The sequence below is a fragment of the Hemibagrus wyckioides genome, linkage group LG23 (assembly GCF_019097595.1).
Source record: "Hemibagrus wyckioides isolate EC202008001 linkage group LG23, SWU_Hwy_1.0, whole genome shotgun sequence".
Lineage (NCBI taxonomy): Eukaryota > Metazoa > Chordata > Actinopteri > Siluriformes > Bagridae > Hemibagrus > Hemibagrus wyckioides.
This window is the reverse complement of record NC_080732.1, coordinates 11603514-11747692: the sequence shown is the minus strand read 5'-3', so window position 1 is coordinate 11747692 and position 144179 is coordinate 11603514. Positions and strand designations below refer to the sequence as shown.

At 37.9% G+C, this 144179-nt stretch overlaps 7 protein-coding genes and 1 non-coding gene across 14 annotated transcripts; 6 read left to right on the top strand and 2 right to left on the bottom strand.

The window, feature by feature from the left end:
- The first annotated feature begins 11945 nt into the window (after positions 1-11945).
- On the top strand, positions 11946-12017 carry trnaf-gaa (transfer RNA phenylalanine (anticodon GAA)). Its single transcript has one exon. It is a non-coding gene; the product is annotated as a tRNA-Phe (tRNA).
- Positions 12018-56725: 44708 nt separating this feature from the next.
- Positions 56726-79903, top strand: LOC131344472 (uncharacterized). Of its 4 annotated transcripts, none has more exons than XM_058376803.1 (9): positions 56726-56930; positions 57243-57332; positions 57765-57946; positions 72630-72742; positions 75382-75471; positions 76252-76366; positions 77466-77599; positions 78105-78307; positions 78487-79903. In XM_058376803.1, exons 2-9 carry the CDS (start codon positions 57271-57273, stop codon positions 79529-79531), a joined length of 1944 nt encoding a protein of 647 aa, XP_058232786.1. In that variant the 5' UTR covers positions 56726-56930; positions 57243-57270; the 3' UTR covers positions 79532-79903. The 4 variants fall into 4 exon arrangements, with proteins under 4 accessions (XP_058232786.1, XP_058232785.1, XP_058232784.1 ...); XM_058376802.1 differs by having other exon boundaries at positions 57762-57946; XM_058376801.1 differs by having other exon boundaries at positions 57214-57332.
- A 1233-nt stretch (positions 79904-81136) lies between these two features.
- On the bottom strand, positions 81137-87051 carry pigm (phosphatidylinositol glycan anchor biosynthesis, class M). Its single transcript, XM_058376804.1, has 5 exons — positions 86669-87051; positions 86038-86564; positions 84886-85144; positions 83627-83728; positions 81137-81436 (listed from the first exon to the last, which is right to left on the bottom strand). Exons 1-5 carry the CDS (start codon positions 86831-86833, stop codon positions 81266-81268), a joined length of 1224 nt encoding a protein of 407 aa, XP_058232787.1. The 5' UTR covers positions 86834-87051; the 3' UTR covers positions 81137-81265.
- Positions 87052-88906: 1855 nt separating this feature from the next.
- Positions 88907-91418, top strand: mrpl17 (mitochondrial ribosomal protein L17). Its single transcript, XM_058375925.1, has 3 exons — positions 88907-89310; positions 90750-90818; positions 90978-91418. The coding sequence occupies exons 1-3, from the start codon at positions 89137-89139 to the stop codon at positions 91236-91238; spliced, it is 504 nt and encodes a 167-aa protein (XP_058231908.1). The 5' UTR covers positions 88907-89136; the 3' UTR covers positions 91239-91418.
- A 4395-nt stretch (positions 91419-95813) lies between these two features.
- On the bottom strand, positions 95814-102111 carry fzd6 (frizzled class receptor 6). Of its 2 annotated transcripts, none has more exons than XM_058376555.1 (6): positions 101864-102111; positions 100847-101221; positions 98485-98681; positions 97302-98316; positions 97026-97174; positions 95814-96825 (listed from the first exon to the last, which is right to left on the bottom strand). In XM_058376555.1, the coding sequence occupies exons 2-6, from the start codon at positions 101030-101032 to the stop codon at positions 96450-96452; spliced, it is 1923 nt and encodes a 640-aa protein (XP_058232538.1). In that variant the 5' UTR covers positions 101033-101221; positions 101864-102111; the 3' UTR covers positions 95814-96449. The 2 variants fall into 2 exon arrangements, with proteins under 2 accessions (XP_058232538.1, XP_058232539.1); XM_058376556.1 differs by having other exon boundaries at positions 97026-97171.
- Positions 102112-104927: 2816 nt separating this feature from the next.
- Positions 104928-115658, top strand: pop1 (POP1 homolog, ribonuclease P/MRP subunit). Of its 2 annotated transcripts, XM_058377052.1 has the most exons (16): positions 104928-105055; positions 105266-105353; positions 105443-105556; positions 105722-105897; positions 106164-106424; positions 106597-106684; positions 107567-107745; positions 108152-108426; positions 108503-108596; positions 108747-108855; positions 108980-109099; positions 110726-110847; positions 112111-112299; positions 112501-112655; positions 112950-113153; positions 114421-115653. In XM_058377052.1, the coding sequence occupies exons 2-16, from the start codon at positions 105266-105268 to the stop codon at positions 115211-115213; spliced, it is 2967 nt and encodes a 988-aa protein (XP_058233035.1). In that variant the 5' UTR covers positions 104928-105055; the 3' UTR covers positions 115214-115653. The 2 variants fall into 2 exon arrangements, with proteins under 2 accessions (XP_058233035.1, XP_058233036.1); XM_058377053.1 differs by lacking the exon at positions 104928-105055 and having other exon boundaries at positions 105443-105545; positions 114421-115658.
- Positions 115659-119025: 3367 nt separating this feature from the next.
- Positions 119026-127269, top strand: LOC131343939 (NIPA-like protein 2). 2 transcript variants are annotated; one of them, XM_058375821.1, is made up of 12 exons: positions 119030-119150; positions 119326-119392; positions 121648-121716; positions 121811-121979; positions 124326-124385; positions 124547-124668; positions 124973-125069; positions 125163-125301; positions 125410-125498; positions 126487-126550; positions 126659-126753; positions 126839-127266. In XM_058375821.1, exons 2-12 carry the CDS (start codon positions 119387-119389, stop codon positions 126943-126945), a joined length of 1017 nt encoding a protein of 338 aa, XP_058231804.1. In that variant the 5' UTR covers positions 119030-119150; positions 119326-119386; the 3' UTR covers positions 126946-127266. The 2 variants fall into 2 exon arrangements, with proteins under 2 accessions (XP_058231803.1, XP_058231804.1); XM_058375820.1 differs by lacking the exon at positions 119326-119392 and having other exon boundaries at positions 119026-119150; positions 126839-127269.
- Positions 127270-128326: 1057 nt separating this feature from the next.
- On the top strand, positions 128327-133187 carry LOC131343938 (potassium voltage-gated channel subfamily S member 2-like). The gene has a single exon (XM_058375819.1). It carries the CDS (start codon positions 129345-129347, stop codon positions 130776-130778), a length of 1434 nt encoding a protein of 477 aa, XP_058231802.1. The 5' UTR covers positions 128327-129344; the 3' UTR covers positions 130779-133187.
- The last annotated feature ends 10992 nt before the right edge of the window (positions 133188-144179 follow it).

Genomic DNA, 144179 nt, shown 5'->3' with positions numbered 1-144179 from the left:
CCTCACAGACTATTGTTAACATTTCTAAATCACTTAGCAAGGTATCTACACTGCCGAGTAGCTAGTGAAGGATTCGTGATCATTTTCTATTCAGACTCTTATATTTACTCCAGATGTTCATATTCAGAGCAACATTGAGACAGGATGGATTACTAACTGAATTACTGTATGTGTGTGTGTCGGTCTCACACTGGAGTCCGTAAGGCAGATAAACTAATGAATGATGATTCACCAGTGGCCAGTGGTTCTGTTCTGGGAACCTGATGGTCAGCCCTCCAGATGATGATTCATCAATGTCCAGTGGCCTGTGGTTCTGTCCTGGGGAACCTGATGGTCTGTCCTCCAGATGTTGAATCACCATTGGCCTGTGGTTCTGTCCTGGTGAGCGTGATGGTCTGCTCTCCAGATGTAGATGGATGAAGTTCATCACTCAGGCAAAACCAAAGCCCATTACTCTCCTCATCACCTGTACAGACTGTTCATTTAGATTTTATCTGAGGAGATTTTTGTGATATTAGAGTTTCAGTATAGTTTGAACACTCTCCTCATCACCTTTACATTTAGAATTTATTTGTTAAGATTTTGTTATCAGTGCTATAGTTATTAATGCAGTCATAAATGTTAAGGTTTTTTTTTTACTATAAAACGTCACTGGCAAGTACACAGACTAAACATTATGTATTATGAAAAGTGATGTCTATAATATTTACATTATTATTATTACACCTGACATCACGTGTACATCACCTGACATTGGATATTGAGTTCTTTGAACTGAGAACTGAAGTTCAGATCAAAATTGTTGAGAATAATCAAAACAATTCTAATATGTAAGTTTATTCCTACCGCTCCTATCCTATCACGCCTCAGCTAGCGCATTTCACATCACTTATTCTGCCTCACCTTACCTGCATCACCCGGCCTGCATCACTCCAGCCTGCCCCACTCCAGCCCAGCTCACACAGCTTGCCCCATATGGTTAACCCCTCGACCTGCCCTGCTCTGCCTGTCCACTAGTCTGCCCTGGCCCTGCTCTGGCCCGGTCTGGGCCCGCCCCGCCTGGGCTCACCTAGCCCGGGCGGCCTCTGCTCACCGCTTTCTCACCAGACCTGTGCATGCTAGTTATCCCTGCTAGGGAGATATTTGTACAGGTGGGGTGTAGATAGGTAGAGATTTGTGTAGGTTGGGTGTAGATAGGTAGAGATTTGTGTAGGTGGGGTGTAGATGGGTAGAGATTTGTGTAGGTTGGGTGTAGATGGGTAGAGATTTGTGTAGGTTGGGTGTAGATGGGTAGAGATTTGTGTAGGTTGGGTGTAGATGGGTAGAGATTTGTGTAGGTGGGTGTAGATGGGCAGAGATTTGTGTAGGTGGGGTGTAGATGGGTAGAGATTTGTGTAGGTGGGGGTGTAGATGGGTAGAGATTTGTGTAGGTGGGGGTGTAGATGGGTAGAGATTTGTGTAGGTGGGGTGTAGATGGGTAGAGATTTGTGTAGGTGGGGTGTAGATGGGTAGAGATTTGTGTAGGTGGGGTGTAGATGGGTAGAGATTTGTGTAGGTGGGGTGTAGATGGGTAGAGATTTGTGTAGGTGGGGTGTAGATGGGTAGAGATTTGTGTAGGTGGGGGTGTAGATGGGTAGAGATTTGTGTAGGTGGGGTGTAGATGGGTAGAGATTTGTGTAGGTGGGGTGTAGATGGGTAGAGATTTGTGTAGGTGGGGTGTAGATGGGCAGAGATTTGTGCAGGTGGGGTGTAGATGGCAGAGATTTGTGTAGGTGGGGGGTAGATGGGTAGAGATTTGTGTAGGTGGGTGTAGATGGGTAGAGATTTGTGTAGGTGGGTGTAGATGGGCAGAGATTTGTGTAGGTGGGGTGTAGATGGGTAGAGATTTGTGTAGGTGGGTGTAGATGGGTAGAGATTTGTGTAGGTGGGGTGTAGATGGGTAGAGATTTGTGTAGGTGGGGTGTAGATGGGGTAGAGATTTGTGTAGGTGGGGGTGTAGATGGGCAGAGATTTGTGTAGGTGGGGTGTAGATAGGTAGATATTTGTGTAGTTGGGGTGTAGATAGGTAGATATTTGTGTAGTTGGGGTGTAGATAGGTAGATATTTGTGTGTGTGTGTAGGGTGCGTGCATACACAACTGTGTAGGCATGATTAGGTGGGGTGTAGATAGGTAGATATTTGTGTAGGTGGGGTGTAGATTGGTAGATATTTGTGTAGTTGGGGTGTAGATAGGTAGATATTTGTGTAGGTGGGGTGTAGATAGGTAGATATTTGTGTAGGTGGGGGTGTAGATAGGTAGATATTTGTGTAGGTGGGGTGTGTAGGTGGGTGTGTGCATACACAACTGTGTAGGCATGATTTGGTGGGTGTAGATTGGTAGATATTTGTGTAGGTGGGGTATTTGTGTGTAGATGAGCAGGTGTGTAGGTTAGTATGTGTGTGTAAGTGGTCTGTTAGTGAGCAGGTAGGTGGACAGTTGTGCAGGTCAGTATGTGTGTGTAGGTGGTCTGTTAGTGAGCAGGTAGGTGGACAGTTGTGTAGGTCAGTATATGTGTGTAGGTGGTCTGTCAGTGAGCAGGTAGGTGGACAGTTGTGTAGGTCAGTAGGTGTGTGTAGGTGGTCTGTCAGTGAGCAGGCAGGTGGACAGTTGTTCAGGCAGTAGGTGTGTGTAGGTGGTCTGTCAGTGAGCAGGTAGGTGGACAGTTGTTCAGGTCAGTAGGTGTGTGTAGGTGGTCTGTCAGTGAGCAGGTAGGTGGACAGTTGTGCAGGTCAGTATGTGTGTGTAGGTGGTCTGTCAGTGAGCAGGTAGGTGGACAGTTGTGCAGGTCAGTATGTGTGTGTACGTGGTCTGTCAGTGAGCAGGTAGGTGGACAGTTGTGCAGGCTCAGTATGTGTGTGTAGGTGGTCTGTCAGTGAGCAGGTTGGTGGACAGTTGTTCAGGTCAGTAGGTGTGTGTAGGTGGTCTGTCAGTGAGCAGGTTGGTGGACAGTTGTTCAGGTCAGTAGGTTGAGTTTCAGGTGTTTAGGTGTGAAGTAGAGCTGCACGATTCTGGACCAAATGAGAAATACATCGTAATTTTAAAAATATTTTTATGAATAAATAAAACGCTTTTAGAATATAAATCACGCTTTTCTATTTCTTTGAACTTTAGTGGTTTAGAAACCCTGCACCTTAAATTACCAAACGTAAACAAAACAGAAAAATGCTATTGGCTTTAATTAAATTTAAACAAATATAAACAAATGACTACCACGTTTTTCAAGAGAAATAAATAAAAATCTCAATTTTGTAATAAAGATATTCATATAAAATAGAAGAAGATCTCAAAATGTAAGATGAAAGGGCGCTTTCTTATTTCACTTTTGTAGTAATGAATAGAATTTATTAAAAACACAAATAATTAATATTATTGAATTTATTTTAATTATTTAAATAGAATTTATTACTTATAAAAAGTAAAATCATCTTAATAATCTGTAATAAGAATAATAAAATAATAATCTTATTTTTATCTTATTAGTTTTAATCATTTTATGTTTATTGTATTATTTTATCTTATTTTTAAGCCTTTTAGTAAATTAAATTAGACATTATTTTAATCAAAATAGATTTTAAATCATAATTTTTACTCACATGTGAAAGACAGTGTGAAGGTGTTTGTAACAGCATCGGTTTAGTGTCATTCAGTTAGTCATTTATTGACGCCTCCCCGCGCTGAATAACGCCGCTTTTATTAACGTTAGTGTGGTCTGTAATGTTTCAGGTGATTAAACAGGTTGGTGGTGTTACCCTTTAGTGTAGAAACCGTGACTAAACATTGCTTGTAATGCAGCGTAATCTAGTTTAAAACCGAAAAATAGACGATACTTGGGAACGCCTTCTCTCCTCGTTACACTTCTCTCATTTCCATGAAAATAGATTTAGCTGAACTGTAGTAAAGTAGGATTAAGATGGTGTGGAATCGTGATGGCCGCTTGTTAAGGAGTAATCGGGCAGCTCTAGTTCCTAGTTAGGTGTGTGTTCAGGTCGGTGGATTCAGCGGGGTGAGAGGGTGCAGTAGACTGGGCGGGACTGGGTAGGCCGGGAGGGGTGGTCATGTTTAGGTAGGTGGAGGGGCAGGGAACGTAGTGTGCGTGGACAGGCGGGGCCCACCGGAGGGCGGCACGCTTTGATCGGGTTCTGGAGAGGGTGGGCGGTGGTGTCGTGACAGTGGCCAGGAGGCGGGCGATGGAGTGGGCTGTGTTTCGGAGCGGGTGGGGTAGGGCAGGGCTGCGTGTTACAGGCTGACGGGGTGGGCGGAGGGGAAGCCTATTGGGGTAGCTGCGTGGGCTGGGCTGACTGGGGCAGGTGGGTGTATGAGGCCTGGTGGCAGGTGGGTGTGGCAGAATGTGGTGGTCAGTATGCAGTTAGGTGGGTAAGAAGGAAGGTAGGTAGTTTTGATGAACCTCCTTTCAACCACGAAAGGCACCAAATTGTTTAAAAGAAACAGATTCTTTTGCACAGTCCATTCTGTGACGAGTGGTCAATCCCACCATGGGTCAGACACCCAGGTCTAAAGTGGGACAACCTTTAACCTTTAAGGGACTTGCCAGTTTTGTTTAAGTTAATGTTTTTCATTCATTTTTATTATTATTACTACAACAGTGGAACCTCGGCATACAAATTTAATTCAGAAATAATGTAAATGTAGATAATCCGCTCCAGCCTCCCAAAAATCTACAACTTAGCCGGGCGCTCGGTTCGCTCGTGATGTTGAAAATGCTTCATATGCCGATGCTAATTTCTTCCAAAATTTCAATTCTTAAGGAGAAAATTTGAAGACGGATTTTTATGTCGAGGTTCCACTGTATTATTATTATTATTATTATTATTATTTTATAATCATTTGTTTTTTAAACATAATATCTGCTGTATGGCCATCCATATGACTATGGAGCCTTGCTCCTGTTCTTTTTTGTGTTTTTTTATTCTAAGATGTAAATGTTATATTAAATCACGGTCACGTATACCTTGGCTAGGTATTGTTCTAAGTGTCCCAAATGTCCCAAATGGTCGGGCGATACTAAATGGTAATCATTTATGGTCACGTATACCCTTTGTTCAGGGACTGTTCTTGATGTCTTGCCGCCCCTCCCAGACTAATACTTGCTTCGATCAAGTGTTCTTAACGTTTGGTTCTTACAAAGAATCATTATGATAAGTTCGCCTACTGCAATGGATCCATAACTAGTGTGCATGAGCTGAAGTTTCGATGGACGGGTAAGATTCTCTGAGAGGGTCAAGGAGGATAACCCACTGCAGGGCTTCACCGCCACTGGGCACCTGCCCGAAATGGGAGGTGTAATCTGTGTAAAGGAAGTGTTGTGATGCTTCAGGGCCAAAAGCATCAAAGGGGGACTGTAAGAAACTACAGACTGCTCTCAACCCAGATTCCACTGCACAGTACACATCTGAAAGAGCTCATTCCCAAAAAGGCTTACATATCATATAGAAATATCTTTGATTCAAATCAGTTTATCTATTTGGTATCTTTACATTATCTTAAAGCAGCGTTACCAAACATTTAGAACACTTAATCCAATCAATTATTAGTCTGGGAGCGGCAGCAAGATATCAAGAACAGTCCCTGAACAAAGGGTATACGTGACTGTGATTACCATTTAGTATCACGCGACCATTTGGGGACATTTGGGACACTTAGAACAATACCTAGCCAAGGTATACGTGGACCTTGATGACCATATAAGGACATCCGGCTAGACGACAGTATCATCCAGCCATTTGGGGAATACTCCAGTTCTTACACTAATTTACATTTAAAGTGAAACTCATTTAAATTACACACGGGAAACACTGTATAAAAGGTTATAGCAGGATTTGTCCCATGCTCTTTTGACTCGATGAACCCAAAGTACCTTATGTATTTTGTCACTGCGACGCTGCAATAAAATTCTACGTTAAGATCTTCAATGCCCTCATCATTTTATTTTTCTTACACCACTTAGGGGTGTACTCACTTTTGTTGCCAGCAGTTTAGACATTAATGGCTGTGTGTTGAGTTATTTTGAGGGGACAGCAAATTTACACTGTTATACAGGCTGTACACTCTACTACTTTACACTGTAGCAGAGTGGCATTACTTCAGTGTTGTCACATGAAAAGATATAATAAAATATTTACAACAATGTGAGGGGTGTACTGTGAGATACTGTATGTATATATACACTATATTGCCAAAAGTATTCGCCACCCATCCAAATAATCAGAATCAGGTGTTCCAGTCACTTCCATGGCCACAGGTGTATAAAGTCAAGCACCTAGGCATGCAGACTGTTTTATAACCATTTGTGAAAGAATGGGTCGCTCTCAGGAGCTCAGTGAATTCCAGCGTGGAACTGTGATAGGATGCCACCTGTGCAACAAATCCAGTCGTGAAATTTCCTCGCCCTAAATATTCCACAGTCAACTGTCAGCTGTATTATAAGAACGTGGAAGTGTTTGGGAATCGACAGCAACTCAGCCACGAAGTGGTAGGCCACGTAAAACTGACGGAGCGGGGTCAGCGGATGCTGAGGCACATAGTGCAAAGAGGTTGCCAACTTTCTGCAGTCAATCGCTACAGACCTTCAAACTTCATGTGGCCTTCAGATTAGCTCAAGAACAGTGCGCAGAGAGCTTCATGGAATGGGTTTCATGGCCGAGCAGCTGCATCCAAGCCATGCATCACCAAGTGCAATGCAAAGCGCCGGATGCAGTGGTGTAAAGCACGCCGCCACTGGACTCTAGAGCAGTGGAGACACGCGTTCTCTGGAGGACGAATCGCGCTTCTCCATCTGGCAATCTGATGGACGAAGTCTGGGTTTGGCAGTTGCCAGGAGAACGGTACTTTGTCTGTCTGCATTGTGCCAAGTGTAAAGTTTGGTGGAGGGGGATCATGGTGTGGGGTTGTTTTTCAGGAGCTGGGCTTGGCCCCTTAGTTCCAGTGAAAGGAACTCTGAATGCTTCAGCATACCAAGACATTTTGGACAATTCCATGCTCCCAACTTTGTGGGAACAGTTTGGAGCTGGCCCCTTCCTCTTCCAACATGACTGTGCACCAGTGCATAAAGCAAGGTCCATAAAGACATGGGATGACAGAGTCTGGTGTGGATGAACTTGACTGGCCTGCACAGAGTCCTGACCTCAACCCGATAGAACACCTTTGGGATGAATTAGAGCAGAGACTGAGAGCCAGGCCTTCGTCCAACATCAGTGTGTGACCTCACAAATGCGCTTTCTGGAAGAATGGTCAAAAATTCCCATAAACACACTCCTAAACCTTGTGGACAGCCTTCCCAGAAGAGCTGAAGCTGTTATAGCTGCAAAGGGTGGACCGATCGCCATATTGAACCCTATGGATTAGGAATGGGATGTCACTTAAGTTCATATGCAGTCAAGGCAGGTGAGCGAATACTTTTGGCAATATAGTGTATCTACTGGTTTCCTGTCAGGGTTGTGGACTGTTTTCTGGCCACTAGAGACCCCCACTGCCTTTTTGTTGGTTTCCCCAGTCTCTGTCATTATGTCTAATAGGTGTCACTTGTTCTTTGTTTAGGTTTGTGTATTTAAGTCAGATGCTTGATTCACAAGTAAGGGATGAATAATTATTTCAAATAATGGGTCTATAATTTATCACTTGTTATAATACTGCTTCAAAACAGATCAAATAAATAAATAAATAATACAATGCAGATATTATATTTCTCTGATCCACCAGTGTGTCTCCACATCCTTATTTGACAAGAAAAAAGGCCATTATATATTTACTCCACACTGACTGGGAGCCAAAGTCAAAACAATGCATGCAAAGGTCTGGCTTACATGGAAATTCTGGTGACCAGCTAGAAGGGAAGATGCTTCCTTCTTCATAATCTTCATGAATGTGTCCTTTGAGTGGTACAAATCATGGACTGGCTGGGTGCTCATATTCTATTCAGTTCAATTCAATTAAATTTTTTTTGTATAGCACTTTAACAATGAACATTGTCTCAAAGCAGATATACAGAACATAAGAAACAAAAAACATAGTGTAAAAAGTCCTAGATGTTAGACAAAATCATCCCTAGTGAGTAAGCCTGTGGAGACATGTGGCAAGGAAAAACTCCCTTAGATGGTATGGAGGAAGAAACCTTGGGAGGAACCAGACCTCTAAAGGGAACCCATCTTTCATTTGGGTGACACCGAGAGTGTGATTATAAATTATTCTAAGCAATCAAGAGTGTGATATGAACAATGTCCTTTCTGCAGTTATGTACAGCTCTACAGTGTGATGTAGAATGTTAGTGTGTATTAATTAGGAGGTTGTTGTCGCCCTCAAAGTCCACATAGGCTGGCAGCGTTGCTTTGATATACCCAAATCCTCACGAAGCAGAATCCAGCTGAGGTTCAGGATCCTCAAGAGGGTTGGCCTCTGTCTACTGGAGCTGGCACAATCTCCAGATGCCTCGGGATGGGTAAAAAGGAACAGGTGGAAAGGAATTAGCATTCGTAATATTAGCAGGACTAGATGATAATGTGCATTTGATCAGATGTACTGGAGTACAAGGTTATTGGGTGTGTTATGTGTATGCCAGGCTAAAGAGATATGTCTTTAATCTACTTTTAAATTGGGAGAATGTGTCTGAGCCCCAAACACTGTCAGGAAGACTACTCCAAAATTTGGGAGCTGAATACTAAAAACGCTCTACCTTCTTTTGTAGACTTTAATATTCTGGGAACTACCAGAAGTCCAGAGTTTTGTGATCTTGAAGAGCGTGGTGGATTGTAGCATGTCAGAAGACTGGTTAGATACGTGGGAGCTAAACCATTTAGAGCCTTGTATGTAAGTAGTGCTAGTTTGTAATCAATTCTAGACTTAACAGGTAGCCAGTGCAGGGATAATAATATTGGGGTTTTATGATCATATTTTCTTGATCTGGTAAGAACTCTGGCAGCTGCATTCTTCAAACTTGTTTATTGAAGATGCAGGACAACCACCTAGTAATGCATTACAATAGTCCAGTCTGGAGGTCATGAATGCATGAACTAGCTTTTCTGCATCAGATACAGATAAAATGTTCCTAAGCTTGACAATATTTCTAAGGTGGAAGGCTGTTTTAGTAATAGTGGAAATATGATTTTCAAAGGACAAGTTGCTGTCTAACTGTCTAATATTACACCCAGGTCTCTCACTGCTGAGCTAGCCATAACAGTACATCCTTCTAAATGCAAGCTAAATTCTAATGGAGGGTAATGTAACTTCAAACAGGCTTCTTCAAGGTGAGTTGTTTTATTATGGTTTGACATAATAGGCTTGCTTAGTCATATCCATGGTCTCTGCTATTTGTGTCCCTAAATTAGTGTTAGAGTGAATGAGTACAAAGGTTACTGTGAAGACAGAAGAGAGAAAGGAGAAATGTGAAAAGAACTCCACACAAATCTCATGCTTACTCTCCCCATCTGGGAAGCATCCGATCTTGAATGGGAAAAAACATGTATTGTGGGAGCTGCATCTGTAATATGTATATAAAATGGGACATTGATATATTACAGAAAGTATTCAAAACTGCTCGCTTCCTTGTTTTTTTGATAGGTTACACCCTTATTCTGAAATTAAATAAATTCTCCAAAAAACACCATAACAAAAGTATAGTTTTTCACATACTGTATGAGTGTAACTTATAAGTATATGTTTTGTAACTGTTTCACATTTCTCTTCATTCCTCCTCCCAGTCCCTGCTATGTACAAACATCCCACTGTGTTATTAGGGGTTACAACCGGCCAGATGATGAGCAGTGCCTTTGTTTCCTCCAGAGGTATGGAATATCAGTACCTATAAATGTCATCTACACCTCTATTAGTTCATTAGTAACTGCTGAGAATATGCTCCTTGTAAGGTTGTGACTGAAATGTTGTGCAGTCTGTGTCTTATTATTTTGCATGTTTATATTTGCAGCCTGGCTAGCTAAGCATTTAACTCACTGGTTCGTGTGAGTTTTCCTTCACATCAGGACAATTGTATATAAAGACAAATAGGGTTATGACCAACTGATCCATTTTAATTTTTATAGAACTAAATGCAAAAATGTTTACTATTTTTTTAAACTGGTTGCCTACAAGCTATATGGTTGATATGGAGGTGTGATATGATGTGTTGTGTGAGTGACTTTCCTGTTCCCAGTATCTTAAACTCTGGAAGGTGAATAAAGTGTTGTTGTTGCTTGTAGATTGAACTAAATGTAAAACAAGACATGATAGAAGACTGGTGATAAAACCAAGCTAAACATGTGGTGCTAAAAATATAGCTTAGGTACATGTGATTTCCACTGATCACACTTGAGATTTTTCTAAAACATCATTAACAGTCATAGCAAAACATCGCCATAGCTTGTAGCCCTAAGAGGCAAGATTCTGCTGAGGCACAGATCTGAGTATTTTCATCATCTTTGAAGGTCCCTGTGACTTAAATACACAAACCTAAACAAAGCACAGGGGACAATTATTAGACATAATGACAGAGACTGGACACCAACAAAAAGGCAGTGGGGGTCTCTAGTGGCCAGAAAACAGTCCACAACCCTGACAGGAAACCAGTAGATAGAAGTTTATATTCATTTTTCATTATAAATGGACATAATAAAGCGTCCAAAAGTCATAATGGACAAATCAATGTGTATAAATTACACCAAAATATGGATTTTAATTAAAACACTTAAGAGAAACATTATTACAGACTTTTGCATAACATCTGGATAGACTTTTATTTGATAATTATGTGCAGTATTGACATTAAAATTTATACTTGATTTGGATTGGTCAGAAGGTGTTCAGCATGGTCCTGATAACAGTTCAGGTTTCAAATCAAATCTCTTTTTTAAAAATGTCTTCTTTCTGATTATTTTTTCTCTAAAAACAGTTAAATCAAAACATTTGGCAAACTCCAATCATCTAACCCTCCTGTTAACTCTTTGGGTCAATTTGACCAGCTGTAAAAAGTACTCAAAAATGAGGTATAATTTTATATAAATGAGATTTATAATACCAAATATTTTAAAAAAGTGCAAAATATATGTTAATGTGTTGGAAACAACCTTTATCTGAAAGTACTTCAAGAATTTGATCTAGATGGGATTTTTGTGGAAGATTCAAAAGTTGGGAAATGAGTTTTTAACAAAGTTTTGGAATTGAAAATATCTAAAAACATGAATGGAAGGGGGAATTTTTGTGTTAGAAAAGCTAGGAAAATATTATCAATGTAGATATCATTGACAGAGCAAGAAGTATTTCTTACATATAGAAAATTAAGTAATAAATACAAAGACTAGTCTTACTTGAACTACATAATTATTTTTATTAGGTAGATCAGGCTGAATATTTTTATCAGAGCAGACTGGTTAAAAATAATTTTAAAATAATAGTAATAATAATATAGTCACCTTTAGAAAATGTGGATTCAAACACATTTCTTATTCTTTCTTTAAGCAGAAGCTGCCTTCCGCCCATGGCTACAGGGGTGGCGGTTGACCACGGGCCTTAAGCCGAGACCATTCAAGGTCAGTGACCTGCCGTGAGCCAAGGCCGAGCTCCCTCCTTCCTTTGGAATGGTTAGATGTCTCCTGTAGAGCTGGTGAAGTGGAAGGCGTGTTAGTCACACGGCAGACCATTTGTAGTGCCCGTGCCAGGCTTCCTCCTTGTCTGGCCGAATGACTTGGTCAACTTCTTACCACGCACGCCAGAACTCCCACCGGCGCCCTCAGGTAGCGTGGGATTTGAGTGGTGTAAGGCAACCATGCCTTCTGTCTATGCTCTTAAGGAAAAAGCTTCTACCGCTTTCAAAAGAAGTTTGCCTCACCGGTCTGGATCGCAGCGCAGTCGCGTGCCGACAAAAACCTGATCACTCACACGCACGGGAGAGCCCTGGCAGAGGTGCCAAATAGCTCAGTTGGGAGAGCGTTAGACTGAAGATCTAAAGGTCCCTGGTTCAATCCCGGTTTCGCAGCTGGAGGCAGTGTAGTCAACCAGCGCAGTTCTGCAACTTATGCCTCAGACTTGAAAACAGCAAAACGTGGAAATAGTGCAGGATAAAGGTGTGAAAGCCCCTGGTCTGAGACGAGAGCAAAAAACCAGGATGCTACAGAACTCTTGTTGGTTCTCGCTGAATGCTTAGCCTGCACCCTTCAGTTTACGTGACCGCATGCCTCAATACCTGCCTACAAATCATTGAAAGGTAGCCTCCTAGCCTGCATGCCATTAGAAAACCCCTGCTTTTGACAAGGCTCCTTGGAAGTGCTGCCACCTAACGAGGTGGCTGAGAGGTTAAGGCGATGGACTGCTAATCCGCTGTGCTCTGCATGTGTGGGTTCCAGTCCCACCCTTTGTCGCCCGTGGTGCTTCCTCTTTACTGCTATGTGCCACACAGCGGCAACTGAATGCTCCCCAGACAGTCGCAGCGTGGAAAACAACAGTGATCCGACTTACTTTGAAAATCGTGGCAGTGTGAACTTGGCATAAGTGTTTCACAACCTTGGGCTGCATTCCCATGCTGGTTGGACACACATGCTGTAAGTTCATATGAACAAGCCACTTCAACAGGAGGTGGAGGATATGGACAGCCAATCCACATTTCAACTCTTTGGAGGTGTGGGTTCAAATCCCACCGCTGCCAGGGTGGCCTTTGTTCTTAATATTCTCCTAGTGCATGTTCCCGCTCAGTGCTTAATTAGTAAATGAATAATTTCCGAACAAAACCAGCAGTCTCTCGCTGTGACAAAACGGTGGTAGCACAATTATAAAGATTATAAAGATTCGCTATGAATGGTCTCATGTATTATCCTGTTCCATATCCATGCCAATCGTGAATTTAAAAATAAATTCTCTCTCTCTCTCTCTCTCTCATATATATATATATATATATATATATATATATATATATATATATATATATATATATATATATATATATATATACACTATATTGCCAAAAGTATTCGCTCACCTGCTTTGACTCGCATATGATCTTAAGTGACATCACATTCCTAATCCATAGGGTTCAATATGACGCCGGTCCACCCCTTTGCAGCTATAACAGCTTCCAGCTCTTCTGGGGAAGGCTGTCCACAAGGTTTAGGAGTGTGTTTATGGGAATTTTTGACCATTCTTCCAGAAGCGCATTTGTGAGGTCACACACTGATGTTGGACGAGAAGGCCTGGCTCTCAGTCTCCGCTCTAATTCATCCCAAAGGTGTTCTATCGGGTTGAGGTCAGGACTCTGTGCAGGCCAGTCAAGTTCATCCACACCAGACTCTGTCATCCATGTCTTTATGGACCTTGCTTTATGCACTGGTGCACAGTCATGTTGGAAGAGGAAGGGGCCAGCTCCAAACTGTTCCCACAAAGTTGGGAGCATGGAATTGTCCAAAATGTCTTGGTATGCTGAAGCATTCAGAGTTCCTTTCACTGGAACTAAGGGCCAAGCCCAGCTCCTGAGAAACAACCCCACACCATAATCCCCTCCACCAAACTTTACACTTGGCACAATGCAGTCAGACAAGTACCGCTTCTCCTGGCAACCGCCAAACTCCAGACCTCGCCCATCAGATTGCCAGATGGAGAAGCACGATTCGCCACTCCAGAGAACGCGTCCTCCACCGCGCTTAGAGTCCAGTGGCGGCGTGCTTTACACCACTGCATCCGACGCTTTTCATTGCACTTAGTGATGTATGGCTTGGATGCAGCTGCTCGGCCATGGAAACCCATTCCATGAAGCTCTCTGCGCACTGTTCTTGAGCTAATCTGAAGGCCACATGAAGTTTGGGAGGTCTGTAGCGATTGACTGCAGAAAGTTGGCAACCTCTTTCTGCACTATGTGCCTCAGCATCCGCTGACCCCGCCTCCGTCAGTTTACGTGAGCCTACCACTTCGTGGCTGAGTTGCTGTCCTTCCCAAACACTTCCACGCTCTTATAATACAGCTGACAGTTGACTGTGGAATATTTAGGAGCGAGGAAATTTCACGACTGGATTTGTTGCACAGGTGGCATCCTATCACAGTTCCACGCTGAATTCACTGAGCTCCTGAGAGCGACTCCATTCTTTCACAAATGTTTGTAAAAACAGTCTGCATGCCTAGGTGCTTGATTTTATACACCTGTGGCCATGGAAGTGATTGGAACACCTGATTCTGATTATTTGGATGGGTGAGCTAATACTTTTGGCAATATAGTGTATATATATATATATCTCTATATCTCTCTCTCTCTCTCTCTCTCTATATATATATATATATATATATATATATATATATATATATATATATATATATATATATATATATATATATATATAATGAGTAAAACCATCATGGCTTCTCTATTGTTAGCAAAACATCTTGAGGCACCTCATCCTCCATAACACACCATTCTCATACCACCCAACCATTTAAGGGCAGTTGTGGTAAAGAGAACTTTAAATATCTCTTATGAATTTAATATTAATTTCAAATTTCCTAAATGTTGATATTTTGCTTTATGATTTGTTTCATTGTAGACAATCAGCAAGTGTGAAAAAGCTTTAGTAAAGGTTAGGGTGACAAATTTCAGGAAAATTCTACAGAAACCCAGAACTGCTGGAGGAGTACAGAAGAGGGAGGTTAGGAGAGAGAGAGAGAGGTTAGGTTTGGAGATGTTACAGCAGGTGTAATTAGCAATAAACACCCTACAGTGTTAGGAAATGTACATGAGAGTATACACACACACACACACACACACACACACAACCCTTTAGCCACTACTATAACAGGACTTTGGTGCTGGACTGAGTGGACTGTTCATACTGGGGGAAATTCCCGCCACACTAAAGCATGGAGGTCGTGTGATTCTTAATGTGACAGCAGCCTAATAAATTTGCTGCACAATTTTGTTATAATTTAGTAATTTAAATACATAATAAATAAACAGTTATTTGTTCTTCTGTTAGTAATTTGTTTGTTCTTTTATTTTCTTGTTTACTTTACTTTTCAATTCATTTCAAAGACTAAAATTAAGCTCTACCCCACCCCACAACTTCAGGCCCAGTATAGAACACACACACACACACATACACACATACACACACACACACACACACACACAGAGTAAGCATCAAGTCTATACTATATGATGATGTATACATAAAAAGTTTTTCCCCCATGTTATGAGACTAATTTAATGTAATACTTTCTTTCCGCTTCCAGGAATCAAAAACAAACTGACAAAATAAAGAAGACTGAAGAGCTGACTAAGAAGCAACATGAAAAGAAAAAAGACAGTGGTCAGTTATTTTTAGTGCCATGGTAAAATGCTTCATGTTTTTAGGTAAACGTTGAAATGTTGTCCTGTTTATTCCTGTTTTAATGTTTTTCTTATACAAGGTATAAGAAAAAGTATACAAGGCTCAGTATAAATCTCAGACTAGTATACTTATTATCATTACCCAAATAATTAACCTCATTACTGAAACCTATATATCATTACTGAAACTCATGATTATTAGATGTTAATTTAATTAATAGAGATATAGTACTTTGATGTTAAATGCATGTGCAGAATCTTAAAATGATGTTCTCTCAGGTTTGTCACGTCATTCTGAAAAATGTCAGGTTTCTTCAAAATATAAAGAAAAAATGTTTGTAAATTGTCGACGGTGTTGCAGTAATGAGAGAAATCAGTCAAAATTTAAAAACTGTTAAATTAAAAATAAATATTATTTCAGAACTTGAAGTAACTGTGCATGACTATTAATAATCCATTTTTAAAACTGTGAAAATGTATTTGCTTTTCTATTAGTGTTAATGTTTTCACAGTGTTGCAGTAATGACATTTTTAGGACTTTGGAAATTATGTTCAAAAAGGTGTTAAATGGTAAGTAAAAGTTTTTAAATTAATGTTCACAAACACTCCAGACTTTGTTGCTAATGTCTAAAAAAAAAGTTAATTTAAGCATTTTTAAAATTTTCATGTTTGAAATTTTTAAAACCAAGATTTCGTGAGAATCACCCAGATATGTGTGTAAATGTTTGTAGAGGAAGTGCTGGAGTATGCTGTAAAAACATCGATTTTAAAGTACTATCCGCTGTCGCCTGCACTCTGCATGCTAATCTTTGTTTTAAAATTGTTCTTCTGATGTCTGAAGGTCCAGAGAGTGCTGAGGGTAAACCCATGGGCTTGGAATCGAAGTACAAGTGGGTTTTTAGAACAGAATGCACTCTTTATATGAGGTGTCTGCTAAGACCTATATTTTGTAAAGGTGTATGATGTATTCTGTGTGTGTGTGTGTGTGTGTGTGTGTGTGTGTGTGTGTGTGCATGATGTAGTCTGTGTGTGTGTGTGTTTTAGGCACCTGTTGGAGCTGTTAAGGAGGACAGCGGTTCATGAGTGAGAGTAACTCTTTGCATATCATCGGTCCATGTGGATCTGTTAAAACCATGGTACGAAGATGTCTGTGTGCTACTTCTGTTAGGTTAGGATACACACATGTACTTTACACTAAGCTGTTGTGTGTGTGTGTGTGTGTGTGTGTGTGTAGCTGCTACGTTGTGCTCTGAGAGAGCTGCTGGACTTGCAGGAGGTGAAGATGAATGTCCTGCAGGTTCACCTGAGCAGTGAGTGTTGTGTAAAAGAGCGTGTGTTTAAAAGGAGGCTGCTGGTTTAAGTCACGGCTCCGTTCATGGCCGCGTGTCTCGTGCAGGTCTGCTGCAGATGGACGACCGGATCGCTTCTGAGAGAGATCCCACGCCAGCTTGAACTGGAGAACGTCGTAGGAGACAAAGTGTTGGTGAGTGTGTTCCAGTATTCCTGGAATTCTCGAGTCGTGTATACAGCTGGGACGTTACAGGAGCGGCAACATCACATGATTCAAAAGAAGTGAATGTGAGAGAAACTTGGGAGTGATATTACTGTAACTGATAACCCAGTCTGTCTGTCTGTCAGCCTGCCTGCCTACCTACCTGTCTGTCTGTCTTCTTGCCTGCCTGTCTGTCTGTGCACCTGTCTGTCTGTCTGTCTGTCTGCCTACCTACCTACCTACCTGTCTTTCTTCCTGTCTGTCTTCCTGCCTGCCTACCTGTTTGTCTGTCTGTCTTCCTGTCTGCCTGTCTGTGCACCTGCCTGTCTGTCTTTCTGTCTGTCTTCCTGCCTGCCTTCCTGTCTGTCTGCCTGCCTGTCTTCTTGTCTGTCTGCCTGTCTGCCTACCTGTCTGTCTTTCTGTCTGTCTGCCCACCTGTCTGTCTGCCTGTCTGCCTACCTGTCTGTCTTTCTGTCTGTCTGCCCACCTGTCTGTCTATCTTCCTGCCTGTCTGTCTGTCTGCCATTACCTGTTTGCCTGTCTTCCTGCCTGTCTTCCTTCCTTTCTTTCTTCCTGCCTGTCTGCCTTCTTGCCTGCCTGTCTTCCTGCCTGCCTACCTGCCTGTCGGCCTTCTTGCCTGCCTGTCTTCCTGCCTGCCTACCTGCCTGTCTGTCTTCTTCCCTGCCTGCCTGTCTGTGCACCTGTCTGTCTGCCTGCCTACCTACCTACCTGTTTGTCTGTCTTCTTGCCTGCCTGCCTGTCTGTGCTCCTGTCTGTCTGCCTGCCTGCCTGCCTACCTGTCTGTCTGTCTGTCTTCCTTCTTGGCTGTCTTCCTTTCTGTCTGTCTTCCTGCCTGCCTACCTGTTTGTCTGTCTGTCTTCCTGTCTGCCTGTCTGTGCACCTGCCTGTCTAACTGTTTTTCTGTCTGTCTTCCTGCCTGCCTGCCTGTCTGTCTGCCCACCTGTCTGTCTATCTTCCCTCCTGTCTGCCTTCTTGCCTGCCTGTCTTCCTGTTTGCCTACCTGTCTGTCTGTCTGTCTTCCTACCTGTCTGCCTGTCTGTCTGACTACCTGGCTGTCTGTATGCCTACCTATCTGTCTGTTTCTCTGTTTGTCTGCCTGCCTCCCTCTCTGCCTACCTGCCTGCCCACATGCCTGCCTATCTGACTGCCCGTCTATCTGCCTGTCTACATGTCTGTCTTCCTCCCTGTCTGTCTGTCTGCAGGTGATAAAAGCAGCAGTCAGCCAGTGTTCTTCATCCTGGAAGAGTTTGATCTGTTTGCTCATCATAAGAACCAGACGCTGCTGTACAACCTGCTGGATGTTTCTCAGTCTGCTCAGGCTCCTGTAGCTGTGGTGGGACTCACCTGCAGACTAGTATGTACACACACACACACACACACACACACACTTAATATACCTGTCACCAAAAAACGCCGCATGTTTATAAAATCTCTGTATTTTTTTCCTGTTTGTTTATTCCAGGACGTTCTTGAGCTCTTGGAAAAGTGTGTGAAGTCTCGTTTTTCCCACAGACAGAGTCACCTGTTGAGTTCTCTGACTTTCCGTCAGTATCGAGACGCCTTTCGGTCTGAGCTCACGCTGCAGGATGACTTCCCCGACAGCAAGTTCTCTCAAGAGTGGAACCTCTGCGTCTCGGTACGACACACCGCATCACGAACCTGAACTGAAGTGTTACACTGCTCACATGTGAACATACACACTGCTGGAGGAAGCTCACGTGTTTTCCTCGATTGTACATAGCACGTGTTCTCTCTCCTCGTCTTCCTCACCACTGATGATGATGATGATGATGAGGGAGTAATTATAATGATCCAATTCTAACCATGACAACCATGATTTGACCAAGCATGACCAATTAGAGTAAAATAAAAATATCTAATGGCTTAATATATATATATATATATATATATATATATATATATATATATATATATATATATATATATATATATATATATATATATATATATACAGGTGCAAAGTTGATTTATTTCAGTAATTCAATTCAACAAGTGAAACTGCTGTATTATATAGAGCCATTACACACAGACTGATATATCTCAAGTGTTTATTTCTTTTAATTTGGACGATTATGGCTTACAGCTAATGAAAACCCAAACTTCAGTATCTCAGAAAATTTAAATATTGTGAAAAAGTTCAATATTGGAGACTCATGGTGTCGCACTCTAATCAGCTAATTAACTTAAAATACCTGCAAAGGTTTCCTGAGCCTTTAAATGTCTCTCAGTCTGGTCCAGTAGGCTACACAGTCATGGGGAAGACTGCTGACTTGACAGACATCCAGAAGACGGTCATTGAGACCCTGCACATGGAGGGTAAGACACAAAAGGTCATTGCTGAAGAAGCTGGATGTTCACAGAGTGCTGTGTCCAAGCACGTTAATGAAATTTTAATGGAAAGAAAGTGTGATAGAAAAGGTGCAGAAACAACAGGGATAACCGCAGCCTTGAGAGGATTGTGAAACGAAGCCCCTTCAAGAATCTGGGGGAGATTCACAAGGAGTGGACTGCAGCTGGAGTCAGTCGCATTCCTTGTGTCAAGCCAGTCCTGAACCAGAGACGATATCAGAGGTGTCTTACCTGGGCTAAGGACAAAAAGGACTGGACTGTTGCTCTGTGGGCCAAAGTCCTCTTTTCAGATGAAAAATAAATTTTCCATTTCATTTGGAAATCAAGATCCCAGAGTTTGAAGGAAGAGAGGAGAGGCAAAAAATCCAAAGTTGCTTGAGGTCCAGTGTAAAGTTTGGGGAGTGGTTTGGGGAGCCGTATCATCTGCTGGTGTTGGTCCACTGTGTTTTATCAGGTCCACAGTCATCTACCAGGAGGTTTTAGAGCACTTCATGCTTCATTCTGCTGACCAGCTTTATGGAGATGCTGATTTCATTTTCCAGCAGGACTTGGCACCTGCCCACACTGCCAAAAGTACTAATATCTGGTTTAAGGACCATGGTGTCCATGTGCTTGATTGGCCAGCAAACCCTGTGAAATCCCATAGAAATCCCATAGAGAATCAGTGGGATACTGTGAAGAGGAAGATGCGAGACACCAGACCCAACAACGCAGAAGAGCTGAAGGACGCTATCAGAGTAACCTGGGCTTCCATAACACCTCAGCAGTGCCACAGACTGACCGTCTCCATGCCACGCCGCATTGCTGCAGTAATTCATGCAAAGGGAACTCCGACCAAGTATTGAGTGCTGTACATGTTCATACTTTTCAGTAGTCCAACATTTCTGTGTTGAAAATCATTTTTTTAATTAGCTTTTTATTGGTGTAATATTCTAGTTTTCTGAATTTTGGGTTTTCATTAGATGCAAGCCATAATCATCAAAATTAAAAAAAATTAAACACTTAAAATATATAAAAAATATATCAGTCTGTGTGTAATGAATCTATATACTATAGAGTTTCACTTGTTGAATTGAATTACTGAAATAAAGCAACTTTTCGATGATATTCTAATTTATTCAAATACACCTGTGTATATATGGTGGGGGGGACAAAATCTCTGCTGCCCTCTAGTGGACAACTCTGAACATAACCATGACGACCACGATTTGACCAAGCAGGAGTAAAATAAAAATATATAAAGGCTAAAAATATACATTATAGAAATATAACATACATATAATAATAAAAATGCTTTTTATTACAAAAGTACAGCTTTTGTATAAATATATAATGACTGCCCGATGCCTGTGGGTCATTATACACAGAATCGAACTGAGCAATTATTTTCTTTACCCGTGTCATGAAAACTGAAGGACATTATAGTATGGGTTTTTAAACTGTGGTCAGCCCTGAATAGGGGACAATGTCATTTATTTGTTGCTGCTGTTTCTTCTTCTTCTGGTGTCCTTATCCATGAGAGACAGAGAGAGAGAAAGAGAGAGACTTTGACTTTTACAATCCTTTTATTTACACATAAGTCACATAATATGTGGTAAAATCAGGGTGACTCAGTAATTCAATAAATACATTTTAAAATATTTCAATAAATTAAGTTAAGACACATCAGTGAATGGTGGATTTAGTTTAGCTCTGGTGCAAAGCAGGGTTTCTCTTCTGCTACAGAGCACAGAGCATTAGCATGACACCACACTGTCTCAAACATCTTCACATCATTCATCTTTCTGTAGAAATTAAAATCAATTAAAATTCTTGATTTAACAAGTCTGAGGAAAATTCTCTTTGCATCAGTCTGTGTTTTGTGCAAACACAGGTATATCGCCATTTTTGCCTGACCAAATATAAAATTGATCAACTGGCATTTGAAACTGTTCCTCCTGACGTACTTAAAACATACTGAGAGAGAGACAGAGAAAAAGATCTTTATGTGGTGGGTATGAGAACCCTGATTTGGCTGATGTGATAATTATAGCATCATTACAAATAATACAGTCTATCTGTGTAAACTGTGTGTGACGGATAAAAAGTGCAGCTTTGTTCCAGAGCTACAGTATCCTATAGTAATGTTGTAAATGCTTGATTCTGATTGGTCAGATTCATTCGTTAATAAAAAGGGTGTGGCTGGTGATATGTTGAAGCTTTTCATGAGGAAATGTGTAATATATTTGGAAGGAGTCTCCAGTTTTAGTGTTTTTCTAATAAGGTTTGTTTGTGTTATTTTCAGTAACAGGATACGTTTTAGATTTTGGTCTAAAACTTTAAGAGCAAAAAAATCAAGAGTTTGGTGAGATCATGATCCTTTATAACTGGAATAATGTGGATAATTTGCTTCGGTGATGTTCCACGATATTGGATGCAACTCAACAACAAAAGATGTTCATTAATTAGTAAAACATTCTACACCAATTACCCATAACATCATGACCACCTGCCTAATATTGTTTTGGTCATCCTTTTGCTGCCAAAACAGCCCTGACCCGTCAAGGCATGGACTCTACTAGATCCCTGAAGGTGTGCTGTGGTATCTGGCACCAAGATGTTAGCAGCAGATCCTTTAAAGGAGAAGTTCACTTCCAGAACAAAAATCTACTGATAATTTCCTCACCCCCTGGTCATCCAAGATGTTCATGTCTTTCTTTCTTCATTAAAGAAATGATGTTTTTTTAAGAAAACATTTCAGATTTTTCTCCATATAGTGACCTTCAATGGTGTCCTGGAGTTTGACCTTCCAAAATGCAGTTTAAATGCAGCTTGAAAGAGTAGTGTTTACGTTAGGTTAATATCTATGCATTGAAAATATAGTCAGTGAATGTTTTTTGGGGATTAATTGCAGCTCAGCCTCTTTCCTGTAAAGGCCTTTACAGTGTTTCTATATTAATATTAAAAGCCATTTTGAATTGGATTCATTATTGGGGTTTGGAACTTAACTGTTTAATGTTAACTGCTTACATGATGTCATGAGGTCATGTGACCAATTGGCATCATGTAGAATTCTGAATTCTGTTCTGAACATCACCTGACGACGTACATAGCAACCGTCCTCAGACCACCTTTAGCTATCGACAGAGAAACAGTGCCCCTTGTGTAACAGCGATTTTACACCATTTAGCAGCGGTTTCACTGAGTTTAGCAGCATTTTACAGCGTTTAGCAGCATTTCACCACTTTTAACTGTTTTATACAATGGCTGCACTGTTTGTGAAAGATCTTCACCCTGAAGTATCAGAGGTGATACTTTCTAATAGATTTAGACCTGCAGGACATGTCCACATTTGCAGGGACAGGAAGACCGGCTCTCTTCTCGGATACGCGTACGTCAACTTTCGCTATCGAGATGACGGTAAAACAAACCTTTTCTTTTTTCTACACTGTTTCTTACCTGTTTTTGCAGCAGATTTAAGGCTACATGTGTAACTTCTGTAGTATTTTATAGTTTTACTATATGGATATGGTCATGTTTTAAATGGTACTAAAAAGATATGAAAAGATATTTGGATGAGTTATATATAGACTATAATAGACTTTAATTAAAAATGAATGGTTTATTTCTGTTCCCTCAGCTGAGAGAGCCATTGACATGTTCAATTTTGAACTCCTCCTGGGGAGACCCATGCGTGTCATGTGGTCTAACTGGGAACCCACCGCCAAGCCCATCAAGGGAGGGAACATATTCATCAGGAACCTTGATTGGTCCATTGACTGCACCTCCCTGTTTGACACTTTCTCTGTGTTCGGGAGGATCGTGTCATGCAAGGTTCGAGCTTTGAGCTGTTATATATGAATATATATATATATGAATAGCTGAATATCTGAGTTTCATGATTAGTGTGTTGTTGTGTGTTGACACGCTGTGTTTCTCCTGCAGGTTGTGGAATCAAAAGGTTATGGGTACGTTCAGTACGAGTCAGCGGAGGCGGCGGAACGGCTGAACGGAAAACTCCTGAACGACCGCCAAGTGTAAGTCACATGTAAATTAGTGTCTTTTTACCAGCCAGGGTTCAAATGTCAGGATTTTTTACATTCCTTTTTAAACTAATTGCATTGAACTCTTTATATTGTCGAAACAGAGATTTGTTTGGTCTTATGAGGGTATTTCAGTCAACATCTGGTGGTAATTTTGCTGTCGAGGACATAACTTTTAACAGCAGGGTTTAGATTCTAAGTGCAGCTTCTCTGTTGTGTTACAGCACCATCGAGTACTTCAGGTCTTGGGAGGAGCCCAAGGTGGAGGTGTGCAGGGCCGAGGAGCCCAAGGTGGAGGCGCGCAGGGCCGAGGAGCCCAAGGTGGAGGCACACAAGGCTGAGGAGCCCAAGGTCGAGGCACACAAATTTATCAAGAAGATTGACCACACCATCCACAGAAAGTGCCTGCGTAGAGCCCCACCATTACTGTACAATGTACCACCAAAACTGCGCCAACCAGTGCTGCCTCCCTGGTTCGAAAGGAGCACCCTTGAGACACCTTGCACAAAGGACACTGTCCAAAGCACCAAGGCATCTGCCTCAGAGGACATCAGCCAGATTGTCTACACTGCTGCCTCACAGATGGTCCAAGCCGCTGGATCCCCTGCCCCAGTAAACAATGTGGAAGCTGTTGAAACTGCTGGCCCAGAGAACTCTGAGGAATCTGTTGAGACAGCTGCCTCAGAGGGATCTGTGGAAGCAGTGAAGACAGTGGCCTCAGATGACAGGGTGGAAGCAGTAGAAGCAACTGCACCAGTGGAAGCTACTGAGACAGCTGCCCCAGAGGAAACTCTGGAAGCTGTCTCAGAAATCAGAGTTCCGGCTCCACTTCAGGTCCAAAACACAACAAAAAGCACACACACACAACAATAACAATATTCTGCATGCTTAATATTACATGCTAAAGATGTATGAAGGATTATGGTACTAATCTAATTGTGTGATTATTATATTGTGTAGTAATATTATTATTATTATTATTATTATTATTATTATTATTAATTATTATTATTATTTTTTTTATTAATAATAATAATAATAATAATAATAATATCCTGTGTTCCCAGGATGTACCTAAATTTCCACCACCCCAGAAGAGGCTGACGATCTATATGTTAGAGTCAGCAGATTTAGATGACCAGATCACGATGGCCTGTGAATTTCACACACACACACACTCATCCGGCTAGTATACACTCCTGCTCTCCAGCTTAGCATTTTATTCCACTTTTATCATCACATGTCCACTGAAAACATCTACAAACTCCTGCTTTCAACTGCATTTGTTTTTAGTACTTGATATCAGTTCATAGAGAGTCTGAGCCCCACCACCCATGCTACCTGATCAGATGCCTCTGTTTCTGTTCTCTCTCGCTCTTTCACACACCTCACACACTTTCTCTCTCTCTTTGCAGATGATTACTTGCTTCCACTGGTAGCAGAAATCCATTTCTAGATTTCTAAAATTTCAAGATCATGAACATGATTAGTGATCCCGAGCATTTGCAAGCCAAGGTAAGTGTACACACACACACACACACACACACACAGTCAAGAAATATACATTCAAGCAACATGGCAAGTGTTTCATATCAGATTCGTAAATATCTTTAACATGTTAGCTTTGGTCATTTGGAAAACAAAGCCCCACCTATCAGGAACAGCTGGACAGTTCCCTGCCAGGCCCAGAGAGGGCGCCGGCAGGTGAACCTTGGAAGCCTGCTTCTTTTGTGTGTCTTTTGTTACACCCTTCCTATTGTTCCTATCCTGATTGTGTCACCTGTATCCCATTAGCCCTAATGTCTACCCCTATAAATAGGGATCCTTGTGTTTGTGTCCTTGTCCATGATTGTTATCTGTACCGTGGTTTCTGTTGGGGTTTTGTTGAGGTTCCATGTCCAAGCTAAGGTCCAGGTTTTGTTTTTGTTTTGTTTAGTTAACCATGCCATGTCTAGTATTAATATTATCTAATATTAATACCTTTATTGTAATTCACTTCATTATTCACTAACATTGTTGTGTCACTTACACTGTCATTAGTGTAAATATTAGACCTGATTGTCATTTTTTTCATTAAATTTTCAAAATCAACTTTGTGTATATTTATTTATTTCCAAGAACATTTAAATCTACTACTATAATCTAATAAATCTTATAATCTAATAAAAATAAAATAAAAATATACTAGTGAGGATAGATGGAAAGGCGGACAGACAGACAGATACTAGTGAGGATAGATGGTGACATAATGAAGTTAGTGCCTCCACAGGAGCAGTCTGACACTTTCACGGTTGGCAAAAGGCAAGCTGTCAAGAACAAAGACAACAAATCACCTAAATTTATTGTAACTGCAGGTATAAATGAACTGCAACACTCAGGGTTTCATAAGATCATACCTTGTTCATGGGTACTATAGCCATCCTCACTTCTGATGCTGTGAGTGGATGGAGAAATGGCTTTGGAAAACCCATCAATCTCACTATTCCTATTGTGGAGAGGCTGTTTTTTGTGATGCAGGACATCACAGTATCCACAGAACCACTCATCAGGAAGACACTCTCTGCACCTACGGAGGAAATCCAAAATTAAGTAATGAATTTGTTGTTAACTGAAAGACTAAGTTTTTGTTTTATCGGCATCATAGTCAACAACAAATCCGAAATGTCCCCACACCACAGATTTGACTAATATCTCCTACCATTAGCACTTCTTAAGCCAGCATTTTCAGAAGCTCTACGCAAAGTATTATTTAGAGTCATGACATACCGAGTCTCTCCATTGTATTTACTATTAATTCACAAGTATGACCCTTGCTGAGTTTGTTCTCGATTCTGCTCTGTGGTTTTGTGTCCTTGTACCGTTTCTGCACTGACTGTCTTTGCTAAATTTTTTGATTACTCTGCCTGTTTATTTTGACTCAGATTTTTGCCTACTGATGTGGATTTAATAAACTACCACTTATGGATTCTACACCTTCTGCCTGTAGGAGTTCATCACAATTAGATAGATAGACACAGTTTTCCACACGTTCAGACAAAGTTTTCATGTCGAAACATGGGTGCAGATTCCATAGAAAGAAATTACATATTTTTGTCTTCATTGGTAGGAGTTTAAAATTCAATTCAACTTTTTTCTGCAAAAAAGCAGAAAAACATCACAAATTTTGACATTTGACATTTTTGGCCACAACAATCACAAAAAAACTTTGTGAAGGCCTGAAAGAACTGAATATTTAAGTGACATGTAAGTTGACATCTGTAAACAGGATGCATTTGACCATAGGGTCACATTTTGGACAAGCCTGACCTCAGTAGACGTGTTATTTAATAAAGTAACAATAATGACCAATATTTCATTTCAAATTGTTTATTTCATTTATTCAGCAAATGAGTTTATGCTAAGATTTAAAGCTGAAGATGATCGAGTTTTTGTTATTAAGATTGTTTTAGATTTCTGACAAAACTAGCATGCTACTGGTCAGTTAGAGAAATTATTCTCAGATTTTTAAAGACATCATTTGAAGAATATTTCCTGAAGCCTTAGCAATCCTGAGCAGCAGGTAAGTAAAACATTGCCAGTGAGATTGTGTCTGGATGAAGCAGAGCAGTTAATGCTAGAATCCCTGCAACAGCAGGAGCTTTGTTCTTTATGTAACTTACATTTACATCTTGATCCTCTTAATAGAAAGAAGTTTTCACTCTGTGGCGTTAATTTGTTGTTGTCTTTTTGAAAATTTTCCTCACAGACTTTCTTTCATGAATATAAACCCCCATTAATTCCTATTATTACTATTCTATATTTAAGGTATAATTAATACCTTAAATATTTTTATTTAGATTTTTTTCTAATCTAACTTTTTAGAATGTTAGATTTATTAGATTATAAGATTCAAACACTCTTAAGTCATAAATAAATAAATGTACACAAAAGGTTCTTTTTAAATTTTAATTAAAATGCCAATCATAATATGAAATTATTATTGGAGGGTGTGGGGCTTATTCATTCCTTTTTCCTGATCGTTTTTATTGTTTTTTTTCTTAATCTTGCTGATGTTTTTGCATGATTGCAAAATATCATCTTCAGGGTTTCCTAAAAGAGAAGCGCAGGAGAAAATGACATCTGTCCACAGCTGGATGTTGCACTTCCACATCAGATCCGGATGGGGCTCCAACTTCTGGCTTGGTGTCTGTATCACAGACGTTATTTCATCTGTTCTCCCTGATCACAGGTGGTGTTGCTGTCTATCTAGCAATAGCCTCTTGTGGAAATTTGGGGCAGAAGTGTAATGCCTACCTCAGGAACGAAGTTCTTCATTAGGCAGGGAGGCAACATGGGCTGGCAGAGTTTCTGAGGAATATAAAACTGCATCCTCTGCATTCTCTGACAAGCAAGGAAACCATGACCTCATTCATGGAGCCGAACCCCCCAGAGCGGCCGTTCTCTATCATCACCTTTATGTTTTTGATTATTCCAAATTGCACAAAGAACAAGCGCGGACCCTCATAACCCAGGTTCTCATCCACGTTCTTAATGTAGAGATTCAGACCCTGGAGCAGAAGAGGCAGAGTTAGCATTCCTTTTGTGTGTGTGTGTACACATGTGTTTACCTGCTCAGTCTTCTGACTGAGCCCAGTCTGCCTCTCTACACTTGTCTGCCCCTCTGCACTTGTCTCACTTTGCAGTTGTTTAACAGTTTTTCATTTAGCTGCTTGATGGCCATCTCCGCTGCCTCCACCTACTCATCCTGGGTGTCGTCCAGCACAGTGCCATGCGTGTGTCCATCTAGTGAGATAAAAATCACTGAAAAGAAGTTGGACTACTGATCGGAAGGTTGTGAGTTCAAATCCCAGGTCCATGAAGCTGCTACTCATGAACCCCTGAGCAAGGCCCTTAACCTTCAATTTCTCAGTTGTCTAAAATGAGATAAAATGTTGCTCTGGATAAGGGCATCTGCCAAATGCCAGAAATGTAAATGAAAATATCTGAAACCTCCCTCTTCTCTCCTCACAATAATCTCGTGTCACAATATTCAAAACTCATGTCACTAAGACCTATCGTAAACATCCATCCATCCATTTTCTAAACCTGCTTTATTCTTAATTGGGGTCACGGGGATCTGCTGGAGCCTATCTTAGCACACACTGAAAGGCAGGGGTAGACCCTGGACAGGTCACCAGTCCATCGCAGGGCCACATATAGACAGACAACCACACACACTCACACCTACTGTATGAGGATTTAAGAATTGCCTAATTACTCCTATTTAGAATTACCAGTCAGCCTATTGTACATGTGTTTAGACTGTCATTGGTCTAGGAGTATGATTCTCGCTTCATTGCGAGAGGTCCCAGGCTCAGATCCCGGATGAGCCCCCAATTTCATGTTACACCCTGTCTAGGGTAAAGGCGAAACAAGAAAGAGTCGATGACACAGGACAGTGTGGAAAAAAGGCATTAAAGTGGCATTTTAATGAAAACCTAGGGGTTTAGAGTACTACGGGGGAGTGTAGCTTCGGAAGCCGGCAAGGCCAAAATAACAAACAAAAACCCACAACCGTCCAGGATCTAAATACCCTGCTTCACAAAACAAAAATAAATATAAAAGACAAGTTCCTTCCCTAACTCCCTATCCAAAACAATCAATGAAGGATCCAATAAAGAAAATGGCATAAGTCTCCCTACATCCCCAAAATCCCTTGTAGAACTATGTACAGTATTAAGAACAATTTTACAACAGGGAAATCCAGAGTCAAGGCCTGAAAACAGGCAGCAGGCCGTACTATAAAGAGTTGAGCTAATCACATTAGCAAACAGTCGGTTCCTTACCCTCAAACATTCAAACAAACACACGCTGTCTTAGCATATACCTAGATAGCTATTAGACAAGGCAGGGCAAATACAGAAAGCCAGCACAGGACAGAGCAAACACAGCAAGTAGCAAAAGGTTGAAGGCAGGAAGTGATGAAGGAGACTTCTTATAGGTTGCATGGAGACTGGGGGAACCAATTAGGCTTCTTCCTAGACAGAAGACACAAACAACTTCCCAAACAAAAGAAAACACAGAAGTAATACCAAACAGGACATTATTGGGAGGAAACCAGAGTAAACCCACACAAGCACAGGGAGAACATGCAAACTCCACACAGAATGACCCCTGGATCTTCTTGTTGTGAGAAAACAGTGCTAACCACTAGGCCACCGTACTGCCCCCAGTGTAATTTTAAAACCTTTTTTTAGTGTTTTTTTTTACTTTAATTTGAGACTTGAGTACATTTTGGATGGATTCCTCTTTTAGTAAAGATTTTGACATTAACTATAATTTTTAAAGTCTACTTTAAATTATAGTTTTTTAAACTTTTTTTTTTTAACTATACTTTTTAAAAAAAAATACGTTCTGACCACATCCTACATATTCCTCAGACTTTACCACTGTATCTGCTGATGCTGATTGGACACTGCAAGGCTCCCAGGCTGAGACCCGCCCAAAGTGACATCATCACCCAGGGTCACGTTTGGCACATGTGTCTGCTGTTGAGACATGGTGCCATTATGCAGGTGCAGCCTGCTCCTGTAAATACACAAAGAACATCAACTGTCAAAATACACTCGTTGTGTGTAGTACCCTATACTACAAATGGGTAGGGTTTCTCTTTGCTCTCAAAACAGCCTTCCATGGTAGATTCTGTTCCATGTTGATGTGACTGCATCATGTAATTCCTGCAGGTCCTTCAGGTGCATGCTGTGAATCTCCTGTTCTACTACATCCAAGTCCACATTCTACTGGATTCAGATCTGGTGACTAAAAACCAATAAAGAACCCTGAACTCATTGCCATGCTCATGAAACCAGTTTGAGACAACTTTAACTTTCTGAGGCTGTGGCATTTAAGCAGCCCAGCAGGCCCAATGTGCCATAAAAACATTTCCCACACCGTTGCACCACCTCCACCAGCCTGGACTGTTTTAAATAGTAGATTATAGAAATGATTTTAAACCTCTCTTTTCTCTCTTGAAGTGAACATGATTGCATGTAGCCAGTTCACCTGAATGCATGTTTTGGGGAGCAGGGAGGAGGAAGAAACTGACACAAACATGATCATGTAGATCATGTGGATTGGGATTACATTTTTTTATGTGCTACAGAAATTTGGTTTTGGCAACACATTCATTTCCTGGATTAAAATTTTATATTCCTTCCCAGTCTCCTCAGTTTGGACAAATGGAGTATCTTCCTCTTATTTCCCCTTGAAACGCGGCACAAGACAGGGCTGCTCACTTTCACCTTTGCTTTTTGCATTGGTAATTGAACCCTTAGCAATTGCCATTCATACTGAACAATTGGGAGAGCTGGTACAGTTCACAAAATCTCAGAATGATTTTGCTCGCTGGTCAGCTCTCCCCATTTCTCTGGCTGGTCGTTTAAACTCAGTAAAGATGAACATTTTGCCTAGATTTCTGTATTTATTTCAGTGTGTTCCAATTTTTATATCTAAAACTTTCTTTAAGACTTTAAAACAACACATCTCATCTTTTATTTGGAACAAATGACCAGCCAGAATCCCCAGGGAAATACTTTAAAAACCAAATTGCCATCTCAAAACTAATTTCCCAACTTTTCGAATCTTCCACAAAAAATCCCATCTAGATCAAATTCTTGAAGTACCTTTAGATAAAGTTTGTTTCCAACACATTAACATATATTTTGCACTTTAAAAAAAAGTACTTGAGTACTTTTTACAGCGGGTCAAATTGACCCGAGGATAACAGGAGGGTTAAATGATTGGAGTTTTTAGAGAAACAATAATCAGAAAGAGGACATTCTTAAAAAAGAGAGATTTGATTTGAAACCTGAACTGCTATCAGGGCCATGCTGAACACCTTCTGACCAATCCAAATCAAGTATAAATTTTAATGTCAATACTGCACATAATTATCAAATAAAAGTCTATCCAGCTGTTATGCAAAAGTCTGTAATAATGTTTCTCTTAAGCGTTTTAATGAAAATCCATATTTTGGTGTAATTTATACACATTGATATGTCCATTATGACTTTTGGACGCTTTATTATGTCCATTTTATAATGAAACAGCAAAAGACTGAAAATCATCTGTCATTTTCTGATCATGTTAAATATCAACACAACTAGACTGAAATATACAGGTAAGATATCTACTGGTTTCCTGTCAGGGTTGTGACTTTTTCTGGCCACTAGAGACCCCCACTGCCTTTTTGTTGGTTTCCAGTCTCTGTCATTATGTCTAATAGGTGTCACCTGTGCTTTGTTTAGGTTTGTGTATTTAAGTACAGAGTAATGAGAGTGTTTCTGCATGAGTGTGTGATGCAGAGAGCAGTATGGCATCCTTGGCTTATGGCTGCATGTAGACATACAGTAGGGTCTGATTGGTTTTCTTTAAAACAATTCTCCAAAGAAGAGTTGACCAAATTTTCTCTACAGTGATGTGAAAGACTCTTTGCCAGTTATCATTTATGCTCGATTGCAGTTGTTGCTGCTGAAGGTGGCATAGCCAGTTATTAGTGTGGGGGAAATTACTTTTTTTACATAGGCAAACCAGGCAGGTTTGGACAGCTTTTTTCCCTTAAGAAATGATATAATTTAAAAACTGCATTTTGTATTTACTTGGGTTATCCTTGTATAAAAAATAATTTGCTTGATGAGCTGAATTATTTAAGTGTGACAAATGTGGAAAAAAAAATCAGGAAGGAGCAAATTTTGGTTCATTGTGACCACCTGCTGAAACAGCCCTGACCTGTCATCCACTGACACCTTTCTATCAGAACCAGCATTAACTTCAGCAAGGTGAGCAACAGTAGCTCGTCTTTGGGATCAGATCAGATGGGCCAGCCTTCGCTCCTCATGTGAATCAATGAGCCTTGGCTGCCCATGACCCTGTCGGTTCCCCACTGTTCCTTCCTTGGACCACTTTAGATACTGACCACTGTAGACCTGGAACACCCCCACAAGAGCTGCGGTTTTGGAGATTCTCTGATCCAGTCGTTTAGCTGTCACAATTTGGCCCTTGTCAAGTTGCCCAATCGCCCATTTTTCTGCATCTAACACATCAACTTTGAGGACAAAATGTTCACTTACTGTCTAATATATATCCCACCCACAAAGAGGTGCCATGATGACAAGATAATCAGTTCAGATAATTATTCACTTCATCTGTCATATATATATATATATATATATATATAAATATAAAAAATTACATACATATAGGGATTTTGTGGAGACCACACCTCTATGGAGCAGGGCTGCAAAAGGGGGACCAACACAATATTAGGCAAGTGGTCATAATGTTATGGCATATATCAGTGTATGTAAATATATATATATATATATATATATATAATGTACTTTACTATTCAAAACTCATACAATATGTGTGCATGTGTAAAAAATAAAAACCAGAAAAAAAGCTCAGACATTTAGAAACAGACCTTTTTTATTTATATATCTATTCGTCAGTATGAGTGAGGGGAATCACGGAGGTCTGCGCATGCGCTTGTCACGCTGCAGCGTCACGTGATCTAGTTTCTGTGGAATGTTTACTTTTAAATCCTAAAGTGTTGCGGTTCTGAAGGTCGCAAGATTTGGATTATCTTTTGGCATTTTCGCTACACACCTTTCGGATTTCTCTTTACTCCACTACTGGATTTGACTCCTACACCGACTCTACAGCGCAGCGATGATGAACTTCGCGGGAGGAGCCGAGCCTCAGCACCAGGATGTGGATCCCGAGCCCGGATGGAGCGGACTGTACGACCCCTGGAACGGTGAGTTACTGAGTTTCCTCTTTTTCACTTAAGTATAAAGTCTTTTAAACACCGCGTTATTACAAAAAACCGCAATCAGGAATATCGTTTTATATGATTAGATGGTTTGAGAAATTCTGTTCGGCTAATCTTTATTTGGCTAATCGTTTTACGGACACGATCAGTATGCTAAAGCTAGCGGACAAAGCGGCAGACTCCAGTGAAACGAGCAGGGAAGAAGAAAACAGTGTTCATGTTTTCAGATATGTTAACATCAGCTTTTCATAAAAGTCCCAATGTTTATTTAACGTTTGCTAAAGTTTACTAAGTCAAGTCGAGGAGTGTTAGTAAAGATTAGCTAGACGGCTAGTTAGCATGTAGCTAAGTAATTGTTTTTCAGTGTTCATAGTTTGTTTTTTTGATGGAGTGAATAGAATGAGTTAAAATGCTTATAATAACATGAAGTAACATATTATTTTAAGGATTTTTCATTGTCCGTGTTTGTCGAGTTGTTAAAGCGGAGAGAGAAAGGGGCTGTGAGGAAAGGCAGCTAGCTGAACAAAACCAATCGGTACAAATAAATGGAGCTAGTGTGGCAATGTAGAGTGCAGCTTAGGCAAAAATATCAAGCTGTTTGTTTCAGTTCTGTTCAGCAAGGCTTTGTTTCTAGCTGTCGTGAATAAAATAGTTAGGAGTAGTGTAATTTATGATAAAGGGCGAATTTTTGAGAGGAGACACGATATTTTTAAGCATTGAAATAAATGCCCAGTGTGACTAACAGTGAAGCCGTGATACTGGAAGAGCCCTGTATAACACCTATAAATGCAGCTTAAATGTAAATACTGAGTTTTTAATGCACTTTTACAGGAAGATTACAGTAATATAACTTGTGTAAATATTTCTTGTTTTGATAGTGAGGCTTTCCTGCTTTATAAAACATACACAGTGCTATTAAAATGAGGGTTTCTGCTTTCTTTTCTGAGATGTTAATAGATGTGTTGCATTGTCTGTTCATCTTCTTTGACACAGGGAGTCGGAGGGAGACGTTTGTGTTTCCGCAAGATGAGCTCAACTACAACAGAGAGCTCAGCGATTACGAGGACGATGACAGCCGGCCTGCTCAGCAGAATGAAGCTGGAGATGGTGGTGAATATGAGGTTTCGACGAGGAACCCGTCCATTGATAGAAGTCCATCCCCACCGATGAGAGGCCTCTCTCCTATATGGACCCCACCCCCTGTGAGGAGCCCATCCCCTGTCTGGACCCCATCCCCTGTGAGGAGCCCATCCCCTGTGAGGAGCCCACCCCCTGTCAGGACCCCACCCCCTGTGAGGAGCCCATCCCCTGTGAGAAATCCATCCCCTCCCAGGACCCCACCCCCTGTGAGGAGCCCATCCCCTCCCAGGACCCCACCCCCTGTGAGGACCCCATCCCCTCTCAGGACCCCATCCCCTGTCAGGATCCCACCCCCTGTGAGGAGACCATCCCCTCTCAGGACCCCATCCCCTGTGAGGAGTCCATCCCCTCTCAGGACCCCATCCCTTGTCAGGACCTTACCCTTGACAAGATATCATTTGCTGCCTTATTATGAAATCAGCCTCAACAACATTGTGGATGATAGGGGCTATGTTCCTGCCACAATGATGACTCCTTTCCGACGCCGGGGCATAAGGAGGAGGCGGGACGAAGAGGATGGCTATCAAGAAGCCCCTCTGAGGAGACGGCAGCGTGTGGAACCTGATGGGGATGTGGATTTCATCGGGAGGGACGTCCTAGTCCCCAGTAGGTTTGTAAGGTTTTATGTGAGTGAGATGTAACTTTAAAAAGCTCAGTCTTCACCTCATATTCATCACCTCGTATTCATGATGTAAGGTATGTATCTGTGGTAAGTATGTGTGGTAAGTATTTCACCCCTAGATTTCAGCATTAGTCTTATCCCTAGTATAATCTATAAATGTAAACCATTTTAGTGATATAACTGTGGCATCATTGAAGTAGTCATGGCATCTAGTTAAAATAAAATGTCTGCTGGTTTTTGTATTTTTCATATGTATTTTGATTTTGTTAAATGTTTAGAATTTTTAGATTATTAATGTTGTTTTTTTATTGTTCTGTTGTTAATTTGGTGTTAAATTATGCATTGCTGTAAATATGTAAATATTACATTTTTAAGATTAAGATTTTTTTTAAGTTATACAAATGTAGTGTACTCCCACCCCCCAAACCCCCCTCTCTTCCCCTTCTAAACCCCCTAAACACCCCCACCAGCAAGTTTAGAGATTATTAAGATATTTATACCACAGCGATTTGCCAATGATAGCAATGTTTTATTTATTAAACATTAATGTTAAATAAGCATTTCATAAAAAATTGTCACAACACTTTATTAAACGATAATCAGTTTTTAAATTCATTCATAGTCTCTGATTATGTCTGGCATACACGTCCCTGTGAATGCACTTTTATTATGGAAATAATTAATATTAATCTTAACATATAATAAATGCTGCTAAAATAATGCTAAGTAAGGAATCATACTAAAATATTTTAAAATTATGCACACCTTATTTCAATTAGATTCGGGCATTTTGTTGTGGTATAAAATATATTATCTGTAATAAGTTTATAGTTCATCATTGCTTGTAAATAGTTCTAAATAGTTAATAAATTATTTATTTGTTCAATACTCGTGTCTCAAGTGTCTTCTTTTTTTTTATAACACGTCATAAGCATTTCTCATTTATTTCTCATATAATTACACTGTAGAAATTCTCCCTCAGCTGGAACCTTGGTGTTCAGAAGTAATTACACTGTTTTTCTCTCACAAGCAAATACTTTCTAGCCAACAGTCTAAACCTGTTAAATCTGTATAACTAATGATCTGGTGTTGTTGTAATGTCAAATAAACTGATAACAAGTGAAGCACAAGATATGATTTTAATTGTACATGTTCAAGTTAATTCACAAAGGTGATCAAGTGATTAGTTCATAGATGAGACTTAGGAACTAATGCACCATGAGGAAGAAACTTCAGAATTCAAAGCAGCATCAGCTCTAAATATGGAGGAAAAGCTGTCAGAGAGATGCTGTGGTCAGATAGACACCAGGGTTTGGATAACAAGTTTGCATTTCCTTACAATTCTTAATAATTATCCACAACACTTCTTTTTTTTCTTTCACACAGATTTTGTTTTACATTATGCATTATTTTTATTTTAGATTATGCATTATTAAAAACAAACTGGTCCATCTGTGGTGAAAAACACTGGTAGCTGTGGTTGCTTTCCTAAACTTTCCAAAAATGATTGTTACTGTTTATATATATATATATACAGTATATCACTCATGGGATCAATAAAGTCTATCTATCTATCTATCTATCTATCTATCTATCTATCTATCTATCTATCTATCTATCTATCTATCTATCTATCTATCTATCTATCTATCTATCTATCTATCTATCGTGTTTCTATTCTCTTGTATCATTATCCTTTTATTATTACAAAAGTTCAATAAACAGGTTCAGCAAAAGAAAAAAAAACAGAAAATGACTGAAATAAAGGAATGAAAGTTACACAGTGTTATTGGAACCTCCTTCAGTATATGTTAAACATTCTCCTTACAGAAAGTTTCAGCATTACAGTAGTTCTATGTATTCAGTATTTCTTTACATCACTGCATTTAAAAAGTATAAATTTTAATGTCAATACTGCACATAATTCTCAAATAAAAGTCTATCCAGCTGTTATGCAAAAGTCTGTAATAATGTTTCTCTTAAGCGTTTTAATTAAAATCTATATTTTGGTGTGATTTATACACATGGGTTTGTACATCATGACTATTGGACGCTTTATTATGTCCATTTTATGATGAAACAGCAAAAGACTTTGAAAATCATTTGTCATTTTCTGATCATGATAAATATCAACACAACTAGACTGAAATATACAGGTAAGATATCTACTGGTTTCCTGTCAGGGTTGTGGACTGTTTTCTGGCCACTAGAGACCCCCACTGCCTTTTTGTTGGTTTCCATTCTCTGTTATTATGTCTAATAGGTGTCCCCTGTGCTTTGTTTAGGTTTGTGTATTTAAGTCACGTGCTTGATTCACAAGTAAGGGAGGAATAATTATTTCAATTAATGGCTCTATAATTTATCGCTTGTTATAATACTACTTCAAAACAGATCAAATAAATAAATAATACAATGCAGATATTATATTTCTCTGATCCACCAGTGTGTCTCCACATCCTTATTTGACAAGAAAAAAGGCCATTATATATTTACACCACACTATCTGGGACCCAAAGTCAAAACATTGCATGCAAAGGACTGGCTTACATGGAAATCTGGTGACCAGCTAGAAGGGAAGATGCTTCCCTTCTTCATAATCTTCATGAATGTGTCCTTTGAGTGGTACAAATCATGGACTGGCTGCGTTCATATTCTATTCACTTCAATTCAATTCTTTTTTTTTTTGTATAGCACTTTTAACAATGAACATTGTCTCAAAGCAGATTTACAGAACATAAGAAACAAAAAACATAGTGTAAAAAGTCCTAGATGTTAGACAAAATCATCCCTAGTGAGTAAGCCTGTGGAGACATGTGGCAAGGAAAAACTCCCTTAGATGGCATGAGGAAGAAACCTTGGGAGGAACCAGACTCTAAAGGGAACCCATCCTCATTTGGGTGACACCGGAGAGTGTGATTATAAATTATTCTAATCACCGAAGAGTGTGATATGAACAATGTCCTTTCTGCAGTTATGTACAGTCTACAGTGTGATGTAGAATGTTAGTGTGTGTATTAATTAGGAGGTTGTTGTCGTCCTCAAAGTCCACATAGGGCTGGCAGCGTTGCTTTGATATACCCAAATCCTCACGAAGCAGAATCCAGCTGAGGTTGGTCCATCTCTGGATGCCTCAGGATCCTCGCAGGGTTGGCCTCTGTCTACTGGAGCTGGCACAATCTCCAGATGCCTCGGGATGGGTAGAAAAAGGAACAGGTGGAAAGGAATTAGCATTCGTAATATTAGCAGGACTAGATGATAATGTGCATTTGATCAGATGTACTGGAGTACAAGGTTATTGGGTGTGTTATGTGTATGCCAAGCTAAAGAGATATGTTTTTAATCTACTTTTAAACTGGGAGAATGTGTCTGAGCCCCAAACACTGTCAGGAAGACTACACCAAAATTTGGAGTACCTTCTTTTGTAGACTTTAATATTCTGGGAACTACCAGAAGCCCAGAGTTTTGTGATCTTGAAGAGCGTGGTGGATTGTAGCATGTCAGAAGACTGGTTAGATACGTGGGAGCTAAACCATTTAGAGCCTTGTATGTAAGTAGTACTAGTTTGTAATCAATTCTAGACTTAACAGGTAGCCAGTGCAGGGATAATAATATTGGGGTTTTATGATCATATTTTCTTGATCTGGTAAGAACTCTGGCAGCTGCATTCTTCAAACTTGTTTATTGAAGATGCAGGACAACCACCTAGTAATGCATTACAATAGTCCAGTCTGGAGGTCATGAATGCATGAACTAACTATTCTGCATCAGATACAGATAAAATGTTCCTAAGCTTGTCAATATTTCTAAGGTGGAAGGCTGTTTTAGTAATAGTGGAAATATGATTTCAAAGGACAAGTTGCTGTCTAATATTACGCCCAGGTCTCTCACTGCTGAGCTAGCCATAACAGTACATCCTTCTATATGCAAGCTAAATTCTAATGGAGGGTAATGTAACTTCAAACAGGCTTCTTCAAGGTGAGTTGTTTTATTATGGTTTGACATAATAGGCTTGCTTAGTCATATCCATGGTCTCTGCTATTTGTGTCCCTAAATTAGTGTTAGAGTGAATGAGTACAAAGGTTACTGTGAAGACAGAAGAGAGAAAGGAGAAATGTGAACAGAACTCTGCACAAATCTCATGTTTACTCTCCCCATCTGGGAAGCATCCGATATTGAATGGGAAAAAACATGTATTGTGGACCTGCATCTGTAATATGTATATAAAATGGGACATTGATATATTGTAGAAAGTATTCAAAACCGTTTCCTTGTTTTTTAATAGGTTACACCCTTATTCTAAATTAAATAAATTCTCCAAAAAACACCATAACAAAAAGTATAGTTTTTCACATACTGTATGAGTGTAACTTATAAGTATATGATTTGTAACTGTTTCACATTTCTCTTCATTCCTCCTCCCAGTCCCTGCTATGTACAAACATCCCACTGTGTTATTAGGGGTTACAACCGGCCAGATGATGAGCAGTGCCTTGTTTCCTCCAGAGGTATGAATATCAGTACCTATAAATGTCATCTACACCTCTATTAGTTCATTAGTAGCTGCTGGGAATATGCTCCTTGTAAGGTTGTGACAATGTTGTGCGGTCTGTGTCTTATTATTTTGCATGTTTATATTTGCAGCCTGGCTAGCTAAGCATTTAACTCACTGGTTCGTGTGAGTTTTCCTTCACATCAGGATAATTGTATATAAAGACAAATAGGGTTATGACCAACTGATCCATTTTAATTTTTATAGAACTAAATGCAAAATGTTTACTATTTTTTTTAACTGGTAGCCTACAAGCTATATGGTTGATATGAGGTGTGATATGATGTGTTGTGTGAGTGACTTTCCTGTTCCGAGTATCTTAAACTCTGAAGGTGAATAAAGTGTTGTTGTTGCTTGTAGATTGAACTAAATGTAAAAGAAGACATGATAGAAGACTGGTGATAAACCAAGCTAAACATTAGTTGATGAATGGATGAATAGCTTGTAGCTGCCTTTAGCACTATAGGTGTTCAGAGTACTGTGACATTTGCATGAAAGTAATATAAAAAAAAAAGTATAAAATCATATCCATTTTTTCATCAAATGGTTGTTTTAGTGCAATGAACAAAGCAGACATGTACACTAATACATTTACATATATACATGTGACTTAACTGTTATGTCTAAAGTCAGGATATTAGTCATATTCAAATAATGATCAGTTAATTACTCTGAAGACAAATATGATACTAATGATCCTAATTGCTAATTTCTAATTTTTAGATCAGATGTCAGAACTTTTAGCTGAAAAGTATTAAAATATATCAATGGTTGTCAATTGGACTATCAGTGTCATGGTGTAAAATGCAAACAAATTCTTGTGTGATTTTTTAAATTAAAGAGTGTAGCCAGTATTTCATGAGTGAATGAATGAACTAATTTCTTTATCTTCCTGTTAAACTCATATCTGTATCATAAATGGCAAAAGGAATAATCAGTGACTTTTCTGCCTGATGCATTGTTCAGACTGGGTGGAATTTGATGCCCATCAATGTGTTGTGGCCTCGAGTGTCAAGTTTTAAATGGTGATTGGATGTTGGAGGATTATTGAGCATTCTGCAGCTGTCAATGACTGTCTTACCATTATAATGAAAAGGTACAGTGCATTTAGAAAGTAAACAGACCCCTTGATTTTTCACTCATTTTATAACGTTACAGTCATACTCTAAAATGGATTGAACTCATAAACAGGTTTTCATGAGGTTTTGGAATAACACATTTAAGTAGGTAAGTTAATTAAAGAAAGTTAATTATCTGTGGTGCTAAAAATATAGCTTAGGTACATGTGGTTTCCACTGATATCTATATACTGTATATATATTATATATACTGTAATATATATATATATATATATGTATATATATATACTATATATTCCTTCTATATACTGTACCTTCTATATATTATATCTATACACATATATATTTATATCTATACACATATATTTATTTATATTGTTCTATTTTTCACATATACTATATATATTCTATATTGTACTGTATTATATTAGCATATTATATTTTTGTTTTTATATTTGTTTTTTTATATTTAGTGTATATAGCAGTTTTATATTTGTATACATTATATATTATATTACTATTTTTATTATTTTTTTATTTTATTTTATTTTTCATTATTTATAATATTTACTGCTATATTGATACTACATATATATATTCATAGTATATACATATATGTTTATATATAAATACATAGACATATATTTGCATATGCATATCTGACACTTGACTTTCAAGTTATTTTCGTTTGTGATTTCCACCATTTAATTTTCCCTACTTTTCCCTATATATTCTTAACTATATCCCCTATTTTTCATATACACACTTTAAATTTTTTTTTACTATTTCTTTTTTATGTAAGACGTAAAAAGCATTTCACTACATGTCGTACTGTGTATGATTTCGTATGTGACCAATAAAATTTGAATTTGATCACGCTTGAGATTTTTCTAAAGCATCATTATCAGTCATAGTTTGTAGACCTAAGAGGCAAGATTCTGCTGAGGCACAGATATGAGTATTTTCAGCATCTTTGAAGGTCCCTGTGACTTAAATAAACAAACCTAAACAAAGCACAGGTGACACCTATTAGACATAATGACAGAGACTGGACACCAACAAAAAGGCAGTGGGGGCCTCTAGTGGCCAGAAAACAGTCCACAACCCTGACAGGAAACCAGTAGATATCAGTTTATATTCCTTTTTCATCATAAAATGGACATAATAAAGCGTCCAAAAGTCATAATGGACAAATCAATGTATAAATTACACCACAATATGGATTTTAATTAAAACGCTTAAGAGAAACATTATTACAGACTTTTGCATAACAGCTGGATAGACTTTTATTTGATAATTATGTGCAGTATTGACATTAAAATTTATACTTGATTTGGATTGGTCAGAAGGTGTTCAGCATGGCCCTGATAACAGTTCAGGTTTCAAATCAAATCTCTCTTTTTTAAGAATGTCCTCTTTCTGATTATTGTTTCTCTAAAAACAGTTAAATCAAAGTATATGGCAAACTCCAATCATTTAAGCCTCACCTTAAACATTTTAAATGTAATGTAATGTAATGTAATGTAATGTAATGTAATGTAATGTAATATTTAAATGCAGTGATGTAAAGAAATACTGAATACATAGAACTACTGTAATGCTGAAACTTTCTGTAAGGAGAATGTTTAACATATACTGAAGGAGATTCCAATAACACTATGTAACTTTCATTTATTTATTTCAGTCATTTTCTTTCTTTCTTTCTTTCTTTCTTTCTTTCTTTCTTTCTTTCTTTCTTTCTTTCTTTCTTTCTTTCTTTTATACAAACCAAAAAAAAAACCAAGACCTCAATACATAATTATAAAGTGTATGTCAATTATGTACAGAAGAAACTTCAGAGAATCAGAGTTTAGAAAATAAATAAATAAATAAATAAATAAATAAATAAATAAATAAATAAATAAATAAAATCACAATAGTTCATATCAGCAAACAAAACATTAATATAAATGATGTACACACAGTGCACATACTTGTACTCACACCTTCTGCCTCTAGGAGTTCATCACCATTAGATAGATAGACACAGTTTTCCACACATTCAGCCAAAGCTTTCATGTCGAAACATGGGTGCAGATTCCATAGAAAGAAATTACATATTTTTGTGTTTTCACTGGTAGGAGTTTAAAATAAGTAAATTCATTTTTTTTTTCCAAAAAAAAGAAAAAACAAAAAAAACAAAACAAACAAAAAAAAAACAGAAAAACTTCACTAATTTTGACATTTGACATTTTTGGCCACAACAATAACAAAAAAAAAACTTTGTGAAGACCTGAAAGAACTGAATATTTAAGTGACATGTAAGTTGACATCTGTAAACAGGATGCATTTGACCATGGGGTCAGATTTTGGACAAGCCTGACCTCAGTAGACGTGTTATTTAATAAAGTAACAATAATGAACAATATTTCATTTCAAATTGTTTATTTCATTTATTCAGCAAATGAGTTTATGCTAAGATTTAAAGCTGAAGATGATCGAGTTTTTGTTATTTAAATCGTTTTAGATTTCTGGCAAAACTAGCATGCTACTGGTCAATTACAGAAGTTATTCTCAGATTTTTTAAGAATATTTCCTGAAGCCTCAGCAAGTCAGCAAGTTTTAAGTCAGCAAGTCCGGACTTAAATCCGATTGAGATACTGTGGCATGACCTTAAACAGTCCATTCATGCTCGAAAACCCTCCAATGTGGCTGAATTAAAACAATTCTGCAAAGAAGAATGGGCCAAATTTTCTCCACAGTGATGTGAAAGACTCATTGCCAGTTATCACAACGATGGTTCTGCAAGTGGTGCAGTGGTTGCTGTGAATGTTGTTGTGAATCAGGTCTGCTCCTTGGTTTTCTATTAAAGTATTAAAATATAATCGAGTTATGTACATAGATATTATGGGACTTATAACCATTTTCCATTAAGTTGCCCATGCAATTTAAGAACATATAATACACTTTTAATTCATTTACATAGGTTCCATATGACTGGTTTTAGTCATCAATCAGAAAGCTGTATATATAAAATAGCACCTATTTTTGTCATTTTTGTACAGCAACAGTCTTGGACATTGGATCAAATGAGGTTAGATCAGAACAAATGAAATATATGATACTCATGTCAGAGCAGCCCTAGATAGTGGCACTAGCTGTTTTGGAGTTAAAAGAGCTTGTCTTTGTCTAAAGCACTTTCCCATTTTTCTATTTGTCACTGGTTACCCTACTGACATTGCCTGATCTCTTTGAAGGTATTGTGCCTGTTGAAATAGCACACTGTCTAACATTACTGATATTAAAGAAGTACATCACCTTGGATGATATTACCATTTCATTCTACATTTCCAGTACAAGTGGACAGATAAAACAAATTTCAGAAGATTGTTCCCATTTCTAATTGGGCCTAAGATTCCTGAGCATGATCCAATATGGCAGGTCTTGTTGGACTTAAAACAGATTGTTAAGCTTGTGGTTGCCCAGTCCACAACAATGAATCTAATACATTTCTGGAGACCAAAATTTCAGACCATAACTAATTAGGTTGTTTGGGCCTCTTGTGAGACTTTGGACCACACGTTTTCTCAAAAATGTGATTAAACACACCAGTTGTTTTAAAAAAGTTGTTTTAGCAGTGAGACACCAGTTTTTGATTGCGTCATCCCTGAGTGTTGATAAACCAATCCTGGATGTCTCAGAAATATCTACTGTCTTGTTAGATTTCTTAAAGGAGGGGCTAGCTTAAGCTTTTAAACAGAAAGGTCTTGATCTATCTGCAAGGGAATAAATTATAGAACAGGCATATTAGTTGCCAAAGGGTCTGAAGGTGGCTTTCCTGAATTTGGGGAAATCCATCAAACTGTTTTTTGTTTTGAAGCTACTGTGTGGATGGTACAGTGGGCACTACAGAGCATTAAAACTGACTCCGTCCCCAACATGAGAACTTGCTCTTGTGGAAGTCTGTAGACTGGTCAATAAGTATCCCTTAAAACTTAACTGCCTATTTGCTCGGATCTGTGCAAATGGTGACATTGTAAAATTGATCTGTGTCAGAGGTAAAGATAACAAATTAAATGCTCTGTGGACAGTAACACTAGCCTTGAAAAGGAGGTCACAGTGCAGTGTGAGTCATAGTGTGTATTATAGTATGTGTTGTCGTGAGAAAAGGGGATGCTGCTGATCCCTGATCCAAAGCTGAGGCCTGATGTAGCTGAGGGGTTGATTCAGGAAATCGTTAAGCACAAAGTATATGATTCAGACAGGGAGTTTGACCAAGTTGCAGAGTCGCTCATAACGAGGCATCCATGTTTTTCCAAGAAAAATTTGGCTCAGCCACTGGCTATGGGAGATAAAAGACTAGTCTCAAATACAAGCTGCCCATACATCTTCAGAAAGTAGAATGACCTGATGTATGTGTAAATGCTTTGGTTCATAAACCAGATGGGAAATGTTGTCCTGCCTTTGACGTTAAGAAACCAAAGAGGGCTTACTGCCACTCCTTTCCCCTTGGAGAAAGCTACCAGTCTTTGGAGAAAATGAGGGTTGAATTCCTTTCAGATATTAAGAAGTGTAATAGCATATCTACTTCTTATGGAGGCGGAGGAAAGCACATCTCCCTCCAGCCATTCTGACCATGCTTTACAGAGGGGACATTGAGAGCATCCTGAGCAGCCACATCACTGCCTGGTTTGGGAATTGCACCGTCTGGGATTGCAAGACCCTGCAGCTGAGAACATCATCTGAGTTTCTCTTCCCTCTATCATGGACATTTACGTATTCACCATCTGAAAAACCAACAGCATTATGGATGACCCCACACACACCCCTCACATTCACACAAACTCATTCTTTCCAACTTTATTCTTCACCATCTGTTCTTAACTTTAAAGACAAAGTGACAAATTGATTGAACAATCACTGTACATTACAGCCACAACAGTCGAATAAAAAAATTACACTTCTCCATTTCATCATCATCATCAGCGTCCAATTCTCCTCAAAGTTTGCTTAACAACTGCGCATTGTGCTCCAGCATTTAACGAAACTTTCCAACTCTCTTAATCTTTTGTAGATGCAGGAGGCTTAGAGACAGAAAAAGGTTAAAAATGGTATTTTAAAATTGTCTAACTATTATTATTTTATTTGTTATTTTTTTTCAGCACTACAATTTGAAATTTAATGCAAAACATCCAAGTTTACAGTCATGTTTAGCTCCACAGGCTTCATGCTTGCTGGTATTTGATAGCCCAGTGACAAAAGAAATGCACAGAACACACTGCCATTAACCAGGTGTGCAGAATCACTTATCACACACACACACACACACACACACACACAAATGAATGAAATACAGTTTGGATTTTTTTATGTAAAATAAATGATAATATGACTAACAGTGGGATAGTATGACTAAATGGTTTTATTTCATTATTAAAATATATAATTATTGTTAATGTAGCATTCTTTTCTGGCTAATTTTAAGGGAGCAGTGCCCCAGCGCCCCCTATTGTCCAGCCGCCACTGTCTCTACCACCAAACTCCTCTCACTACTCAACATATGACTTTGCATAAACCAACCACTTTCAACACTTAATTACTGTTGCACCTTCTGAACTATAGTCTCTGGCTTAGCTTTCCAGTTAGAAACATGACACGAAACCAATGAGTGGTTTATAGGTCAGTAATATTTTACAATCAATGTGAAAATGTGAAATTTCAATGAGAGCCATTGCAGTGTGGATAAGATAGGAGTGATGTGTTCATTTCTTCTGGTTTTAGTTAGGACTCTAGCTGTTGCATTCTGTACTAACCTGAGCTTGCTAATGCACCTCCTGAAATATCTCAACAGTAAGGCATTAGAAAAGGTAACAAAAGCATGAACAAGCATTTATGCATCATGTAAGGACATATTTATTATCTTAGCAATACTTCTGATATAAAAGAAGGCTATTCTAGTAATACTATTCATACAAGCTTAACATGAAAGACTGGAGTCAATAATCACACATATTTTAAATTTTATTTCACACATATTTTATTTATAGTAAAACATATTTTACTTACTTCTGAATCTTTTGCCTAATATTTTTTTATTTTGCCATTGAAATAATTTGTGAAATCATTGCTGCTGCATATTGATGGATTATTTTGCTATAGTATTAAACAAAAATCTAGGATTATTTATATCTTCAATTAGAAAGAAGACATACGCTGGTCTAGCAGCAGTAAGAGATTTTCAGTAGCTGAGGGGAGGCTTTCATTCCATGCTACTTGAAATAATACCAGTTTAGAAGGGAAAATTAAAGCTATTAGAGATAATCTTTCTCATCCTCTCTAGCATGTTCAGACACAGTTTCATCCAGCCACGTGTTTCAAAACGTCTGTGCCGTCAGATTCCACAGTCCAACAATATCCAGTACATCCTACTCCAATGAGGCTCACAAATACCAAACAGTTATACAGGTACACCGACCAAATTGTGATGACTAGACGACTGGATTAGAGCATCTCCAAAACTACAGCTCTTGTAAGGTATTCCCGGTCTGCAGTGGTCAGTATCTATCAAAAGTGGTCCAAGGAAGGAACATGGTGACCCAGTGACAGGGTGATGGGTGGCCAAAGCTCATTGATGCACGTGGGGAGTGAAGGCTGGCCCGTGTGGTCCAACGACAGAGCTACTGGTGATCAAATTGCTAAAGAAGTTAATGCTGGTTCTGATAGAAAGTTGTCAGAATACACATAGTGCATGATGGGTCAGGGCTGTTTTGGTAGCAAAAGAGAAAGCAACACAATATTAGGTAGGTGGTCATAATATTATGCCATTTTGATATAAATAGAACTCTGGTCTATGTACATACACACTGATTCATTTTATTGTTTTATTATTTTTATTTCTATTTATCTTATATTATTTTTTACACAATTTCTTGATGTATAGATTTTTATTTGATGTCACTCGTCTTAGTTTTGCTGTTATCTCCTGTTCCTCTACAGGAGATTAATAAATCTCATCTCATTATCTCATCTAACCACAATTTTAGGTTGTTATTGTTTTTACATGAAACAATGATTGGGGAAAAACACCTTAAAAATTGCTGATCATCTTATAGAAATCATTACAGAACATAACATAATGGCTTCGTATAAAGATGTTAAACTATAATTACGTAATTTCTGCATTTGTCAATACTATTTCATATTTAAAAAAAATCCACTAGTACATGCAAAATGGTGCCATCTCACAGATTTATGGTCCAACAAAATTAGAAATTCAGTATATAATCAGACTTTTCTACAGGCTGGGTGTCTCAACAAATTTGAGGATATAATTATGTGAATTTTGTTATTTGATATTTTCCACATTTTGGTGAATTACTCAAAGTTTCCAACATTCTAAATGATTTTTCTATATGTATATCAGTGTGAAATTTGTTTTGTGTGTTTTGGTTGCTTTTTAAAAGAACACTCTGTATACTGATGAATAGAAATGATCAGAATGAGACTTAAATAGATGTAAATGATATATGTATCAAACAATGTTACAAAAGATGGAAAAGGGAATTGAATTGTCTTGCAAACTTAACATATTAAGCATAACCTGACCATTTAAAAAGGAACACATGCACATCTGATTATTTATGCAATTATCTAATTAGCCAAAAATGTGGCAGCAGCACAATACACACAATCATGCAGGTTAAGAGCTTCAAGTCTACAGTATCTCAAATAATTTATTTATTACTGTGGTCAGCAGAAAAGCGCCCGAGAATGCATGACACATCAAATCTTGAAGTGGATGAGCTACAACAGTAGACTTTCACACCAGAATCCACTCCTGTCAGCCAAAATCAGGAGTCTGAGCCCATGTTCCTATAAACACGACTGAAGACAAGATAAAACAAGATTAAAAAGTGAGTCTTTGGGCCAGCCTATGCCCAAAGTAGTATAAGAACCTGATGTGGTTAACTGCTGTGCTAGCGCATCCATCCAGGAGAATACATAGCTCAAAGCTTCTACAAAGTGTTCATCATCAGCTGGACATGCTGCATGATGAGATGCCTAACTGCAGTGGCCAAGGCAGCTGGGTCGTTGTACAGGTCTAAGGGCTGCAAAAACAGAACTTCAAAAAGCTGATCCTATTGACAAATTACACACACACACACACACACATCAAACGATGACTTAGAGATACAAAGCTGAATATTTGTGTATCGTAGCGTCAGAAAATATTCAACACTTACAATAAGCACTGTGAAATACAGCTCTGCTGCAGGCTCCCACACATCCAGGTCCTACATGCTGATGAGTGCCATCAGAGCCAATCATATTTAAACATGTCATTTTACACAGACATCTGCAAGCTTACATTTGCCCCCGAAAAACTCAGATGCAATCGAATTCCTGGTTAGATGATGTCCTCAGGAATTGAATCAGAGATTGGTAGGCCAGCTGTACATGAACTGTATTCTGTTAAAACAAGACAGAAAATCTCTATAACTCACTTCTTATTATATAACAACTATGGTGTTTAACATGGCTACTCATTTTAACCCCTAACCAGAAGCAGTATGTAAGCCTAAGCATGTCCAGTTCTCCTATAAAGAGATACAGATGATGTAACCAATAGGCCAAATTTCCAACTACTGCTTAACCCAGAGCCATCTTCATTATTTACATTTTATTTTAATATTTATCCTAAGAATGTCCTTCATTCATAATAGGCTATAAAATGTAACAGCTAAGCTTAAATAAATATTAAATAAACTTAACTTATTTTGTTTATTTTGTTTACTTCACTTAGTTTCACTAAATAATTACAAAAATTTTCCACACAATGTGATTAAACTAAACTGGTTCATTTAGCTCCACTTGCAAGTTTAAGTATTTTTGAATGGTGTGACCTTACATGTGGAGTTACGTGGTTCTACCTGCACATGGCCAGCTGTGATGAGAGCATGAAGAGATGAGTCTGTGTATCTATCATTTTTTTTGTTTAATTGCTAAATTATCATTGCAACGTAACAATCACATTAAATGAGTTAGCGTTCTAAAACTAAAAAATCTTCTCATATTCAAATCAATATGTTTTCTGTATGTTTGTACTGTTTGTACAAAATGTTTTACTGTAGGGTTGCATATTGGGTGTTTTAATCATTCACCCATCAATCTTTTTGTTTTAAAAATGTTTTGAAGAAAATGTTTTTTAAGTACTTTAAAGCACTTGTATTGTAAGAGTATTTTTTTTGTGCTGCACATTTTGTGTTTGGGAGAACTGTGAGAACACAAAGACACAGAAAGCACATTATGTTGTTAATATCTGTCAGGACATCATGGATGTCACAGCTCTGCTGACAGCAGTTTTCTGTAGTCCTTAAAGAACCTACTTGGAAATGTTACAAATATTTTGGTACACTGGTCCCATAAAATGGTTTTGACCTTTTTGATTTTACTCATTTTTGTTAGGTTTCCTAATATTTACTAGTAAAGTGAACACTAATAAGTTAACCCAACTAATGATATTGAGTCACTGATGACGTTTTATCAATTTAAAATGAATACAATACTTTATACATATATTTAAGGCAATTGGTTTCCTCACTTTTTTTAAGTAAAGTCAACTTAAAACTGAAAATTAGCTACTGATGCTAGTTATTCCGATAGTCTTCATTACTTCATTATGATTAAACTTTTTTGAAGCTCAGTAAACGAAAGTATTTTGCACAAAAAAAAAATTCACCAGGTTGTTAGCTGCTGCCAGTTGCATAACAGGCTTCTTTCCAACCACAAACAGGAAGTTCTGATTGTGGATGCTGGCAAGCATAGTCTGAATATAAGACAATATACAATACAAGTTAAAGCATAGTGAACTTTGTCTGTGCAATAACAGAAGATACACAAAGGTTTTACACACAGCAAACAGCTTCAGGCTGATCCCAGTGACCTCTCTGTCAGAAAGATGGCATCTAAGAAACAGTAGAAAAGCTTAGTGTATGTTATACATAAATAACACCATTACACCATTAAACTGGGAAGAGGATTGTACCTAATAAAGGGCACCTTCACCTCCTCTGGGCTAAGTCTCTCCTCACTCTTCTACAAGCAAAATTACCAATGAATCATTAAAACTCACAGTAAAATTTTCAGCCTCTTATCCAGGGAAATAGCAGCATATGTAGATACACATCAGTTTGGAAACACAGAATTACCTCGCTTCGTTTCTCAGAACCATGAGGAGAGTTAACATCTTCCTTCACACAAGAGAAGGTGTCCACCTACCTACTGTATCTGCAGCCACATGCAGGTACAGTATGTGCAAGTCATCTTTTTAAAGGTGTGCTGTTAACTGAAAAAATATGCACATACCGACACTACAGAAAAACAAATGTACAACAGAAAAATTCAGAAAGTTACTACATAATACACTTCATGTCAATGTAAAAAATTTACCACGTGAGTCATTCTACAATTAAGGGTACATTCCATGTCCGTTTGTGATAAATATATATTTTGCAACAATTTACAGAAAGCATGTTATAATATCCCATAAACATTCAGTGTACCCCATGTTTCATTAATCTTAAAAATAGCACAATGTTTCAAAATTGACAGTTTTTACTGTGTCAATTTTTCAGTTTAGTGAGGCTTGGTTTCAAAATAATGAAAAAATGCCATTAAAGTGAACAATTTAAATTTTTTTATTTAGTTTAACATTCTGAATACTAATGAAAATTGCATTTTGCATTTAAATAAATATCTTAATTTTTTATTGTCCACAAAAGTTCTGTCAACTATGTTACCAACATGATTCCCCATAACAAAAAAATGTTTTGTTCCAATGATATAATTTTCCTCTGTGGCGGACATTTTGAACACACTGTGGTGAGTGCCCTCTCATTTTTGTTACATTATTTTACCTAAAATAGAGCATTGTCAAAAAGTATATTAATTGACCATCAACAATGTTATTTTAATGGTTGTAATTTACAATGTTTTTTCTATTTTAATTCAAATTTATGTTCAAATCTCAGGTTAACCTGTTCAATAAAATGACATGTGGTTAGCCAGGCAAGGCCTACCTTTGAAATTATGAGTCAAAATGGGGAAATTGTCAACTATGTTACGTGTCAACTATGTTACCCAGTAGGGCCAACTCAAGGGCCAAATCTGTCAAAGGAGAAAGACCAACCTGCCATATGGGCACACATCTCCTATCCTGGATGAAGTAAAGGCCTCCTATCTTTCTGTTGAGACAGTGCATTTCTTCAGTGATGGACCATGCACACAGTACAAACAGAAAGGAAATTTCTTCCTGTTCAGCACAGAGCTAATGAAACATGGATTTAAAAGGGGGACATGGAACTTTTTTGAGGCGATCCATGGAAAGGGGGCTCCAGACGGAGTGGGAGGTCTACTGAAAAGAACAGCCGACAGACTTGTTAGTCAAGGCCATGATATCCCTTCAGCAGAACACCTCTACAGTGCTTTGGTCAGAAATGTTACTGTGAGGGTGTTCTACACTGAGGAAAATCTTGTGGAGGAAGCTTCAAAAATGATGCCCAGTAGTTTGCCAGCAGTGCCCTCGACTATGCGGATCCACCAGGTGGTCACAGAGGCGGGAGAGATCATATACCGAGTTGCCCTTGCACAGCCAAACAAAGCTTTGAGTGCCAGCATAATGACACTCATCACTTTAGTTTGGCGTTCAGCAAACAACACCTTCAATGTCTCACACAAAAGCAAGGACAGTGAAATTTAGTGGGGTCCTGATTTGATTTGCCAATGGTGTGCTGTGAAGTATGATGGAGACATTTACCCAGGAACCATTCAAGAAGTCACTGAGATGCATGTGCAGGTAAAGTGCATGCACCATGTAGGTGTCAACCGTTTTTTCTGGCCACTAAGAGAAGATGTGCTGTGGTACCTGCTTAAGGATATTGTGAGAATGATTCCTCCTCCAAAACCAGTAACGTCATGTCATGTCGAAATAGATAAAAATATCTGGTCTACTTTCTAAAAGATCCAACTGAACATTGAAATAGATTATTACTGTTCACTTGACTATTGACATTACTGAACTACTTTTTAACTGTTTTGCTTTCAGGTTAGACTTAACTTGTTTATACCCAATTCTACAAAAACAATACTCAACCTGTGTTCCATGGTTAAGCAAAAATGTGTTCCTTTTCTGTGTTTGTTCATTGTTTTCCTAACTAGTCACATTCAAAAAAGCCTAAAATATCTCAATATAAATATGAATCATTTTAACTGTTGTATGAATTTAATTGATCAAAATGAATTCTAAATGTATTGTTTAAAAATGTAAAATATATATACAAATGTTTTATTTGCACTATATGAAAGCTCTTCCTCTGTGCTTGTCTGCATCGCTTGTGAGAAACATTTTTTGTTCTGTATGAATTTAGTTATAATATTTAGTTGTTTAGAAATAAACATTGTTCTTATTGTTAATAATGTGTCCTTTATTGTGACGTTTATTGTCAGCTATGTTATACCTGATTTTTTTCCACATTAAATCAACTGGAATTGTGCTTCTGATATCCTTCAAGGTGCATTGTGCATCTACACAAATTGGACATTTGCATAACAGCAGTTAACTCTCTACTGCATGAATTATTATATTTACATCAAAAACATTTTTTTTTTATTGCTTAAATTAGTTAAAGAAATAAAACTATACAAAATTTAAAAAAAAAAAATCTTTTTTAGGGGGGTAGTTTATAAATTTTTGCCATATGGCAACAATGTGCAGTGGTGGAAAGTAACATAATGTCTTGTTTTTCTTAGAAAACACACCTTTTATATACAAAAGATTATACATATCTTAATTTTATTGAATGAAATTCATGACTTAATTTTAGATTAATTTACACTTAACTTAACTTACACCAATTTTACAAAAATTAGTGTTGTTTTAACTGTTACTCACAATGTATGGTATTTATTATATGATTATATCACAGGTATGTCCACCCAGAAAGATGGTGAAATCACAATTCTAAAAGTCATTGGACAAGTATAACCAATTTGTATTTTCATTGTGGATCTTTTTATGTCCTACATTTTAATCCTACTGTCATTCTAACCCTCCATGCTATTTCCTAATTTAACTCAATTTCACCCTTTGCATAGAGAGAGAGAGAGAGAGAGAGAGAAGAAAAATCTGTGAGAGAAGAAAGGTGGTAAAGTTTCTCTACTTTCCTATTAATGCTTAAATACAATATTACACTCACTATGATATTATGTAAATAATAATGTACATCTGCAACTAAATATCTGGAGCGCGAGAGCTTGCTAATCATGTTTGAGGCTAATCATGGCTAATCACTATGCTAGGCATGGTTTAGTGTAAAACCTGTAGTGAGGATTGTTAAAAGTGACAAACAAATGGGGTAAATATTCCAGTGTGGAAATAAAATAGATTTTTAAGTAACTTAAACATGATTTATTGTAAAAACTGTATGGAATTAAAGTCACATTCTCCTGCTGTGAGCTGGCTGAATGTCATCAGGATGAGTGGTTTCTCTCTGTAAGTGGCAGTAAATGCAGTAACCTGCACCTGCAGAGACAATGACCAGCCCTAGACATAGGTGATATTTCAGTCTGTAGCCCAATGTTAAAGCTTTGTGAGAGTTTATATGATCATATACAATGTAAATGCATGTTTAGAATATTTATTTATGAAACTAGTGGGGGGAAAGCACAGGACTGTATGCTCCATGTCCAGAAGTGAGCAGGCTGAAAGTCTTTTGGTGCAAAATCAGTTTTATGCTAACATGACATGCAATATATGGCCCTGACAAAATTGCAACTAATAACACTTCTGATCTAGGTTTAAAATAACAGCTGAAATAAGATGTTGACATAAGTGCTTTCAACTGTCTCCTGACTTGGATAAGCTGCAGAGTGACCAGCTCTGCCCTATCATTCTTTGTGGCCTTTTACACAGTGAGTCATAAAAGTAGTGTTAACTGTGTTAATACAAAAAAGCATGTGCTTTTAACATGGATGAAAGTTTGAACATATTGGTCTGTACTACAAAAAGAGCTGAAAACCTACAAACAGTGAATTTCTACACTAAACACAATATATTTTACAATATACAATATACACTACTCAAATTAGCAATGTACAAGGATAAAGACAGTTGATTATTCACAGTTACCCGAAGGATGCAAACAGTGGCCAAAAGGGAGATCAGTGAGTTCAGGGAGATCACAAGATCCTGACCTGAGGATGAATCACCTGGAATGAACAGCAGTTCGGTTTTGCTGGGATTGAGTTTCAGTGGATGAGCTGTCATCCATGATCTTAGCCAGACATGCTGAAATCTGAGCCGAAGCAGTGGTGTCTTAAGGAGGAAAGAAATTAATAAGTTTAAGTGTCATCCGCATGTCATCAGCATGTCCCATGTAAGGATATAGCTTCACCACGAGAGTAAGTATAGAGGGATAAAAGAAAAGGACCATGTGCTGAGCCATGTGGGACATCAGTGGAGAGTTCCATGTAGGAAGGAAACCAATGCTCCATGAATTCCATGACTCTTTCAGTCTTGTGGTTGACTGTGTCAAATACTGCTGAAACAGTATATAGTTACATTTGTATGTTGTGGACTGTCCGTGAGACAAGATATTTCCTGTTATCACTTACAGTATATACTGTATATCATTTATTCTATTGCAAAAGCACAAAGTCCTCTGTCCTGAGGACTTTATCATGGCAGGAAACAGTACAAAGACCATTACAAAATGCTGACACCTAAGAATTATCGAAATATTTAACTATTTATTAATCTCTTGATCTATGAAAACACAACATATGAAAAATGTCTCTGCTACACAAATGTTTGTGTCCTTGCTTGAACTGTTGGTTAGTCTTGCTAGTCTTATCATAGGCAATAAATAAAGTGCTCAACTAAAGACTTGGAATGTGATTCGGACTTGTTTCACTGAGGATCCATTGCTTTGAAAGTTGAATGATTTATTTTTTTTTTTTTACTAACCTTGACCACATTTCCGATAGTAGTTCCTAAACTCATATGAATTCATATTGCATTATTCCATTAAAATATTTGTTTGTTTATTTGCTTGATTGTCACGAGAAATTTACAGTAGGTGTGTCCATAGTTACATGACGTATGTCTGTGTATAAATAGATTTTAATAAATAATTTATTCAGTACACAAAGCTCTGGTTCAACCCTAAGCTCAGGTTAAGTTCTGTTCATATTCTCCCCTTTCCTCTAGGTTCTTGGGTTTCCTCCCACCACTAGGTGGGTGGATTAACCAAGATAAATTTAACTTTGTTAAGGAGTGTATGAATATGTGTATACACGGTACCCTGAGACGGACTGGCATACCATCTAGGCTGTATTTCCTGCCTCACACCCAATGTTAGGTTCTGGATTCACTCTGATACTGACCAGGATAAATTGTTTATTGAAAATGAGTTATTTGTTCAGTACCCATTTAATGATCCTTTCATTGAATCCAACAGATGGAAATCATTTGTCAGCATGCCAGTGTCACAGATACATACACTAAAATCTTACACTGAAGAATTGGCAAAATTTTGCAGCAAAATCTTGTTACTTTACTCCAACTGCCAGGGTTTACTACGTCTCTGTCCTCTCTTATTGAAGAAGCAGTAAATGAATGTTGTCAGGTAAAATTCATAGTGTGGCCCAATGTTTATGTAAATAACAAACATGTGGCTTATGACACTAGTGTGGCTTTAATGAAATAAGTGAACTTTCCTCTTTTCTTGCCTTTTCACTGCAATCTGAGGGAAACCCAAGCATATGTAGTATATAAATAGTGTACATGTGGGCAAGAAAAAGTAAACGCACTATTGTTTTCCTTCTTTAACATTTACTACAACACCAAACGATTATTGTTAACTGTCTGTATTAGAACCAACTACTAGACCAAGTTTAAGCCCAAGAAAATATAATAAGATCAATTAGGAAACTGTAAATAGCAATATACACGTCTACTGGTGTAATAATTTAACTAAATATTGAAACCAAAGCAGTGAGTCCTTGGGTTTAAGACGCTTTACGACGTTTAATATGGAGTTATATATGTTAGAGTTAGAAACAGTGTACACTTAAAGATGTTGTAAAAGAATCTTGATTAAAACAATCATTTCTTTTCCTTAAAATTGCGAAATTGAGAGAAAGTAGGAAAGAAAGTAACCGTGAGCGCGCGTGCGCTTCTCTCTCTCTCTCTCTGTGTGTGTGTGTGTGTGTGTTGAGGCACAGCATTGCGTGCGAAGAGAGCAGCTTGTCATTCAGAGGAATCCGCCACCTGAAACGCGAGGAAGTAACGTCGGGTATAAAACAGTCATCTGTCTGGAGCTTTGCAAACTGATGGAAGTTATTCTCTTTGAATAATTTAACATTAATTTAAGCCCATATAAAAACTGCTATAATAATTTTTTGAGTGATACTTCTCATATTTGGGACCTGACCGACTATCTTTGTAAGTATTAAACCAGATGCAAGTCATTTATTTTAGATGTAAGATGTAATAGTACGCATTTTAAAGCATTTAGACCATGTTGTGTTGTGTTTAAACATATTGATCATGACTGGATGGTGATATACCATTTGGAACATTTTTTTATTATTATTTTTACGCACACAACCCGACCTACACATAATATTGATGTTGCGCTTATTTAAGTTAATTCAGTTTACAGTAAGCTGAAAGAATTCGGTAAGCTGTATAAAATAGTTTCTTTGTTGTTTTCAACTTTTGGGAGATGAAAACCTTTGGATGTGGTTCCTCTAGTACACCTTTTCCCTGGACCGTGAGCGAGATGATACCACCAGGAGACTGCATGTATGCCGGTCGGAAACGGAGGAAGCCCATACAGAAGCAGTTAAGTATTTCATTGTCTTGTGTTTCTTTGCTATTTATAGATTAATGTTCAAGACAAATTCTGAGCAAGCTTGGATCTCCCTTACCCTATATATGTTTTACTGTCAGCTGGCTTGTCCTAAAGATAACTGCATTACCGTGGTGGAAATGATTGTGAGAGCTACTCTGTTTGTCATATCTGTCTATATTTAATGTATGATCAAAGTAATATACAGTTTTTATAATAGTTTGACATTACTGAAATAGTCATTAAGTTAATATAGTTCATCTGAGGCATGTACGAGAGAACCTGCACCTGTTGTATGGCCACTATACAATTTCCTGAATAGCATAGAGTTATGTTTTAAATGTAGGCATTTACAATTCGTCAATGTCAATGTCCAGCTAAATGGTTAGAAAACTGACTGTATTGTATTTTGTTCTATCTAGCAGAAAGCCTGCACCTGTGAGTGAGAAGTCCAACCCATCAAAGCGACACAGAGACCGGCTGAATGCAGAGCTAGATCGACTCGCCAGTCTGCTACCTTTCCCACCTGAGATCATCTCCAAACTGGACAAGCTTTCTGTGCTGCGTCTCAGTGTCAGTTACCTTCGTGTCAAAAGCTTCTTCCATGGTAAGACACCCACTTTTAAATATAACTGTAAAAAGACTGAAACATCTTGTTTAGGTTGATTTAAGCAAAGGGCTGAAGAAGAAAATTGCTGTGACTCACATGATTGTGGCTTTTGTTTATGGTTCAAAGGGAAAACCACATTTACTTTAAAGGTTTCTAGTAAGCACATCTTCTACAACACTTTTCCAGTCTATGTATACAAGAGGATTGATTATGAAATTTTTCACACTTTTATGCTGCTTTGCACTGGTGTTTGTACATGATACACTTTTTTTTCTGGATTTAACTACCATTGTAACAAGATAAACAAAACCACTTTGTCTTTAGTTTCATGACAAATTAGAAGTCACATTAGAGGTTGTATTCATCAGAAGCTTAACTCTGCATTGTGCATTTTATTTTCTATTTATAAATAGCTTGAATGACTTCCATAATACAGTATTGAATCGTATAATTAATAATTTAAAGGCGTTTTAAGTAGTACTATAGTTCTCTAAGTAGTATTCTACACTGCTACTCTTTCGAAGTACTCTACAATGCTGACTTTCACAATACAGCAACTTCTACATGCAGTTTCTTGTTTTAAGTTGGACAAAGCATCTAAGGTGTGCAGTTTTCTCTTAAAATGTCATGGGTGAGTGATTTTCCTGTTTCCAGTATCTTAAACTCTAAGGGTGAATAGTATTGTTGTTGTTGTTGTTGTTGTTGTTGTTGTTGTTGCTTGTAGATTGAACTAAATGTAAAAGAAGACATGATAGAAGACTGGTGATAAACCAAGCTAAACATTAGTTGATGAATGGATGAATAGCTTGTAGCTGCCTTTAGCACTGTAGGTGTTCAGAGTACTGTGACATTTGCATGAAAGTAATATGATAAAAATGTATAAAATTATATCCATTTTTAATCAAATATTTAGTGCAATAAACAATTCAGGTGTATACACTAATACATTTATGTATCTACACCTATAAGTGCCTTAATTCTTATGTATAAAGTCAACATATTAGTCATATTAAAAAAGATCAGTTCATTACTTTGGACAAAAAAACAATAAAATAAATCCTTAATATATACCAAATGCTAATTTCTACTTTTTAAATCAGATGTCAGAACCTTTAGCTGAAAATTATTAAAATATATCAGTGGTTGTCAATATGTCAGTGTCAATTGGACTATCAGTGTCATGGTGCAAATAAAATGCAAATAAATGCATTGTTCAGACTCGTTGGAATTTGATGCCCATCATTGTGTTGTGGCCTCGAGTGTCAAGTTTTAAATGGTGATTGGATGTTGGAGGATTATTGAGCATTCTGCAGCTGTCAATGACTGTCTTACCATTATAATGAAAAGGTACAGTGTGTTCAGAAAGTAAACAGACAGCTTGATTTTTCACTCATTTTATAACATTACAGTCATACAGTCATAGATAAGTTAATTAAAGAAAGTTAATTATCTGTGGTGCTAAAAATATAGCTTAGGTACATGTGATTTCCACTGATCACCCTTGAGATTTTTTCTAAAACTTGATTAACAGTCATAGCAAAAACACAGCATAGTTTGTAGACCTAAGAGGCAAGATTCTGCTGAGGCACAGATCTGAGTATTTTCATCATCTTTGAAGATCCTACATCAGAATTCCATCATCTGATTAGCTTGAAATTTTGACATAAAATGTACCTTTGGAGGAAACAAGGTACTGCTCATCATCTGGCCGGTTGCATCCCTTCAGCATAACACAGTGGGGATGTTTGTACATAGCAGGGACTGGGAGGAGGAATGGAGAGAAACGTAAAACAGTTACAAAACATATACTTATAAGTTATACATGTGAAAACCTATACATTTTTATGGTGTACGTTTTGGAGACTTAATAAATGTATTTAATTTCAGAATAAGGGTGTAACCGATCAAAAAACAAGGAAATATGAACAGTTTTGAATACTTTCTGCAATATATCACCTAATGTCCCATTTTATATTCATAAACATTACAGTTGCAGCTCCACACTACATGTTTTTCTCCATTCAAGATCGGATGCTTCCCAGATGGGGAGAGTAAGCATGAGACTTGTGTGGAGTTCTTTTCACATTTCTCCTTTCTCTCTTCTGTCTCGTCTGTCTCCACAGTAACCTTTGCACTCATTCACTGTAACACTAATTTAGGGACACAAATAGCAGAGACCATGGATATGACTAAGCAAGCCTATTATGTCAAACCATAATAACACAACTCACATTGAAGGAGCCTGTTTGAAGTTTCATTACCCTCCATTAGAATATAAATGCACCCAGTCCATGGTTTGTACCACTCAAAGGACACATTCATGAAGATTATGAAGAAAGGAAGCATCTTCCCTTCTAGCTGGTCACCAGATCTCCATGTTAGCCAGTCCTTTGCACGCAATGTTTTGACTTTGGCTCCCAGACAGTGTGGTGTAAATATATAATGGCCTTTTTTCTTGTCAAATAAGGATGTGGAGACACACTGGTGGATCAGAGCAATATAATATCTGCATTGTATTATTTATTTATTATTATATTATTATTCATCCCTTACTTGTGAATCAAGCATTTTCTAGGTGGAACTGTTAGGAAGCTTTATTAAGTTTGCTGAGAAAATGACCATTAATTTGATCCATCTTAAGTTCCCTGGCTCACCTTATAATATCTGTAAATATGTGAAGCTTTTCTCTCCAGATCAGTGTCATGAGGAAGTCACCTAACTTGAATATAGCAACATTCTATGTCATTCATGTAAACACTTTAAACATTGCATTCTACCACACAAACATGTAAGGTTTGAATTTAAAGTGTTTGTTCTTCAAATTGACCAGATGCAGGCATCATGCATTATCTTCTTAGGATCTTAAATACACCATAAGGTACTATAGCACAAATGCTTATTTTGTAAGTTTGATTCATATTCTACAATGTTCATTGTTGAACATTGTAGTGCAGTCAGTGAACCTAATGACTACCACACCATTATCGATCGAGCACTATGTTTAACATTTGAAATACACAGTCTTAATTCATTTCTTGGTTATATGAATGTAACATATGAATGCAGTGCTTTACAGCTGTTGGTAATTATTTGGTTGCTGTGTTTGCCAGCCAGTGAACATGTATTTGCAACCACTGATCACCTTTCACCAGTTGTTTTTTCACTGGTCCTGTGTTACAAGGACTGTGGCTGCTTTAACATTTATCACTATTAGACTAAGCCACAGCAACAAATCTAAGCAAAAATATAATTCTCCTTTGTTGTTTTGCAGATGTGCGAATGGAAACAGAAAATGCACTGAAAAATGCAAGTGTTAAGTGTTAGTGAACCTAGATATTTGTAGTTACAGTAGATGGTAAGCAAAATGATGTGTACTCTATAACAATGCTGTTAAGAATATTGGGTAGGATGAAGAAGCATAATGCATTCTGAGATGATTTTTATGCTCAAAACAGATGGATTATATTAGTTACTGAATTACCTTCCTGTCAGCTTGCACTGGTATAGTCTGTGTAAGTTTTATATATATATATATATATATATATATATATATATATATATATATATATATATATATATATGTATATGTATATATATATATATACATATATATTCAGAAGTAGTCAAACTGGCACTACCATGCCACGTCACCCTGGTCTTATTTTTCCCCATTCTGATATATTGTGAACACTAACACGAACTTAAGATCGACCTGTATCTACATGATTTTATGCACTGCACTGCTGCTGCATAATTGGCTAATGGGATAATTGCAGGTACACGTTTGGCATTTAAATGTGTAATTTGATTGTTTTTGTATGTTTGTGTGCATGCATGCTTTGTCAACTGGCAAAATGACTAATATGATTATTTTCTACATTGCTTATATGAAGTTAGAGAAATAGTGTTTACACTTGTCTAATGATTTGCAGAAGTAACTGTAATGAGTGGCTATAATGATAAAGTAAAGAGGTGTGACTTATCTCCACAAATAACACAGTATCCACATCTAACGACACCAATAATTGCTTTCATCTTATACAAATTTGTCTTTCTGAAGAACATGAAATTATAGACTAATTAAATTAATAGAATAAACAAATGGCTTAATTAATGTCAATCTCATTTAAAGTTTCCCAACATTTTACTCTTTTCACATAAATATCATTTGTATAGGGGGTTTGGAATGAATATTACTGTAACCAAGACATGTTTACCAAGACTTTAACCATCTGTAGCCACCATGGTGGTGTTTGCGTTGTGAGGCTATTGAATCTGCTGTGGTTGGAGAGTTTGGATTAAATTAAGAGACGTAATTCAGCCAGATGTGACATTAGCATCTGTGCTCACACGCAACTCTCTCAGATTACTTCTTCCACCTTGTATTTCCCTTTGCACTTTTACCACGAATACAACTATAAATAAAAAGCTAGTAATCTAATGTCAGTGTTTCCTACAGTTTGTCATGTTGTTCTAGGTACATTCAAAGTATTTACAACATATGACAAATATCTAAATATTAAATCTAAGAAGAATGGTTGTGTGGCCCAGAATATTCGTTTGAGTGAGAGAGACATCACTAAGAACAGAGAATTAATGGCCTGCAGTTGTAGGCTTGAAAACTGTATGCTTTATCTCTTTAAGAGAGAGAGTGCAAGACAGAGAGAGCGAGAGAGAGAGAGAGAGAGAGAGAGAGAGAGAAAGAGACACAAACAGAGAGAGAGCATGTGTGTGTGTGTGTGTGTGTTATTAGTGGAGGAGGAGGAGAAGGAGGGGGGATTGCGTGACTGCAGCTGACTAGAAGCTGACCTCAGAGAAGTGGTTATGAAAACGATCTGACGAATCATGCGCAGGAGACCAGCCCTGCAGAAATGACAGTGTACTTCCTCTGTATGTGCAGGCACACACACACACACACACACACACACACACATGCGGATACAGTATTTACTGAAGCTTAAAAGAAGAAAATGTGGAATATGTTCCTTTTCAAATATACACAAAAAGAATAAACAAGAGACAGAACTGCATATAACACATTAAGACAATCATTAAGCACAGTAAGAGGACCTAAAGCAGACTGACTGCATTTGTGTTTGTTAAACAGGCATTTCACCTAACATGATCTTTATACACAAGCTCTCAGCAAAGGCAAAGTAAGAAAACATTTACATGTCATTTTAGTAAAAGACATTTGTTTCCTTATGACTTTAACCCAAGCCCCCCCCCCAAAAAAATACAAAAAAAAAAAAAACCCTTTTCCAACATCTGCAGCTGCGAATTTTTTGCAGACCATCTCACGTATAGTTTAGTTAGGTGGAATGACATTGTAGGCCCTTTATAATGGAGTGGTTTAATAAATGTCTATAAGCCATGAGGGGGCTCTGTCTATGATTGGCTGTGCCATCTTGATCACTCACTGTAGAGCCTTGAGCAACCTTAAGCTGCTCTCTGTGGTGCATTCATAGATTATATTCAAGTGGTAGAGGTCATCAGTCATATACTATATGTGTCTTCTTGTTTGAACTTAGTATGTTTGTGAGTTTTGGTTTGTACTCACATATCAGGCCTCAAAGTGTTATTTTACAAATAAAGGACTTATTTTTTGACGTATGGTTAGTTGTATGCATGTGAACTGGGAAGAGAGACTGGGATGCTTCCCAACAGATCCCAGCCTAGAGAGAAAGAAGTGGAATAGAATGTATACATACTGAAATTATAAATCAATTTTGTAGGTCAGCAGTATGGAAGGTAATGACATGAGTTACATCTAAAACAATTGCATTTACAAAATTTTTTCTTTATTCTTTTATACTAGTATTTACTGGTAAACAGTTACCACTAATCAGCAAACAGTTACCAGCTATTTAACTGGTAAAATTAAGATGTCTGTTTGAATAGCTGTTGATAATAATGTAAATAAATATTTATTTATTTATTTATTACATTATTTATGAACATATCCTCTGGGTACTCCAAAGACAAGCACTGTAGAATGATAAGTTGTCTGGGGTGTGTGTGTAATTATGCTCTCTGATGGGTTTTCACAGCATACACCCTTATCCAGAGCAAACTGTTTATTGTATTTTATACAGTTGAGGCTTAAGGGCCTTGCTCAAGGGCCCAGCAATCATAGCTTGGTGGACCTGGGATTCAAACTCACAACCTTTCACTCAGTAGTCCAGCTCCAGACTCTCTGTAACCCTGTGTAGGATAAGTGGATAGAAAATGGTTATATATACCATACACATTAAATAACTGATGTTCATTAAGTTCATAACATAGCTTAACCAGATTACTCTCAACACGCACACTCCCATTATACATTGCTCACACCTCACCCACTCTCTTTAAGTTACACTTGTTGCCCAACTACTGTTTTCACACCCTCCTCCTCACCTTCAAAGCCTTACACGTCTATGCCCACAGGTTACCTGACTGAACTATTACTTCCTTTTATTCTCACCCATGTGTTGCTGTCATCTGGCTCCAGCTATGAAATTCACTTCCATTTTCGAAATCACCTCCATTTCTTTCTTCAGTTCACAATGCAAAACTCATCTCTTCACTCACAGTGCTATCCTAATTTTTCACCACATTCTGTTAATCCTTCCATGATTCTTTTGCTTTTTTATATATTAAGAATTGTTATAATATTATTCTTAATATTTCAGCCTGTTGACTGGTCTAAAGCAAATACACAGGTGTAAATCAATGCCTGTGTCCTGCGCACTCAAGTCTAAAACAAATAAGGAGCACCTTTTAAGGCAAAATCTACCAATAAACAATCTTTGCATATTAATTGCGTTGCCATGAAATACGTTTATGACATTCTGAATTCTAATAATAAGAGAAAATTACACTGTATATTATAAATCTTCATCTACAATGGTTATAAAAAGTCTACACACCCTTGCGAAAATTTACAAATAAAATTTTGAGATAACAGAAACAGCTGATCTTTATTTGGGGTTAATCTGAATTATTTCATTAATGACAGCTGTATGAAAAATACATGAGATTGAGATTGATATTGACAGTTGATTGAATGTGGCAGTTCATTCTGAACATAACCACATCCCCTTTTATAAAAGGGTGTGCTCTCTTTTGTAGCATGGTTAGTGTAAGTGCTTTGGTTTTATTTTTTTCCTCAAGTTTCTGATTGTTTTCACATAGCAATTCCCCATGAGAATAACATCAAAACTATTTTTTTTGTAAAGGATGAAGGTCATTTCTGGCTCTGTTGTTTCTGCATTTATTTGAAAACCTGGGAGAGAGAGACGAGGCATAAGGAAAATACTGTCTTTGTTTTCTTTTTGCTATTTAAATCGTACCTATGAATGTCTGAACATTAATAGGAAATACATTATCCTGGCATCAGTAATTGCTACTGGCATGTGAAAAGAAGTTCAATGAATCACTACCACATGTGATCCTGAATCTCACTGACTGCTGATATTTTCGAAATTCTTTTGCTAATACTCACAGCTTTCCCATATTAAGAAATGACTATAACTACATTAATGAAACAGTGATGCCAAGTTTTTAAGGTTAGATACCTAAAACAAATCTGTTCAATTCATAAACGGTTTTCACAAACCATTCAGATACAAGAAGTAGATTTTCACACTTCTTCTTTTGGACATTGCATTCACTATTTCAGCTGACATATGTCAATAGTACAATCTGTAAAGAGGCTACGAGTAAAAAAAAAAAAAAAAAAAAAAAACAAGCAAAAAAAACTGTTCCATATCGAAGTGGGAACACTGTTTGTCTGTGAGAGCAGGCACACACCATCAGCACTGGGAATGTGAGCCTTTGCCAGTTTTCCAGTGCTTTGTTATGAAGATGCAGGTGGTCATTTCATTTACACATCAAGGTCAGGCTTTATTGTGCTTTCCATAATGTCTCAGGATACAGCTGCATAGACACAGCCAGAAGTCAGACCCTAAGCCTAACTTTTCATCATAGCACCTACCCAAATGCCAGAGTTTGGAACCTGCAAAATAAGAGTATGTGCAAGCGATGAGATTGCCAGATTGTACAATTCACACAAAGTCATCATTATGAAAAATGAAGTCAGTCGTCAATGAATTTAGCAAAACATTATATAGGTCATGTTATGCGTCTGTGTGCAACTATTCTAGTTCAACCAGAACAACGGTAACTTCTCATTTACTCATTAGTGGGGAACTCATAAGCTCTGCCTATTATATTTATAATCACTTAAACCATGTATGTTTACTGTCAAATATTTTGTTGGATTAGTCTTGGATCATTTTACCTTTTTTTGGGTGTCCCTTGGTAGTAGAGACATAAGGTTTTCAGTTTTTCTGTCCTTTAGATATGTCATGTAATTAAGTTCTCAAGGTGGCAGAATACATAACACAAGGTTTAAGTAACCAAATACCATATAAAAGTGTTTATGTCAGTTTATGAGTAGATATCTCTAATTTATATATTAATATAATTTCAGGAGCTCATACAATAATGTAACGTCACATATCACTGATGCATTTTTGTCTTTTAAAGAGCAGGGTAGGGAATTAAAATGTGAGAAATGGGTCTTCAGTAACTGCAAATGAGAGAAAGAACTGAAAATACTTTTCTTGTGTGCTGTGAATGTCTTAAGTTTAAGTGGTTAAAGAAAGAAAGAAAGAAAGAAAGAAAGGAAAAACACCCACACACATTCTTTAGTAAATGTCAGAGAATTAGCTTGCATTACATTTTTAAGTCCTAACCTGTTGCAAACAGCACTCATGCTTTGCCAGTAGTCATCAATATTTAACAGCTGTTGTTGTTATGAACTTTTTTTTTACTGTTAATGTGGCTTTACAGACTTGCACGCAAGGGTTTGGCTGGGTGCCAGTAGTCTGTCAGGGACACCAGGAGATTGACAGGAGGCTTGTTCGCGTGACAACAGTACTTCGGTCAGCCAACTCCAGGCTCTAAAAACAGCGCCTAGCTATGCCTCTGTCTCTCTCTGCTCTAATCTTTCCAACCCTGTTTGAATGAAGCAGGGTTATTTAGCAAGTGACTATTCATAAGAAGAGTTGGCTTACAGAGAGTAAACCTTTTGTATTGCCCTGATACACAGTTGTATTCAAACATTAGAGTGTATGTATTTCAAAGGGAAAATAAACTGCATGGAAAATGGCATGTAAAATTTAATAATTGTGTGATAGTCTTGCTCACATTGCAAATTCAAATACAGCACATAGCTAGACTTGCATGACTGCTCTTAAATATATTTAATGGATTACTAACCTTGAAAACATTAAAGACCATCTGAACACTACTAAATTTACAATAATACCTGCATAGCCAAATACAGTGTGCAAACTTCAATGTACATATAAATGTATATATACAAAATGAAAAAATAAATGAATGCTGACCAAAAATTCCCCCACTACTATCCAAGCAAATAAAAAGTAAATAGCACTCTTTAGTTGTTCAAATGTAGTGTAGCTAAATGGTTATTTTTGCAAGGGCACAAACACATACTTCATCCCCAGAGATATTATCAGAAAGGGATAAAAATAAACTGATCAGTCATAACATTAATTCTGCCTACCTAATTTTTGTAGGTCCCCTATGCCCCACCAAAACAGCTCAAGACTTCTGGAGGTGTGTTATGGTATCTGAAACCAAAATGTTAGAGATTTGTTAAGGCCTGTAAGTTTTCAGGTGGGAACTCCATGGATTGTGCTTGATTGTGCAGCAATTCCCACAGATGCTTAATCAGACTGAGACCTGGGGAATTTGGAGGCCAAGAACACTTTATCATGTTCCTCAAACAATTTTGCAGTGTGGCTGAGCACATTATCCTTCTGAAACAGGCCACTGCCATTAGGGAATACTATTGTCATGAAGGAGTGTACTTTCTGCAACAATGGTAGGTGGTACGTGTCAAGTAACATCATGCTGGGATTCCCAGCAGAACATTGCCAAGGGCATGACACTGGTCTTACAATGTGCATGCTGGCTTGCCTTCTTCCCATAGGGGACTCTGGTGCTATCTCTTCCCCAGGGAAGCAATGCACATGGACCTGGCTGTCCACCTAATATAAAAACGATCAAGTCACCTTCTTCCATTACTCCGTGGTTCAGTTCTGATGCTAATCTGCAGATTGAAGGCGCTTTCAGCGGTGGACAGGGGTCAGCATGGGTACACTGACTGGTCCGCGACAACTAGGAACCATCAAAAAAAGTTGACCTGAGCAATTTGGCATATGACATTTTAACTAGATAAGCAATGTTAGTCACTTCACCCATCAGTAGTTTTAATGTTTTGTCTGATTGGTGTAAAGTTGCTCTGCCCATGGACGTACTTAATTACCATAATCTGTCCTGAGAACATAATAAGCTATCATATTTTTAATAAATTACATGTCACTTTTTAATGGAATTCATTGGACAAACAGGCAAGCATAACATTGAACCAGGCAAACACACTGGAGTTTTGAAATGGACAGTAGGCTGGCTAATTTATGATTGTCCAACATTGGTTGATAACATACTAATTGTGCACCATGGCAGACAATAACAGACATGTAAATTGTCATACTATCATATTTTACTGAAAATCACTTAGTGTTGACGCTGCTGTTTTGACTAATAACCCATATAATTCATAACATTCATGCCATATTGAGAAAAAGCTGTTTTGAGAAAAAACCCTTTATATTCACATCTTCCATTACTTCATATTGTACATTATGCTATTCTGTTCCCATTGTATAGTGCTGCTATGTTTATTTTTCATGTAACATAGCAAAGAAACTTTTAAAGTTTTAAGTTTTATTTGCATAGTCAAATACATACACACTAAAACTAAAAGAATGAATTAGACTATATCCATAATATTCAAATCTGTTCTCAAAAGAGAACTTCTCATGTGTTTTTACTCATGTTACACATCAATTTCAATTTGAACAGAACTTTACAGACAAATCCCATTCCTAAAGCTCTCTTGGTGTAAACACTAAGCAGCAAAATGGTTCACACACAAATCAAAGCTTCAGGATATATAAAAAGTGCCAAATGTCTGTGCAAAATTGGACGAAGACAATGACTGATGACATTAAAAAAGAGAGCAGGAGGGAAGTGGAACAGGCAAGGACAGAAAAACAGCTTTATAAAATTCAATTTTGGGCCACTGTGAATAACCATGTCCTTGCCCATAGACTCAGTGACAGTTGAGTAACGAGTCCAACCAAATCTGAGCAGCTTCATGGTTGCTTCTATTGTCTGCTGTTTACAAGAACAGTAGATTATAGCACAGTACTCATACATGGCTGAAACACGCTAGTGTTTTACTCTCTTCTCATTTATGTATGAATCTATGTAATGTACTGTATACTGTAGTTCAGTGTACTACATGGAGGTGCATTAAGAACAATACATCTTCAGGCAGTGGTAGATCGTGTGGTTACAGCTGTTGGGCCCTTGAGCAAGGACCATAACCTTCTCTGCTCTGGGGGTACTATATCATGGCTGACCATGTGCGAACTTTTAAAGCTGGGATATAAAAAAAGAATTTTACTGTGCTGTAATGCAACAAAAATAAAGGCTTTTTCTTAATTTTTTTTTTTTTTACTATAGAGTGAATGTACTTCATGGTATGCCGTAATCTTATAAAGGCCCTTTATGACATATAGTTTTAGATCATAAAAAAGATATATATATAGTTTCAGTACCATAACAGTACTTGTCATTTTGTATTTTTTAATCATAGTGGAGGTAGACAATGACTCTTTTGATGAACAGTAAATGTCAATTGTGAACATGGTCATGGCAAATACACTATATTGCCAAAAGTATTCGTTCACCCATCCAAATAATCAGAATCAGGTGTTCCAATCACTTCCATGGCCACAGGTGTATAAAATCAAGCACCTAGGCATGCAGACTGTTTTTACAAACATTTGTGAAAGAATGGGTCGCTCTCAGGAGCTCAGTGAATTCCAGCGTGGAACTGTGATAGGATGCCACCTGTGCAACAAATCCAGTCGTGAAATTTCCTCGCTCCTAAATATTCCACAGTCAACTGTCAGCTGTATTATAAGAACGTGGAAGTGTTTGGGAACGACAGCAACTCAGCCACAAAGTGGTAGGCCACGTAAACTGACGGAGCGGGGTCAGCGGATGCTGAGGCACATAGTGCGAAGAGGTCGCCAACTTTCTGCAGAGTCAATCGCAGACCTCCAAACTTCATGTGGCCTTCAGATTAGCTCAAGAACAGTGCGCAGAGAGCTTCATGGAATGGGTTTCCATGGCCGAGCAGCATCCAAGCCATACATCACCAAGTGCAATGCAAAGTGTCGGATGCAGTGGTGTAAAGCACGCCGCCACTGGACTCTAGAGCAGTGGAGACGCGTTCTCTGGAGTGACGAATCACGCTTCTCCATCTGGCAATCTGATGGACGAGTCTGGGTTTGGCGGTTGCCAGGAGAACGGTACTTGTCTGACGGCATTGTGCCAAGTGTAAAGTTTGGTGGAGGGGGGATTATGGTGTGGGGTTGTTTTTCAGGAGCTGGGCTTGGCCCCTTAGTTCCAGTGAAAGGAACTCTGAATGCTTCAGCATACCAAGACATTTTGGACAATTCCATGCTCCCAACTTTGTGGGAACAGTTTGGAGCTGGCCCCTTCCTCTTCCAACATGACTGTGCACCAGTGCACAAAGCAAGGTCCATAAAGACATGGATGACAGAGTCTGGTGTGGATCAACTTGACTGTCCTGCACAGAGTCCTGACCTCAACCCGATAGAACACCTTTGGGATGAATTAGAGTGGAGACTGAGAGCCAGGCCTTCTCGTCCAACATCAGTGTGTGACCTCACATATGCGCTTCTGGAAGAATGGTCAAAAATTCCCATAAACACACTCCTAAACCTTGTGGACAGCCTTCCCAGAAGAGTTGAAGCTGTTATAGCTGCAAAGGGTGGACCGACGTCATATTGAACCCTATGGATTAGGAATGGGATGTCACTTAAGTTCATATGAGTCAAGGCAGGTGAGCAAATACTTTTGGCAATATAGTGAATCATTACTCACCTAGTCATGGCTTATTTCCTACATTGCCTTGGAATGGCAAACATCTTGTATGATGTCGGTGAGATCATGTGACCCCCAGGCCAGGGACAGTTATTGTCACTGAGAATTGTTGATGCTATACTTTGATGGGTTTTCCATTGATTTGTGTGAGTGTGTTTGTTCTTCAACTGAAAGTAGTTTTGACCTGCAGCATTTAGTGTCTGTATAATTCCAAGTTGTATTTTGAGGGCTTTAGCACAATGTTAGTACAATAAACAAATCTAAAATTACTCCTTTTCGCAAGTTATTCCTGATTCAGTGCAGGAGAAGTGAATTCTAAATTTATCCAGAATGTATACAGTATACAGACATTCTGTATGTGTGCTTTTATTGCTTATGTGTCAACTGGAAGAGTGTATGCTTTTGTGTTTCGAGGTTTTGGGGTTTTGGAGTTGTGTTTTAGGTTTTGAGAAAATAGGATATTCAGTAATTTGTGTTGAAGCAGCTGAGAAAAACTACAATTCACAACAAGCTCTGTAACCAAATGCTCTGTAACCATTACTTCACTCCTTGCTGCAACAGAGGAATGTAATGGATAGCCAGCAGTATTTCCATGACAAAGTTCAATGAGTTTTGTTTGAAATTTATGGACATGGTTAATGTTATTTGTATCTCTTTGCCAACAGCTCCTGCAAAGCTATGTGTGAGTCAATTAATAGGCCATGTATCTGTTTCAGCGACACAATCAGTGTGTTAAAATATATTAAATAGTCAAATACTGAAATTACCGTCACACATGGTGAATATGAATACACTCAGATGGTACAGAATTAACAATAGCATGATTGGGCTTATTAAAAGAAACAAGGGCTATTGTGTTATACTTAGCACACTGGCTCACAGACAGCAAGGAAAGAATCTAATATTTCAGAAGGAAATCACCATGGCGGCCCACAATAGAAGAATAAAACCTTGAATACAGTGATTTTTATGGGCATCTTCCTCCAGTGATTGATTTAAATTTATTTTGGTCTATACTGATAGTAACTTGCTAGTATGATCATTTGAATGCTCAAAACAACACAGTGCACAATACTCAGCAGCCCAGTACAAGTGAATATAGATAATGATAGTGTTTAATGTGTTGTTCCTTTTAGGAATTAAAGTGACTTACAATTATTTAAAATACCCACATAAATCACATTAATATTTAAGATAAACTATCTTTACTATTAATGTTAATAAAGCTAGCATTCTATCGTATAGGTCCCCTTTTATTAGGAAAATAAATATAATTAGAGAGGCCAACAGTGATCTGAGCTTGTAACCAAAGAACTTGAGCATGCAGGTAAACAACTTCAGACTTATTCATCTCATCCACTACCATGCCCCATGTAAAAAAAAAATTAAAATGTTTAAAATGAGTATAACTTTCTCAACATCACATTGTTTCTCAGCATTATCTTATTACAATTAGGAATAATCTGAATCTTACAAGACATACTAGATTTATTGCTATAGTTTACTTTATGCCATTTGCCAGCCCTTATCCAGAGCAAACAGTAGTATAAGAATAACAGTAATAAACGATATTATATATTTTCTGTATGAATGATTCATTTGCTCTATATTTCCTCTACAGCCAGTCAAGAGAAGCAGTTAATAAGGCACCTCTGCCCACCATCCATTAATGACATCAGGAAGGATGCTATGTCAATTTTGCCTTGTAACTCTGAGAGTGAACTGCTGCTGGAGGTATGTATCTCCGATATCCTTCTTTCTTTAACCTTGATCACTGTACTTGTTTATCGATAACTTCCTTAACATTCCATATACTCATTACGTTATTCTACAATTCACAGCGTCTATAAACAATATATGTTTATAGTTACAGACCCACAGAGATGTGGAATAAGCAGATTATTAGGAGGCTAATTCTATAGACACTTGACATTTACAGTATTTGGCAGATGCCCTTATTCAGAGCAACTTACATTTATATCTTTTGTACATCTAAGCATTTAAGGGTCTTGCTGGCACTGGGATTTGAACTCACAACCTTCTGATAGCCCAATACCTTAACCACTGAGCTACCACTACCCTAGCAGCATATAGAAAGATAGTTTACAGCAGTTGGTACTCTTGTCCAGAGCGACATTAATCTCATTTATACAACTGAGCAATTCTGGGTTGAGAGCCTTGCTCAAGGGTCCAGAAGCTTGGTGGTGCTGGGATTTAAACTCACAAACTTCAAGCAGTAGTCCAACACCTTAACCACTGGGGTACTACTTCCCTAATGATAGGGAAGTATGTCATTAGGGATACCTGGGACATAAATGTCCTGGCCTTGTCAGAAAAAAGCTTGTTGACATGTTTCTTTACTTTTGGTGGATGGATTGGTTCATCTGATCTCAAAATGATAATTTTCTCAGTGATGGGAGTCTGTTTTAGTTAGTGTAATTGCTGTGCTCTTGAAAGACTAAATTACATTTAACATGTGTGTCATTTATTATTAGCTGCTGTGATGGAGTTCGTCAACAATCAATTATCATTTGCTTTGTTTTATTAGTATTACAAGTAGTCATGCTGCGGTTATAAATGGGGGTCAAAAATCAGGTCTGTTCTATATACCTCTAGAGAACATACTGTCATTCCTTCTGCTATTCATCTTGATGATTAATGGTAAGGTTTGGCTGACCCCTCGTGACCCCTTGTGTTGCACCCGGTATAAATTAAGGCTTCTTCTCCCTCAAACAAAACCCAACAATAACATAATTTTTTTGCTGCTCACAGACACTGAGAAATTTAGTCCTAAACAGACTTTCTCTTGGCTGTGGTAAAGTTTTGCGTTTTGTTGTTGGCCATCTGGGAGTGAATATTGCTTAGCCTCAATTAAAATGATTCCAGCAAGTCACCCCACCCTTTTCCTTGGATGAATTTGAAATGCCTGCAAAGTCTGATGATACTTTGTTGAAGTTTCAACAATAATGTGAAAATGTTTGGTATTATTAGCTCAAGAGATGAATGCTATTTTTAAATCATAAATCCAAGTACTGGTAAAAAAAAAAATAAGAAGAAACTGCTGTAGTGGAATCTAAGCTAGTGATGGTCTACTAAACACTTAAAGTCCACATTTCAAATTCCCTTCTGGCCAATCTTACAAAGAGTTATCCTTTCAACATTAAAACAACACTGAGTCAAATGATTTCTTTGTGTGCTTATTAGGACAGCTACTACAGAAACATAATGTATACACTGTACGGAATGCACACAATGACGTGATGTGTACAGCCACATAAGATGATCACAAGAGACAAAGTTATTAGACTTTTGTCTTCACAGTTTCTGGCTTTCAGTGCACTGCTGACCTGCTCAATCTCATATTAAAGTGGAGGTGACAAGGCTTGGCCCACAGCACACTCCAACTCACGCGATAATCATCTCACAGTAGAAACAAATGCTAGTAACAGATGATAATACTCAGAGGCCAAGTTTCACTGTCTTCTCACTATCTCCTGTACTTGTTTTAAGAATGTTTCAACATGCTAAAATGTAAGCTGCTTTTGCAGTGACAAGAGCCTCATGGGCAGTCGCCTATTCAGAAGACCTCTAGCTTGTCTTTCTATAATCACACCAGGCTTCAGTTATCAAGCTGAATACAAATGGATTTATTTGTAAAACATTTAGTGTTGTTGGTATTCAAGAAAATACCATAAACTATTTTACTGCACTCCTAAATATAGGTGATACTGTCATGTATGAATTTTTATTATGTTTACATTATTTTGCAGATGCCCATTATCCAGAGAAACTTTGGAGTCTCTATTAAAAATACATGCTTATGTTATTTTACCTGGACAGGGACTAAGAATACCTTTACAATTTTTGTGAAAAAACAGTTGTTTTACATTATCAGCATTAATTAAAGAATATATAATTTTATTAATTAATTAAAAGTCAGTCAACACAAACTCATAAATTAAGATTAAAATTACTTTATGGGGGATCCTACCCAGTATTAGTATAGTGTTCCTAATAAAGTGCCTTGTTACCCAGTGATCTAGAGAGTGACCACTCCCTATAGGATAGAAATGTTTCATCACGATGAAAGTGTGGAACTTTATTGATTGTAGTGACCTTATCCCTTAAAATACATATATGCCTATAATAGCAAAAATAAGAATAGCTATGTTTCAACTAGTAAACTTTGTCTTGACATGCACACACACGGACACAAGAAGGTATCCAGTTGATTCTGATCACTCCTGGCACTTATTAGTTTATAGAACCACAGTTACAAAAGTAACTTACATCATGCTATGTTAAATAACTTTTCGACTTACAAGTGGTAAACGGGTGTAAAATACTGTATTTATTTGTTTTGCTTCGTTCAGTCCCTAACAGGGTTTGCTCTTGTTGTAAGCAGTGATGGAATGGTCTTCTATGCTTCCTCTACTATAGTGGACTATCTGGGCTTCCACCAAGTAAGTATTAGATTATTTTATATATACATTTCACTCAGGAGTCTGATAATAATTGATAATTAACCTAATAAACTCTGATAGTAGATAGTATGACATACATCAGCATAAATTATTATGATTATCATTATATTATTATTATTATTAGTAGTAGTAGTAGTAGTAGTAGTAGTAGTAGTAGTATTACTGCTTATTTTTATATGCTTATTAGATCATGCCGTCTGTGTTGATATGATCATAATGTTGTTTACTGTGGAGAACAATATTAATCAGTATAGATCTGTATATATTTATATAATCTATATATTCTGTCTGTCTATTTTAGTCACTTGCATAAAGTGGATGGATGCAAATTTACATATAATGAATATATTTATTAGGGCAGTTTAAAGTTTATTAAGTTTATTTATACAAAATATTGATTTTGTCAAAACTTACTGCAGGCAGTGATGTCATTAAATGACACATTATTGCTTGCATTAGATAGGAAACAGACAATGTTCTAAATGCTAAAAAGACACAGAATATTGGGTATGAGCACAGTATAAATAGGTTTTCTGAGATATAAGATAAGATTTATTACCACAGCAGCATTTCTTGGGAAGTACAAGACTTTGAACTATTCAGATTAGATTATCCAGTGCCTTTGGAAAGCAATTGTTCTCATGCTTCCACTCTCTCTCTCTCTCTCTCTCTCTCTCTCTCTCTCTCTCATAAGCTATTTCTCTCTCTACTACTGTCAAATTAATCCTTACGATCTTTCTGTCTTTCTTGTATTTATAGACTGATGTGATGCATCAGAACTTCTTTGACTATATTCACATAGATGATAGGCAGGAGTTCAGGCAACAGCTCCACTGGTCCATGAACCCCTCAGTGACCCCTGCCACAGGAAATGGTAAACTATGATTAATTAGATCAAAAGTAACCTAGAGACATTTTGTAATGTATTTATACTAATTTGTATTTTAAGCATATTGTCTTATAATAATTATTATTATTATAATTATTTACACTCCCCTCTAAAATATTGGAACAGCAAGGCTAATACATTTTGCTGTACAAATATATGACAAAAACAAACCCCAAAGACAACAGTAAGTGACATCCCCAATAACCTCCAGGAGGGCAGAGGTAAAGGTATTGCATTCTCCACTGTTTTGAAGAATGTTTTGAGAACAGTAGAGGTCAAACCCCAAGATGCAGACCACTCATCTGCAGTAACAATCAGATGGCCAGACTGTCACAAAAAAATGCAGAGATGAGTTCTGCAACCAAGATTAACCCGTAGCAAAGTGATGCAAAGCCAAAGTAAGGAGAAATAAAGGATCTGCTCCAATGATCCAAAACATACAAGTTCATCAGTCCAGCATGGTGGAGGTAGTGTCATGGCTTGCATGGCTGCTTCTAGAATGGGTTCACTAATCTTTACTGATGATGTAAATCGTGGGGGTAGCAGCAGAATGAAATCAGAAGATTCCAGGAACAATTTGCCTGGCAAATTACAGTCACTTCTTGCAAGACAATGACCCAAAAACACACTAACACAGCAAATGACATCATCAGGGAAAGGATTTAGACTGGCCAAGCCAATCCAAACCAGGGTTTAACCAAATTGGGCATGCTTTTCACCTCCTGAAGAAAAGAGTGAAGGAAGAAATCACCTTAAACAAACCACAACTGAAATATGATGTGGCACAAGCCTGGAAAACATCACCAAAGAAGAACACAAAAGTTTGATATCATCAATGAGTAATCAGTTGTTGCAAACATGGAATATGCAATAAAATATTAACTGCTATTTACTAGACTGTTCCAAGACTGTTCCAATACCAAAGGTGCCATGGTGAGCAAAAAAATAAAAGGAATTAGCCTTGCTGTTCTAATACTTTCGGAGGGGACTGGATGTCACAAAACACAATATGTTATACATTTTTTTTTACACCAGTGGCTTACCCTGAATAATAACTTTTATTACTCAATTGTGGGTTTCACAGGTGATGATTTTGTGGTTAGTAGTTTACTCCACTCCCAGGACGCTGCTGGAGTTCCTCCAGAGTTTTCTTCCTTCCTTAACCGGTGTTTCATCTCGAGAGTGCGCTGTCTGCTGGACAACACCTCAGGGTTTCTTGTAAGCTATGCCCAGCTTTGAGGGGGATTTTTTGTTTTTTATTTGAATCTAGATTTCATCTAAAACTTAAACAGTAGTGTATGATGTAGTTATGTTGTGAAAGGTGGAGTAGTTACTTAATTTCTCATTTTTTTTATAAATAGATTATTCTTAAAACACAGGATGACATTAACATGCTTTTATTATATGTATACTGTACTCTACAACTAAATCAGGAAATACTTTAGATGTAAATTGAATCATTTGAGAGAAACATTTGCTCTAATAGGCCGCCGCAGTATACGTTATCCATCAAAATGAAACATATGAATAACAGACTTGCACAATTTATAGTGCAAACTGCTGATTCTGACAGGTTCTTGACTAGGAGGACTGTTTGAATCAGTTAATATGACACCACTCAAAATGTGTGGGTTTGGATGAACATGTTTCTGAGGTTGTTCTTATTTTCTGATGTTAAACTCATTGACATATCAATATATTTTTCCTTCTTTTTTTCTTAAAGACTATGCAATTCCAGGGGCATCTAAAGTTCTTGTACGGACAAAAGAAGAAGATGGCATCTGGTACTTTCTTACCCCCACAGCTAGCTCTGTTCTGTGTGGCCATGCCTCTGCTCTTGTCCTCCATCACAGAGATGAAGATAAAAAACACAATAATTAGGGGAAAGCCTAAAATCCCGGGCAACAACATGATTACAGATTATAGGTATGCCTTACTGTCTTATTTTGAGTTATTACATAATTAAGACTACACTGATTCACATTTTTAATGAATTTAGATTTATGATTAATTCATTGCTATTATACACAGATGTGTTCTTACTAAACAGTGTGTTTAATAATGTAAACAAAATCTAAAATGCTTATGTACTTTCTCACCTGCAGTGACAGAGAAGAGCACTCGAGAAAGCACTCAGTGATGAACGAAGGCAGAGAAACACACTTTCTGAATTCTTCCACTCCAGTAGCCACTTTACTCCACCATACACCCAGGGCACCATTTCCCAAAGAAAATGTCAAATTCAAGAATGAAGACTACAGTAGTAAGGAAGAGCTTCTTAAAAGAGACTCTTTAGGTGCCCAGAAAGCCCCTGACACAACATGGCCTCATAGAGGTTCTTATGGGCCGTTGTGCACTGGTCATGGTGTCAACTTGCTGCTTGGCAGTCGAGTAAACAAGCACGGTCACAATGGGAAGCCCTACAAAATATCCCCAGTGTATTACAACAGCACAACAGAGCTTTATATTCCAAAGATCTATGCTAGTCTTCCACCCCAAGAAGTGGTGGAAGGTAATTATATGGACAGCAACAAAATTGAAAATGGCTGTTGTGAGAATCAAAGACAAGTTTATGATGCACATTTGATAGCTGAGTTACCAATCAAGGTAGAGCAAGACTCTGATGCAGAAAACGAACAGGACTTTTATGACCCGGCTTGGACAGACCGAGAGCAAAATCTCAGCTCTTCTGATGGCCTACAAATGAAAGCAGAAGATAGTTACTATGAACAATATATGCCTTGCCAAAAAAACACAGGAATTAATGGACAACTGTACAGTAGCCAGTACCCAAATGCCTTTGGAACAACTGCACAACCTGTAAAGTGTGCCTTTGATAAAGATCCAGATTATCCCCGTCCCCAGAGGCTAGGACACCTACAACCACTCTGCAGTAGCCAAAGTACTAACTGTATGGACAGCTGCAATGCTGGGACTATGGAGCACAAGGGATTCATACATCAGGATTACAAAGTTGGCTATCAGTTCAAAGGACAAGGACTGCTTCATTCCATCAAGCGTGAGCCTATGGAGTCTCCACCCTGGCATGAAAACGAATATGAACAGATAGGTGGCCACTGGAATATGATGCCAAATTGCATAATGAATCTAGGGCAGCCCAAAGCTAATCCATATATCTTTATGCAATAACATAACATGACAGTCTGCCATGTGATGGCTACCTCCGTTATCACTGATAAACCAAAGATCAACGATGCTCAATGAAACATTTAGCAACTTTTCGTTCTTATAAAAAAGGACAACTTCTTCAAGATAATTAAACAAGGCATTTATAGTTACAGGTTCTTTACATTTCAGGATATGGGGCAAGATTATTTTGTATTAAATAAACATTTTTATTAAATTTGTATTTTAATCAAATGTTTGTTTGTTTTATATAGTTTTTTAATGCACTTTTGATAGAATAATATCCTAATATTTGCTCTCGTTGTGTATGTTGATCATTCACCTTGAGATTTGACCTACATGTACTGTATGATAATTAAATTTCTCTTTATTGCACACTCCTTTTTAGATATTGTAGTCATAACATAATTACCAACAAACTTTTAAATGAAACACAATGCAATTAAGTTGCATATCGGCACAGCAGGTAACTTTGTAAATGTGGTCTTCCTCCATGTTCATGTCCTCCATGGTCTCCTATAATTTTGGACCTAAATTACTAAAGTTTACATTGGGTAAAAACATCTATAATCTATAGACTGCCCAAAATTTGGGCAGGATCTATGAAGAACTACATCTTTTTTCCAATTTGCATATTTATTTGATCTTATGCACCTTATAATGGAAACTGGAATTGTGAAAAACATCTTGTTTATTGTATTGTATTTCTTTTCAGGTGTGAAAAAAATAATGTATTTATTCTCAGTGTATGTATTATGACCTGATTGACAAATGAGGAAGCAGAATGTAGCTGCCTTGAATAGTTTTTACACTATGATCCCAAAATGAGATATGCATATACAGTACTCTGTGTAGGACTGCCCAACCCAGTAAACCACTTCCAAGCCTGTTCCCCTCTATACAGGGCTACTTTCACACTCTTGCTCTGTAGCTTGTGGTGGCATCACGTATATCTTTGCAGGTTGAACAGCTATACCCGTTACCCCTCTGCACTCTGGCTTCCAGTTGCATCACTTGTCTTTAACCTGCTTTTGGTGGTTGTTAACCATCTGCTGCAGCTGTGTGAGGGAATGTACAGTCTCCTTCTTATGACTGTAAATCACACTCACAATCCATCATGTCATCTCCAGAGGGTCTGGTCATGAAGAGCTCCTATCCAAACACCAGCACTGCCAGCATAAAACTTATGGATCCATGCACTGTCAATGAGTTTTAAGTATAAATATTAAATATAAATATATATTCTCTTTCAAGCACACAAATCAGTCAACAGCCTTCTTTTTTAATTGGAATCAATAATTCTTCTTTTCTTCTCAGAAATTCCCATAAATAAATGGCAGTATTTTATGAAGCAGATTTTATGGTGCCATGAATGTTTCATTGCCAACTGTCTAGGACAAATCTTATACCTTATAGCTTATACCTGAAAAGAACACACTTTGCTCTTTCTTTTGTTAGACTGTATTTCACTGCTATCTCTATGTGCTACACCATTAAAAATACAAATAAAATTAACAGACCTTAAAAATTAAATAAGAAAAAAAGCAAATAGAACGTTGACCTTTGTAGCCCATGTGCTTATAACAAAAACAAAACAATAAACTTGCCTAATTAAAAAGTACCCGCTTTATTATACTGTTTGATGACATTTTTGACAGACAATAGAGGCAGAAGTAAGAAAATAACCATACATTTTTAATGTTTTGTACATTTATTCATTTATTTTCAATCCAGTGTTTATTTCATTTTCTGTTTTTGTTGAACAACTGTCTTTGGTATGTAATTGTTAATTATCTGGACCATGACCACTGAGTTGATGATGAGGAACAGCAGGCCAGCAAACCATATATACATAAATGTGTTGCATCCTTCAAATTCCAGGTAGTAAGCTGGTGCCAACCACAAGCCCTACGAGGGGGAACATGAAGAAAAAAAAACTCACCACATTTTAGTGTTCACAACATCCTCTCGTACTATTAATATACTCTTCTAAAATACTATTCTTATGACATTAGAAAACAAACACAACTGTCCTATTACAAGTGCACACAATTTGTTTTCATTAATGAGCACTGAGTAAACTGTTTCAGTCAGATTGGACCTTTAATTTAAAAAATATTAAGTAAAGTATCAGTGACAATTGTTACAGTTCTTTAAGTATCAGGATTTTAAAAAAAATATACAGTATTAAGGATTGATTTCAAACTGCACACAACATTTTGGCAGATGTAACAAACAACATACAAAGACAATGCTGCCAACTTTCCATTCTGCATTATAGTTGCTTCAACTAATATTTAGGTGCAGAACTAGTCTGCTTTTTTTGTCTTATAGTTGACAAGAAATTTGGAGGAAATTCAGCTGAAATACAGGAGACTTATTAAAAGAAGTGAGAACACTTAGCTAACTCGCTTAAGTTAATGTTAGCAACACGTTATAGACTACTCACAAAAAGTTAAGGATATTTGGCTTTCGGGTGAAATTTCAGGATGCACCTAACCTTTACTTGCTGTTCTCTAAAAAGGTGCTTAATGGCAAAATTCACAACTGGTGTTTGATCCATGAAAATTTTCTGGTTCCGGTTAGAATTGGCTTTTAAACAGTCCTCTTCATCATGCTATTCACATTTTGACATCATGAGACCATTTACGACACCTAACAATTGATAAACAGTACCTCGCCATTGCGAGGCTTCAAACAGGATGTTCTCAGAGGGAAGTTGCCACTGAGCTTAGAGTGTCACAGAGTTTCATCAGCAGGTTGCGACAGAGATACAGAGAGATTGGAAGAGTCACAGAAAGGCATAGAAGTGGACGTCCTTTGGCTACATCCCACGTTGATGACCGCTTCATTGTGAACAGTGCCCTGCGGAACCGGATGATGAATGCCACTCAACTCCATGCACATTTAAGGGAGGTGAGAGGAACCCAAGTGTCACGTCAGACCATTTGAAACTGTTTACATCAGTCTGGTTTGCGTGCTAGACAACCTGCTACAGGCGTCATCGTCTGTGCATGGGCCAGGGAGCATTTATGCTGGACGAGGGACCAGTGGGCCTCAGTGCTGTTCTCTGATGAAAGTCGATTCACGTTGAGCAGAAATGATGGCCGCCAACGATGGTGGAGACGTCAAGGAGAGCACTATGCATCAGCCGCTGTTGTCACCAGATGAGCCTTTGGTGGTGGTGGTGTTACAGTCTGTGCAGGTGTGTCTACTCAATACAGAACTGCCCTACATCTTGTGAATGGTACAGTGACAAGCCAATACTACCTGAATAACATCATTAATCCAGTCATTGTGCCCCTGCATGAAGAACACAAGCCTAATTTCATCTTCATGGACGACAATGCTCCAGCTCATCGAGGTTGCATCATTAGGGAACGGCTGCTGGAGGCTGGGGTACCTCAAATGTAGTGGCCTGCACTTTCTCCAGACCTGAATCCCATAGAAAACCTATGGGATTAGCTGAGTAGCCGTGTAGAGGCTCGTAACCCTGCACCCCAAAACCTCAATGACCTGAGGGCCACCCTTCGAGAAGAGTGGAATGCCATGCCTCAGCAGACAATAAGTGGACTCGTGAACAGCATGAGACGTCGTTGTCAAGCTGTAATTGATGGTCAAGGGCACATGACAAATTATTGAGACATTGACATTTTTTGTTGTGGTATACCCACCACTGTTGTTGGCTTTTGTTTCAAAAATTGTTTGAGATGAGGAAATCACCATTGCATGCTTCTAATTAAATGCCCTACTTTCATGATATAATATCACTGTAGTGTGAACTTTTTACATTTTCCATAAATTTCACCCAAAAGCCAAATATCCTTAACTTTTTGTGAGTAGTGTATGATGACAGTATACTTGGTCAACATTGTTCATGCCCTTACATTTGGTTCCAATTATGTAAAATAAATGAGTAAGAATTTCCCAGTAGATCAAAGATTTTCCTTTTCTTGTATGCCATTTGCTTGCTCTCCAATATCAAACAACTGCTACCAACCAGTGAGGGTTAGTTGTTTTTTCCAGACCGAATTGAGCACAACTGATAAAAATACCTGGGTGTCATTTAATAATGTTAAGTATAAATACTTTTCATACCTGGCCAGTGAACCACAACAGCAGTAGCCCAATTCCTTGCTTTACTGTGAGTCTCAGGTGTGGCAGGACCAGAGGCAGTAAACACAGGTACCATAGAAAATACTGCAACAAAACAGTGTAAAGATGCTGAGATAACAAAAGAAAATCTCTGTTACATAAGGGTTGGGGTGAAGGATTAGATCAGATCATTGGATAAGGTGTACTGATGTTTTATACAATGTGTCAAATCCATGTATGATGTACAATGAAAATGTATTTTGTGGGTTTTAATTAATAAGGATAGATAGAGCTTGAATATAATATTATTTAATGCTTATAAAGCAGACATTTAGTATCACAAAGAGATTTTGAAATTAAAACTCGTCAATAATGTTACAAAATTTCAATTAAAATTGTAGTTATTTCAAAGATTTAATATTTAGATTAATCTTTTATTAATTTGGGAGTGAATTCTTGCACACAATGTTAACAGAAAAGGGTCGAGATCAACAAATTTTATTTAATATTTAATGGAACCTCCACAAAAAAGTTACTTCCTTTTATTGGTTGTATTACTGCACTTATAAACAGTGATTATTTTACTTTTTGTTGTAGTTAATAAAAGAAAACAAGCAGAACCCGATGCCACTGGCATCACTGCCACATGAATGCAACCAAATACAGGAACATCCTTGAAGAAAACCTCCTGTAGAATGCTCATGCTGATTCAGATTGGGGCAAAGTTCACTGTTTAAGACGACAATGACCCTAAGCATACTGGCAAAATAATACTGGAGTTGCTTCAGGGCTTCACTTAAACCCCATCAAACATCTGCAGAGAGACCCGAGGATGGCAGCTGAGAAATGCTCACTATCTAGTCTGACACAATCCATGTGTGCAGTGCTTGTAGAGAAGTATCCAAGAAGACTTGTAGCACTAACTGTTGTCAAAGGGCCTTCCACAAAGTACTGAATAAAGTGTCTGTTTGTAGGTGATTGGTTAATTTAACTAATTATTTACACATTATAACACTACTTGTAATGTTTGACTGTGATATGGAGAGTATACGTCCATTAATGTTCCAATGTATTTGATTACAAATTTTATAACATCAATCAGAATTTTTTTAAATAAAATTGCCACTGATCATTTTTGCCAAGATATTTTATGCACTGATGTATCTGCTACTTATATTTACCATTAGCACATTAAGAATAAAAAAAGAATAAAACATTATTTTATGCAAAGCCAATGTACATTACAGTTCATCGTGTGTTACCTGAGAGGTGCAGACTTTGTTGAAGCTGACAAAAAGGGCTGTGTTGAGGAAGCAGCAGAGAGGCAAGTCAGCATAGAAGGCGAGAGACGTAAGGAATAACAGTATAACCTGGGGAAAAAAGGCCACTAGACCCAAAATGAAGCTCCATTCACTCTCCACTGTTAAGTAAAACATGTAGAAGTATGGGGAGAAATTATGACGAATGTCCCGCCTTGTTAAGTGGTAGAAGTAGGTTTCTTGGAGGAAATCCCAGCCATACCTAAAAAATGTAGGAGAATTTACAGAATTTTAAGCCACAGTTTTTAAAAAAGAACTTATGAATCATGTTTTTGTTGAGGAAAAAAAGAATTTTTTTATCACATAAATCTGACCACTAGGGGGTAATATTCAGGGACTTTCATTTGAAATTTTAGTCAACTCAGAACATGGTATTATATGAAAGGCAAGACATGAGGCAAAAATTCCCAGAATGCAAATTGTGAAATCTTTGCACACCCCTAACTGGAATGCTAACAGAGCACCAGGCCTTCTCACTCAACATCACAACCCAACCTCACTAATGCTCTTGTGGGTGAATAGGCAAATCCCTCCTGTATTATTGTACTACTGAATTATGTTGTCTTTTACAACTTGCACATACAGGATTGTCTATTAAGTACTCTGGTGATCCAGGGGTTAAGATCCCACACTCTCACTGCTGTGGTTCATGTTTGATGCCTAGGCAGGGAACCTAAACAGCCAATGGGGGGTTGTACTCTCAGTGCCAGTCCCAAGTCCAAATAACATGGGTGACTTATGTCAGGAAGGGCTTCTAGAATAAAAACACATCTATTCGGATTCATCTAATGAGCCAAAAACAACACCACTACCATGCAGGAATATATACTGCACATTTCTTCCTTTTATGTACATAATGTATTCAATGTGCATGAAACAGGAGATGACTGGTATAATGACATAATCTATTCCAAAAGGTTGCTCCTCAAAGTATAGAATTCTGACAAATTATGCAGGTTTTAAGATTATATTTTAAGCATTGGTTGTTCCTCGCCCAAATTGCTTCGCTCCTGGGCATAATGAGTTTAGAGCTCTCCTAAGCTGCCTAAGTGGGCTATATTATGTGTGTCCCCCCCTCACTTTATTTAAACTTACATGCAATAAAATGCCAAAGTCAGACCAAGAAACACAGCTCCTGCAATGATAGCAAATAGAGCCAGATCCTTACTGAAAAGGCTTTGGATAGCCCTAAAAATTCCTCTGTAGTGCTTCTTCAATTCCTTGTGATTGGATATAAACAGGCCGATGGGAAGGGCATATATCACTGTATATATTTTCATATGGACAGAGAGGCCGTAGAGCAATGCTGCTGTAAAATGTCTCTTCAGTTGTAAACACAGGAGAGTGGACAGAACCAAAATAGCCAGAAGTGCTTCAGCATTCCCACGTGTTGATACACCAATGGGTAAAGGATTCAGAAGCCAGAGAGCTGAGAAACGACAGGCTGCATTACTGGATAAACCTCGGAGAGTCAATATGTGATATAAGAGGACACCAGAGAGCACATCACAAATCACAAACAGCAGCTTCCCAAAATGAGGGGTCAAGTAGATGCTAGGTGATAACATCCACGCCAGGAGTGGTGTATATCGGTAGGTGGACCTGTTGTACGGAGACTCGCCCTATGAAAGCAGGAAGATTAGGATCAAATCACTGTGTCAGTGCATTTGATTGCTTGATTTCATCATCGCTACATCTCACCTGTCACTTCTAAACAGGAACTCACCTGCGTTACAAGTCTGGATGCGTCTGTAAAGACGTGATAGTCGATGTCAGTGTATTTGACCACCATGGTTTTATCCTGATAAATCCCAAAACCTACCAAAAATAAACGTATAACAAATGCGATGCTGTGCAACGTCCCAAAATCCATTAGTTGGAATGAAAACATGTTTCCATGTGACAATGTACTTCACTGACTGTTTGTGAACAAACTAAGCAAATGCTAATGCCACAATTAAATGGGATCTCTTTTAATCTCTCTGAATCATCATCTTCAAATATCTCCCGCACGCAAGATTCATGTTTAAGTAAAATTTCAAGTAAAGTTTTAAGATATAGACAGAAACAATGTGCAAGGTAACGCGTTTACTTCCTGGTGAAAAAGAAGACAGTGTTTTTTCCAAAATAAAAGTCATATATCGTTACTAATGTTAGCAGGTAGTGGCGGGCTGATAAAATAAAAGTACCAGCATTTTGCTAATTGCAACGAAAAGCACAGGTACTTCAGTGAGAAGTGGATAAAAAAATAAAACAAAATAAACGTGTGGTAAAACAAGGCTTTATATACGAGGATAATATTCTATGTAAAGTAACAATTATGGTTATAAACGATGTACCAACATTAAATGACATAACCTCTACAAATATTGAACTTAGTTCAATATACAGTATGTCTCTGAAACTAAAAATTAATGTGGACACACAAATTCTCGATAAAACTGGCTGGAGTAAGCAAAAGCAATTTTCTCTATGTTTCTCAATGGCCAGAAAACTATGAAGCTATCCCATCTTCTGGCACAGCTTCAGGGTTCATTCCTCAGTGAAGTAAAGCTTTAATCTGTATGCTTACATACACCACTATGAACGTAAGAAAAATAACTATTCATATCAAAATATTATTATAAATATAGGAATAATAATAAGCGAAACTACACATACACAAACACTGAATGCAAAGAGTTCATAAATAAGACCTTAATGAGTTGTGCAGTAATCTGCAGAGCATAGTAACATGTACATACACAGAGAGAGAGAGGGAGAGAGAGGGAGAGAGAGAGAGAGAGGGAGAGATTATTATGTATGCCCTTATCCTTTAGTGGTGTGTGGTGATATATATATATATATATATATATGTATATGTATGTGTGTGTGTGTGTGTGTGTGTGTGTGCGCACAGTGTTTAGATTAGCTAAAAGGAAGAGTCAGAAGGGAAAACAGGTATGAGGGCATTCTGGGACATAAAGTGGCCCACCAACCCACTTTCAGAAAACTTGAGAAAACATGTGCCAGGTAATGTATAGCATCCAAACATCCCAGTTTGCCAAATCTCTCTATGCCCATAAACCCTCCAGATCTGTGCTTTTAAACTGAGAGAAAAGATATGCAGGTTAATTCGTTATGAAATATTGATTATATTGATAACAAACAACAATCAGGTCTGGTTCACATGGTTCAAGATTCAAGATTCAAGAAGCTTTATTATCATTTCAACCACATATAGCTGACGCAGTATAGCTTCTCCAGGACATGGTGCTACATAAACATACAACATAAAGATCAAATACGAAAAAAACAACACAGAGCTAGGACCAAGATTTTTGTCTTAGCCACATAAAGTGCAGAGTGTGCAACTAGGAGCAAACAGTGCAAAGACAATACAGTGCAAAAACAGTAGGTACAAAAGAAAAGGACAACACACAAAAAAAGACACTTAGCGCCGAAAGAAAAAGAACATGTGTAGTGAAATGGAAAAAATGAAATGGAATAAAAATGAAATGATGTACAGAGTAGCAGTGGTTGAGGTAGTGCAAATAGAAATAGGCATAAACATAAATATAAATATAGCAGTGTAATGAAATAATAACAGGGTTTGAGGTAGTGCAATAAATAGTGAACAATATAAGTGTGTGTGTGTGTGTGTGTGTGTGTGTGAGTGAGAGAGAGAGTTTTGTACAGTTCAGTTCTCTTTAGTCTTGTACAGTTCTGGGTGTATGTGCATGTGCATGTGTGAGAGAGAGTTTTTTGTGCAATTCAGAGCCTAATGGCTTGAGGAAAGAAGCTGTTACACAGTCTGGTTTCTCTGGTCTCTCTGACCCACATTCCTGATCAATAAAAACAAAATTACTGCTACAGTTCATAAATTTGTTACGTGTAAATGAAAAAAAAATCAACGACCTGACTGCAGTACCCACACTCCAGTCCAGTAGGTGGCGGTAATATACAAAGCGATTCGACGAAGAAATAACACAATCATGCGCATGCGCGGTGCCAAGAACCCCGTGCATGTGATTAGTTTGTAGCTGTAAAGTGTTTTAAGATAAACCCAACTTATACTTGTTTGGAAATACGTAAGATTGATATTTGCCACATATAAATATATGCATACACATATAGATACATAGATATATCCAAATCTTGTAATTGTTTCCTTGAGATTTCGTCAGAAGGTGTCCTTCATTGTACCTTCCCGAGATGCGTCTCACTGTTCGAGCTCTAATATCACACGGGCGCGTGGCTCGGCGAATTGGCCTCGGCCCCGAGTCCAGAATAAACATGCTTCGGAATATCCTTACCGGACTGGTTCGGCACGAGAGGATCGAGACTACACGAGCCCGAGCCGACGAGGTTAGATTTTACGCTGAAAAGGTAAGAGCTGTCTTAACTGCCTTTCAGACCAATCAAGATTTTTACCTAACATTAACTTTTACTCTGAGAAAGAAACACCACATGCTTCTTAAAAGAACAAATGTTATGCGTGTCCCAGACCACTTCTGAATTCGGTTTGTTGGATCAGATCACAGTGTGCCTTTGAGAAGCATTTGACCCCGTTCACACCTTCACTTATTATCCGATCACCCAGGGTGATGGTACAGATACACTATATTTCCAAAGGTTTTGGGACAACCCTCCAAATCATTGAATTCAGGTGTTGTTTTTCAGGTGTTGTTTTTCAGGGGTTGGGCTTGGCCCTTTAGTTCCAATGAAAGGAACATTTGGACGATTTTATGCTTTCAACTTGATGGGAACAGTTTGGGGATGACCCCTTCCTGTTCCAACATGACTGCACACCAGTACAAAAAGCAAGATCCATAAAGACATGGATGAGTGGGTTTGGTGTGGAGATAGAACACCTTTGGGATGAATTAGAGCGGAGACTGCGAGCCAGGCCTTCTCGCCCAACATCAGACCTCATAAATTCACTTCTAGAGGACTGGTTAAAAATTCCCATAAACACACTCCTAAACCTTGTGGAAACCCTTCCCAAGCCTTGAAGCTGTTATAGCTGCAAAGGGTGGGTCAACTCCATATTAAAGTCAGGTGCATGTAAAGGCAGGCGTCCCAGTTTTGGCATTGCTCGCAGTCTCTGCTCTAATTCATTCCAAAGGTCTTCTATCAGTTCGAGGTCAAGACTCATCCATGACTTTATGGACCTTGCTTTGTGCAGTCATGTTGGAACAGGAAGGGGTCATCCACAAACTGTTCCCACAAAGTTGGGAGCATGAAATTGTCCAAAATGTCTTGGTATGGTGAAGCATTAAGAGTTCCTTTCACTGGATCTAAGGAGCCAAGCTCAACCCCTGAATACAGTGATTTGGAGGAGTGTCCCAAACCTTTTGGCAATATAGTGTATTATATGAGGTCAGTGATCTTTGCATTTTTAAGCTATATATATAACAGATATTACAACAGCACAATTATAAGTGTAAGCTCTTTTACGCAACAGTTCTATTATTGATTAATTAATTAATATTAATTAACTAATATTTCAGCCACAGTATGGCCAATATGGAATTAGTTCCCAAAGTCACCACAGCTGGATAATGCATTTTCACACGCAGTCTGACGGCCCATAGTGCTAAAGGTTTACCTGAACTGGAGTTTTTTGAAGTGAATACAGACAAGCAGAGTGATGTTAATAGTGAAACATCTCAGTGCTGTCATACTAAATATTAGCACTCATGGAACAGTTCGTGTGACAAGAAAAATCTAAATAGTGGACTAACAATCTAATCTAACTGTGGTATAATACAATTTGCAGTCATTTGATTGTTGTTTAAATGTATTTTTTTTCTTTGTTTTACCAGTTAATTGACTATGCCAAAAAAGGAGATACCAACAAAAAGTCTATGGAAATGGCAGATTTTTGGCTTACGGTAGGTACTACATGTTTATTGTTCACTTTAAAGCTTGAACTTAATAAGTCTGAAAACTGCTACATTGTAGAGTATATAAATGTTACGTGAAGTATTCGTAAAGTATACAATATGTTTTAATACTGGATTGGATTTAATGTTTTTTTTTTTTTTTTCCAGGAGAAAGATCTGATTCCTAAGCTTTTCAGAGTACTTGCTCCAAGGTTTGAAAACCAGTCTGGTGGATATACACTGATGGCCCGTATTCCAAACAGGGAAAACCTGGATCGTGCTGCTATGGCTGTTCTTGAGTATAAAGGCAACCCATTCCCACCATTGTTTCCTGTTAAACGTACACATGAACTGAACCTGGTTAATCAACTTCTAAAAGGGTACAGAGAAGAGAAAGCCAAACTGACGACTGAAACTAGGGACTCATAGATGATTCCTTTATCATATTAGTGTTTTGTTTTTTGTGGAAGAGATGTATTTTGAGACTTGCACCAATGAAAGTACCAATACAGCCTTTTTCTGTTGTACAAAGGTTTGCTTATATCATGTCTTTATTTAAATGTCATCTTTCTAGTGAAAAGAATTAATTGAATAAAAAGTATGAGAGAATCTTTTATGAGTATTTTTACACTCATTAGTTTAATGTCTTTTATCTTTCTGTATACTGTATATACATATTAATGAGCCAAAACATAACCAGCTGCCTAATATGATGTTGGTCCAACTCAGGCCTCCAAATCAGCTTACTACCATCAAGGTACAAACTACAACACTCTTGCTTGTAATAATTGCATAAAGCCAAGGATCCACTGACATCACCAAACTGTTGCATTCACTTACACTGGTACAGTGGGCCCTGGATTCCTCCTGGTGCATGATGCTGCTCAGCCTCATATGGTGAGAGTGTGTAGGCAGTTTCTGGACAAAAGCATTGATGTGATTGACTGGCCCTCACATTCACAAGACCTGAATTCAACTGAGAACCTCTGGGGCATTATTATCTGAGCATCCAAAGCCACCAAGGAGCACCACAGACTGTCCAGGAGCTCACTGATGCCCTGATCCAGGTCTGGGAAGAGATCCTTCCTCCAGCTGTAATTAAAATTTTTACTATGATTTACAGTGTGAATTTAAATCCAGTCCTCAACTGGTTTATAATTTTGGTAATCATTTTGTTCTCAATGAAATACACATTGTATATAAGTAAAGATTTTCAACATGAATATTTCTTTAATTGAAATCCAACATGTGATTTTAGTGAGCAATTTAGTTTAGATGACAAAAACAAGACATGTACAAACAAGCTAAAAATAAAAATGAGAATGTACCCGATGAGCTAGGCATTTACAGTTCTAACTGGGAAATATTATTAATTAAAATGAATGCGTCCATTTTATTACACAGAGACTCTGAAAACAGGGCGAACGCTAGTTTGCAGTCCTGCAGTCCATCTACACCAAGTGGTGCTGGACCAAGGCCAGGAAGATAGTGAAGGACATCAGACATACAAACAATGGACTCTTCTCTGTGGCGGTCAGAAAAGCATTTCCACTCCCTAAAGGCCAACACGGAGAGAATGAGGAGGAGTTTTTTCCTGCAGGCCATTCAGGCCCTTAACCAGTTGGCCGCCAAGATCTGAGAAACAATCGGACTTGGTGCTCGCCTCACTCACACACGCACACACACACAAACAACTGACCAAAGACTAGATCAGGGTTCCTCAAATCTTGCCCTGGAGGGCCAATACACTCCAACCCTGATCAAACTCCTCTACCTGTGATTTTCTAATGATCCTGAAGACATTGATTAGCGTGCTCAGGTGTGTTTGATTGAGGTTAGAGCTAGTGGTGGCTCTCATGGGCCAGATTTGAGGATCCCTGGACTAGATTATCATGATTTTTCACATTCTACTTTTTATTGCACTCAGCTCTGTACAGTATAGGCACAAAGCCTATTTTATTTTTATAAATTTATTTATCTTGTTCATATGTTAAAACATTTATTTTGGGGAAATAGGAGAAAGTAATTCCCTGCCATGTCTGTGATTGTTAAAAAGCAGCCATGGTTTTAATTCAAAGAGATTGACATGCATCATATTAATTATATTATAGTCAGCTATATATTGCGGTTGGTAGTAGAAATGTTCTGTCAGTAAAAATCTCTAATAATACAGAGAAGCAAGTAAGAACAGCATATTCTATTTCATTTAAAGAATGAATTGTGTGCATCAGTACATTTTAATCCACAGATTTCCTGATATTCTTTGTTTCTTTCAAAATCTGTACAACCTTAGTGAAATAATCACTTAATATTTAATTCCAGTATTTATGTTGCATAAAATAAAACCCTAGAAAGGCGTTGAATTTTGTAATTATATTGTTTTCATCAGGTCAGTAAACAGCCTTTTTTACACAGACCTGGCAACTCTGTAAACTGTTTAGTGGAGTGTAATGCAGAAATAAAAGCACAGGAGTATAGAAAACACTCTTTTATTTCTGATAATGTGATATCGCTGATAAACAAAAGTTGGTCAAGTTCGGCAGAGGGTGAGGGGAGAGAAGAAACGAGGATTCTGAAACTGACCGTCGCAATCAATTGAAAATACCTGCTGCCTTCGGACCAACCGAAGTGCATGGTCGCCAGCGCCGTATTTAAAGCCAGAGCTCTTGACAACTGACCGCATGACGAAAGTTTTTTATGGTACAGTGAATTTGGGCTCAGTTGTAACAACTACATATAACGCATCTATTTTCTCATAATGCCGTCATCCTCCGTGTTCACTACGTTCAGAAATAGATATTTATTTCAACGGGTCCATGCCGAAATGCATCATGGGAAGCTATTCTTTTGCTGACGTCTTCAAAGACACGCACCATTCTAGCTGTTTTTTAGAAGCTTGGCTGTAAGAAAACTACCTCATAATTATTATGAATACGTTTAACTGAGGAGGAAAAGTTTAAACGATAATATATTACAAACAGCATATCAACATGTCAAACTTTCACTCCCCCTCTCTGTATTACGTTTTGCACGCCATGTAACCACGCCCACATATCCATGACGCTGTTTGGACTAGGATATGTAATAAACCCTTTTGTTTAACCCCCTAAAACAGGATATGTAATAAACTCCCTCCGACAATAAGAAAAAAAAGGGTCTTATTGTATAGCAAAAACAAAAGACTTGGTCTTGCTGTTCCAGTACTTTTGAAAGGGACAGTATATATAATGCAAGAAAAGCAGAATTTAATTAGTTCATCTATTAAGGCCATCAGGCAGGTATTAGATGTGTGATTAACGCAGAAATTCATATTTAACACCCCTGCATGGTTTCCTTTCACATAATTGAAGGCTGCTTAATTGAGATCTGCCTGCATGCCGAGGGTATAGGAACGAATAGGAGAGCAATAAAGGATGCACTGACTTTTTAATTGAAGGCAGTTTTATTATAAAACATTTAGAATGTGAAAGTTTATAGCAACACTTATCATAAACAAAGTACAAGATATAAAATTAAATTGAATACATACTGATTGAAAAAAATATATTTTGCAAAATAGCAACGTTGAAGATATGAAAAATTAGATACATCCATTTCTTCTTTCACACTATGCAATGAAGTCACAGAGGTCCAGCAGGTGTTCTGATTCATGCCACACTCTTTCCCCCCCTCTAACACATAAATACACATCTTATTTGGCAAATTTAACAGTTCAAATGTGTACATTCTTCGAAAAGAATGTAGTTTCATTAGGATGTGCATCAGGAGTTTTGCTAAATATTTACTAGATATTAATAAGCATTTGGTAATGACCTGTACTTAATGCCCCAGTGCCTTAAAACTCTGTGTAGGTGCTTTCAGTAACATGTACTTTAAAATAACACAATGTCGCTAATTAATAGTGTTTATCAGATCATTGACTGTGTACTAAGAGAGAGAATTGAAACCATATAACAGACAATTATAAACTTTCTATGATAAAAACATTTGTTATTTCAGAAATGACTACTGTAATATCATACTGATACTACACACAAGGTATGATAAAAAAATAAATCCAGTATAATCCAGCACTTTGAAAGAAAAAAAAAACACTAGTCTCATAATGATGCATGTACAACAAAAGAAATCATTATATAAGTTGCATTATGTTGTGTAGGTACATCAGGTAGGCTTGCTGTTGCTGTCTGTGAATTGTTTTACATATTAGTTTCCTGCCACCTCTCAAAATAATGCCAGTAGGTGGATTAGCAATTCTAAATTGCTGTTAGGTTTAAATGAATGTGCTAGCATGTGTGATGCCCAGCGATGGACTGCACCTCATTCAGAGTGTATTGCATCCAGTGTTTTAATTTACAAAAACACAATGTAGAAACGTGAATACAATTTATGAATGTCAAGAATAAACACAATGGTTGTTCTGAGCTAAACAAAAAATATCACTGTTGAAAAGCATTGTGCAATCTTTTGATTTCATCTTTAAAAACTATTTAAGTAATACTTCGCAACTATAATGAATGCAGTATTTTTTTTTCTTATAATTGAGAGGATGGTTAAAAGAGTGAAATAGATGTTTACATAAATATACAGTATAAGCTGTAAACTAACTAACTCCACAGTGTTAACATCCTTTAAATCCAGTGTAAAATGCATTTGGCATTTGATTAAGAAAAAAATAAAGAGAACCAAAAATTAAGCAAAATAAAAGAAAAACGCTAATCCGCTCTACACAACAGTGGATTAATAATCCAAGTTTACACTTGTCTAGCACTTCAGTTATATCTCCAGAGAACTGAATGAAATTTCTCATTTTCCAGTTGATTTCCACTGACATACAGGTTCCCATACAGTCATTGCAATATACTGTATTTCAGGATTCAGACTTTCAGATCCAGATTAGGCCTGATGAAACCCGGAGGTAAAAATTAATAGGTCTGTGCAATGTGTGCACAAAACCTATGCACTGGACTTGTCCCTAGCCTGAGGGCAGAACTGATAATAGTGCTTTCAAAAATGAAAAGAAACAATAGGCTGCTGCACTTCAGTTTGGCATCATACTTTAAATAACACATAAAGACAGTTAGATGGCATTCTGGGTTGACTTTGCAGTGGTTGTAATGACTACAACGTCTTAGTAAATTAATGTAAAGTAAATCTGACTTGCATGGTAAATTTGTCATCACATAACCCATTTAAAAATTAAGCTTAAGTCTGAAACAACAGGGGTGTCAAACTCATCAGGCCACATGACAGAAGTGTGCTTATTAACTATAATCACCTTACAGTGATTTTATGTTCAGCATAAAACAGAGTAAAACACTTTTATGTAAGGCTTATCTGAATTATCATCAGGTCACGGGGAGCCTGAAATGCAAAAATATATTATAAAAATACAGTATTCAATAAATAATTTATTATTAATAATATTAGCAAAAAATCTGTTTTAGGAAAAGTTTAACCAAAGGAAACGATGAGGGTGTTCTATGGACAGAATAACGACTTCACTTGGACAGTTTTATTGGTTTGACCGGGTTTAACGATATGGAATTCAGTTTTACAAAGGCTTATAATATGGCTCAGATAATCACTTCTTTTCAGGCTGTGTGTTTGACACCCCTGCTGTTCAAACACATCAATAATTTAGGGGCTCTGCAGAGGCTCCCCGGTGCCACTGACTTTAATGGAACTGCCAGATTTGCTGCTCTTTTGCTCCTTGTTGCTCAGGCTAGACATCTTTCCCGAGGCAGCTTGCTCCTGTACAGATGATTTAGATGAACCCCGCATCTCAGACCCTGAAACAGGTGTTCCCTTGTAGAAGTTGCTAGTGGAGAAAGCTAAGTCATGGTTAGTTGTGTTGGTTGTTTGAGCACTGGTATTGGTGCCCATGGACTTGGAGATGACCTTAAGCTTGTGTGAGCTGGGCTTGCAGTTCTTTTTCTTATGCTGTACACGGTTGTTGTGCTTCATGAAGAATTCACAAGACTCCTGCAAGACTCGCCAACTCTCACTGACAGGGCTGGGAGAGGGAGAGAGAGAGAGAGAGAGAGAGAGAGAGAGAATAAATTCTTGACAATAAAGAGATTTTGATTTTGTAAAACAAAACTAGTGTACTTCTTTGAAAAAAAAAGTACAGTAAATCATTAGAAAGCTATAGGCTTTAGAATGATCCATATTTATGAGTGTCAGGGAGAGATAAAAAGTGAATAGTGGTCTCACTCTTCTTTCCGTGTTCTGCTGAAAAAGTAGACCCACTCTGACCATGTCTTCTTGCTGCTAACCCAAAAAACTGCTGAGATGCCCACTACAAGTGTCATCAGGTATTTAATCAGGAACAGAGATAGTTCTGGCCGAGCAGCTTCAATCTTCTAGAAAAGAAACAAAAACACATAAGACAAACCTGCATCAACATTTATTCATTCTTGATCACATTCACTGAAAAATAGATTCGTGCTCATCAATCGTTCAGTACAATACAAGAAAAGCAGGGCTCACTCTGTAGGGGCAGGGGATGCTATACTCCTGACAGTGTTCATTGACCCATGTGTTTTCCCAGCTACTCCGCAGGGCCTGCTCATACAGATAGCAGGCCAGCAATGTGAGCAGAGGAAGCAGGTACAGGCCACTGAACACACCTATGCGTATCATGAACTTTTTCAGCTTCTCCTGGTTGCGCTCATCATGCTGGATCACTTGTCGCACATGGTTAAGTGAAACAATGCCAGCGAGGAGGAGTGAGAGTCCAGCTAGCACACCAAGAGCCTGAGGAGCCAGCACAAACCATCTCAGAGCTGTCAGGTCATATAGGCCAACAAAGCACACACCACTGATTCCATCCCCCTCCACCTTATTGAGGGCTAGCAGAATGACAGTAAGACTCCCTGGGAGGCCCCAGGCCACTGCATGGAACCACACAGCCTTCTTCTCAATGGCCTCACAGCTCCACTTGGGCCTTGCTGCAAGAAACCAGGTGATCGTGAGAATAACCCACCAGACCATTCCAGCAGTGAAGAAAAAATAGAGCATCATAAAGAGCAGTGTACAGACTTTGCTCTGGCTCCCCAGCACCACTGTGGATACAGTGCCAGGCATGGTGGGCTTGTTACAAGCTGCTTCATTACCCAGCAAAAATCCGATAAAGTAAATGAGAGACACAAAGCTGTAGCATATGGCATAGAAGACGATTGGCCGCTCTGGGTAGCGGAAACGCTTGACATTAATGAGGAAGGTGAAGAACGTAAATAGTGTGGCACACAAGCAAACAATAGAGCTGATGCCGATAAACATCTTGGCAAGCTCAATCTCATGTGTTTTGAAGTACATGTTGTCACATGGAGGAGCACAGTCCTGAGCACCCAGGAAGGAGGAAGCCTGACCAGGACGGGTCTTCAGCTGTATGGGACACCAGAAGCCCAAATCTCTACTGGCTGATATTCTACTGGCTGATGTTGTTAAGTCTTTTTGGGGCAAATCAGTAGCTCCATCTGCAGAGGTGGGACAGGGCTTTAACCTAAAACACGCAGAGAAAACATGCTTTGTGAAACAGGAGAATATGAAATAAAAATAGATAAAGAAGTATCTATGAAACAGTAACTGTATTTTGTATATTTATGACTAAACAAAAAAATATTTTTTACTCAGTACAAAAATATTTTAAAAATGTGTGTGTTTTTGTGACCTGTCACACGATAGCTCCAGTGGCCAAGTGATGCCAAAGGTGCGCATGTTTTGTTCACAGTCAGAGAAGACACGCACACAGTGCTCTCTACAGGGCTGGCGCACTTGTGTTTGCTGTGTACACTCTGGAACAAAGGCCTGGCACAGGAACAAATGCACATTTGGGGAGCAACGCAGATTAACCAGTGGCATGAAGTGCTGCAAATGCAAAAGCAAGAAGGTTAGACTATGTTTCAGACATAATGAAAAATTTCTGAATATACCAAATCTTTTTGGTTACAATGACATCGCAAAATCACAGAGTGAAGGTCAAGGATTCCAACTAAAAGTGGTTAGAAATTACAACAATAAAACAAATTCCTTACTCTTGCAGTTTTGCTGAGATCGTTGTTAAATTGATGTATCTAATGAGAGTCTAACTTCTTTTTGTGATGATGCTTATGCATAAATGGACACCTCAGGCTGCTGACATAAGGTGAAAGGACGTTTGACTATATTCTGACGAAAAATAAGTTCTTATTTATATATATAATAATATGATACCCTTTAGTTACATAATTTGCAGCAGTGAAAGACCTTGGTGCAGAGGTATTCAACTTTTCCCCGTAATCCCCGCTTCCCAGTTTTTTTGAGAACCTGCACCAATCAGTTGTAGCGATTGAATGTGATTGAATTAACAATTACTATTAATTCCTTTTAATTTGCCATAAGATCTCTCAAAGTGTTGCCTAAAAATATGAAAGTTGTTAATGTCATTCGAGTCAGTAAATGTGCCATTAGCAATGTAATGCCACCAGTGATGAATGACCCATAATTTCGAACATGAGGACAGAGCAGTGAACAATATTGCTACAGTACAAGAAAACACAAGCCTCTCCATGCTTAACAAGAATTTTAAGATATTATGTAAGCCATGCTGTATTTATAGATTTATCATGGTTGCTTATGTGAAAAGTCAGATTATGAACACCCAGGAACCCCAGCTAAAAATATGAGAAGTGTGAAAAGTAGAACAAGATAACCTAGGATTCTCTTTACCCATGGTTAATTATTTCAGGTGTACAAAAGCCCTTTTCTGGAAATTTTAGTTGGAATTATGAATTTGACGAGATCTCAGACCTCTTGGTGTTCTCACAATTCCTTTACCATAATTTATTAGTAAACTTGTGTACCAGTGAATGGTGTAATTGAAAATGGTTGCCTCCATAATACTGAGAAACAGAGCAGAGCAGACAGTTCCTGTCACAGAAACAATACAATTATTAGTGTGGCCTAACATCTTTAGCTCTATAGCATAATTGATAGCACCACAACCTATCTATAATGTTGCTATCTGACACTACTGACCTTGTTGAGAGTCCACATGATCTCATTGAAAGCCATTTTAATTATTTTTCTGTTAGGTAACTGGAGCTACAGTATGTACATACAGCATACTCTCAGGTCTGTTATCGAAAAGGCAAAATATTAAATGGACTAAGGCCACTTTGTTTTCACAATGCACACATGTAGTAGACCATAACCAAATTATACTCATGACACCTGTGAAAGCTGCCTGAGTATGGTTCATTTCTTGTGGTGAAATATATACAAATCAGTCATCGATGTGGGACCACATGGAACTGGCCCAAGAGTGAAAACACTTTAAGTTCATGTGGTCCTTGTGTGTGCTCTAGATACAAACTATCTAGTTAGCCATTGCATTTCCCTGGTTAAAAAAAACCTCAAAAATATGTTGTTTTCCCATCAGCAATTAATATGTGCCCCACTGTGGGGCGAACGGTACAATATGAATACCTCTGCCATGGAGTGATTATTGACTCCATTATCTCCATTATCTATAATATTACTAGGATAGCCTTTTTTAGCCCTATCCTTTGGTTACCTCTAGGCTGTACTTTTATAAAGACTTTATGTCGGGATGTTTCAGTAGGTGTATGAACAAGCTCTAGTTAGTCAAACTGAAGCAGCCAGGTGCATAAACAAGCTCCAGTTAGTCAAATTGACTCTAATGAGTCCTTACTAGAACCAAAAAATCCATAATACCGCTATAAAGAGTGTAGGAAATATAATTTGAATTACAACACACTACTAATGACATATACAGCACCGAAAGGCCTCGTTCCACAGTAACTGACCGAAATATTGGTCTATTATGATCTACTACACCTGCTTTGACCAAAATGTTCAGGATCTGTATTAGTACCTAGAATATGTCACCGAGAGCTGTTGAACTATGAACAATGACAACTGAGAGCTGAAACAGTGTCACAATCACTCAGTACCTAACACTGGGCTACTAAGAGCAATGCAAACAAATATCATAGATTTTTAGTAAGACTAGTGTTAAAATGAAGCCCTACCTTCATCTTGCTGGCAGCAATGTCCTGGTCATAGTGCTCAAGCATGTTAGGGAAGAAGGTCATGTTGTATGGCATGTTGTGACACCACTGCACCTGCACCGGTTCACAGGTGAACAAGCTATGTGACAGGCATGTGTCCAGTAGCACCACACACACACCCAGCCAGAGCCAGGTGCAACACCACATGGTGAATAGCTACTCCACACTCTTTAGCTCTACTGTCCAAATACAAATTTGCTCCGTCCTTTAACAAGGGCACAACGGAAAGACTATTTTGGCTGGATTCTGGGCAAAAGCTCTGGCCGTATCCATGGAGACAAGCAGAACCCCGACTTTCTGACCACGGTCCAGATTCATTCACTAATCACTCCAAGTCTGAAACAGAGAGAGGGACACACAACAGGGTCACGGAAATGACACTAGTTAATAAATTAATATGTCAGTGACATGTCAAGAATGGTACACACAATTCTTAATACCAATTATTTTTATTATATTTTTTTTTTAGAAATAGTCATCTGTGAGACAATCTAATCTTTCACTTGAGCTGTATTCATTTCTTTATATTTGCTCATGGGAAATTAGACAGAAACCTGATGAAACATTTAACAGGATACTGGTTCAGACATGCTGCTAACGCTGGAATGTCGGCAAGTCCACGCCTTGAAGTCTGCTGCCTTTAACTCATACAGGTATACAGTATGTATAAATACATCAGCCTAAACTGACAGGGTTTATCAACATATAAAATACACAAAACTATACACGATTAAAATGATTAGATTAGTCGAGTTTCAGGGCTGATCATTTGGGTGAAGTTCCACAGAGCGGACGTTGTCTTTGTCCCGCACGGAAATCCCATGTCGACCATTTCAAAGTTCTCGTAGTTTTCCTGTTTTCATGACACTTCATAGATCCACATAAACAGTGTATGATTTAAGTTTGCTTACTATCGATATCCGTAAGTCTCGGTTAGTTTTGTTTTATGCAAAACTGTAGTTCATGTATCCCACTTACGTAAATTCCTGTTCTCTGTCCCATTCTGCAGCTTCAAAAACAAAGTTTATACTCTTCTGTTAAACTTCAGCCGCTGATCCGTAGTTATGGACTTCCTGCGAGTTAAGGAATAGAATTCAGTAAAGTGTACTGTGATCTATATTCCATATACATTCACCTATGATATAGAAATAAACGAACTGCGAAATCAACGAGAAGCTATAGAGCGCATATAAATACAGGACAAGGAGAGAGAGCGATTGAAAAATGAAGCCGAAATGTCTCAGACGCCCTCTAGTGGCCACGCTCGTTTTTTACACACCCAGACTGTGTGTTATTTTACGGCGTGTACAGTGTCACAATATATACATTTAGATGTATACAATATATACACATAATATGTACACAATATATACATTAGAGGTGCTGGCATGTAAAGGAAAATAATCTCTTTTCTTCCTGATGTAGACGTAAATATGATACAATTTGGCAATTTAGTTCACACGTTTTCACTGGCAAAGGCTTACACCTTCGTCTTCAATGATATATCTAAAATATTATTTGTAGTATTTGCTCATAGCACCAATAAATAAATAAATAAATAAACTTTAAATATCTATTCCAACTTAACCATATTCTAATACTGGGCTTAATTTTTTCAACCTGGACTGTACTCTTTAGATATATATAAATAAGAGTTTTTATATATATATATGTATATATATATATATATATATATATATATATATATATATATATATATATATATAAAAGTTAATCCAAACCTAGATGGATTATATTAATTACCTTCTCTAGATTACCTTAGTTTGTAAACTCTTTTTAAATTTTTGTGATTTATTTTAAGTCACAAAGGGTTTTCAGTCTTCAAGTGCCCAGTTTCAAGTTTCGATGAGACTGTGCACATATGTTTTCCATTGTAAATCCCTTTTTCTCTTTTTTCTCGTCTCTCTAACACACACACACGCACACACTCCTGATAAATAACTTGCTCACCTTTGTATTCTTGTCTTGTGATAGCTGTTAATTAAAACTTTTAACATTTCCATAGCATGTTTCTTTTTATTTATTTTCTTGAAGTCTGTGATTCAGTCTGTGTTTTAGTTACTGTCCATAAGGGTTGGCATTGCCTTGCTTGCTAGAGTAGCTACTGTTATCTTTTTTTGGTGAGACCAGTTATAGTTTCATGTCATGGAGTAGGTATAGAGCCCCCACCACTCGGGTATGTCTCATCTTTCCATAAATTACAGTGCCTCATATGAAAGGAGAGGGAACTGAAAGAATTTGGACAAAAATGTCCTTTTATGCCATCATATTCCCACAGAGGCTTAAAAACAACATTGACTTGGGAAACAGAGTGCAATTCCTCAACATATTCACAATCACATATCCCTATCTAAGACTGCTAAATGATGTTTCATTGGAACTCTTTTATGAATACAATTTGCAGTCCCTATAGATTTGGCAGAGTATGTGTAATAATGTACAATATTTGCCCAATCAAATTACAATGAAGTCTAACATAAAAATATTACCTTCCAAGGTAATTTCTTATTATTCATATACTCTAGATGCCCAAAGGTTAAATTAAATTCAAGTTCAATTTTATTTGTATACTACTTTTAACAGTGGACATTATCACAAAGCAGCTTTATAGGAACATATTTTCTCTCATATTTCTCTTCAATTTAAATTTATCCCTAATGAGCAAGCTAGGGGTGACAGTGGCAAGAAACAACTCCCGGTGTGATATTAGGAAGAAAACTTGACAAGAACCAGACTCAAAAGGGAATCTGTCCTCATCTGGGTGACACTGGATAGTGATTATAAAATAATTTTCCTTCTATAACTGTACAATATATGGTCAAAAAGTGCAACTGCATAATTAGAAGATTCATTCTGGTTATAGCATGGAGTCTCATTGAAACCATCAACTGTTCACTGATACAGACTTGAGGTCTAAACTGATTGTGGCAACTGCAGTCTGTGGTTTCTAAGTGGTACTATCTACAACAAACCAATATTTCTCCAGGTTGTCCATGTAGGGTCATGCTCAGCAGCAGTGAGCAGCCTCCAAGTGATGAAAGTCCAAACAGAATTAGGGCATCAGGATGGATTAGACCAGAGGTCCAGAGATCTCCAAAAAGTCTTTATGCCTGTGAATCTTCCAGATCTGCTCATGTATTATTATTTGTTTAAGAAAAGTCTCACAAAAGACTTTAAAACAAATGTTTTCAGCCTAGACTTACACACTTTGTCTGAGTCCCAAACACCTCCATTACTGTGGGGCTTTGTAAGAGAAAGCTCTGCCTCCTGTTGTACCAGCAAATAGTCTGCACCTTTTGATTGAAACATGTGATCATTAGATCATCATTGAAACATCAGATCATAAAAAACAAAAACGCGCTATGGCCTGTAGACGTAGAATTTTATATGGAATGCAAAAATTAGACTGGCAGTCAATGTAGTGGGATGAGATGGAGGTGGTGTGGTCATATTTTCTGGTTCTAGTTAAAGACTATGTCTTCATGGACCTTGGTTTGTGCACAAGGGCATTGTCTATTGGGCTAGGTTCAATAGTTCCAGTGAAGAAAAATTGTAATGGTACAGCATATAAAGACATTCTATACCACTGTGTCCTCCCAATTCTGAAGGAACCATCATATATGAGTGTGATGGTCAAGTGTCCACAAACTTTTGGCCAACACCACTGCTTTTTGCTTCTTAACTGGTTGTTCCAATAATATTTGTGGTTTAACAAACATTCTGGAGAATATTTGTTAAACCACTTACCAACACAAAGCTTGTAATTATTGTATGTCATCATCTGCTCCATCCAACCACACAATGATATTCTTGACAGTAGCTAGCCTTCATATTCCCACAGCCTTGTCTCACAAAATCCCTTAAGACAAAATGACTAGTACAATACCACACGTAACAGCTGCTGAATAAACTACACTCTAACGTGGCACACAGATCATTAAAACAAAGTAACCAGCTTTGTTATGAAATGCAGCTGATCTCAAGCCTGACCACAGGCACGACTACATTACCCATGAGCAGGAGGTAGCGGAAGTGCTGCTACACGTGTTTTCATAGCGATGTCTTGCCGCTGGTGTGCTGAGTAGTGGAGCAGTGGATAGTTCTTTACCCTGAGTTAATTAGGTTTTCCTGATCGAATCAACATACACGGTAAGTATTGTACAATCATGCTTGATATAAACTGTGGTTATAATTCAGTAAATGTATTTTACAGTTGGAAACTTCGGTAGTTTCTGCACGTATAGCTGCCATGCACGTATTGGCTAGCCATGTACAGCCAAATAACTCCAGTAGAAGTCCAGACGTGTTGTGTGCGAAATCCTTGCAAAGTTTAAAATCTGCTCTTTCTTCTTGTCTTAGATGTCGGGTGCCAAAGGCAGAATGCGACACAAGAAAATGAGAAATCAGCCAAGTAACGTGACTTTCTCGCAGAGTCGTGATGGCACAGGTTGGTTTCAGTAGGCTGTGAAATCTCTCTTTTTATGTTTGGTGCTATTCCTGTGTTTTTGAGCTTATACTGAAACATATCATATTTAGGTCGGAGTTCAGATTCTCGGCAGCAGCACATGATGGGGCAGATAGAGCACCGCAGTGGATGGATGAAGGGGCATCAGGAGAGACATGAGCAGCCACTGCCCAAGTACATCACTGGTTAGAATCCAACAGTGAATTTTAGAGCATTTAAACTAAGTGCTTTGACCTGTCTTCACTTCATCTGTCTCTCCCTTCTTTACCGCATTACATTCAATTTCTGTTTACAAGTCAGATTTCTCTTTTTTGCTGCATGCTAAATGGCCTTTCCATTTCTTTGTCCAGCATCACTCTTTGCCAAAGCACGAGCTGCAGAAGTCAATGCCATGTTGAGGGCTGTAACAAAGACGACAGGTAGCTCCCATGTATTTGGAGCTCTGCCAAAGCACATGCGCCGAAGAGCCATGAGCCACAACTCCAAAAGACTGCCTTGCCGCCTGAGAGAGATGGCACAGAGAGTGGTATGTATGTATTTTCTTGCCAGGCCTTTAAACTAGGGCCTGTGATTTTCTTTGTTATGGGGTTAGAAACCTTAACCACCAATGTTTAAAATTAGTATGCCTTTAAGTAATCTCACCTGACATCTAGTGATAGTTTTATTAAAAAGTTTAAAGCATTCTGTATATTATCATTGCGTAGATATAAACATTGTACCAAATTTTTATGAATATGAATATTTGTTGGTAAAAAAACAAAAAGTTCATCTTTCCTCATCTTTGTTGTCTAGTTGGAGAAGAGTCATCAGGCAGGCAAGAAAGAGAAAAAGGAACAGTCAAAGTCCAAAAGTCGGCGTGCCCGCCGCCGCCATGGCTGCTTGTTGCTGGAGTTTAACCGACGGCAACGTAAAAACAAATGGTTAGAGACTCATATCTGGCATGCCAAGCGTTTTCACATGCTGAAGAAATGGGGCTACTCTCTTGGAGACAGACCCACGTACAAGTGCTACAGAGCCAGCTATAGGGCTATGAATTCTGGCTGTCTGCTGCAGGTCAGCTTGCCGTTTGTCTCCAAGTCACTCTCAGCTGTAGCATGTCTTCGGCTCTTTAAACAATTATTACTCTTATCACCCTGCTTTCTATGTTTCTCAAACTGTTATAGGTTCATCTTATTTCTGCCTTTCCTCTTTCTTGGTTTATTTATTTATTTCTTCTTTTATTCAGGATCTCTCATATTATTGTTGCATGGAGCTAATTGGTCCAGAGGAACAACTACTGAATGCGCTCTCCAGGCTTACCAACAAAGATGCAGGTATATATTTACCAGCATTTCAAATCTCCAACACATACCACAGAATAAACACTTAATCATTTTCATATGTGCTATGCTGAGGTTTCTTGAAAATCCTGAGGTGGACCACTCCCCATTGTTTATATACACACCATATGGCCAAAGGATTGTGTACATGTGACCATCACTCACGAAGTGGGCTTTTTCCCAAACTGTTGTCACAAAGTTGAAAGCAGACAACTATTATATATTAACTAGAATGCTTTCTGCATGCAAGGGCTTCTCAAACAACACCACTGCCAAATCTTTCTAATGCCTTTATGGCTGAATGGGCAGATCCCCCAACCATGTTCCAAAATCTAGTGGAGATTATTAGAATATCAAAAAGAGGATTAAATCTCTTATGGGATGTTTAAAAAAGCACATATGGGTGTGTGGTTCAGGTGTCCAAAAATGTTTGGCCTTATATTGTATGTGATGGTGGTACGATGCACCTTGATGCTGTAATTAAATAGTCACGTTCCCAAATTCTGACACATGCTGACCTACAATTGTTTCATGTTCTAGGTGTTGCTAAGATCTGTTTTCATCTGTTACATCCTAGATGGATGTATTTGTATGTACAGATGAATAGGTTTTTTCTCGGGATGTATTAGGATTAATAAATGAGCTAAATACAGCACAAAGGGTGATATAATTGTTTTGGCAGTGAACTAGGTATTGCTAGTGCAGTGAACAGTCACCTACGCACATGCTGAGTAAAAATAATATCTTTTGCATTTTATGCAAATAGCTTGCAGTAGTAGCTCACAAGTCCCAAAGTTGTTTATTGAGCAGCTTTAAAAAACATAGTTGGAAATAGTCTGGAATCAGTGTTATGCATGTGTTTCCGACTCATTACAGGCCCAACATTTGCAGCAGCATCGTGTGTGTCAGGGCAGAAGGAAGGGAGAGTTGTGCTTTACAAGGCTGATCAGTACCCTCACCAGCCCCTGGGCCCTGTGCACTTCCTCTGGAGGCCTTGCTGCACTACATCACCTCACAGACAGCTGTGGATCTGGGCACATCCCTCCCTAAAACAGGTAGAGTGTGTGATTGTGTGTATACACTGAGAAGCCAGTTTATTTGGTATACCTGCCTTATACCTGCTCATAAGGTATAATCATTTACATTTCTTTGTTTTTCTTCTTTGTTTTTTGTTCCTTGCTTATAAGGTACTCCCACTAAAGAAAATATGCAGTGAGAGTAAATGGTACAGATGCCATGAAAACAACCAAATTTTTTTATCTGCATTATCTATTAGTTTGCAATTACAGTAGTTAACCATAAACTGTTTAATTAGACTAATGTATTCATATTCTGTTATATTTCTAGTTTTTATGTGTCGGCACATTGAAAATTTGAATAGAGTTTCCAAATATCTCATGATGCTCAATACAGAAAATGTTAAAAATGAAGATAACACATTTTGGTGTATGTGTATTTCAGGATCTTCTACCAGAATTGCAGGCAGTGTGCCAGTGTTTTGAGGCAGTGGCTCCAGCTGTTGTGGAAGCAGTCCCTTCAGAGAACCTGGCAGAAGAAAGTCTCGTACCACCTGCACCTTCTGATGGAAATTGTGAGCCAAAGTGTACCAAGAGAAAGAGGAAACTGGAAACTGACAATGAGAAGGACTACCCTGCCAAAAAAATTGTGGGTGATGGCACTCGATCACTTAATACTCCTGTTAGTTGGAAGTCCTGCAAGACTGAGATCGTAATCAGGTGAGCAGTTTAGTGGCATCATGTATAGTTTAAAAAAAAACTGAATGCAAGTTCTATATGTTAGTTTTCCTTACAGTGATCTCACCATGGAAATAGTTCGGTATCGTCTAATTGGTCCACTCTCCCACTCTGTGCTGTCTGAGATACTTGCACCAGCAACTGAATGTGAGGTGAGACGAGGTGCATCTTGAGCAGTGCTAACTCTAGACCTGTTAATACAGTGGTGCTGATGTCATTAGGCCTCAGTACAGATGCTTATTCAGTTAGCATTCATGTGTAAACTGGTCTTTCAATGTTGAATAAAATATTTTTTTTTTTAGAATAATAACAAAACGACTTCATCCCCTTTCTGGTGGCCAGAGGAGTGTAAGAAAGAGGAGAACATGTCCCTACATCGGCAGCAAACAGATGTTTTTCAGCAACTGAGGGGTATCTGGTTTTTATTGCCATCTCACACTTACATTGCAGGAATTAATTACTAACATGCCATAATTATGTAATGTTTTGGTTCATTTAGCAGAATATAAAAATTGTTTAATTGAAAATTGTTTAGGTGTATACGCAACGGCTGAGCTCCCAGCGGGGTGTGTTCTAGGCCTGACTGTAGACGACCCAAGACTGTCTTTGTCTGTGAAAAAGGCAAAAGCTGCACCAGACTTTCAATGGACCCAAGGTGATCACTCTCAAAAATGTTTGAGTAAACAGTGCATACATTTGTGATGAGTTCTATAAACACTGGAAAACAGTGATAAAATTTACAACAAAAAGCAATTTGCAGAACAGAACTGGAAACAGCATGGATTTTTCTTGCAAGCTATCTGTTATGTAATGCGACTGAGCAATTAAGCTAACCCATTCAAAGGTTTGATGTATTCTCCAAATCAAAAGTGTATTATTTAAAGCCCGGATACCCTCACAGTGCCTTCACAAGTCAAAATGGAGTGTCATTTCATTGCAATTACAGTATCAGTATGATTTCCAGTTAATGAAATAGTTGAGAGCCCTGCAGAAATACAGTCACTTCCAAACAAGGCCATTTCTTTTGTATTTGCTGTACACTGAAGATATTTGCTTTTGAGATCAAAGGATGAATATGACAGAATTTCAGAATTCATTTTCTAATATTTGTGCCTGGATGTTGGAGCATGATACCTTTGGTGGCCTGAAACAACTGCATTAAACCAGCAACCCACTGACTTCATAACTATTGAATTTTTTTTTTCTAGGCTTGTTCCACAGCTTCTTTCACCTTTTTTCTTCTCTTTTTTTTGGAGGTCTCCTTTCAGTCTCCTCTCAGTCTCTTCTTCAGGAGGTTAACAGCATGCTCAGTTGGTTTAAGGTCTGGTGACTTATCTGGCCCCTCTAAAACCATCCACTTTCTTCCCCAATGTTTGCTGATGTTGATGCTAGTCCTTTGTTATGTTGGCAGTGTATTTTCTGTCATTGTCTAGCTGCATGATGAAATTCCTCCAAATGTGATTTATGTAAATTGGCAGTGGAAGCTCAAGTGGCTTGTGTGTTTTGTTCTTTCATTCTCCACACTTTGGCCTTTCCATTACTTTTGTAGCGGTTAATCTTGGTTTCAGAAAATTTGTGGCTCATCTCTGGATTTCTTTGCAAATTCATATCTGGCCTTCTGATTGTTACTGCATCTTGTGGCCTCTATATTTCTGCTGTTGTGATAATGCGATACCTTCTTGTGGAGGTTAATGGTGATGTCAGTGATTTGTATTTATTTATTTATATGTATGTATATATATATATATATATATATTTGCTCAGGCACACCTGAGCAACAAGAAAAATGTCACAGGTTCCAATATTTTTGAACAGGTGAACAAATTGTGGGTTCAGACAAAAGGTGCTATGTTTTAAGTTTTTAAAACATCTAAATGGTTAAGATCAGGAAATGAAAACTGAAATTCTAATCTCTTACTTCATATTTGTCTTTTGATCTCAAACCCAAATGTCTAAAGAGTATAACAAGAAAAGAAAATAACTGGCCTTAAAGTTCTAGTACTATTAGAGGTGACTGTATATCTGTGTTTATCTCCATGTAAATAATCCTTAAATAAACTGTAAAAATGGTTCAGACATTGCATGTTATCTTTAATTATTAAATGATCTCGATCATTATTAATAGATCTCACTCCCTCACTCAAATTGATGAGCAGAGCACAGCAATCCAGAATATTACTTATTCCTTTTCATTGCTACTCCCCTATTATTGGTTTAAAATGTGTAACCCGATGGAGTTTCATTATCTGTGCTCGCTGGTTTTTGTGTGGGTGTGTGGTAGGTGTTGATGAGGAACAAAGAAGAAATTTGATACTGAGAGGAATCCCTTCGGTCTGTGCTCAGAGTGCTCTATGGGACAAGTCTGTCAGAGAGAATGTTACAAACAACAAGATTTCAGAAAAGGTATTTCTCTCACACACACAGACAACCATATAGCTTGTTTTACCATGTATGGCATATTTTATGTGATTGTGTTATATACACTCACTGAGCATGTTATTAGGGCCTCCCCTTGCTTTTAAAACGGCCTCGAATCTTCATGGCATAGATTCTACAAGATTCTTGTCCACTGACATGATTGTTTTATGCAGTTCCTGCAGATTTTTCAGTTGCTCTTTCATGCTGCAAATCTCCTGTTATCACATCCCAAAGGTTATTCTCTTGGATTGAGAACTGGTTACTGGGAAAGCCAATGAAGAACATTTTCATCTTCAAGAAATCATTTTGTGATGACTTTTACTTTTTTATATAGTGCATGCAGGGAGTAGCCTTTAGAAGATCGGTAAATTGCATATGCTCAGCAACAATACTGAAATAGGCATTCAAGCAGTGATTGATATTAACAGGCTCAGTGTGTGCCAAGAAAACATTTGCACATTTATTAAACCACATCCACCAACCTTGAAAGTTAACACGATGCAGGTTGGGTCCATGGATTCTTGCTGTGGCACCTAATTCGGACCCTGTCATATGCAGAAATCAAGATTTATCAGACCAGGATAAATTTTCCAGTTATTAACTGTCCAGTCTTGCAGTCCCACTGTAGCCTCGGCTTTCTGTTCTTGGTTGACCAAAGTGGGACCTGTCTTCTGCTGTTGTACTGCACCTGCCTCAAGGTTCACCATGTTGTGCATTCTGGCATGCTTTTTTGTGCACCCTCATTGTACAGAGTGGTTATCTGACTTACTGTAGGCAGATTTCTGTCAGCTCAAACTGCCTGCTATTCTACTTTGACCTCTCATATTAACGAGATGAATAAACTCTAGACAATGTTGTGTGTGAAATCCCAGAAGATCAGCAATTATAGAAATAAACCCCAGCCTGTGTGACACAAACAACCACAGTGAAGATCACAGCTCTGATGGCTGATGGAAACTGTCACACTCTGAGAGTGTGGCTTGACTGCATCAAAGATTTGCTGCTGAGTGTGACAATGATTTTGTTGGCCTGCCAGAATGACACCAGTACATTAATCACAGTGGGGGAAAAATGATTTAAAGGGCAGCTTAGTCAGATGAAATTAACATACAACAAAAATACATTTCACGTATTCTCTGGCTGGATATCAAATCGTGTTCTGTTGTTGTCCCTGTAATATACTAGGGCTAACCTTTGTTAATCCCATTCTCAATGTGAAACAAAAGTGTGTGTGTGTGTATGTGTCAGGATCTGAACAGGATGAAGAGGGAGTTGTTAGTTCCAGGCTCCAGGTTGCCGACCACTGCACAGAGCCGGGTGCCAATTCTGCTGGTTAACCAGGCAGGAAAACAGCTGGGAGAGGAGCGGCTTGGATGGGGATCGGGTTGGGACTTGCTATTGCCTAAGGGTTGGGGCATGGCATTTTGGATACCTTTGGTAAAGTTTTTTTTTGTTTTTTATATATATATAGTCTGGTGTGTCAATCATACAGTCACCAGACATGTTAGTGGGTGTGTGTGATGTGCTTTGAATTCTGATAAATAAGTAACAATGAAAATGCCATTAAAATTGGATCTTTCAGGTTAGCATATAGTATATGTACAGTTTCCCCTTTATCTATGTATACCTGTGTATCAGGTGTACTGTGGTGTACGTGTTGGGGGTCTCCAGATGAGTTTAAAACACTCCCAGAACAGAAGCATGCCCCACTTTCCTCATGATTACCCAGACTGCCCTGCAGGTGTCCGCTTCCAGGAGCAGCAGGAGATTGAACTGCTGGAAAATTTTAAGAGGTACAAAATCTTAATTTCATTTCTGACACCTTTTGTTTTATTACCGTTGAATTGTTATCACTTTGTATGGTACAGTAATAATTAGCATTTCTTCTAGCACCTCTTAATGTGCCTTTTCTAATAGCTTCTTAAAGAGGAGGACTTAACACTTTTTGCGATTCTTGGCTTGGCAGGTTTTAGCAGAAATCTTGCATTTTGTTTTGTGGTCATATTATTCTTGATGTTATTGATACTATAGTTTAATTTTGCCTGTGATGATTGATGCATTTGGCATTTCTATGTGTTTACTTCTAGGCATCCACCTTCCAAACGCACAAACTACATCAAATATGGCTGTGTGGCTCCTTTCCGGTGCAAATGGCAACAGCTAGTAGAGGAATGGGAGGAGAAAGTGAAACAAGTTGAAGACATACAAGACACCAAGACAATTAGAATGAAGGATGTGACATCACTCTCTGGAGAAAGCCCAAACCCAGCATCTGCTTTTACTGTACTGAGGTACAATAGTTGTCTTGTTTCATAGTAAAATAAATTTAATACATATTCGAGAGAGAAATAAGTACATAATTTTTTGGTCCCCTATGAGCATACTGAAATCTAGGGATTGCATAAGACTAGTCAACTAATTGATGCACATTCTGGGACATTCAGGACCTGATAATTTTTTTGGTTATTCTTTTTTGCTTCAAAATTACTTTATTAAGTTGGATGGGTTATTTTGATAGCTTGGTGTTCATTATGCAGTCAAGTGGCAGCTCAGTGCATATACTCATTCAAATACAGGTGTGTGTTCACGTCAAACACCAGAATGGGGGAAAGTGTGATTTCTGTAACTGTAATTGTGGCACAGATGCATGTGTGTTTGTGTATATGTATGTATGTGTATTTTTCTATAGTAATTAACAAAAATTAGTGGGACTTCATATTCTTACCCCGATGAAACAAGACATGGTTAAAGGCAACAACAGCAGTTAAATGAATTGAAAATGTTCTATTATTGTCTGTGATATTTATATAATGATTTTAATTTTTAAAGATAGATGCCAGTAATTCTGCATGGCACTGTACGTACTGACCACAGTTCATCTTACAAATTATAATACGCCTTGAATGATTGACGATAGTATCGGCTTAATCACTTTGGTGTGATGGAAACTTGTATTGTGCTCAAGTTTTATCATTAGACTGGAAAAATGCAGAAAGCTGGTTGCAAGTCCACTGTGGCTGCAGTCGCAGTCAGGATTAAAAATAATAGGCCATCATCTGATTATAAAGCTAATTATAAAGTTTAAATAAAGTTATAGTATGTACAATACACATGCATAAACTCTGTGGTGAACAGCAGCACAGATCGTAGTTGAATTCTTGTATAGTGATGATAAACCCTAATAAACATGCTGTTTCATTTTCTTCTTGAGACTTTATCTGTTTGTCAGCATGAACAAGGGAAGCCAAGATGCATCAGAGAAGGTTGTTTTGTTCCTTTACTCTGAATTCAGGCAGACGATTATTGTAGGACTATATATAGGACTATGAAATAGATGAAGAGTAAATACATTTTGCAAATACAATAGTGTTTTTATCAATCTTAAACTGCAGACAGCACATTTTCAAATCATCTGACTTAATGGTTATTACAATAGGCAAACCCTGATACTATCATCAGTCATCCCAAGCCTAATGTGTAGCTCATTTTATGCAATGATGAATAAAATATCAAGTGAGCGGTTGATTTTCTCAATGAAGTTATGTTTTTTCTTTGTAGGAGCCGTAAGGTGCTGAGGCAGCTGTCAGTCTGGTGTCGCCCATCATCTTCACAGACCCGGAGAGCACAGAGTGCTTGTTGTGCCCCGCCACTGTGTCCTGCACTTTCCATGTCTCTGCAGGCTCAGTGGAAGCGGTGTATTTTGTGGGTGCGTGTCTGTGCTCTTGGTAAGGGGCAGCCAGCACTTCATGCTATGCTTTGTATGCCAACCACTGAAGACCTGCAACGCTTGCGTGATGACCCCCAGTGGAGTGGCCCCAGTGAACCGCAACACACAGACCACCTAAAGCTCCAGCTGAAGAGGAAGGGCAAGAAAGATGAAGCTGCTCAGTGCTGTTCTGTCCTGAAGAAAGAACAAGACAGTGGCATTCCTGAAAAGGATGACCCTAGTTCAGCTCCCAAGATGCAAAAAGAACCTGAACTTGTATCTATTAATCAACACTCTGGCCCTTCTGTTATGCTCAAAGATTCTCTCCCTGAGCCTAGTGCATCGGTAACTACAGATCCTGGCCATTCCTGTGTTGAATCTTTTTCCAAACAAACTTTAATACATGGATTGTGGACTGAACGACTGCCTAATATATCATCTCACTGTACCCGTATGACATTAGGTTGGGTGGCTCAGGGTGATTTCTCTCTGGCAACAGGAACTGGGGAGGCTTTAGGGTTTGTAAGTTTGGTGGGCCTCCTACAAATACTTCTCATGCAATCAGCAGATCAGCGAGGCATCGTGCTTCTGCGCAATCCCACCTCACTCCAGTACCGCTTTGCAAGACTGCATATTGAAGCATGATGCATTGCTTAATCACTTTCACTATTGCATAAATGGATCATCATCAATGCCTGACGTTTAATCTAAGCTCTTTTTATTTAAATATAGATCTGCATTAAGGCCTTTGGAATTTCACTTTGCATCAGGCTACTATCACTGTATAATTGCCAAGTTGTTAAAAGTTTGAGGTTATTTGCACCTAAATAGTTATTTTTTTCTGGTATTATCTGGATTGTGTTAAAACAGCTGATTTGTTGAGTTTGTTTTCATAATATTTGATTACTGAGTTAAAGTCTAATACTGGCAAGATCAATAAAATTGCTGCCAAAAGTGTAAAAATTAACTTGTACTGAATTTTATTTAGGTCTGTATTTTGATTTAGGTTTTACCTTGAGACTTTAGCACATTTGGAAGGTTGGTACACAAATATGAGGACTAAAACAAAATAATAATTTGTTATGCCTCTTCCACTGAACATTGTTTTTGTTGTTTTTCCATCCATTCATCCAGCTAAGCTTCTCATTAGAATATTTGATTTAATTTCATATTTAATGTGATTGATTCTGTGCTGAATTTAGTGTTTCATTTCTGACATGAAACAGTTAACCTCATGTATTTGGTAGGATAGTTACAGGATATAATAATGCTGGTTGTAGAATTGTTGTAGATTTATAAATTATAGCATTAAGTCAATTCTACCCTGGTCAGAATAAATGATCAGGAATTTGGATCACTACATGGAGTACCCATACCCCGTACCACTTGTTCCAGCATCATTGGAGCCGCTGTTTCACCAAGCTCGACCTGTGGAGTGCCTATTATCTGAAGAATTGCAAACATGATGAGTGAAAGACCAAGTTATGCAGTATAGCTTCTCTAGTGCCTTCTCTGAGTTCCAGTGCCCAGTCAACAACATGCTGAGGGACATGCTGGGCAAATTCATGATCACCTAGATTGAGGACATCCTGGTGTATTCCCCAGTTTGTATGAGGCCCATATACTTAATATATTGGTTGGTTATAATATATTGTGGTAGTTAATGGAAGGTGTGCAAAATATACAGTGTTCAAGTAAGGTACAAATACTGATGATTGTGTGGTCTCAGTATGTTAAGTATTGCTGTTGTGGTTTGAAGTCTGTATTACAGGTCATCGAGGATTCTGATAGAAACTGCAGATAGAAACTGTTCTGGATCAGATACTCTAGTACCGCCTGCCTGATGCCAGTTTGTTGAACAGGTTTGCTTAGAGCTCTCATCAGTGCAGCCATCCTGTGCCATACTGGAAGATTCATTGTACTGCATTGTACTTCATTGTACTGCAGTTATTCTGTACTATTGTTACAGTATTTCTCTATATAAAATAATTAAAGCAGTGAACCACAGCTATGCAGCATTAAAAATAGAGATGTGTGTGTGAATTGCTCAGAGCTTCTGTAAACCATAGCAAATTCATTGTGTGACTTGGCGAATAAAGCTTTTTCTGAGTCAATTATCCGGAAAGTTACATTGTGGAATAATGTATGTGCATATAAGCAAGCACTTACAGCAGAAACATAATTTATTGTAACTTAGTTTATTGTAGTGCAAGAGAAATAAAAAGAGAATCTTCTGCACACTTTCTGCAATTTTAGATTTTCGATGTAACATGAGTAATAAGCTTTTCATTCTTATGGGACCAAATAAAATTCAATGCTTTTCAGGCTTTACTATCCCTGGAAGGACATTTTGTCCCCACAACGTAGGGTTTACCAAGACCAATTACACATACACAGACTAAGTGAGCTCACAGGCTATGTTTGAGACTGTTTCTGCCAGAGGATTTAAGTAAGAGGCTAAAATCAGATCATACTTATATAAGACATCAACATTTTTGTTATATTGTATTACATTACAATTTTGATATTTTAATTAAATTATGGGTAAAATAAATGAATGAAGCCAGCATGTGACTCATTGCTGATTGACTGGAAGGTGTGCATAATCTAACTCTTTTGCATAAAGCAATTTATTGCCATTGTTGCTGTTTTTAACTTGACATAATACATTTTACATAGAATTCTTTTTTTTTTTTGGCTGTTAAGGCCCTGAACACCCACAGGTTTCTAAAGTTAATCTGACATTGTTTGGGAAAAAAAGGAAAAGAAAACTCGGAGAGGGATTATGTAAAGCACACTAGCAGGCAATTTCATTTAAAATAAAGAACACAAAGCATTTCTGAGCAATTTTGTATAATATAAAACTTTGCATAAATTTCCATAAAAAAAACAACCCTTTTTTTCCTCTTCTTTAGTTCTGCGTTTTAACAAATCTGAATAAAAGGTTACAAACGAGCATCTCCTTATGGTCTTTTGGCCAAGCTACTCTCTAAATGGGAGAGAGGTACCCATTGCAGAGACAAGCATGAAGGCATTTCCAGTCTTAATAGTAATACATAACTTTGGATGTACTTCTAATGTATTTCTAATAACAAGCTCTACTAAAAATGTGTTGGTGTTCATCACTTTCTTAATTTATTTATTATTTTTGGTTTAAGCATACGGTATGCGTAAAAGGAGTGCTACCTGAAAATTGAGAGTTTCTTTGATTACATTAAAAGAAAAGTAACAAAAATTGCAGTATTTCTTCTAAAAAAACAAAACAAAACAAAAAAAACACTGTAATCTATTGCAAGGGAATGGACATTTTAATTAGCCAGAGTGTTGTAATGTGGTAATATAACTCCAGAGAAAAAGACAGAAGGGGTGGGTATCATGATAATAGCTGCTGCAGCTCGATGAGAAACTGATCAACCAAACAATCCTGTTTAAACCAACAGAGACCCTGTACTAATCCAAGGGAATGATCCAGGGTTCCTGTGACTAGTATAGCATTTATGATGATGATGATGATGACGATGATGATTATTATTATTACAAAGAGAAGACTGCTACAAAAGCTCATATATGACAGCTGACTCTGACACTAGGATACATCAGGCGACAAATCAGGCCACCAGGAGAAGAGGAAATGACTTGAAGGCTATTGACACTATTTCAGCCCCAGTGTTAACTAGAAAGAAAGACAATACGATTGTACGATTGTAGCAATTCCATAATAAAAAAAACCCCAAATACTTATGTTTGCTCTGAAGGAATTATGCTAAATTTGAAGGAAGGGCGTCTCACTTTTTATTTTTGGTAGCCCTCCTAAGTAGCAAATGATGTCATATCTTGTTTGATAACTTTAGCTCATGTTGCTAAATATGTGTGAAGTTTAATGTAAATCTGTTAAAGCATTCTTGAGATATGTGCTCATGTCCTGTTTGGCAATTTAGCAATCAAATTCATTTGTAGATTAGGAATGAAAACTCCTCAATCTCAAATAAAACAGAAAAATTAGAAATTCATTACATCATTTAAACTTTACATCTTCAAGTGAAGCAAAACAAAATAGAATCAGAATGTTCAGCATTTTTAAAGTTTTTTATTTATTTATTTATTTATTAGCAATTTTCTGTATTTTTGAATTATGCCACTAGTTAGATGTTCATTTAGAGAAAGCTTCTTTTTGCTGACATATGCCCTCATTCCTGTTTGGTATAACGTATAGATTAATAATAATGTATTGATTTATACCATTACTGAATGCAAACACACACATGCACACGCACACACACACTGTAAGCATAGTTGTGGTAGGCACAGGATGAGGCACTGAAATAATAGCTCCAGTGTCGTGGAAGTTAATGGCCAACCCCCCAATCCAACAGCTTCATCCCACCCAGCAGTGCTGAACCCACCCCCACCTCCCCCCACGTTCCTTAACCTCAAGTCCTACAGAAGCACAGATCTCTATTGTCTGTTCATGCACAAAGACTCAGTTTGTACACACATGCATTTCACTCTGTTGAAGACCTCTAGCACGGTCCCACCAGCAAAACTGTATGCATCCTGGTGCAAAGAAAAAGCTTCCTTTAAGGTAGTGTTTTTATTATTATTTTTTACATTAACAATAACTCTTTCGGTGTGAACATGAATGTGAATAGTTAATTGATTGTGTGTTTTTTAGACATAATGATAATCTAACATTAATCACAGCTATGCCTGATGTTCTCCCCAATGTATGTTCACTGTTACTTTCATTTACAACACAGTGTGTAGAGAAAGATTCATTATCTTCTTATGCATCTTGGGAGCTACACTTGAATATTCAACATGGAGGTAAACTTGAGCCACAACTCAAACTACCAGCCAAACAGCCGTGTCCAGTCACAGATAAATCTATCCTACATGCTATAAGCCTAATCTAAACTAGAACAGCTAATTTACTAATTACAGACAAAGATCAATATATCTCACCACAGGCCTGTACTAAATCTCTGTCTTAAGCTTCCTCTCAAACAATATCTAGCCAAACTATAATCAGACTATAGAGAGCATCTAATGCTGACTTCAGCTCCATCAGCTGGACTGAAATATTTTGCCATTACACTTTTCATTTCACTAACACAGTCACCAACAGTAATGGAACAAAAACAATTTCAACCAGATGCAGTATATTCAGGAGCAAGTTTAGAAGATTTTAACAGTGGTCTTCAGTGTGAGTTAGTATGAGGTTAGCAGAGAGGTCCTTCTGACAAATTATTACACAGGGTAAAAGTGAAATCTGGTTAAATAAATAAATAAATAAAAGATTTTTGATACAATAATTGCATTTATTATTGTGAAGTGATGAAATGGATAAAGAAGGCAAGTCTATTGAGATTATGCCAGACAATAATGGCCTTTTTTCAAAAATGATTCACATCTTTTGTCCAATTTGTCTGTAGGAGGTTTTCATGAATGTAAAAGGTCAAATAATGAATAAAAATTGAGTAATAGTTGGGTCATGTTGTCACCTGAGTTTGTGTGTCATTTGGCTGCATTTGTTATCAGGTGGTGGTTTTGTTCTCTTGCCTTATCAAATGGCTGTTAAAGGAAAGGGAAAGCAGAGGGTGTTGTGGCTGGATCAACTTTTTTTCTGCTGACACAAAGTGGGATGGAGAGCAGGCATTCTTCTATGGGGCTCAGCTTACATCTTTGCTTTCATTCCAAGACTCTTGCCTTGGCCACAGAGAATCTGTGATGAAATCACTAAAGTCTGTGACAGTTTATCTCTGATCTTTTTTTTATTTTTTTTATTTTATAAATTCTGTCATAGGCTCTGTGTATTTAATCTTCACATCACAATGACTTCACAGGAAAGCTATATTTTCCTGCTATTTCTAGCTTAGCAATGGTGCTAATTTTTTTTTTAAAATTATATACAGACCTGCCAGAGCCCATGCATGCAATCTTTTCAAAATGTACAGCTGTTTAAACCACTCTAGTTGTTTAGAAAGGTGTACATTGGTGTACTCTAATAATCTGTTCTATATTATATATTATACTCTACACTATTTTCCAATGTCAGCTCAGGGTACTGATGACTGATGAGCATATGAGGATGCTAGGATACAGAAGACAATATAGAGGCAACAAATGGAAAATTAATTGACCCAAAATATATATATATATATATATATATATATATATATATATATATTATAGTATAATATTTTGTTTCCAGAATAGCACACATCAAAATTTTTATTCAAAGAGCCATTTTCTGCTAGCAGCTAGCAGTAGTCATTGAAACCTCTGCTTTTGACTTAGCTGTATATGCATTCCTCAGTATGTATTGAGGAAATCTATTAAATCTCATCTAATTGTATAGTCATAGTGTTTCTATCCCCCTCAAGTTTCAATGTAGACTTTTAGAAGTGTAGAAATGCTAAATAAAAGATAAAAAGTGCATTTTTTAAATAATTCTTGTTAGTGTCTGCTTAATATGTCAGTGCTACAACTGTCAACGAACTCTAAGAATGCACTGTTTAAACATGGCTGACATGGACTACACTCTCTACTTTACACAGCTATTGTCATGTTTTCACTCACCTGATTACTGACAGCTTGAACCTAGCACAAACACACAGACAAACCAGGTGGCATACCAAGTGTTATTTGTTTAATAGTGTTACAGTATTTGTTTATGATGCTCTGGTTTCTATCATGTTTTTGGTATCCTGGCTTATCATTTGCCTGCCAGTGTTTCAATAAAAGTTGAACTTTCTTTAAGTACTAATTAAATACTATAGCTTGCTCAGGGCTTAATGAGCACACTTACAAACATACTAATTAACATAATTTACTTGCTCTGTGGCTAAACATAGTGCTTAGTGGTCTGTGATTGGATACATTATTTGTATTAATTATTAATAGTTTATCCCATTCACTTGAAAATTACATTAACAATTAACTGTGAAAACCAAAGAGGTTTTCATTTTGAAGTATCTTGTACCTGTTGCCAGAATTGCAGCATTGTGTAATGAATTGTTGTCACCTGCTAGTGTGAATGCAGGGTCAATGCAATTGATTCATGTGTTGTGTGTTTTCAGATATACGTCCTAGGTATTATCATTGCAATATGTGGCAATCTTCTTATCAGTATTTCACTGAATATCCAAGTAAGTGTGGCTCTGAGGTGAAAATGTATATGATTTTCTAGATTATAGCAGATAACTGCTAGGATATGACTGCTAACTACTGCTCTCTATATAGAAGTACACCCACACACGCCAGTCCCAGCAAGGCACCAAGCCATACTACACCAGTCGACTGTGGTGGTATGGAATCCTACTTATGGGGCTTGGTGAACTTGGTAACTTTGCTGCATATGGATTTGCACCAGCTTCCCTCATTGCTCCTCTCGGCTGTGTGTCTGTCGTTGGTAAGCCCTACTCAGCTAAAAATAATGACAATAACAGTAGTGTTGGCCCTGTGCCATGCACCATTTTGCTCCTCCTTCTTTAACACTTCTTTTGTAACCTTCAAATTAATATTTTAAAATAAAGTTAATATAGACAGTGCTTTTAACAATCAACATGGCCAACTGCAAAAAAAGTTACTGTACTTATGTACACTACATATTTCTGTTGTATAAAACAGAAAGTCATAAAATCATAATAATAAGTAGTGGCCTTAGCCCTAAATTGACTCTGCTATGAAACAAACACTACAATAAAGCTAATTTTACACTTATACATTTTACATTTTTACATAAGGTTAAACAAAATTATTTTCAAAATTAAATTAAATATTTATATGTCCCCATGAATGCATGCTTTTAAACAATGCATTACTTTAATACTGATTCTGCCTGCAAATATTAATTATTTAAACTAACTCACCATGAGCTGAGTTGAAGCCATTTGTGTGATCTAGCTCTCTGAATCGCTGGTGACATGATGCAAAGACCCACCTTATTAAAATGGCACTCCATGCATATGGTGATCTAGACAGCTACAGTCAGTATACAAATATTTGGACATGTTACAGAAGGGTTTAAATGCTTTAACAAATCAAAAGGGGAAACAGAATATGTGAGAATAATTAGGACACAATTGGGAACAACTAAAATTAGATGGGGTGGAGACTAGCCATGAATTAATACAAAAACACAGGTATTATTAAACAAACAAAAGAACAAGGGGTCTTGGAGGCTGCCTTGCTGGTCTCTGCATGGAGCTTGGCTTGCAACAGGGTCTGAGAGGCTGTCACTTCTGCCTTGGCTCACAGCTTGGCTTGGGACAAGGTCTGGAAGGCCGCCATATTGTCCATCTTCAGGGAGCTTGGCTCAAACCAGTGCCTGGGAGGCCGCCATGTTGGCCTCAGCAGGGAGCTTGGCTCGGAACAGGGCCTTGGAAGCCTCCATGTTGGCCTCTACAGAGAGCATGGTTTGCCACAGGGTCAGGGAAGCCACCACATTTGCCTCTACAGGGGGTTTGGCATGCAACAAGGTCTAGGAGTTACCACGTTTGCCTTATGAAGAAGTATTACTTGTGTGAGGGTCTGGAAGGCTGAAGCTCAGCATGCTGCTTGCCCCAGAGGCCACAATGTTTGCCTTTACATTTAGCTTGGCTTGGGAGATGTCATGTCATGTTGGCTTAGGCAGGGAGCGTGGCTCAGTACAGGGCCTGGGAGGCCATCATGTTGGCCTCAGCAGGGAGAATGACTTGTGACAGAGCCTGGGAATTCACCACATCTCTGTGTGCTGCTTGTTCTGAGAGAGGGTCTGGGAGGCTGCCACGTTGTGCTTTACAAGGAGCTTTGCTTGCAACAGGGTCTGTGAGGCTGTCACATTGGCCTAGACATGGATCAAGGTTTAAGAGGCCGCCATGTTGGCCTTAGCATGAAACTGGACTATGAACAGGGCCTGGGACAGGTTTTGAAACCGGGCTAGGGAGGCTGCTCTGTCGGCCTTAACGTAGCACAAGGCCTGTAACACAGCTTGGAACCCAGCTTGGGAGGCCACCACTTCCAACTTAACTGAGCTTAGAACTTTGTGTTAGAGTGCCCTACTGGCCTCTGTAGAACCCCATATCCAAAATTTCTTTCCATCATTTTGCTAAGTGCTGATTTTTCTCATATGTCCATAGGAAGTTGTTCCAGTACTATACAGGCTTTCAATATTTTTTGGCATCTAATCTGCTCTTCCTATTTTGTCTAATCAGTGATATACATATTGTGGTAAACCCTTTGTATATACTCTGCTGAAGTCTTCTCTTGATTGTTGAATTTGACACAGATATGTGTACCTCCTGGAGGGTGATTTTGTCTGTCTGCTCTTAAGGGTTTTTTCTTCACCAGCAAGAGAATTGTTCTATGGTTTGTTTGCATGATCTTCTGAGCTTTTTGGCATTGCTGACCATTGCATTATTTCCATTTAAGAATAGACTGAATGCCTTGCTTCACTGGAACTGACAGCTATTTGGACCATATATAAAGAGTTTCCAGTAATATCTTTGAAATTCAAATTCCACATTTGGGTGTAAATACTCTCAAATTGTAGCTACAAATCTGTATTTCCAGATCCATTATCCTGAATAGACAGTAAATGACAATAATTTTGTCAGAGTCCAAATATTTAAATACTTGACTGCATGTCACCTATGACAGAGATGGGTCTTATGAAAATGAAGCAGTTTATACACTTAAAATCTTAAAAGGAAAGTAATCTCTCTCTCTCTCTCTCTCTCTCTCTCTCTCTTACTCTCTCTCTGGTTGTCCTTCATAGCCAGTGCTGTAATCTCAGTGGTTTTCCTGAAAGAGATTCTACGAGCTTCTGATCTACTGGGTAAGCTCTCCTGTCATGCTTTATGCTATAGTTAAGGGTGGTATGATGTGTAAGTAGTTTTAAATAAAAATTTTGTGTCATGATACATGCAAATTTCAGGGCTTCATAAAGTTCATGCTCTATAGTGGTCTCTATGTCCAGTGTCTTTGCCTTGCCCATAGGAGGTGTTCTTGCTCTAACTGGTACATTTCTGCTGGTGACCTTTGCCCCACACTCTGCCCCACATGTGACAGCCAACATGGTGGAGCGCTGCCTCATCAGCGTGCAATTCCTCGTCTACTTTGTATGTCTTTTTAAGTGATCATGTTGGCCTAGATGCAAATATTACAATCTTTGATTGGCCTCGGTTTCAGAAACTTGAAAATGTATATTATAAAAGAGTATGAAAAGTAGACATTTTAAAAACAATTCAGTTTCAGTTAACTGTAATGAACACAGTTAGTGAATTGTTAACACTGTCAAAAAGTGCACAGAGTTATATTTGGGCTTTCCTGTGTAATAGTTTGAATTATGGTTTATTTTTATTGCCATTGTTATTACTGCCAATGTTTTCTGGTAATCTGTCTTTTTGTTATTCTCTTCTGTAGTTTTCTGAAGTGGTTTTATTTTGTGTCCTGCTCTACCTGTACAAGTGCAGGAACATGAAACACATTGTTATTGTGATGCTTCTGGTGGCTCTGCTGGGTAAGATCATGCACATATCATAGTGCCAATAAACCTCTGGGGCCCAACATTTATTTATAAACAGAATTTTGGAAAAATGTGTGTGTTCTTCAGCCTCTGTGACTGTGATTACGGTGAAAGCTGTGTCTGGAATGATCACAGAGACAATTCGTGGGAGCCATTTACAGCTGACTTACCCCATCTTCTACATCATGTTTATTATCATGATAGTCTCATGTGTCTACCAGATTAAGTGAGTTTGCCACAAGTATTAGACATGTGACTGAATAATTAGTTCTGTTGAAAATGTATTATTATGTATTCATTATTTTCCACTTTCACATTTTCCACTTATTTACAGATTTCTTAATGAAGCTATGAAGATGTTTGATGCAACAGAAATTGTTCCTATCAATTTTGTTTTCTTCACAGCCAGTGCTGTAATAGCAGGTACATCATCATGTTTTTATGTTGAATTAACCAACATAATTTTATGTTGAAATAATGATCCTGTAGCTGCTGAGAGAAAAGTATGGTATTGAACACCATCTATATAGAAATCTTCAGAACCCATTGAACCAATAATTGGCCTCACAAACTGTCCACCAATTGGGACTTGCAAGGGATGAGACACATCAATCTAAAGACAAAATTTAACCAGCATCCTGCCCAGCACCTCAAAGATTTACCACCACCAGAAAACTTGTAAAGTACAAAGCAGTAACTAGAAGCATAAGCCAAATATAGAGTACAAGTTGTAGAACCATACAGTACAGTACAGTATAATATAGTACAGTATTATATTCTAATTGCTCAGATATCCTCAAGCTCAAAATGAAGTATCAAAGGGAAAGAAGCAACAATTTTCTATTCTGAACCATCAAAATCAATTCATGCTTCATGCCATTGAGCTCCTGACTATTTTGCTCACAGTGTGATTTGCAGTGTGATACATTAACTACTACTACTACTACTACTACTACTACTACTACTACTAATAATAATAATAATAAGAGGAGGAAGAAGAAGAAGAAGAATCCTGCCTGACTTCTTAAGATCAGTAGCATGCTGAGTGTCTCATTTTACTACCTCTGGTGGTGGTCAGAATTTGGTTTGGTGTCATTTTAATAGGGTTTATTTGTTGTGTTCACATGCATGATGTTGAATCATTGATCTGAGACCAGTTGGAACAATGAAAAGAACCATGTGTGAAAACACCAAGAGACTCAGTGATCCATGACACAAGACATAACAATCATCTGTATTTTACTTAAACCATACACTGCCTAAATTCCACTTGTGATTAATTATCCATTCTCTTTCCATATTTGTGCACAGAGAGTCATTTGTGTTCATATAGAAAATGTATTTAAGTGATGGTGTGAAATTGTTTGTTAAAAGGTACTTTCAACTAATATACATACATATTTCTTTTTAGGGATTTTATTTTATGAAGAGTTTTATGGTTTATCACTGATATACATCATCATGTTTGTGCTTGGGTAAGCCCTGAATTCAAAATTACAGTACATGTATACCTTTTTGCACATTGAATATGTACAGGATATTCCTGTTTATTGATTGTGGATTCTGTTCTTCATCATTATTAGGTGCTTATTAGCATTTACTGGAGTGTTTCTGATTGCTAGAACACGGCCTAAAATCAAAATGGACAATGTCTTAATTTCTATGGGTAAAATCTCAGGTATGTTTATAAAAGAATGGTAAAAATGTATTTAGCTACGGTGTTACTTAAGTGCTCTGCAGTAACAGTGTCCTCTGTTTCCCAGGTAAGAGCAGCACAGCTAACACACAGCCAGAGACAAAGGACAATAAGTTTGGAGGTCTGGCATCCAAACTTGTGTGCAACAGTGGAATGCAGCAGGATGACTCTTAGACCACCACCTAATGGACTAATGAGCATAGTGAAGTGTGTGCACGTTTGAGACAGAGACTCCTAGTGTGGTAACTGTCTGAATCATAAAGAAGCAATGAAAAAAATTAGGTTGTCCTTATATACATTATTATATAAAAGAACTATAGAGCAGACTGGTTCAGCACTCTTACTCTGACATACATGGTTCTGACTGGGATAAACTGAAAGGTATTTGTAATATATATTAAATGCAACTATAATGGAAGGGTCACTTTAATTCAGAATAATCTATATTAACATCTTTCTTCTAATAGTTGTTTATATAAGGGTGTTTTTATAATTACATTTTTGTTTTATGCTGAAATAAACTATGGTAGTGTAATGAATGCTTGCCTGGTTAGTGCTGTTGTTGGAACACTGTGAACTGAACCAAAGTGATCAACTGGGATTCATTTCTGAAAGCCTGCATATAATAATTTTATATGCATACATAAAATTGTGTTGTAAAAGGTTATGTTATATTCCATTGAATATAAAATGTTTACAAAATGTCAGTATGCTAAAAAAAATAATCTTGGTAGATGATAGCAATTCATAAGCCAGGATTAACCTGAACATACTTGTATTTTCTGAGATAAACAGTGACACAAATCTTTCTGTTAACTTCTTGTTTAGCCAGAATTTGGCCAGAAGTTTTAATCAGATTTCACAGCACATACAAAATATTTTTAAATAAAATTGCTACAAAAGGAAAAGTGTCATCTGAACATGTCAGCTCAGAGGCTGTGCATCAGGAATGTGGGTGAGGAGTACAGTGTAGTAGTTACAATTTAGTTTCTATTTTTGTCAAAAAATATGATGGAGAAAATTATTCATTTTGTTCATGTTCTTGTTCACTTTAGGCTGTGTCGGTTACATAACAGCTGATGGAATGTTCGGACACGTAACTGAAGCAGTCAATCAAATGACATGACTGGCACTGGTTGTCTGATTGTTCTAGGCTCGTTAGGGATGATTAGATTTTGCCTCCAGAATCATTTTATATTATTATGAGTGCTCTGCTCCACAAAAGGCTAAAACAGTACAGCTGGATTTAAAACATTAGAGCACATTGGGGTTTCACATTGGTTTCCAACCCCATAAGCAAAGAATCTGAAGCTACTCTGGGCATAGGCTCACCCAGACTGACAGCTGACAACTCAAAACTGTGCCTTGTGTCTCTAAACGAAACTGCCCTGTTTCTGTTATCCTGTGCCCACCATCAACCATGTCATGATCAAACTCACTATTTTCAATTTTTTTTTTTCTAATCACATAGTTCAGATGTTTGCATTAGGTTAAGTGACCTGTATCTGCATGAATTTATGCACTGTGCTGCTGCCACATGATTGGCTGATTAGATAATTGCATTAATGTGCAGGTGTACATTTGTGCCTAGGGAAGTCCACGATGAGAGTATATCCCATATGACTGATTGAATGTTTGTACACAAATTAACACTTTTCATTCTGAAATCAAACAAATAACAACTATAAGTTATGGTTAACTGTGCTATTGCTGATGAACGGTCAAACGCCCACCGCCCCTTAATTCGCCATGCGTGAGAGAGAGAGACAGAGAGAGAGAGAGAGAGAGAGAGAGAGAGAGAATCGTGCTGAAGATGTGTAGAATAACATTCTTCCAATAGCACGAAAGAAGGCTATTTTTTCGTTCATGTCGCCATAGTGAACCAGCAGCAGTGGCTTGCGCACCCCTGGAGCGGTTTAGTGGATCTGTCCCTTTCAGAGCAGGAACACGGCATGCGCGAACAATCCGCAATGACTTCCTCCATCACAGACAAAGAATAGGAAATATAACATCTTTGGTGGCTCTTGCTTTCTTTTGTGCGCGTTAAGATATCAGCCATAAAAGGAAACGGTGTGCTGCTTGGAGACTGTGCTGCGGGAAGGAAATCCTTCAGTCTCCTACAATCCGCACAGACATCGATTCGTCTGGAGGGCGTAAAGCGAAGGGTCTGGGAGGTGCTCTGTCAACCCCAAAACCTCAACTCATGACTCACGTTATTAGAATCACTCGCTGCTTTCTACAGTCGAAGCAAGGATCGTTTAACACAGTGAGTGAATCGATCATTTAACCACTTGGGACATCGACGGCATTTTAAGGTCTAAAGCCAATCGCTGAATATTTCAAAAATGAACATCTAAAACACCCAGGCAGGTTTTTTTCTTTTTATTTCTGTAGTGAAACTGTTGAAATGCGCAGCTTTTTAATGACTTTCACAACTATCAACTCTAAATACGAGTGTAATATTTATCCTATAAGAAAAGCGCTGAGTGATATTCTTCATTTTGCACAAAAGGCTAAAAAAATTTTTTTGTGGAAAGGATTTTAATCGTCTGTCTTGCGACGAGCTTCAAGTCATGACTGCACACACTCACAATGATTTACATATATTTAACACAGAGAATAGCGCCATACGCATAAATGTAGGAGGCTTCAAGAGGAGACTACTGTCCAGTATACTGTCTCGCTTCCCTGAGACGCGACTTGCCCGTTTGGTCCGATGTCAATCAAAAGAATCTATCCTGGAACTGTGCGATGATTACGATGACACTGAAAGGGAGTTCTATTTTGATCGAAATCCTTCACTTTTCCCCTATGTTTTGAATTTCTACAACACAGGCCGCTTGCATGTTATGGAAGAACTGTGTATTTTCTCGTTTAGCCAGGAAATTGAATACTGGGGGATCAATGACTTTTTCATTGACTCCTGTTGCAGCAACACCTACCACTGCAGAAAAATGGAGCCATACCAGGAGGACTGGGAGGATAAAAGTGATGACGGAAGCACTGCTTCTTCTTTCGATGAGATTTTAGTATTTTACAGTGATGCCACCAAGTTTGACAAGCAACCACTTGGAAGAGTCAGGAGGAAGATTTGGCTGATGTTGGACAATCCTGGCTACTCTCTGTTCAGCCGGGTCATTAGTGTCTTCTCTATTCTGGTGGTGTTGGGCTCAATAGCCACCATGTGTATGAACAGCATGAGTGACTTTGCCACATTGAACAGTGAAGGCCTGCCTCAGGAAGACCCCCGGTTTGAGACAGTGGAGCATTTTGGAATAGGCTGGTTCACGTTAGAATTGGTTGTCAGGTTTGTTGTTGCACCAGACCTACTCCATTTCTTTGAGCACCCATTAAATATGATTGACTTAGTGTCTATTCTACCATTTTATCTCACACTGCTGCTCGATCTGGTGGCTGAGAGGCGCCCCACACTGGAGAACCTGGGACGTATTGCACAGGTCCTGAGGCTGATGCGGATCTTCAGAATCCTAAAGCTGGCACGTCATTCCACTGGTCTGAGATCACTTGGAGCAACACTGAAAAACAGCTACAGGGAGGTGGGTCTGCTACTGCTCTATTTAGCAGTGGGGGTGTCATTCTTCTCAGTGATGGCCTATACCGTTGAAAAGGAGGAAAATGATGGACTGACTACTATTCCAGCCTGCTGGTGGTGGGCAACAGTCAGCATGACCACAGTGGGCTATGGTGATGTCGTGCCAGGGTCTATTGCAGGAAAACTCACTGCTTCAGCTTGCATCCTTGCTGGCATCTTGGTGGTGGTACTGCCCATTACACTCATTTTTAACAAGTTTTCTTTGTTTTATAAGAGGCAGAAACAGTTGGAGATCGCCATGAGGAGCTGTGATTTCAGTGGGGACATTAAGGAAGTCCCTTCAGTGAACTTGAGGAACTATTATGCACATAAAGTAAAGTCTCTAATGGCAAGTTTGTCCAACATGAGTCGCAGTTTTCCCAGTGATCACAGCTTGAATGGGTCACTGCAGTAGCTCAGGAGGATTGACAGCGCACTCATGTCTATGGCTCCATCAGAATACATATTTAAATGCAATGTATCTTGTAGTATGGTTCTATCTTACCAGCAAAACCCACTTACCTGATGTTGCCTGTATTTATTGAGTTCAAATGTGTATAGTGACTGAGGATTCTCTGCCTTAGAATTATGATGTTTAATGTGTGTTTAATAATCAATAACATGTCATGATAACAGGCAGTATGCACTTGCTAAATGGAGTACTGACACAATGATTAATAGAAATAATTTGTGTGTGTATGTCTGTTGGAGTTTTGTACTTGAAAACTGTAAAGTAAAGTTTAATCAGTGTTGACTTCACATCATCAGTACATATTTTAATGTTTACTAAAATTATCAATATGCTGTTGCAAAATATGCTGGAGTATAGTCCTTTTGCAAGTGTTTGTTATGACTGTTCAACCTTGGAAGTGCTTTTGATGTAGGACTAAATATAAAATTATATTATCATAATACACTGCTCTCCTATGACAAAGGGTTTAAAAAGGGTCAGTCGAAGGTTCAATGTGTTTCAAGCTTATGACTTATGACTAAATATCTGACTCCCTGTTAATAGGTTAACTTAATGTTCCAAACAATAAGTATTTAGATAGTACTCTAAGTATAATGTCAGTGTTCAATTATGCATTTAATTTAAACAGCTTTATATGTTTTAGAAGTTTTTACTCGAATGTGACATTACCATGTCTGAGAGATATATAAATGTATTAGGTAACTGTCCTATTAGCTCAGAGGTTTGACTTGCTTGCAAAGGCCTTTCCTTGGCAGAGTTCTGTATTAAATGTGTCTGTCATAAAATTTCATTATTATTTCTGAACATTTGTGTAACATACTACCTTTCAGTAATTGCTGAGTATTTTAAAAAATAACACTGTTACAAAGGTTTATTAGGTTAAAGCAGAAGAACATAAGGAAAAATATAATAAAAGAAGTAACAGGTTAAATGTTAAAACTTACAAAACCAATTAAATGAATGGCCACGTCTGCCAACACAAGATGTCTGCCAACACAAGATGTCTGCCAATACAAGACGGCACAAGATGTTAATTGCATTGGAGAGATAAAGATCAACAACAACATTCTAAGATTCTCACTTGAGAACAGTGTCTCTCTCTCCCAAGATCTTTTCTATCAAAGTCTAACTCTTATTATTATTAGTTATATTCCATGCACCTCTTTCAAGGGTATAATGGCCAGTATAACAAGTGGGAGAGACATAATCTACACACCCAAAAGTCTTATATGCTAATTTCTTGTCTGAGAATGAGTTGAAATATTGGCAAACTGTGTGGACCAGGAGGCTCCAGTGTGTGTGTGTGTGTGTGTGTGTGTGTGTGTGTGTGTAAAGTATTAGGACACATTGCAAAATATAAAACTACATACTCTAAACGATAGGACTGATAGAAAACATGCCCTGAGGAGTACTTTGGTTAAATAGTGTGTAAGTGACCAGATTTATACCATGTGGTCTTTCTCACCCACATTTCTCATTATTTTAATCTGTCCAGTCCAGGACTATTTTACTGCTACAATTTATAAATCTTCTACTACATTTCATAAGTAAAGAAAAGAAAATCATGTTCTTCAGCTTGCTGCTCTTCTGTACCTCACTGATGCTGACAGTGAGATATGATTGGTCTAGGGCTGTATCAGGTACACTAGCATAGCTTTAGGTCTGTGACATATATACACCACAGCTAAAGCATTAAAACTATATGCCTAATATCATGTAGCCACCACATCAACTCTGACCCATTGAGACATGGACTGTACAAGACCTCTGAAGGTGTGCTGTGGTATCTGACACTGACACATTATCAGCAGATCCTTTAAGTCCTGTAAGTTGTGAGGTAGGGCCTCCACGGATCAGACTTGTTTGTCCAACACGTCCTACAGATGCTAGATTGGGTTAAACTTTTTACAGAGTGCTGCTATAAATACCATTGACAGTGTCGACAGATAGCTGTGTGTGTAGTAAACTTTAAACTGGCAATTTACCAATGTCAGTGGTGTTAAACTCATTTTAGGTAATGATCCTAATGTTTTTTTAATGTAGTCCAGTGTCAAATGGGCTGGGCCAAAAAATCAGTTTACTAGAACAGCAACAAATCAATTCAGACTAATGTTGTTGTGCTCATAGAAAAGGATAAATTATTCCCGCCACCAAAATAAATAAATAAATAAATAAAATAAAAAATAAAACAATTGTGATTGCACTAGTACTGAACCCTGTTGTTTTCTTCATTTCATCCCAACTTCATTTCGAAAGAGATGTGGATACAACAACACATTTTTAGCTAATTAAATTACATTATTACCAGCACATTTTGCCAGTAAAGTTTATGGCCCTGAGATTATTGATGTACTTTGCAAAGACCTATTTACATAGCATTTCTTTTTAATACTTAAACATTAGAGTTTCATGCAAACTACAAATATAAAAATAAGACCTTAAACATATTTTATAGTATAAAAATATATGTATTCTCTCTCTCAGAGAGCTTTCAGCTTTGTGACAACAGTTCAGGGAAGTCCCTTATATTGATGTAATGGTGTGGTGTGTACAAACGTTTGACACTGTAGTGTATTAATCCCAGTGAACATGAAATCTAAGGAGTGTTTTACTCTTTGTATTCACCTGACATGACTGTCACTGTTGGCTGTGTCACTCTACTGACCTGGACTTGGTAGGTCTGATTGTGCTTAGTTTCATATCATTATGTGTGTGTTTTCTTACAACACCTGGTGGTGCTGTTGCTCTCTGTTCCACAAAAGTCCAAAATAATTCCACTTTCAGACAGATGTTAAACGTCATTAAACTTCAAGAAAAATACGCAGAAGAAAACACCATCTGTTTTACAGACAAGTAAAACGTAACACACTTCATTTTATACACCATCTCAATTTCATTTGCACTCAGGCAAGTAAAGCTCCAGAGAAATCCATTAATATCACAAACTCACACAATTAATATGCTGTTGACTTTGTTTAAAAGCATTATGTACAAGGATGTCATGACCATGCAACATACTATTTCATAGCAAAATGTTTGTACAATAGTGATACTCAAAGAAACAAGGTGCATAAGATGTTTGTTCACTGCTCCACTGTCTCATGTCATGTTTTTTTAATAATTATGTTGTAAGTACAGCAGGCCCATCTTTGACTGCACCCATCCCCAATGTTGACACAGTTGTACATTTGGTAATTAGATTTCAAAATAAAAAAAACACCATGCTGCTATGCCAGTAGCATCTGTGGAAAAGGTGCAGTGTAGATTGAGCAGACAGTCACACTACTGTAGTCGACCTAACCAGGACATTAAGCTGGTTTACTCGAAGTAAACTGTACGAAATCTGTTTTGGGGGGAAAACTTTTATATATATTTGCTTTTAGCCTGCTCTGAACTTTTACACAGTAAACCTATATACATACAGCAGTTTACTTAAGTAACATATTTCTTAAACACAGTTTTTTAATGTGTGTTATTCCTGTTGCCATTTTCATATAGTTGACACCATTTTCTACTGTCTCCGGAACTTTGTGGCACTGTTTTGGTGACAAATTCGCAATGGCTACAACAAATCATGAAGCAGAACTGCTTGAAATGAAATTACAACCTGTATCATTGTATATTAACAGCCTGCAAACTTTACAGCCTTAATGTATTGGTGAACCAACTCGTTTTCTTGAATTACATTACATTACTTAAATCACATTACTGTATCATCACTCATGCTTAACACAGTTTTAGCTAAGAATCTAACTACACAACCCAAGGAGTAACTAGTAATCATTGTTGACTCAAGTTTAGTGTTCCACAACCACAAATGTACCTTAGCAATGGTTTTCCAAAACTTTTACAAAAGGAAATGAAAATTTACGGAATTAATACGTGATATTGAGTATGTTTGATTGTTATGACCATTTATTCACTGACCTGTGTTAAAAGAAGGTAAGAGTGTGTTTGTAATGTCTATTCTGCCTAATACAGAAGATCTGTCACCCCCTACTGGAAAAGAGACATACTTGTTCAATACATCCTGATTGTTACATAGAATATGGGCTAATAATATCAAAATAATATCTTAGAAAAATATGATGTAAATAAAATGAAGTTATATAGGGTGAATGATTTTCAGTTCTTTACACAATGCTATTGTGACACTTGAATTTGGAGTAAGGTCAGAGCTGCCTAAAAAGACCAGTCTTCAACTGATTGCTATGCATATGCATATGTTTTGCGATAAAATGTGATCCATTTCATTGTTTTTTGCAGGATATTATTTAGCTCAAGTTTTGATTCAGAAAGGATAACTTTAACTTAAAATTTACATTTTTAAATAGTATTTAGAATTTAAATAGTGTTTTAGTGTCTGACATTTTTTATATTTTATCTATATCATAAATGTCAGTTTTATTATATAATATGTTTTTACCTCATTTACCTGGAGTGCACAATAGTCACTTGGCTTAAAGCATGTTACCATCTGCTGCTTTATGTCCTCAAACATATCATGTGTTTTACTCCATATGATGTTATTGGATTGGACTGATTTGTGGCAGCTTGCCGATGAGCTCACATGTTATTTACAAGCTCTTCTACAACTGTGCAGGTCTTTTTGCATTTTGAAATACAATGAGTAAGTTTGTAAAATGCATGAAGTGTTTGCTCCTGAAAAGTGCACACAGGTTTGATCATTTTTTATGACGTGTCCAGGTTTGTATTTATGGCTTAAGTGTTTCGCCACTAAATACCTTTTGAATTTGAATGATTTAATGCTTTCCCAGCACTGCAAAAAGCTTTACTGTATGTAATCCATGTCATATTTTCATTTACTTGTAAATAGATTTTTTTTCCAGACTTTTATAGGAAGAGGGAATTTCACTCTGCATATTGGTTTTATCAACAATTTTTTACAGACTAATTAGCACCAAACAGACAGAATTTGATAGGGTGCATGGCATGCCATAATTGTTTTACTGGTGATCATTGAGCATTTCATTTATTTTTATGTTTATTTATTTAGTAATTTATATAATTCCTTTATAATTATATTTTTCCACAGTTAATTTACAATGGTTTTTTTTTTGCAACCTACTTTTGGGTCACAGCCAAACAGTTGAGAAACATGCTTTAGTAGTTAAGGTTAAAACCCCTAAAGTACCACACTATAGAGCCATACATAGAGACTGTAAACCATCCACTGGTTGAAGATGATGAACAGTGACTCACCCTTCCAGATAAAGACAAAGACATAATGATATCTATCCTAGGTCAGAAAAAAAAGTCTCAAATATAGAAATTTGTGGGAAACATTGTATGGGAGTATTGTGTATCAAAATACATTTGCTAAGCACTCTTGCTAATATCTTCATATTTATATATCCATCTCTTGGTGCCCATAATGTGATGACTTGAGTGGTTCTGACTACTTACTGAAAAGCTTTACATTTATGGCATTTTCACACGTGGTGGCAGGTTGAGAGTTAAGGGTCAGTGGTCCAGCTCAGTGGTCCAGCAGTGGCAGCTTGTTGGTGCTGGGGATTGAACTCATGACCTTCCAATCAGAAGTCCAATTGCCACAGCCTTGCTGCTTTGAGCAGTGCAGCTTTTAAAGTGATGCTTCTGGGGAGAAGGCTCTTGTACCCCTGTAGATGTTGTTAAACATTATGGCTGTCATTCCAAATTTTTTTAGTCTTCTCAAGAAGTACAGCCATTTCTTCGGTGATCCTTTTAAGTATGATTTGACTTGAACACTGAGGAATTTGCATACACTTCTATTTTGCCTGTATGTAAGGGTGTGCTGTTCCCTCCTTTTCTGTGCACAGGATTTTTAGTATGTCTAAATGACCTCATTCTTTATTCCTGTGGACCATAGGTAACAACAGAGAACATCCACCTAGGATAATGATTACAGTAACAGTAAGGAACGTTATTTTAGAAACATCAGCATTTATTTGAAAGTTACACCATTTTAGTGGGAGCTGTATAAAGGTTCACCCCCTAATTTACTTACAGCAACACTTTCACCCTCTATTGGAATAATAGCCCCCTAAGATTCCTCCCCATTTTAGTTCTGGCCAGGTCCTCCCAGCCAGCCAGTTTGCCCCTTTTATACGGCAGCTACCAATCCAGGAAGGAGACATCTATCACAAACTTTCTCCAAAACTACCATCTGCATCTTTTAAACTCTTCAATGCTCATGCTGCATCAAAGGGCTGTATAGCACACTTTTCAGTATGCATAAGCTCACAGATAGCTCTGATTGGCTAGTGTCACTGTGATTAAGATGGAAGAGAGAGTATGTCCCTCCCAACCAGAGATCATGGCCAGTTTTGCCCTCTTTGACTCCCAACCAGAGATAGCTGTGGCATTATAGGGATTTAAACTCATGATCTACAAAAATTAGGCCAGATATTGCTTGATGTAACACTTAGGACCTCAAATTAGCTTTTTAAAAAAGGTGCACTGTCATGCTGGACCAGGTTTGAGTTCCAGTGAACACTGTAGTAACAATTTGGGGAAGGCCACATATAGGAGTAATATCCACAAACCTTATGCTATTTAATATATTTTATTCTGAAAGGTTTTTCCACATATCTGTTGAATGGCCTACCAGATTTAGAAGTTGTTGCTTCCTCATCCACAAGCCTCAGAACGTAATTTTGGAGACTCACAGTTAAATTAAGCTGTTTGTCTTTACAAGAAAAGCTACATCTACCAGACACACTGGATCCGCTACAGTTTGCGTACAGGCAAAACCGCTCCACTGAGGATGCCATTTCACACCTCCTTCACACAACAACAAGCCACCTGGACTGCAGAAAAGGGAATTATGTAAAAATGCTGTTTGTGGACTACAGTTCAGCGTTCAACACCATAATTCCTTCCACGCTCACCTCTAAGTTGGAGGTCCTAGGTCTCAGCACACCCCTGTGCCAGTGGATTTCCAACTTCCTGACAGACAGACCACAAGCCGTACGGATGGGCAAACACACCTCATCCTCCATCACCCTCAGCACTGGAGCTCCTCAAGGTTGTGTTCTGAGCCCCCTGCTGTACTCACTGTACACTTATGACTGTGTGGCCACTTCCAACTCCACCACCATCATTAAGTTTGCTGATGACACTGTTGTGTTGGGCCTGATCTCACACAACAACGAGACGGCCTACCTACGGGAGATTAAAAACCTGGAGAGCTGGTGCCAGGTGAACAACCTACTCCTGAACATCAGCAAGACTAATAGTGGACTTCAGTACAAAGCAGGAGCGGTCATACCAACCGACCACGATCAGCGGAACCCCAGTGGAGAGAGTGGACAGCTTCCGGTACCTATGTGTTCACATGACGCTGGACTTGACTTGGTCCTGTCATACAAACACCCTGGTGAAGAAGGCCCGGCAGCGTCTATACCACCTGAGACGCTTTAGGGACTTTAAACTTCCCTCTCAGGTGCTAAAGACTTTTTACACCTGCACCATTGAGAGCGTCCTGACGGGTAGCATCACTTCCTGGTTCGGGAACAGCACCATGCAGGACAGACGAGCCCTCTAGAGAGTGGTGCGTTCAGCTGAACGTACCATCCACACCGAGCTCCCTGACCTGCAGGACATCTACAGCAAGCGGTGCCGGATCAGGGCCAGGAAGATTGTGAAGGACCTCAGCCATCCCAACAATGGACTCTTTTCTCTGTTGCGTTCAGGGAAGCGCTTCCGCTCCATGAAGGCAAACACAGAGAGAATGAGGAGGAGCAACCTTGAACATTTGCACAAACTGACACTTTGACACTGGACTGGCACAAGTCACTTTATACAATTATTCCAGCACATGGACACTTTAATGATAAACACTGGATCACCTCAATATATGCCATATACACATACATCCCATCATGTCCATGTCTGCATTTATGTGTATATATGTGTGTATACCACTTTGTTAATGTATATATATATATTATTTATCTACTTGCACCTATATTTTCATATTCTTACACCTATATTTTCATATTCTTACACCTATATTTTCATATTTTTACACCTATTTTCATATTTTATTTTTTATTTATATTATATTCTTATTTACACCTATATTTTCATATTTTACTTTATTTATCTATATTATATTTTATTTTACTTTATTTTCTATTTTTATACTTTTAAGATACTCTAGTTTTATTTTTATCTTTATTTTTTATGGATCTCTTTCTCAATACTTTTTATAAATTTTTACATGCCAGACAGTCGTGAAAAAACATTTCACTGCATGTCGTACTGTGTATGTATATGTATGTGACAAATAAAATTTGAATTTGAATTTGATCTTTAAAGAACAATATTTGCTTTCATCCCCCCCCCCTTTTAACCTTTTTTTAATTACAATTAAAAAAACATTGCCACTGTGTATGCCTTGAAGAGTTTCTCTGCTTAGAAGCACAAGTGATCTAGTTTAAACCGCTGGCTATTCATCTTTCAGTATAAGTTTACATTATGTATTGCGTAGATAAACTTACAAATAAATTTTCATTTTACTAAAAGATCATTTGTAATCGATGCTATTTGTAATACAGCTATTGTTCAAGTCCATCTCCTCACTGTTTGTTGCACAAAATGTGCTGGAATTGTTGTGAAATAACAAACATGCGCACTACGGATCATGTAGTGTTGTAAAGCACCTGCATGGTGTGGGGGGGGAAGGACACAGATCAGGTAGCAAGAAATAGCAATATTATAATGATATTATAATGAAATATTATAATGAAAAAAAATTAGAATGCTTATTCACCAATGTACAATTCAACATGGAAAACTTTGTGCAAGAACACAATACGTTAAATGAATTTACTTAGCTATGGTTGTCTATTTCAAAGACCTGATGATGAAAAGTTAACAGTGTAGTAGGGGCTATTGTCCAGCATCTACTGCAGTAGCCATCCAGCCAATTGATTTAGTTGGGCATTCATACAATTAATAGGAAACACCTGTGATCCCTTGAAAACTGAATATTAATGAAGACAATGAGTAAGTATAGAGCAATATTGATAGAATAGCTGATTTAAACTACTATACTGCAGGATATTTGCAGGATAGGATAAAACCATACCATGTTACCCCCGAATGTGCAGAGGAAAATCGGATTCACGTGAATTTTTCGTTTTATAAGACGCGGTTCTCTCAGGGGACCCAGAATTCCTTGCTACCATGTCGCTCTTTTCCCCTAGAACATCCTCTTATGAGATATCAATGGAAAAATGTTAACTGTTGTTTGAGACAAATTCCTACATTTCACCCTGAATCAATGAGGATAAAACAGATTTTGGTGAAAAATGTTGTAAAATGATTTTATTCATATATGTAAACATCAATATTCAAGTCAGCAATAATAAAATATTGCCAAATTTCAGTGTGTGATTGTATTTACTGTATTTACAATGACAACAAAGAAAGGACAAACATTCCATGTGCATGTTAGCATCTGTGTATGTGTGTGGTCTGTGGTGGTTAGTGTAACATGCAGAATGTGTGTGCATGTGTATGTGGCATGTGTACAAAACTGGACAATGACCTATGCTGGGAGTACCCTTTGCTCTGTCCCTCCCTGATCTTATCATGGTTGATACTGTTGATACAGAAGAAGCTGGTAGCTTTGTGGCCCCCGATAAAGCCACTATAACACTTTTATAATCCAACCTCTATTTCCAGTCAGCAGCTAGCAGAAACTGCAGCCTATAAAACAAACCTTTGTCCCAAACTATTAAGGTGACATGATAATACCCATCATTAGAGAGCTGATGATGGGACTAAAGAGGATAGTCCACCGAACAGACAAACACATCTCCGTTCCAGCTTTATGTCTAAATACCAGCGTCTACTGCAATTGTGATGATGGTATCACTCAGTGAGATAATTTTTATCCAGCAAGTCTGACTGCTGCACAGATACCCTTTATTGCCAACAGAGACAGTCGGGCTCCTCAATCAGTGTGGGCACATCCATGCAGAGGTGTGCATACAAGCGTTAGCTATAGTTAGCCATTGTGACGCCAGAGTTGAAGTGCTGAGTGCAAGTGCATGGGCTTGATGGGAGCTGTGATATGGATGCTGCTGTTATCTTATCAGTCTTATCTGACTGATCAGCTCGTCTGGAGAATCACTGCTATTAGTGATAAGCTGCATTTTATTTCACCATGTCCACTCTTTAGCAGAGTAATAACGTACTCCACCCCTCATTCTAGGCATGTTGGTGAGACTGCATGGGAAAACAGGTAGGTAAACAACAATAAAAGCCTCTGTGCAACACAATAGTTAAGATGTATTAGAATAGTCAGCTAATTTGCAAGACACTCCTACAGAGTAGTTCCTTTTATGTCCTGTAGATAATTTTATGTTTTTTTTCACCATATCTCCTGATTCTTCAGAAGTAAAGGACAGATCATTTGCAAAAATACAACTTTGAATTGTAGCCTACCAACATAGAGCTCCAAAACATATGCATTTCACAGTTCTGTGTATTATGCTGTGATGTGAGGCCCTCAATTTTAAGAGTGTAGCTGTGGTAAGGGCTTAAGCTCTATCCCCTGTGAGCCAAGGATAAGCTCTAAATAAAAGGCTCCTCCCTGCTTGGAATGCATCTCTTACTTTATTACGAGCAAAGGTCTGCAGCAGCTGGCACTGCAAGGTCCTGACCACAGCTATCTTATCTTCCATCTCCTATAAATATTTGAAAGGAAGAGTGAAAGAAGATTGAAAAGAAAAAGAGTGTGGGGGTGATCCCTGTCCTTAACACTCTGTAATTGTTAAACATCCTGAAATTTCAGATATGAGATAGTATTTAAATACAAATTAATCATAATTGGCTGTTAGATCTTTTAGTATTATCTCTTACCCACAATCCAAGTGTATACAACTCAGTAGTATCTCTATTTGGATAGGACTGACAACTATATTTTTAGATAAAGAAAATGATTTTATCATGTCTAGACTACTTTTTTCTTGGAATTCATCAGATCCTTATCATTTTGTATTTTTTTCTGATGTTTGTAGCAACTTTGCCACTGGTGTTGTTGCAACGCTATAAAACCTTAGATTTATATCTTGAGCTTTTTGGACGCACAAAAGAAATTCTACTAACCACTAATTAAACAATCAATGCATACAGCATGAAGCTATTTTTAGTTTCTTGTTCTGAATAACCTAACCTAACACTGTCATCATTTTAATATTTTACATTGGTTCTTTGAGAAAGCATAAGGATGTACTGATTTGTTCCTGGTATGAGTGGAGTACATAAATCAGGGAGAAAAGCAATGCCATCACCTTTTTTTACAAGCTAGTCAGAGTGGGAGAGATGGGAAATGTTTGGCCTTTCATATATTCCCCTGCCCTGGAAGAAATCTGGTGACAGATCTGAACTGATACAAGACTGATAGCACTAAGGTCATTCAGAACAGGGAATCTCAAACAAAACAAGACTACAGATGAAAAACTAGTGCTCTAGTACTGGCTTTGTAGATTTTATCCTAGTGAATGGTTTTCATGAATGGGGTTGTGTTATTAAGACATGTTATTACATTCACTGCAACACATGATTTGAATGATGGTGAACTGTGGGCATTACTGTGTTCAGTCTGGGCATTCGATATCATTACATATATTCATATCATTAACTATATTTATGAACAGCCAGCACAATGAAGAATTTAGAAATATAACACTGGTAGCAAGACCTTTCTCTGGCATCTGAGTGTTTAATCACCAATTAACTACTGTAAACTATTATCTTTAGCTTGAACACCTTTGGACACTATCACACATCAGCAATCACATACAACAGGTGATAAAAAATCATATAGTGAACTGAGCGATAGACAATACCTAACTGACTGAAGGCCTGAAGTTCTTTTTGCAATTGGCCAGTTTCCAAACATCAGCAACTTAAAAATCAAGTAAACGTACAAATAATGTTAAAATGAATGATGGCAAGTTAAAAAAATAAAAGCTTTCCGTTTTCAATAAATAGCTTATATGTTATTGTACTAGTGAGTAATGTATTAAGCTCCTTAAAACAATGAACTTAATATTTAATAGTTGAATAATGTTCAGTAGGGGGCAGTGGTGAGGCCAGAAATGTAACAGTTTGTGTGCCTGGTTAAAACAGGGTGGGCAAAGATTTGAGAAGAAACCTCAAATTCCAGCAGACACTTAAAAGAAACTAAATAAATAAATCTAATAAGTGTCCAACAAGTTGAAAGTTTAACACTATGCTTGTTCGTTTACCAGTAAGCCTACTAGTGGCCTAATTCAATTCAGTTCCTTGCTATCACATCAAATGGCAGTTGTTTATTGCACAGATGCAAGCACACACAGCTCCAGTAGATAATAACTGTACATATCAGTAATTTTCACATCAAATCGCAACATGAAACACAACTTGTTACAGAAAATAAATTAAAGACAAAGATGACAAAATAAAAGATGTATATAATGCTGGGGTTTTTTTTTTTTAACCCAACTATACTGTTTAAGAAAATTAAGGGAATACTTAATCATCTCAGTATAACACTAAGTCAATTAAACTTCAAGGCTATTAATCTGTCCAGTTAGGAAGCATTTTTTACCTACTTTGGTGCAAATGAAAGTGATAAGAGGTGCACTGGAGAGGCAACAGCAAAACCAACTCCAAAATGAATGCTTTGCTGGTGGTGGCCACAGACAGTTGCTCTCTCTTTATCATTCCTGACTTTAGTTTTGACTCTAGTTTTGAGTTTTGTCATGGTCCTTGTCACTGCCTGTAGCATGAGGCAGTACATGCAACCCAATCAGGTTGCTCAGGTGGTCCAGCTCCTCAAGGATGGCACATTATGCTGGCTGACACAAGGAGTTTGTCTGTCTCCAAGTACTGTTTCAAGGGCATGGAGGAGATATCGGGTGATGGGCTGTTACATGAGGAGAGCTGGATAGGACTGTAGAAGGGCAACAACCTGGCAGCAGAACTGGTATCAGTTCCTTTGTACAAGGAGGAACAAGGCCAATGTTACCCTTACTGCTGTTATATATTGAGAAAAAATTCTCAGAGCCGTTGTCATACCCTACACTGGTGCAGTGGGTTCCTCCTGGTGCATGACAATGCTCATCCTTGTGTGGCCAGAGTGTGTAGGCAGTGCCATTGACTGGCCCTCGCATTCCTCAGACCTGAATCCAAGTAAAAACCTCTGATCCAGGTCTAGGAAGAGATCTCCCATGACGCCATCCGACATCTCATCAGGAGCATGCCCAGATGTTGTCATAAGTGCATACAAGCATTTGGCGGCATTACAAACTAATGATGTACATTATGAGTTTCTCTAATGAAATT

Excerpts from the sequence above, each read along its gene's own strand:
- pigm (XM_058376804.1), bottom strand. The coding sequence starts at position 86,833 with ATGTTTTCATTCCAACTAATGGATTTTGGGACGTTGCACAGCATCGCA. Across the intron at positions 85,145-86,037 it reads ACTTTGGCATTTTATTGCAT|GTATGGCTGGGATTTCCTCC; the intron begins GTAAGTTTAAAT and ends TACATTTTTTAG. Across the intron at positions 81,437-83,626 it reads TGTTGTGGTTCACTGGCCAG|GGCTTGTGGTTGGCACCAGC; the intron begins GTATGAAAAGTA and ends TCCCCCTCGTAG.
- mrpl17 (XM_058375925.1), top strand. The coding sequence starts at position 89,137 with ATGCGTCTCACTGTTCGAGCTCTAATATCACACGGGCGCGTGGCTCGG. Across the intron at positions 89,311-90,749 it reads TTAGATTTTACGCTGAAAAG|TTAATTGACTATGCCAAAAA; the intron begins GTAAGAGCTGTC and ends TTGTTTTACCAG. Across the intron at positions 90,819-90,977 it reads TGGCAGATTTTTGGCTTACG|GAGAAAGATCTGATTCCTAA; the intron begins GTAGGTACTACA and ends TTTTTTTTCCAG.
- LOC131343939 (XM_058375820.1), top strand. The coding sequence starts at position 119,037 with ATGCACAAAGACTCAGTTTGTACACACATGCATTTCACTCTGTTGAAG. Across the intron at positions 121,717-121,810 it reads GTATTTCACTGAATATCCAA|AAGTACACCCACACACGCCA; the intron begins GTAAGTGTGGCT and ends CTCTCTATATAG. Across the intron at positions 125,070-125,162 it reads GCTTCTGGTGGCTCTGCTGG|CCTCTGTGACTGTGATTACG; the intron begins GTAAGATCATGC and ends TGTGTTCTTCAG.
- pop1 (XM_058377052.1), top strand. The coding sequence starts at position 105,266 with ATGTCGGGTGCCAAAGGCAGAATGCGACACAAGAAAATGAGAAATCAG. Across the intron at positions 112,300-112,500 it reads TGGCATTTTGGATACCTTTG|GTGTACTGTGGTGTACGTGT; the intron begins GTAAAGTTTTTT and ends CCTGTGTATCAG. Across the intron at positions 112,656-112,949 it reads CTGCTGGAAAATTTTAAGAG|GCATCCACCTTCCAAACGCA; the intron begins GTACAAAATCTT and ends GTTTACTTCTAG.
- LOC131343938 (XM_058375819.1), top strand. The coding sequence starts at position 129,345 with ATGACTGCACACACTCACAATGATTTACATATATTTAACACAGAGAAT.
- LOC131344472 (XM_058376799.1), top strand. The coding sequence starts at position 57,214 with ATGAAAACCTTTGGATGTGGTTCCTCTAGTACACCTTTTCCCTGGACC. Across the intron at positions 72,743-75,381 it reads AGAGTGAACTGCTGCTGGAG|TCCCTAACAGGGTTTGCTCT; the intron begins GTATGTATCTCC and ends TGCTTCGTTCAG. Across the intron at positions 75,472-76,251 it reads ACTATCTGGGCTTCCACCAA|ACTGATGTGATGCATCAGAA; the intron begins GTAAGTATTAGA and ends TTGTATTTATAG.
- fzd6 (XM_058376555.1), bottom strand. The coding sequence starts at position 101,032 with ATGTGGTGTTGCACCTGGCTCTGGCTGGGTGTGTGTGTGGTGCTACTG. Across the intron at positions 98,682-100,846 it reads TTGCTGCCAGCAAGATGAAG|CACTTCATGCCACTGGTTAA; the intron begins GTAGGGCTTCAT and ends TTGCATTTGCAG. Across the intron at positions 98,317-98,484 it reads CTGGAGCTATCGTGTGACAG|GTTAAAGCCCTGTCCCACCT; the intron begins GTCACAAAAACA and ends TGCGTGTTTTAG.